The following is a 144,179-nucleotide window of genomic DNA, read 5'->3' as shown; positions in this document are numbered from 1 at the left end:
GTGAAATAATCTGTCTGTAAATAATTGTTGGAAAAATTACTTGTGTCATGCACAAAGTAGATGTCCTAACTGACTTGCCAAAACTAGTTTGTTAACAAGAAATTTGTGGAGTGGTTGAAAAACGAGTTTTAATGACTCCAACCTAAAGTGTATGTAAACTTCCGACTTCAACTGTACATACATTCTTTACGCATCTGATAAATGGATGGTATATTTCTACTTTTATTAAGAGTTATTGATATGCCCTTCCTTTTCTGGAATAATACCAATCAGCATAGACAACATTGTCACGACCACTCGCAAGGACAGCACACCTTCAGAACACCATGTCAAAACATTGGTTACAACATTGTTAATGTTGGCAATTTCCATATATTAGTAACTATTGTTAACTCTGTATCAAGCTTACTGCTATTTGTTTGTGCCCCCCATCTCTCCAGCAACATCACCATCTCTCAGCAGACTCGTGGGGTAAACACTGCAGTTTCTATCATAAGACAAATTCATTATTGGACTGTACTAGAACCATACTAAACTTACAGAAAAAATGGAGTCTTGAGCCATCTGCCACCACCTGGCTGGTTTGGGAACACATCTTCCAGAAAGAAGTACACATGACCCACAGCGATACCTTAGGAAAGGGAACACAGCATTGACCCAACTAGTCACCACTCCTCAATGGTCAATAAGGCAACAACATTGTTGATCTTCAAGTCCTTAATAACATTGATGCATTACAGAAATTTGCTATTGTGGTTAGAGCGACTGGTACCTAGTAAATCCACAATGATGGAGTTGCCCAGCAGCAGAGAGAATCCCATGAGCACCCAAGGGAGAAAGGGTGCCTGAAAGTTCAGCAGGCCAAAGAAGTTCATCCGAACGTTGGGGTTACGCCTGCTCCACACGTACACCAGCATGATGGTGAAGGCTTGGCCCAAGAATACCAAACTCACAAAGGTGCCAAATATCTTTCTGCTTACTGAGAAAAAAAGTGATTGGTGGATTGAATTGTGGCATACAGCATTATTCGAGTTGATTTACCCTAACTTAGGAAAGGGGATACCTAGTCAGTTGCACAACTGAATGCATTCAACCAAGATGTGTATTCTTCATTTAACCCAACCCCTCTGAATCAGAGCGGTGCGGGGGGCTGACTTAACTGAAGTCGGCGGCATAAGGGTTGATTTCCCCCCCTTGTCGGCTCGAGGATTCGAACCAGCGACCATTCGGTTACTGGCGCAAAGCTCTTAACCTCTAGGCTACCTGTCGCCAACTGCAGACAATCAACCAATTGATTCTCAGGTTTGACAACTAGCCTAACCATAAATAAATAAATAAATTATATATATATATATATATATATTCAGGTGGCAAGGAATGTGACTGTTGCGTAAGAGCTTCTCATTAAGGCACCTGTGGATAACATAGGCCTACATATTTCCTGTACACACATACAGCATTATACAACAGCAGGCCTTATTAGTAAGAGCTCAATCAGAAGCTTGCTAAGAATGTCAAATACAGGCACATTAAGTCTATGTGGTGCTGAACATGTCTCGACTCCTGCGGTATCAACTAAGACCATGAAAGTAACAGTGTTACAAGGATACAGTCATCAGAAGGCCACCGAAGAGGAACATAAAGACAAAGTCAGCGGTGCGGCCCCTGAAAGAGCCCTCCTCCAGCATACGACAGTATCGGTACCTGGAAGCCAATGGTTAAGGTAATCTGGCAAGGGCAAAGCAAATACTAAACCTATAATTCCCTATGATTAGACAGTTGTCATGATTAAAAATAAATTAAACATGGCTTGCCTTGTTCAAGACAAGTATTTTATGAGTCGCATAGTGCTTCCAATCAAAGGGACACAAAATATACATTTCACAAGTACACTCAGGGCAAGAAATGTGCAACAGAAAAAGGATACAAAAAAATCATATTGAAAAGGAAGTTGAAGCCAACTGGACCAAAAAATAGAAAGTTGGTTATGAGTCTCCATACCTACAAGACAGAACAGAGAAATCAGTCAACCTTGCATCTAATTTTTTTTGTAACTGCTACACTTATACACAGCAGGCCTAAGATTAAAAACTCTAAAATATATTTTTGGATTTAATTACATTTTTATTTTTTAAATATTTTTATATCATACAGTAGCTAAATAACAAATTGCATGTACTCACCTGATAATTCCTTAGTATCAAATCAGGATTGAAGTATAGTTGGAAAGGTGTGATGAGTTCTAATTGCTGAGGGTGAGAGCAAAGAAAGTGTCTTCATTGGAATCAATAGTTCACCTGATGATTCATCTTTTGTCAGAAAACGCTAAGTCAATTCTTGACAGTCTTAAACAGCAGCCAACAAACTGCAACTCTTTAACTAAGGTAGCTTTCGAAAACCCTTCTCTCCGTAGGTTTTTCAGCGGTTATCGTCGCCCAAGGCAGGCCGTGTGACCTACAATTCCGACGCTGTGTTTTAACGTCCATAATCATCGCTTGCGAAACAGGTTTTTCGAAACACATGGTCCTCATCTTTGACTGGGGCAGCAGGGTAGCCTAGTGGTTAGAGCGTTGGGGTAATAATGTATTTTGTAACCTTTATTTAACTAGGCAAGTAAGTTAAGAACAAATTCTTATTTTCAATGACTGCCTAGGAACAGTGCCTGCTCAGAGGCAGAACAACAGATTTTTACCTTGTCATCTCGGGGATTTGATCTTGCAACTTTTCAGTTACTAGTCCACCACTCTAACCATCAGGCTACCCTGCCGCCTCAAGTAGTAACCGAAAGGTTGCAAGTTCCCGAGCTGACAAGGTCAGCACCTGAACAAGTCAGTTAACCCATTGTTCCTAGGCCGTCATTGAAAATAAGAATTTGTTCTTAACTGACTTGCCTAGTTAAATAAAGGTAAAATAAAAAAAAATCTAAATTTTTTAAAATTTTATTTCATATTAGCGAGAAAGAATCTTTCAAATAAAAAAGATACAGCAATGTTCTCTCTCCGTGGGGAAGCACGAGATGGGGAAGACTAGAAAGTTGAAGTTCTGTTAGTTAACACTATCAACATTTCCATTTACTGTGGTAATTGTGATCGAATCAACACAATAGCCACTTTCAATGCAACATACTATGCAAGAGACTTTGTTGTAGGCACATCGCAAATGCATCCAACAAGTTTGTAGAGTCACAAGCTTGATGTGCTAGAAATATGGGACCAAATACTAAACTTTTGACTACTTTAACATACGTAAGTGAATTTGTCCCTATACTTTTTGGTCTATGAACAGAAAGTGCTGTAATTTTGAAACAGTTCAACGGATGAAATTACCCTCAAATGAAAGCTGACAGTGTGCACTTTAATCCAAAGAGTTTGAATACAGAGCCAAAATAACAAACAAAAAAAGTCATTGTCCCAATACTTTTGAAGCTCATTATATATGATTTGGCATGGCACACTGTCTTAAGAGCTATTGAAGATTGAAAGCAAACATTGTATAAATACATTTATTTTTAACAACCTGAATATATACATTTTCATACAGTGGTGTAGAGTACTTACAAAAAAAAGTATCTTTACATATCTGTACTTTACTCTTTATATTTGACAACTTTTACTTCACTAAATTCCTAAAGAAAGTAACGTACTTTTTATTCCATACATTTTCCCTGAAACACAAAAGTACTCATCACACATTGCATGCTTAGCAGGACATGAAAATAGTCAAATTTACACACTTATCAAGAGAACATCCCTGGTCATCCCTACTGCCTCTGATCTGGCAGAATCACTAAATACAAATGCTTAATTTGTAAATGATGTCTAAGTGTTGGAGTGTGCACCTGGCTATACGTTAAAAAAAAAAAAAAAAAAAAAATGGTGCCTTCTGGTTTGCTCAATATAAGGAATTCGAAATGATTTGATACTTAAGTATATTTAGAAATTGTATTTACTTAGGTTAAGTATATTTAAAACCAAATACTTTCTCAAGTAGTATTTTACTGGGTGACTTTCACTTGAGTCATTTTCTATTAAGGCATCTTTACTTTCACTCAAGTATGGCAATTGGGTACTTTTCCACCTAAGAACTAGTTAAAATAATCGAAAATAGCAGCCTAGAGTGTATTAGAGCCTGATTAAACAGTCCACTAGGAGGAGAGATCTGACTTGCTCATTAGCATGGATGTCTTGCTAGCTAGATGTATGCTACGTTCAAAACAACTGGGAACTCAGAAAAATAGAGGTCCATTTTTATTTTAAATGTAAGATTTATTGAACTCGGAAAGTCTTATTTACAATGACCCCGGCCAAACCTGGACGACGATTGGCCAATTGTGCACCGCCCTAAAGGACTCCCAACCACGGCCGGATGTGATACAGCCTGGATTCGAACCCCTCTTGCACTGAGATGCTGAGATGCAGTGCCTTAGACCGCTGAATATTCAGGTCGGTAATTATAGAAAGAGGCCCGAGTTTGTGGCGGAATTCCGAGTTGAATATCATTAAAAAAAGATCTCTGTCGGAGCTCTTTTTTCGCGAGTTCCCAGTTGTTTTGAACGCACAGAAGTCGGAGATCTTCGATTCCCAGTTGTTTTGATTGCGGCAGTAAATCGCACAAAAAAACAGCAATGTAAACGTTACGAGATGCACTTGTGCTCACAGATAATCATACATTGAGAAGTTTCGTTACCAGCTGCATAGTCAATTTAGCTAGCTACTGACCATTGCACACATTTGGTCAATTCGATCAAGGTCAGTGACAGCCCAACTACAGTCAATAACAATTATTTGGCGACACAAACACAGCTGTCTAGCACTCTAGCTAATTGATGTGCACTACCGTACTGTCTTTAGCACTTCTGTTTTGTCAGAGACGCGCTAGCTAAAAGCAGCAAGCTAGTGAGTTAGCAGACTGACATCCACAGCTAAACGCCTGACCCTGTCTACATTGCCGACAAGAACATGTTTCAGATTAAATTCTACTATCTTACCACGGCAGCGGTGGTGAGGACGCAGGCAGTTGTGTATGCCCGAGTTACAACAGGAATCTGTAAATATTCCTGCTGAAAAGTCTGGTAAGCCATTTTGGACTAACTGAAGGCTTCCGGCACATTCTTGACACGTCATCACAATGGTGAGAAAATGCCGCGTTCAAAACAATTGGGAACTCGTCAAATCATGACGTCACTGACCTTCAGGTCGGAAATTCGGAGCTCTAGAAAGAGGCCTGAGTTCCCGAGTTAGAATTCCGAGTTGGGTGACCGTTCAAATAGATTTCTCCGAGTCGGAGCTCGTTTTTTTTTCCGAGAGCGAAGTTGTTTTGAACTCTCGGAAGTCGGAGATGTCCAAGTTGTTTTGAACGCGGCATAAAGGGGAGTTGCTGTGAGTTTTTATGATCTGTCATTGGTTTGTCAGTCCACGTTCTTTTTGTGTGAGCCAATGGTGTGAGCGAACCACAAACCTGTCAATCACATAGTCGATGAAACGATGGCATTTTTTGATTGGTCCGCGTATGCCTCTAAAGCAAATAGGATGAAGGGGAGTGAGGTTTTGACAAGATGGGAACGGATTTTCATCCGTCACGAGGTTAGATACAGTATTTCAAATATATTCAGTATGTCAACAAAGTTAACATACATTGCGTTGTCCCGTAATCACCTTTAATCTACATCTTATACTTATATTTTGTGTGTGTGTTTTCTTCAATATGGCAATGAATAAGGGCAGATAACTGCGAATATTACTTTATTTATGAAGTATTCCACTAAATGAAAGAACTTGACCAATGACAGCTGACAGTATTTACTCTTCCATCTCCGTTACATCTTCCTCACTTTGAAGTCTGGGATGTACACCATGTGATTTTATTTGCCATATGCCTTTTTCAACACCCTTTTTCACCCTTTCTCTCCGTTTCCTTTCATTATATTTCCTCGCAACATCCACCAGGTGGGCCTTTTCCTCACTTGTTCCTTACTCTATTCTGTTCTAGCTCTGAGTAGCTCTTTTACTTTGTTATTCTCCAACATCTCTCTTTCCTCTCCTGCTTCACCCTGACTCTCTTAGCACTTCTAATTTCCATACCTTTACAATGATGCATCTGAAAGAGAAATCCCATGTAAGACAGTGATCTGCGATATTATTATTACTCATTCTCTAGCATGAAGTCAATTTAATCTATTGAATCCTAAGTATGACACTTAATTGACATTCCTGAACCTCAGGACATTCTGCAGCTGGTACAGCTTTATTTCTGGCTCCTTCATCCCCTTCTCAATTTCGCTCTTCTCTTTTGCCCACTTCTCTTCTTTCTTCCTTTGCATTCTCTCCATTTCACTATTCTTTCTCTCCCACTCCCTGTAAACTCCCATCACTTCCTCTTGTCCATGCAGGAACAGAATCTTAATCTTCTCTCTTTCCAGAGCCTCTATCGCTCTCTCCTCTCTCAGCTCAATTATCCACTCCTCTGTTGCATGCATGCTACTCTTAGGATGGATTGCACCAACAAGGATTAACTCTTAAAAATGTTTATCTATTCATCTTGTTGCAGCTAACTTTAAACCTAGTTTAAAATTAATCCTAGTCAAATATAATCCTTCTAAACAAAGTTTAATTTGGACTTTAAACCAAGATAAAATGTAATCTTGTTGCTCCATTATTGTAAAGTCAAATTTAAATTTTGTTTAGGGATTAAATCTAAACTACCACTGGAGGAGGTTACAATTAATCACATTTTCAGTGTGTTTACAATTTTAGCTCCTGTGCCTTATCATGTTTGTAAAATTCAACCAGCCAGCAAACTAATTTGACAACAAAGTGCAATTAATTACATAATTTAGCCCGAAGTGAAAACTCACTGACCAGTGCATGTTTATTTCCATAGAATTCGAACATATTGCTATGGGGAATCCATTATGATGTGTCACAAATCATAGTTTAGTGATTTAACTTTAGATTAACTAATACAGGTTTAAAATTAAGTGGTGCAACACATCTGATTAATTATAAACCTATATTTACAAAATCTAGATTAGGTCTAATCAAAAATTAATTACAATTTGGTGCAACCCACCCACAATCTCCTCCTCCTTCATCCATCTTTTACCCTGTTAATCCCAGAGGTTTCAGAGGCCAACCTTGGACCATCTCCCCCTGTCCTCCTTTCAGGCTACTTGGGTCTGATTCCTCTCCTTGGCCTGCTTTGGACAAAGCTGACTCCAAACCATGCCGTATGAGGTTCCTTCCATTCTTCTCTCACACCTTCTCCACCCTTTTCATTTTCAGCAAACAGCCTTTTGTCCACTGTCACCTTCCCTTACTTAGCCAAGTACATTGTGTTCTCCATCTTCACATTTGCTATCTTGACCTCCATATTTTGTCTGTCTGCCACTGCCCTTTCTCTCTGTTTCTCAAACACCTCTCTCTCTCCAGCTTCCATTGGTTTCAGTGTACCTCGTTAGAAGTCTCATTCTCAGTAGCTCTTCTATTTGCTTTTGGCATTCTTGCTCTTGTTCCTTCCTCATCTTGTTGACTTTCTCCAACAACTCTCTCTACTTTCATTTAGAAAGTTTGCATAGAACATAAACTCAGCAAAAAAATAAAAGTCATCTCACTGTCAACTGCGTTTATTTTCAGCTAACTTAACATGTGTAAATATTTGTTTGACAATGACAAGATTCAACAACTGAGGCATAAACTGAACAAATCCACAGACATGTGACTAACAGAAATTGAATAATGTGTCCCTGAACAAAGGGGGGTCAAAATCAAAAGTAACAGTCAGTATCTGGTGTGGCCACCAGCTGCATTAAGTACTGCAGTGCATCTCCTCCTCATGGACTGCACCAGATTTGCCAGTTCTTCCTGTGAGATGGTACCCAACTCTTCCACAATGGCACCTGCAAGTTCCCGGACATTTCTGGGGGGAATGGCCCTAGCACTCACCCTCCGATCCAACAGGTCCCAGATGTGCTCAATGGGATTGAGATCAGGGCTCTTCGCTGGCCATGGCAGAACACTGACATTTCTGTCTTGCAGGAAATCATGCACAGAAAGAGCAGTATGGCTAGTGGCATTGCCATGCTGGAGGGTCATGTCAGGATGAGCCTGCAGGAAGGGTACCACATGAGGGAGGAGGATGTCTCCCCTGTAACTCGCAGCTTTGAGATTGCCTGCAAGGACAACAAGCTCAGTCCGATGATGCTGTGACACACCACCCCTGACCATGACGGACCCTCCACCTCCAAATCGATCCCGTTCCAGAGTACAGGCCTCGGTGTAATGCTCATTCCTTCGACGATAAACGCGAATCCGACCATCATCCCTGGTGAGACAAAAGCGTGACTTGTCAGTGAAGAGCACTTTTTGCCTGTCCTGTCTGGTCTGCAACGGTGAGTTTGTTGCTGGTGATGTCTGGTGAGGACCTTCCTTACAACAGGCCTACAAGCCCTCAGTCCAGCCTCTCTCAGCCTATTGCGGACATTTTGAGCACTGATGGAGGGATTGTGCATTCCTGGTGTAACTCGGGCAGTTGTTGTTGCCATCCTGTACCTGTCCCGCAGGTGTGATGTTCAGATGTACCGATACTGTGCAGGTGTTGTTACACTTGATCTGCCACTGCGAGGACGATCAGCTGTCCGTCCTGTCTCCCTGTAGCACTGTCTTAGGCATCTCACAGTACGGACATTGCAATGTATTGCCCTGGCCACATCTGCAGTCCTCATGCCTCCTTGCAGCATGCTTAAGGCACGTTCACGCAGTTGAGCAGGGACCCTGGACATCTTTCTTTTTGTGTTTTTCAGGGTCATTAGAAAGGCTTCTTTAGTGTCCTAAGTTTACATAACTGTGACCTTAATTGCCAATCGTCTGAAAGCTGTTAGTGTCTTAACGACCGTTCCACAGGTGCATGTTCATTAATTGTTTATGGGGTCATTGAACACGCATGGGAAAGAGTGTTTAAACCCTTTACAATGAAGATCTGTGAAGTTATTTGGATTTTTACGAATTATCTTTGAAAGACATATGCCACAGGGTGCGTTTCCATTTCACTATCTTAAATTGATGAAAACAGCTGGACATAACGACTTGAAAACTTTGCAAAACCTATTGTTAAATAAAAATGTGCTGTTACGTGTTTTCATTACCTATTTAGCCAAGTTGCGCATTACTAAATTGGCGACAGTCTGTGTGCCCTCCCACCTATCAGTTTCATCTCTCAGGCAGCCAGCATCGATAGAATGTAATCTTTGACTAATATATAGCCATATTTTAATAATTATCATGTGCCATTTTATTGCCACTGTCTGTACCATTGTGGAACTTGCACTCCTGTATATCTGAAATAATTGGATGGTGAAACTTGCAAGCCAACCAGGAAAGCAAGGAAAAGCAATTCAGGCCTTCTTGAAAGTCAGGACAATCCTTGTCCTGCAAAGAAATACTATTTGTATCATTGAAAAAAAATATTTTGCAATAAAGAAAGTTCTAAAGAAGAAAAATACACCCCTGTTGAACAGATCTTTAGAAAGTGTATCCTATATCTGCCGTTTCCATTAGACATGTCACAATTATTTTTTGTGATGTTGTCTACTTTGATGCTACAGTGCATTCGGAAAGTATTCAGACCCCTTCTATTTTCCCACATTTTGTTATGTTACAGCCTTATTCTAAAATTGTTTAAATAAATGTTTTCCTCATCAAGCCCATAATGATAGAGTGAAAACCGTTTTTTTTTGTTTAATTGTTTTGCAAATGTATATAAATAATATTTTTTAAGTTTTCAGACCCTTTGCTATGTGACTCGAAATTGAACTCAGCTGCATCCTGTTTCCATTGATCATCCTTGAGATATTTCTACAACTTGATTGGAGTCCACCTGTGGTAAATCCAATTGATTGCATATGATTTGGAAAGTCACAAACCTGTCTATATGAGATCCAATCCATAGATTATATAAAATAACATGTAGAGGGAGGGCATAGTGGTAGAAGCCAAAAGGCTGTTCAGTAAGGATGTTGTGATTGTGGAAGGGGGGACACAGTGCAGCACTTGGTGGATTTCAGGTGCAGAAAGAGACTAGAGACCCAAATATATAAAATCCTGCATAATGTCTCTTATGAACACCGGTGTGCCACAGGGCTGTGTGCTGAGCCCCCTCCTGTACTCCCTCTTCACCTACGACACGGTTCCAACACCATCGTCAAGTTCGCAGACGACGCCACGGTGGTAGGTCTGATCAGTGACAATGACTGTCAGCCTACAGGGAGGAGGTCAAGCACCTGGCTGCATGGTGCGCTGACAACAACATGGCCCTCAATGCAAAGAAAACCAAGGAGATCATTGTGGATTACAGGAAGTCTAAAAGCTGCAGCCACGCAGTGTGTGCCCAGCTTCAAATTCCTGGGTGTTTACATCTCCGATGATCTCTCCTGGACCCTCAACACCTCAACCCTGGTCAAGAATGGTGCAGCAGCACCTGTACTTTTTGAGGAGGCTGAAGAAGGCCCTCCTGTCTCCCAAGATCCTGGTGAACTTTTACCGCTGCACAGTCGAAAGCATTCTGACTAACTGCGCCACAGTGTGGTTTGGCGGATGCACCGTGGCCGACCGGAAGGCCCTGTAATGGGTGGTGAAAACCTCCCAGCACATCACTGGTGCCCAGCTCCCTGCCATCATAGACCTCCAGCGCAAGCTGTGTCTGCGTAGGGTGCGCGGCATCATCAGGGACCCTTCACATCCATGCCACAAACTGTTTGCCCTCCTACCATCAGGCAGGCGGTACAGCTTCCCGCACTAGAAGGCTCAAGAACATTTTTTTCCCAGCTACTGTAACCCTGCTGAACTCTGTGACACGGTACTAGCTATATCCACCCGCCCACCGCTTAGTAATACCTCTCAGGGACCTTGTTGAACTACTGTCTTTGCACTCTTCACGGTACTACTGGACTTAAGGACATTATTCAGTTGTACATGTACATGTCTACCTCGGCAACCTCATTGCTGCTTTCCCTCCATTTCAGTTGCATGCCTTCTTGCACTTTCAATTTGCCTTCATTGTACATTTAGACTTGCCATTTGTACTTACCATTTGCCTTCATTGCATATTTATACATCCCACTTAATAACATACATTGTTCTTAATTATTTTACTTGTACATTTTTTTGTACTCTTTTATTTGCACTGGTTAGATGCTAACGGCATTTCGTTGTCCTGTACTTGAATCTAATCTAAATCTAATCTTATGCAGAGGCTGCAAGGCAGATTGGTGGAACTATTAGGCAGAATGATGGAGATAATAGGGTTACTCTAAGTAAGCATTTCACGATAAGGTCTACACCAGTTGTATTCGGCACATGTGACAAATACAATTTGATTTGATTTACTGCTGGAATAAGTGGACCTACTGTAGGACATGTTGCTTATGTTGGTCCAGACACGGATACGAGACCTTCCCAGAAGTCTTGCGCACACAAATCTGTTGTTTCAAAGCACACCTTAATAGTTCATCAGATTGACTTTATAACCTTCATTGGAAAGGTTATCAACCTGGCTGTGTTTGTGGAAAGAAGAACTGCCAAGTTCAGATGTTACTTTCGCCATGATTGTTGATATGTTGACCCCTAATCATACTAATCATGGAATGTCGCAGTATGATGATAATTAGAGTTATGGTTTTTGTTATCCTTCAGTGGAATGCCAGAATCCTTATTGCTGACGGTCAGGAGTTTAAGAAGTATGTAATAGATTTAGATGTGATATGTGTTCAAGAAACATGGCTTAGACCACACCTTGATTTTATTATTCCTGGTTATTGTTCAATCAGATCTGATAGATCAATTGGACAGAGTGGTGGTTGTGCTACGTTCATAAGAGAAGGTCTTGTATATCTTAATATAACTGTCCCATCTGAATATTAATGTAATATTAAGTTACACAGATTATACCATCCTTGTCGTCAACCATCTGTAGTGATGTTTGATGAAATATAAGGAGAATTGCACTCTAGAAAGATATGGTGTGGCAACTTTAATACACATAATAGTTTATGGGGATGCTAATGGTACTATCTTGGAAGATATGATGGAAACAAGAGCATTAGCATGTCTTAACAATGAATGTGGTTCAAGAGTTGATGTTGTTCGAGGGATTACATCCTGCCTGGACCTCACAATGGCTTCTGTGTGAATGGAATGGAATTAATGATTTTACTGTTGGAAGTGATCATTTCCCTATTTCGTGTACCATTAACTTTAATGTTACTATTCCAGGTGGACCAGTCAGAAGACGGGGCTTTCATGAAGCAGACTGGGAAATGTTTGGTGATCATTGCTTAAAAATGTGTTGGACAGTTGTCTTTAGAAAGGCCGGTTGATGTATGTGCTGCCTCTGTGACCTCTCTGATTTTGAGTGCTGCAAATGTATATGTACCAGTGAGTAAAGTAGGTGAGAAAAGGAAGGTGGTTCCATGGTGGACTGAAGAGTGCACTATGGCTATTCGAGAAAGAAATCGGGCTTACAGTGTGTTGCGTAAAAATATGACTACTGAGAATCTACTTGATTTCAAAAGGAAGAGAGCTTTAGTATGTAGGGTCATTAAGTCTGTAATAGAGAAATGCATGGAGACAGTTCTGCTCTACAATAGGCAGGGGTACTGAGCTGGGGGATGTATGGTCTATATTGAAGAAGATGACTGGAAGAAGGAAGTTCACTCGAATTCCAGTTTTGGTTGTGGGTCAAAAAATGGCCTTAGCTGATAAAGAAAAAGCTGACTTGTTGGGGAAGACATTTGCTAGGGTACATAGTGGGGTTACTTTGGATAAAGTCGGAAGTTTACAAACACCTTAGCCAAATACATTTAAACTCAGTTTTTCACAATTCCTGACATTTAATCCTAGTAAACATTCCCTGTCTTAGGTCAGTTAGGATCACCACTTTCTTTTAAGAATGTGAAATGTCAGAATAATAGTAGAGAGAATGATTTATTTCAGCTTTTATTTCTTTCATCACATTCCCAGTGGGTCAGAAGTTTATGGACACTCAATTCGTATTTGGTAACACTGCCTTTAAATGGTTTAACTTGGGTAAAACTGTTCGGGTAGCCTTCCACAAGCTTCCGACAATAAGTTGGGTTAATTTTGGCCCATTTCTCCTGACAGAGCTGATGTAACTAAATCGGGTTTGTAGGCTTCCTTGCTCGCACATGCTTTTTCAGTTCTGCCCACAAATTTTCTATAGCATTGAGGTCAGGACTTTGTGATGGCCACTCCAATACCTTGAGTTTGGTGTCCTTAAGCCATTTTGCCACAACTTTGGATGTATGCTTGGGGTCATTGTCCATTTGGAAGACCCATTTGCAACCAAGTTTTAACTTCCTGACTGATGTCTTGAGATGTTGCTTCAACATATCCACATCACTTTCCTACCTCATGATGCCATCTGTTTTGTGAAATGCCTCCTGCAGCAAAGCACCCCCACAACATGATGCTGCCACCCCTACAACATGATGCTGCCACCCATGTGCTTCACGGTTGGGATGGTGTTCTTCGGCTTGCAAGCCTCCCCCTTTTTCCTCCAAACATAACGATGGTCATTATGCTCAAACAGTTCTATTTTTGTTTCATCAGATCAAAGGACATGTCTCCAAAAAATATGATCTTTCTTTTGATTTTCCTGTGATGTCAAGCAAACAGGCACTGAGTTTGAAGGTAGGCCTTGAAATACCTCCACAGGTACATCTCCAATTGAATCAAATTATGTCAGTTAGCCTATCAGAAGCTTTGAAAGCCATGACATAATTTTCTGGAATTTTCCAAGCTGTTTAAAGGCACAGTCAACTTAGTGTATTTAAACTTCTGACCCACTGGAATTGTGATACAGTGAATTATAAGTGAAATAATATGTCTGTAAACAATTGTTGGAAAAATTACTTGTGTTGTGCATAAAGTACATGTCTTAACATACTATAGTTTTGGCAAGTCGGTTAACAAGAAATTTGTGGTGTGGTTGAAAAACAAGTTTTAATGACTCCAACCTAAGTGTATGTAAACTTCCAACTTCAACTGTATATAAGCAACACAGGTGTGAGATTTTAAATGCTCATGTTAATGTGTGTAAGAAAAGGCATAGTGTTGACTCTTCTTTTGATGCTGATTTTACCATACATGAGATGTGTTCAGTCTTAATAGGCTGTGGATATACAGCCCCAGGTCATGATCAGTTGATCAGTTGTGCTATGTAATGTTTAAGCATCTACATGATGAGGTCATACATGTTCTCCTGGGATTATTTAATATGATTTGGAGTTCGGGGGTTATACCTTCTTGTTGGAAATGTGCAGTAATATTACCTTTTGTAAAGCCTGGTAAGGACCCTTCATGTGCTGATAGTTATAGACCAATAGCACTGACCTCTAACTTGTGTAAACTAGTGGAAAAGATGATAGTAAATAGATCGTAATTGCTACTGTCTATTTTAACATTGAAAAAGGCTTATAACACTATGTGCAGAGAAGGCCTACTGATTAAGATGGAAAGACTTGGCATTGGCGGGACATTAAATAACTTGGTTTTGGCCTTGTGATTAACATTTTTATGTTTGTGTTTTTCTAATAACCAATTTCTGTGTTCTGTTTGTTCTTGTCTGTCAAACCATTTCTGTGTTCATGCAAGCGACTGATTGAATAAGTCCTCACTATCAGTGTCTGCAATTTGGCAGTACGCTCAGAACCTTGTTTAGAGAAAGGGATATCTCAGTTTCAAGGTCTCAGTTTAGAGAGAAGAAGACTCGTGAGGCATTGGTCTGTCACGTGCATGACAGAGTATTGGTGGTCACATGAATGAAGAAAACATTAATTGGAGTGGCAGCGTAGCCTAGTGGTTAGATCGAATCCCCGAGCTGACAAGGTACAAATCTGTCGTTCTGCCCCTGAACAGGGAAGTTAACCCACTGTTCCTAGGCCGTCATTGAAAATAAGAATTTGTTCTTAACTGACTTGCCTAGTAAAAAAATAAATAATGATGAATAAGCTAAATCATGCAAATATAACTTGTCATATAACTGCCCCGTTAGAGCTAACTTTATGCATCTACGTTTGACTGTGACCTCTCCAGCTTGCTGACAATAAAGAGTGATTCATTTAAGATTGACTTTGAGAATTTCCACAACATTTTGGCGTTAACGAACAGGATGATTGATTCTGCCTGTGGAGCTTTCCAGTGGGGGTCTGCGAGGAAAACCGGTGGCGCATTTTAAGGAAAATTCCCGGCTGACCAAAAGATGACGAGACCCACCCAGACCAGACCCTTACTGTCAAACTTGCCCAAGTTGGACTGTGACCTCTCCAGCTTGCTGACAAAGAGTGATTAATTTAAGATTTACTTCGAGTGACACAGATAATATACAGTTGGCTGGATTTTCCGTGCATCGGCAGGACAGAACAGCTACGTCTGGTAAATCAAATCAAATCAAATTTTATTTGTCACATACACATGGTTAGCAGATGTTAATGCGAGTGTAGCGAAATGCTTGTGCTTCTAGTTCCGACAATGCAGTAATAACCAACAAGTAATCTAACTAACAATTCCAAAACGACTGTCTTATACACAGTGTAAGGGGATAAAGAATATGTACATAAGGATATATGAATGAGTGATGGTACAGAGCAGCATAGGGAAGATACAGTAGATGATATCGAGTACAGTATATACATATGAGATGAGTATGTAAACAAAGTGGCATAGTTAAAGTGGCTAGTGATACATGTATTACATAAGGATGCAGTCGATGATATAGAGTACAGTATATACGTATGCATATGAGATGAATAATGTAGGGTAAGTCGAGGGGTGTGTGTCTATTTGTCAAAAATAGCTGGTGCGTGATGTCTAATATTAAAGAAGTCTCAAGGTATTGCTTGCCTGAGGTAGAGTACCTCATAATAAGCTGTAGACCACACTATCTACCAAGAGTTCTCATCTATATTTTTCGTAGCTGTCTATTTACCATCACAAACCGACGCTGACACTAAGAGCTGTATAAGGCCATAAACAAACAAGGAAATGTTCATCCGGAAACTTCTATCAGCATGTCACATGTGCAACCAGAGGAAAAAAAACTCTAGACGACCTTTACTACACACAGAGACTCATACAAAGCTCTTCCTCGCCCTCCATTTGGCAAATCTGATCATAATTATATCCTCCTGATTCCTGCTTACAAGCAAAATCTAAAGCAGGAAGTACCAGTGACTCGCTCAATATGGAAGTGGTCAGATGACGCGGCTTCCGGGATTCCGGGATTCATCCAATGGCATTGAGGAGTATACCATCTCAGTCACCGGCTTCATCAATAAGTGCATCGACGACGTCGTCCCCACAGTGACCGTACATACATATCCCAACCAGTAGCCATGGATTGCAGGCAACATCCGCACCGAGCTAAAGGCTACAGCTGCTGCTTTCAAGAGCAGAACACTAATCCGGACACTTATAAGAAATTCCGCTATGCCCTCAGATGAACCATCAAACAGGCAAAGCGTCAATACAGGACTAAGATTGAATCCTACTACACCGGCTCTGATGCTCGTCGGATGTGGCAGGGCTTGCAAACTATTACAGACTACAAAGGGAAACCCAGTCGCGAGCTGCCCAGCGACACGAGCCTACCAAACAAGCTATATACCTTTTATGCTCTCTTCGAGGCAAGCAACACAGAAGCATGCATGAGAGCACCAGCTGTTCCCGACAACTGCTCTCCGTTGCCGATGTGAGCAAGACCTTAAAACAGGTCAACATTCACAAGGCTGCGAGACCGGAAGGATTACCAGGGTGTGTACTCAGAGCATTCGCAGACCAACTGGCAAATGTCTTCACTGACATTTTCAACCTCTCTTTGACCGAGTCTGTAATACCTACATGTTTCAAGCAGGCCACCATAGTCCCTGTGCCCAAGAAAGTCAATCAATCAAATGTATTTATGAAGCCCTTTTTACATCAGCCGATGTCATAAAGTGCTATACAGAAACCCAGCCTAAAACCCAAAACAGCAAACAATGCCGATATAGAAGCACGGTGGCTAGGAAAAACTCCCTAGAAAGCCAGGAACCCAGAAAGAGTGGTGGCCAGTCCTCTTCTGGCTGTGCAGGGTGGAAATTATAACAGTACATGACCAAGATGTTCAAACATTCATAGATGACCAGCAGGGTCAAATAATAATAATCACAGTGGTTGTAGAGTGTGCAACAGGTCAGCACCTCAGGCGTAAATGTCAGTTGGCTTTTCATAGCCGATCATTCAGAGTTAGAGACAGCAGGTGCGAGAGAGTCGAAAACAGCAGGTCCGGGATAAGGTAGCACGTCCAGTGAACAAGTCAGGGTTCCATAACCGTAGGCAAAACAGTTGAAACTGGAGCAGCAGCACGACCAGGTGGACTGGGGACAGCAAGGAGTCATCAGGCCAGGCAGTCCTGAGGCGTGGTCCCAGGGCTCAGGTCCTCCAAGAGAAAGAGAGAAAGAGAGAGAATTAGAGGGAGCAGACTTAAATTCACACAGGACACTGGATAAGACAGGAGAAATACTCCAGATATAACAGACTGACCCTAGCCCCCCGACACATAAACTATTGCAGCATAATTACTGGAGGCTGAGACAGGAGGGGTCGGGAGACACTGTCGCCTCGTCCGACTATAACCCCAGACAGGGCCAACCATGCAGGTGTCATGACGTTGCCCTCTTTGAGTACAGCGAGCACCATCCCCCGCTCTCTGCTTCTACAACCAGACTGCTGTGGGCAGGGTGAGGTCGTAAATTCTTAAGGAAGACCCTGCCTCATGGACACACAGTTATGGAGAGTAGTTTTCATGGAGACAAAGGAAATCCTTTCACCTCACAGAACTTGAGGTACGAACAAGTTTCATGTTCCGGAGAAAGTGTAAAAGATCGGTGAAGAATCCAGCTACGAACTGGTGCGTTTGTCACAACTTGGGAAGCTCAAGAGAGACAGTGTGGCCACATTACCATAACGCTGTTTATATATATAATATCCTCAGATATGAGGTTTACATCTAATTGTATAAGATGAATGAGTGAGGATGATACTGTTTGTATAATGGTGTAATATGATTGTTTAATGAAGAAAAATACAATTCCCTTTTGATTTGAACTAAATCAGAGGACCGCCCCTGAACCCAGTTAGGGTCAGACATCCTGGGACAGCCCTTTTCTGCCATTCGGAATAAAGCCCAACTTTGAGAAATTATCAGGAGACCATGTTTTTCTCCATTAGGAGGGGGACTAAAGGTTGCAGACCATTGCTGAATCTTTCAACCATACCACGTGGTTAAACTCTTAGACTATCGATACCGACAGAATAAGAACAAGTATTTGATACTAATTACTAGTCTGCAGCTAGGAATTCGGCATCATTGAACGCGAAGAATGACAACCGCCGAAACATCCATCCTATAACGAATGTCACTTTGAACTATCCCCTCTAACCAAGACAGAGAGAGAGAGGGAAAGAGAGACGGGCAATCCTACAAAAGAAAGACTTTTCACCAGCGATCAAGACGACACACTGAGCGTAAATATATATATTGATTGCAATTGTTCCCGAATGAGTGAGCGTTCATGTGTAAGGGATTAGCATTTTAATTGTTATAATTAACACTGTAGTGACTTCTTAGTCGACCCCCACTCCTTTTGTCAAACAAGCCGCCATTCCGGTTCAGCCCACTAGGGCACATTCTATCATTTCATGTAACCATATTTACTGTTTGTTTATGCATTCCTGTGAATTACAAAGTTAGTAAAAAATAAATGATTTAAGACAATTGATGTATGGATGACTCATAGTGAAGACTGGATTCGTGCAGATAACCAACAATTTACGACGTTTGGAATGAGACAAACGTGAGGTAAAATAAATAAATCATTAATCAGAAGACTATTGATCAGATGTGAAAATATCTGAAAGGTTATATTGGGAAATTATAACTTTGTAATCTGAATACTTTCCTTGGTGCCCCTATTTCCTAGTTAATTACAGTTACACGATTAATTACTTTGATCGCGTTATACTAATTACAGGGAATCTTTGATAAAACTATGTCTTCAATTTAATGATAGTAAAGACACAACACAGGATATAATCCCACCCACTTTGCCAAAGCACAACCCCCACACCACTAGAGGGATATCTTCAACCACCAACTTACTACCCTGAGACATGACCGAGTATAGCACACGAAGATCTTCCCCACGGCACAAACCCGATGGGGGCCAACCCGGACAGGAAGATCACGTCAGTGCCTCAACCCACTCAAGTGACGCACCCCTCCTAGGGACGGCATGGAAGAGCAACAGTAAACCAGTGACTCAGCTCCCGTAAAAAAGGTTAGAGAAAGAGAATACCAGTGGAGAGAGGGGAACCGGCCAGGCAGAGACAGCAAGGGCGGTTCCTCGCTCCAGTGCCTTTCCGTTCACCTTCACACCCCTGGGCCAGACTACACTCATTCATGGGACCTATTGAAGAGATGAGCCTTCAATAAAGACTTAAAGGTCAAGATCGTGTCTGCATCTCTCACATGGAGAGGCAGACCATTCCATAAAAAGTTTGATATATAGGAGAAAGCCCTGCCTCCAGCTGTTTGCTTAGAAATTCTAGGGACAATAAGGAGGCCTGTGTCTTGTGACCGTAGCATACGTCTAGGTATGTAGGGCAAGACCAAATCGGAAAGATAGGTACTGTAGGAGCAAGCCCATGTAATGCTTTGTAGATTAGCAGTAAAACCTTGAAATCAGCCCTTGCCTTAACAGGAAGCCAGTGGCTAGCACTGGAGTAATATGATCAAATTTTTGGGTTCTAGTCAATATTCTAGCAGCTGTGTTTAGCACTAATTTAAGTGTGTTTATTTAGTGCTTTATCTGGGTAGCCAGAAAGTAGACCATTGCTGTAGTCTAATCTAGAAGTGAATTAATTTTGGATTAATATTTCTGCATCATTTTTGGACAGAAAGTTTCAGATTGTAGATTGAAAAAAGCTGTCCTTGAAACAGTCTTGATATGTTCGTCAAAAGAGAGATCTGGGTCCAGAGTAACGCCAAGGTTTCACAGTTTTATTTGAGATGACTGTACAACCATCAAGATGAATTGTCAGATCCAACAGAAGATCTCTTTGTTTCTTGGGACCTTGAACTAGCATCCACTTCCTTATGTCTGAAACACAGGCTTCCAGGGAGGGCAATTTTGGCACTTCACCATGTTTCATCGAAATGTACAGCTGTGAATCGTCCACATACCAGTGAAAGTTAACATTATGTTTCTGAATGACATCACCAAGAGGTAAAATATATAGTGAAAACAGTAGTGGTCCTTAAACGGAACCTCGAGGAAGACCGAAATTTACAGTTGATTTGTCAGAGAACAAACCATCCAGAGAGACAAACTGATATATTTCTGACAGATAAGATCTAAACCAGGCCAGAACTTGTCCGTGTAGACCAATTTGTGTTTCCAATCTCTCCAAAAGAATGTGGTGATCCGATGCTATCAAAAGCAGGACTAAGGTCTAGGAGCATGAGGACAGATGCAGAGCCTTGGTCTGGCGCCATTAAAAGGTAATTTATCACCTTCACGAGTGCAGTCTCAGTGGTATGATGGGGTCTAAAACCAGACTGAAGCGTTTCGTATACATTGTTTGTCTTCAGGAAGGCAGTGAGTTGCTGCACAACAGCCTTTTCATTTTTTCTTAGAGGAATGGGAGATTTGATATAGGCCGATTTAGTTTTTAAAATTTTTATTCTGGGTCAAGGTTTGGCTTTTTCAAGAGAGGCTTTATTACTGCCACTTTTAGTGAGTTTGGTACACATCCGGTGGATAGGGAGCCATTTTATTATGTTCAACATAGGAGGGCCAAGCACAGGAAGTATCTCTTTCAGTAGTTAAGTTGGAATAGGGTCCAGTATGCAGCTTGAAGGTTTAGAGCCCATGATGTAATGTAAGATCAGAGCCTTTTTGCTAGATGTGTGGCAGAAGAGATGGGACTCTGAGCCCAAGGCATTTATATGCCCTCCAAAAAAAGGTCGGTGGACCAAGAATCAAAGGTCAGATTAGGAGTGAAGAGGTGGTGTTTGCTCGATTGAGCTTAGGACATTGTACATTGAACTCGTCATTACATCTGGTTGGCAAGCATGTGAATGGTTTGTGTCTGGAGTGTATGGTCGATGAAATGGTGGAGCATGTGTTATATTGTTGTAAGTATGGTGAAGAGAGGGAAAGATTGAAGTGGAGGGTCATTGTGGTTTGACAGGGTTTGGAAGCGATTTAGGGAATGGGGATGGTCTATTAGAAGTTAGTAGGGCTCTTTTTTTATTTTCTCAGAAGTACTGAGTTAGGTAGGAGGATTTAGAAATGGCCGGGGTAGGCCATCATTGTAAAATAAGAATTTGTTCTTAAACTTAAACTCCCCAGTTAAATAAAGGTAAAAGAATGTAAATAAATGTTGTAAACCGTGATTGACCATACACTCCAGCACAGTAGGTGGCGGCATGTACCTTTAACATTGGTTTGTGGACCGCCATTACATCATAGAAGAAGAAGTGCATGTCAGAGCAAAAACCAAGCCATGAGGTCGAAGGAATTGTCTGTAGAACTCCGAGACAGGATTCTTAAATGGAATAAGTTTGGAACCTCCAAGACTCCTCCCGGCAACACTGAGCAATCGGGGGAGAAGGGCCTTGGTCAGGGAGGTGACTAAGAACCCAATGGTCACTCTGCCAGAGCTCCAGAGTTCCTTTGTGGAGATGGGAGAACCTTCCAGAAGGACAACCATCTCTAAAGCACAACAAATCAGGCCTTTGTGGTAGAGTGGCCAGACGGAAGCCACTCCTCACCAAAAGGCACCCAAAGGACTCTTACCATGGGAAACAAGATTCTCTGGTCTGATGAAACCAAGATTGAACTCTTTGGCCTGAATGACAAGCTTCATGTCTGGACGAAACCTGGCAGCATCCCTACGGTGAAGCATGGCGGTGGCAGAATCATGCTGTGGGAATGTTTTTCAGAGGAAGGTAAGACTAGTCAGTATCGAGGGAAAGATGGACGGAGCAAACCATCAAACCTGACAGGGCTTGAGAGGATCTGCAGAGAAGAATGGAAGAAACTCCCCAAATACAGGTTTGCCAAGCTTGTCGCGTCATACCCAAGAAGACTCGAGGATGTAATCGCTGTCAAAGGTGCTTCAACAAAGTAGTGAGTAAAGGGTCTGAATACTTATGTAAATGTGATATTTCTGCTTTTTTATAAATTTGCAATTTTACTATAGGGTATTCTGTGTAGATTGATGAGGGGGAAAAAAACATTTAATCAATTTTAGAATAAGGCTGTAACATAACAAAATGTGGAAAACGTCAAGGAGTATAAATGCTTTCTGAATGCACTGTAATTAGCATTTTTGAATCTGAGAGTAAATATAGGCAAACATATACAGTGGGGGGAAAAAGTATTTAGTCAGCCACCAATTGTGCAAGTTCTCCTACTTAAAAAGATGAGAGAGGCCTGTAATTTTCATCATAGGTACACTTCAACTATGACAGACAAAATGAGGAATAAAATCCAGAAAATCACATTGTAGGATTTTTAATGAATTTATTTGCAAATTATGGTGGAAAATAAGTATTTGGTCACCTACAAACATGCAAGATTTCTGGCTCTCACAGACCTGTAACTTCTTCTTTAAGAGGCTCCTCTGTCCTCCACTCGATACCTGTATTAATGGCACCTGTTTGAACTTGTTATCAGTATAAAAGACACCTGTCCACAACCTCAAACAGTCACACTCCAAACTCAACTATGGCCAAGACCAAAGAGTTGTCAAAGTACACCAGAAACAAAATTGTAGACCTGCACCAGGCTGGGAAGACTGAATCTGCAATAGGTAAGCAGCTTGGTTTGAAGAAATCAACTGTGGGAGCAATTATTAGGAAATGGAAGACATACAAGACCACTGATAATCTCCCTTGATCTGGGGCTCCACGCAAGATCTCACCCCGTGGGGTCAAAATGATCACAAGAACGGTGAGCAAAAATCCCAGAACCGCACGGGGGGACCTAGTGAATGACCTGCAGAGAGCTGGAATCAAAGTAACAAAGCCTACCATCAGTAACACACTACGCCGCCAGGGACTCAAATCCTGCAGTGCCAGACGTTTCCCCCTGCTTAAGCCAGTACATGTTCAGGCCCGTCTGAAGTTTGCTAGAGAGCATTTGGATGATCCAGAAGAAGATTGGGAGAATATCATATGGTCAGATGAAACCAAAATATAGCTTTTTCGTAAAAACTCAACTCATCGTGTTTGGAGGACAAAGAATGCTGAGTTGCATCCAAAGAACACCATACCTACTGTGAAGCATGGGGGTGGAGACATCATGCTTTGGAGCTGTTTTTCTGCAAAGGGACCAGGACGACTGATCCGTGTAAAGGAAAGAATGAATGGGGCCATGTATTGTAAGATTTTGAGTGAAAACCTCCTTCCATCAGCAAGGGCATTGAAGATGAAACGTGGCTGGGTCTTTCAGCATGACAATGATCCCAAACACACCGCCCGGGCAACGAAGTTGTGGCTTCGTAAGAAGCATTTCAAGGTCCTGGAGTGGCCTAGCCAGTCTCCAGATCTCAACCCCATAGAAAATCTTTGGAGGGAGTTGAAAGTCCGTGTTGCCCAGCAACAGCCCCAAAACATCACTGCTCTAGAGGAGATCTGCATGGAGGAATGGGCCAAAATACCAGCAACAGTGTGTGAAAACCTTGTGAAGACGTACAGAAAACGTTTGACCTCTGTCATTGCCAACAAAAGGTATATAACAAAGTATTGAGATAAAGTTTTGTTATTGACCAAATACTTATTTTCCACCATCATTTGCAAATAAATTCATTAGAAATCCTACAATGTGATTTTCGGGATTTTTTTTCTCTAATTTTGTCTGTCATAGTTGAAGTGTACCTATGATGAAAATTACAGGCCTCTCTCATCTTTTTAAGTGGGAGAACTTGCACAATTGGTGGCTGACTAAATACTTTTTTGCCCCACTGTAGATAAAAGTCACCTTGTTCGAGAGATTTACAGTTATCAAAACGTCACGCCAGGGTAAGCCTACACGAAACACAGCCCTTATTTTAAATGTTTCTTATTATAAAATCCCAGAAATGTTCCATACGCACAAAAAGTGTATTTTTCTCAAATTTTGTGCACAAATGTGATTACATCCCTGTTAGTGAACATTTCTCCTTTGCCAAGATAACCCATCCACAAGTCAGGTGTGGCATATCAAGAAGCTGATTAAAGAGCATGATCATTACACAGGTGCACCTTGTACTGGGGACAACTAAAGGCAACTTTAAAATGTACAGTTTTGTCACACAACACAATGCCATAGATGTCTCAAGTTTTGCAATTGGCATGCTGACTGCAGGAATGTCCTGAGCTGTTGGCAGAGAATTGAATGTTCCTTTCTCTACCATAAGCAGCCTCCAACATCGTTTTAGAGAATTTGGCAGTATGTCCAACTGGCCTTACAACCGCAGACCATGTGTATGGCATCGTGTGGGCAAGTGGGTTGCTAATGTCAACATTGTGAACAGAGTGCCCCATGGTGGGGGTGGGGTTGTTATGGGCAGGCATAAGCTACGGACAACGAACGCAATTGCATTTTATAGATTGGCAGTTTGAATGCACAAAAATACCACGAAGCCAATTGTGAAGCCCATTTTTTTAAAGGTATCTGTAGCCAATAGATGCATATCTGTATTCCCAGTCATGTGAAATCCATAGATTAGGGCCCAAGAATTATTAGAATGGAATTTTTTCCTCATATGAACTATAACTCAGTAAAATTGTTGAAATTGTTGCATGTTGCATTTATATTTTTGTTCAGTATATATTGTCACCTCTCTGCATTGATGTGTGGAGAAATGTATTCATCATTTTTCATTCTGTGTGAAACTTTTTTCTTACTTTTTTTTTTACAAGTCTGAATATGCCTGATTTCAAACTACAGTTACCCTCAGGCTACCTGGTATAATCTAGTTAATACTAGTGAGTAGGCCTACTTTTCTACTGATACATAAACACTTTTAGCTACATATTATTTTCTTACTCAACTGTTGGTCGGATTCAGTCTTACCTCTCCTCCATGATTTTCGTCCAATTTTGAAGAGTTAAAAAAGTACAGGATAATGGTTATTTATTTATTTGGTTCTATAGTTCTAGCCTTATTGTTGCGTCATAATGACATGGAGATTTTAGAACGTACAATATTATTAACGTTAGTGATGTTATGTCTAGACAAGAGCCATACCTAGCCTTCTATTTAGAAATTCGAAGCTATAAGTATTTTTAAAAAATCAGTTTTTGTCATTCTAGCTGCCTAATATGCGGTCTCAATTATCAGTTATAAATGTTCCAACGGCAGCCAAAGAAATGTGGTCTATTTCAAATAGTTACAAAATACAAATAAAATGGTACTTTAATGCCTTTTAATTGATGGTGTGAAAATGTTGATATGGTTCGTCGTTGGGCTTCTTGGGTCTCCACAATGATACTTGTGCCTTGTGGTCCACAAAGCCCGTCTCTTCCTGGTTCATCCACGGAGTTCTAGGTTCAACCAAAGATGTGTTATGTGCTCCGCCAGAAAAGTAGACGGCGATACTGTGCATGCAACATCTTGTAGTACCAGCTGACGACTACAGACAAAAAGGGCGCGGGAAATTTGGAAATGGCGGAGTACATAACCAGTGAGGGTAAGGGGCAAAATAATAAGAAAATGATGAATTCTTTACGAATAGACATTCCAGTATATGTAAATAGTTTGTTTGACATGTTCGTCTAAATGGTTGCCTATCCATTAACGCCAATAGTATGTGTTTCGCACTAAAATGCATTCCTCGACGCGTCCGTAGTCATCGTAATAGACTATGTAGCCAGCTAACGTTAACTAATTAGCTACTCCAAAGATATTGATCATTCATCTGACTCTACTAGCTAGCCTAGTTGTTTCTTAGGTCGGCAAGGTGTTTCAGAAGTGTCTTGCGTGATTAACTAGTAGATTGTAACGGCCCAATGTGATGTTTCATTAGCCGATACATGTTAGGTAGCTAATGTTTAGCGTAGCATAGGGACTTTTCAATATTTCCTCAATTCCCCACTTGGAAGACAACCAGTGTATTCTAAACGTGTCTAGTGTCATGTCTAGTTGCAGGCTATTCGTTTGAATTTAGAAAATGCTCCGTAATTATATCAGTGCCCCCCCCCCCCCCCCCCCCATGAAGTAACTTTAATACAAATGCTAGGCAGGTTTCCATTAACCCAGGTTTATTCGACAAAATAAATGTAATTGCGACGTGTAATGGAAACGGCAGTTGGGAGACATTTTCTAAACTAAAGATCGACATAAATTTTTCTGTTCGACAGAGGGCGAACTTTTTTTCTTTGCAAAATATATTTTTTAAGCTATAAAAGATTGTTCTGATTTTCAAGAATTCCTGAATTGTTTCACCTTGCTTTTCTGGTTGGCTGGCAAGTTTGACCATCAAATTATTGCAGATCTACAGTAATGCAAGTTTCACCATGGTGATATGTTAGCCATGATAATTATTTAAGCAATAATGCCCAAGGGGGTATATGGCCTATATATAATGACTAAGGGCTGCCCTTACATGCTGACCAGACCACGCGTGTGCCTCTGCTGTTGTGAGGCTAGTTGGACATACTTCCAAATTCTCTAAAACAAACTTAACATTAAATTCTCTGGCAACAGCTCTAGTGGACATTCCTGCAGTCAGCGTGCCAATTGCATGCTCCCTTAACTTGAGATATCTGTGGTATTGTTGTTACAACTACACATTTTATTGTCCCCAGCACAAGCTGTACTTGTGTACTGATCATGCTGTTTAATCAGCTTTTTGATATACCACCCCTGTCAGGTGGATGTATTATTTTAGCAAAGGAGAAATGCTCAATAACAGGGATGTAAACAAATGTGTGCACAATTTGAGCGAAATGAGCTTTTTGAGCACATGGAAAATGTCTATTTCAAATCAAAATTTTCAAATCAAATTTTATTGGTCACATACACATGGTTAGCAGATGTTAATGCGAGTGTAGCGAAATGCTTGTGCTTCTAGTTCCGACCATGCAGTAATATCTAACAAGTAATCTAACAATTTCACAACAACTACCTTATACACACAAGTGTAAAGGAATGAATAAGAATATGTACATATAAATATATGGATGAGCGATGGCCGAACGGCATAGGCAAGGTGCAGTAGATGGTATAGAGTACAATATATACATACATATGAGATGAGTAATGTAGGGTATGTAAACATTATATAAAGTGGCATTGTTTAAAGTGGCTAGTGATACATTTATTACATCCAATTTTTTATTATTAAGTGGCTAGAGATTTGAGTCAGTATGTTGACAGCAGCCACTCAATGTTAGTGATGGCTGTTTAACAGTCTGATGGCCTTGAGATAGAAGCTGTTTTTCAGTCTCTCGTTCCCAGCTTTGATGCACCGGTACTGACCTCGCCTTCTGGATGATTGCGGGGTGAACAGGCAGTGGCTCGGGTGGTTGTTGTCCTTGATGATCTTTTTGGCCTTCCTGTGACATCGGGTGGTGTAGGTGTCCTGGAGGACAGATAGTTTGCCCCCGGTGATGCGTTGTGCAGACCTCACTACCCTCTGGAGAGCCTTACGGTTGTGGGCGGAGCAGTTGCCGTACCAGGTGGTGATATAGCCCGACCGGATGCTCTCGATTGTGCATCTGTAAAAGTTTTTGGTGACAAGCCAAATTTCTTCAGCCTCCTGAGGTTGAAGAGGCGCTGTTGCGCCTTCTTCACCACGCTGTCTGTGTGGGTGGACCGTTTCAGTTTGTCTGTGATGTGAACGCCGAGGAACTTAACTTTCCACCTTCTCCACTACTGTCCCGTCGATGTGGTTTGGGGGGTGCTCCCTGTGCTGTTTCCTGAAGTCCACGATAATCTCCTTTGTTTTTTTGATGTTGAGTGTGAGGTTATTTTCCTGACACCACACTCCGAGAGCCCTCACCTCCGCCCTGTAGGCCGTCTCATCGTTGTTGGTAATCAAGCCTACCACTGTAGTGTCGTCTGCAAACTTGATGATTGAGTTGGAGGCGTGCATGGCCATGGCAGTCATGTGTTAACAGGGAGTACAGGAGAGGGCTGAGAACAAACCCTTTTGGGGCCCCAGTGTTGAGGCTCAGCGGGGTGGAGATGTGGTTTCCTACCCTCACCACCTGGGTCATTTCAGCTTATGAAACATGGCACCAACTCTTTTCATGTTGCAGTTGTATATTTTTGTTCAGTGTATTAACGCCCATCAGCCAGCTGGAACAGAGTAGTAGTCTGACTAGGTGATACTGTATTTTTAATAGCTATTGCATGACATATTTTGTGAAACAACATAGCTAGGTAGTTTTAACTACAGTACAGGAATGTTTGGTCAGTTGATTGTAGTTTTATTGCTATAAACCTGAGGTTAACTATAAAAAGTGATTATTGTTGTTATCCAACTAGATCATAATGTCTGAACACTTTTCTATTTATCAGCAACACATTTTACAACCAGGGGAAAGGAGAGAATGAGACAGTTGTAAATGTTTTGACTGGTTAAATTTGTACAAAGCACATTAGAGCCAAGAGGAACTCACACTGTACAGAACTTGGGCCCTATTTCCAATGTGGTCGTTGAAGGAATAGACAGAGTGCAGGATTAACCAATATAAATACACTTCTCCATCCAGCGTTTGTACTGTCATGAAAAGTTGTTGTTTTCCAGGCCAAGAAATTTTTTGGGGAAAATGATCAAATCTGAAAAGTCATTAACAGAAATTATAAAATTCATTTTCATGTAGTTTTATTTAGGCACATTTTTTTTTTTTTATATTTGATCAATCAAATTAAAAATATACATATCAGCCAGGATCAGCATGACACTTTAGTGTCTGTATGTGATGCTCCCGAGTTGCGCAGCGGTCTAAGGCACTGCATCTCAGTGCTAGAGGCGTCACTACAGACACCCTGGTTCGACTCCAGGCTGTATCACAACCGGCCGTGATTGGGAGTCCCATAGGGCGGCGCACAATTGGCCCAGCGTCGTCCGGGTTTGGCCGGTGTAGGCCGTCATTGTAAATAAGAATTTGTTCTTAACTGGCTTGCCTAGTTACATAAAAAAATATATAATAGTAATTTATGCATGTGTGCGAGAAGAGTGGGCAATTGCCCAAGGAGAGAGAGACAGTCGCACATTGACGTAGCCTATAAAATATTATAGAGAACAGACTAACTAGGTAGCCAATTCAAAAACATATTGTACCCTATAGTTCGCTGTTTAGCTATTATTTGTATGCGTTGTTTTCGTCATGTCCCCCAAAATATTCTACCGACACTTGCAAATAAGGCCATACAAAGTTGATTTGCTATTTTCCATTAATAATTTAAACGATTATCTTTGACGAAACGTACGATTCACTTCGCCATTGCATTAGCAGGGATTTGGTTCAATCGCAGTGAATCGAATCATGTGAATGAAAATAATAATTTGTGAATCACGAACAGTTATTTTGGGAAAAAATATTTGATGTGGCCTTTTGGGTTATGTGGCTTCAACTTGTTTTGTAGATACTAGCAGTTGATTTGGGGATCAAATGTATGGGAAATTGCAACTCAATAGATGCTAGTCAGCCTGCAATGTAAACACTTCTAAGGTATATTTCACTAAAGTTGAAGAGGTACATTTCCTGAAGAAAATGTGGGCTTGCTTTACCTGAATATAGTGATTTGTAGCTTACCATAGATCTTTGATATATTGAATGAGCTAATTCTTTAAAAAGGCACAAAACCTATTTTGTTGCAATCAAGGGTGGTCAACCATCCCCCAGGAGAGCTAATGGGTGTGCAGACTTTTATTCCGGTCCCCCTCTAACAAACCATATTTTAGAAATTAGCTGCTCAACCGGACCTAGATAAACTATCTCAGATGTGTTTTAAGCAGGACTTAATCAAGAGCCTGCACACCCAGTAGCTCTCCACACTGAGGATTGACCACATGTTTTATACAGTTGCGTAACAGGTATTCTACTTTAAAAAAAATATATATATAATTTTATTTAACCAGGTAGACCAGTTGAGAACAAGTTCTCATTTACAACTGTTTATTTTAATTTTACCTTTATTTAACTAGGCAAGTCAGTTAAGAACAAATTCTTATTTTCAATGACGGCCTAGGGACAGTGGGTTAACTGCCTGTTCAGGGGCAGAACGACAGATTTGTACCTTCCGGTTACTACGCTCCAACGCTCTAACCACTAGGCTACCTGGCAAAGATAAAGCAAAGCAGTGTGACAAAAACAACACAGAGTTACACATGGGATAAACAAACATACAGTCAATAACACAATAGAAAAAAAATCTATATACAGTGTGTGCAAATGTAGTACTCGGGGGGGGTGTAAGTGCCTTGCACAGTGACAGGAAATGGTGCATGGGATCAGAGAGCAGCCTTCCAGTGTCGATACCACATTACGCTAACTTTTTTATGTACGTATAAAAAGGAAGCGCCAATTGTTGGTAATGCCACCAACTGTTTGTCATGGAAATTTGGTTAAAAGTCGAGGAAATTCTATCTGTCAAAATATGTATGAACCCTGTGCATCCCAATGTAAACACAATATTCTGCCTTCTTTTTTTCTAGAGGAGGCAATGTCTCCCTCCTCCCTCAAGCTGTACGAGGCACAGTTCTTTGGTTTCACCCCTCAGACCTGCATGGTGAGAGTATACAGTGCCTTTCAGGACTGTCTGAATGAATTGCTACTTGTCGTAGAAGCAGTGTTCGTGAGAAAACTAAGCGGGACTGAACCAAATGGAGAGCAACTACATTTAAGGGCAAGAGAATGCACCCAAAAGTTGCAGATATTCCTTCAGGAACGCTTCAAGCGTCTGTCTGGTCGCATGGAAACCGTTTTGGTCAACAACGTCCTCTCAGTCCCACCTAATGTGTTGCTGCCTGACGACCAGCCACACAAAAAGTACCCTCAACGTTTAGAGGAGGTTCTTAAGCTGGAGTCTTCCCTGGCGGAGCTGCAGCAAGCGTACCAAGTGGAGGTGTGTGCCAGGCAGGCCTTGCTGGCTGAACTGGAGGAGCAAAGAGAGGTCCAAGAGCAGCTGGATGGGATCCTGAGATGGATTGGAGAACTACAGGCAGCATGGATGCAGGAGGGAATGGGCAGCTTTCACAACAGCTTCTGTGTGATGATGCAGTCGGTCAAGAAACTGCAGGCTGTCTTTGGAGAGATCAATAAGAAAAGCAAAAGATTGGATGAGGACTCGTCAGTGGGATGGACCCACATGGTGTAAAATACTTGTTAGTGGTGTTGTGAGATGGGTAGGTTGCAGGTGTGGCAAAATTCTGACTTGGAATAGCACCCTCTGTCAGACAAAAGACAAATATAATTATATGCCTTTGGATGTATTAACAATTATACAATTTGTCAGACACAAGTCTTACAAACAAGAATGTGAGCAGTTTTTAAACCATAATTCATCTTTGGTTTGATATATTTACTTTTTGATGGTTTACTATACATTCAAAATATATTATCCACAATTTGAGTAGTAAGAGGCTCAAGCAGTTAGTCTTTTTTTTTTTTTTATCTCCCAGTCTTAACTCTGGTTCTTTGAAAAGCATTTTTTTATTTTTTATAAATGTATGTTAATTAATGAATGAACTTTGGAGCCATAGTCACCACAAGGGGGAAGCATTGGTTTGTTATTGCCATCTCAAATGTAAATTGACCAAGCAGTGCCATTGTACAGTGTGAATTATTTTTGATTCGTTGCCGTATTATCTTTTTGGCAAAATCATTAAATGTACAACACTTTAATCATTTTGAATAAATAAACGTGTAATTGTGCAATTTCATCTGATTCAAATCAGGTATCATTTAAATAATTCCAATCCTTTCTCATCATGGTCTCTGTCAGATGCAGTCTAGGCTTGTCTGTGATGTCTAATTCTGTATGATGTTGACTGACTGATAAGTAGCTGGTTTGACAGTGGGCTGCTCTGACAGTATGGTCTTGGTGGGAGTCCCAGCAGTGATCATACAGTTGTGTGATGTCCATGGCTGGAACCCCAGGCTCCATATTCACAAAGGGTCCTTCCTGTTAATGGATACCGGGAATGTAATTACAGCCTATGTTTAAAAAATACAATAAAAACACATTTAATTGAATGTTGGCCTACATTTTACCAGCAGAGAGTACATTCAAATAGGTGTACAGATTTCCCCCAAACAAGGCCAGATGCACATTTACATGCATGCTCACAACCCAATTCTAAATTCATTGTATAATTATTTGAATCATTTGTTAGCCTGTTGTGGTGGATCCAGTCAGGTAACATCAAAGTAGCATAACATGTCTGTGAAGTCAGGTTCAAACCTTTTCATGCTCATAATTAAACATGAGACGTATGTCTGGTTTCTTTTTATTTCTGAAGCCTGGGGATACTTTTATCTCAATCTCTTCATTCAAAAAGACTCAATCATGGACACTCTTACTGACAGTTGTGACTGCTTTGCATGATGTATTGTTGTGTCTCTACCTTCTTTGTGCTGTTGTCTGTGCCCAATAATTTTTCTACCATGTTTGGTGCTGCTACCATGTTTTGTTGCTACCACGCTGTTTTGTCATGTGTTGCTGCCTTGCTATGTTGTTGTCTTAGGTCTCTCTTTATGTAGTGTTGTTGTCTCTTGTGATGTGTTTTGTCATCTTTTTAAATAGATTTTTTATCTCAGCCCTCATCCCCACAAAGGCCTTTTGACTTGCCTGGTTAAATAAAGTTAAAATAAAATAATACTTTCACATCTTAGTCTACTCGGCATATTAATGTTGTGGTTTAATATGTATAAATGTTCCACAGCCACCTCACAATTCCAAGACGTGTAAAGGCACTAAATATTTATCCGATGCAGTAGATGTGAGTATGCACAATGGAAACTTAGATCACAAAGAATTGGTACCATTTGAAAAATGTACAACATTTTTGCCAAATTTCCATACAACTATTGTGAATGTTATGGTACATAGAGTGTATTGTACAGTAGTTCTGCTCTCCCAAAAAGTGACATGTCTTAGATGTAGTGCTGCTGGAGGGCTAGCACTGAGCCTGAGCAGAATAAAAAGGATGAGGAAAGCAGTGAGGGGTCTGAATATGGGGGAGGGGAGGACTGGGTTAGCAGTCCCACCCTCTCGCTCGCTTTCATCTCTCTCTCCCGTTAACGCCAAAGCAGCGGGGGGCACCCAAACGAGCCCAAGGACGCAGGGATGGAGCCTCTCATCAGTAGGGTGGAATGGGAAGACTGGACAGGCTGCCTACTGTAAGCCCACCTTTCTCTCTCGTTCCTTCTTCCTCTGTCTTCAATCCCCTTCTTTCCCATTCCCTCTTTGCATCTCCCCAATCCCCTTCTCTCCCTACCCTGCCACTGTTGGATTACACCGGGGCTCAAGTCCGCTGATAAATAACTTATCTTTCTTTTTCCACCTTCTCACTCAGCCAGGACACGTTGCTGACAGGGCTGCAGAGTAGCAGCTATCCCTGAGTGGGCCCGAAATAGTGTTTCTGTCAGATAGGGAGCCAGTGAGTGAGGCAGAAGGGCAATGTTAATGAAGTTCAATCTGGGATGGGGTGATTAAGAAGGGTGGAGTGGGGGAAGAGGGACCCCATTAGTTTAGAGAGAGAGTGAGAGCTCTTTCTCAGTGCAATGGGGGATACAGGGAGAATGCTGATTTGGTGCCCTTACTACTCTTGACCTGCACACAATGAAAAGAGTAACTCTTCAGGGGGGACATTTTAACATCCCAAGCTATAGTGCCACTATGATTGGTCTTGAATGTCATGATATGCAAGGAGGGTAGTATGATCAATATGGTGGGAGTAGTCAGAGGTTTCTCTACGGTTGGCTAGGTCTTATGCTGATGTAGCTACAGAAATTAAAGCTTTATTTGCAGTTAAATTGCATAATGTGAATACTGACATAGTGAAGTAACTCATGTGATTCAGAAATCAAAATAAGGGAAAGAATTTGACTTCATTTGAGCAGTGGTGTAAACTTAAGTGAAAATACTTTAAAGTACTACTTAAGATGTTTTTTTGTGGGGTGTCTGTACTTTACTATTTATATTTTTGACAATTGTTACTCCACTACATTCCTAAAGAAATTAATGTACTTTTGACTCCATACATTATTCATTACATTTTCAGTGCTTAGCAGGAAAATTGTCCAATTCACACACTTACCAAGAGAACATCCCTTAAACTTGGCACCACACGTCCCGCTATGGCACCTCCCCCCACTGCTCAACTGACACAGTAGCACACAGAACGCAAAAAATATTCTTAGAAATATTTAACCTCCACACATTAACAAGTCCAATAGCTCAAATGAAAGATAAACACCTTGTTCATCTAGCCACCAAGTCAGATTTCTAAAATGTTTTACGGCGAAAACATAGCACATATTTATGTCAAACCACCACCAAAGATAGGCTAATTTACATAGCCATTTTGTAGAACAATAGATGCAATCACAAAAGCAGGATTAAAAGTAAAATAATTCACTAACCTTTTGAAAGTCTTCATCAGATGACAGGAATAGGACATGTTATACAGTACATTTATGTTTTTTTCAATAATATGCTAATTATATCCATAAATCACGGTTTACATAGAAGGTCATGGCTAAAAAATGCTACAACAATGCCTGGAGAAATTATGGTAACTCTGCCAGATAACAGAAATACACATCATAAACGTTGACTAAATATACATGTTCTACATATACTTAGAAAGATACACTTCTTCTTAATAAAACAGCTGTGTTACATTTATTTTTAACTTTACAGATTTCGTTCACTAGGCTATAATGTGAGTCGGCGCTCAGGAATTAGCATTTTGGCTCCTCCACAGAAACCCAAATTTAACACATAAATTTTCCCTTACCTTTGCTGTTCTTCCATCAGAAGACCTGGAAGGGTTTATACTTACCAAAAACAGCTTTAGTTTTGAAGTCTGTGTCTTTCGGTTATCAAACACGACATATTTCGGTTGAAATGCAGCCAAAAAGTAAAGTTAGTTCGCACCAAAACGTCGAAATTACATATTATATGTCGACTAAACTTGTCAAACTTGGTTCAGAACACAGCGTTAGCATGCTATATAGCTTCACCGCAATTCTCAGGACAAAGAGAAACACACGCATCGTTTAATCAATCTTGAAAGAAAGACAGCACAGGCGCAGATTGCGCGTGAGAGTAACCTGTATTCTCCCGCGACCGAAAGGATTCGGCCCGTCATTAATCTCGTGAACGCGCGATTCACACAATGAGAAGCCCCATTGAAAGCGGACACCGCGCTGAAGGCATAGGAAGTGTTCCCAGGACCGTAGGTGCTTGGGAAGGGTGGGGGCGATGACGTCAAAGTTGGGCCAACTTTTTGGATGACAAGAGAGAGTTTGGGAGAATGAGTGCCCTGAGAGTTCTGCTTTACTTACAGACATAATTTAAACGGTTTTAGAAGCTTTAGAGTGTTTTCTATTCAATAATATTTATTATATGCATATATTAGCAATTTTTTACAGATTTCTTTTCTGTTTACTATGGGCACGCATTTCACCAACGGGGGCAGTATTCTGCCCTAGCCTTAACAGGTTTTAACATCCCTACTGCCTTTGATCTGGTGGCTCACTAAACACAAATGCTTCGTTTGTAAATGATGTTGGAGTGTGCCCCCAGCTATCTGTAAATAAAATAAAAACATTGTGCCATCTGGTTTGCTTAATATAAGGAATTAGAAATTATTTATACTTTTGATACTTAAGTATATTTTAAACCAAATACTTTTAGACTTTCAATTTTACTTGAGTCATTTTCTATTAAGGTATCTTTACTTTTACTCAAGGATGAGAATTGGGTACTTTTCCCAGCACTGTTCAAGAGCATGTTGAACAATTTACAATTGCGATTACAGAAGGCCTTATATATATATATATTTATATATATATATTTTTTAAATCAGGTAGTTCATATTCTTTATGATCTCTTGTCTGTTTCCATTGTGCTTCCATCTATTGGTAAGTCCTTTTAGAAAATGGGATGTTGAGATAAGATCATAAAGTGTATGAGTAATGGATGATCAATAGGGCTTGTGGAAAGTTCTCCTTGGGCTAAATTTACATGGACAGATTATGCAGCCAATCAATGGAAAAAAGCTGCTCAATTATGCATACATAAATTGCTGGTGAAACAAAACTGGCTAAACAGTGACCCTATGGTCATATGTCCTTACATGAAGTTGTCAATAAGATTTAGGTTTTCATTGAGCATGGCTACTTTTAGCTAGTTATTTCCTCATTGAAATTTCCTCATTGAAATGTACACAATTTGGTCCCACTCAGGTTTACGTAGTGGCCTAGTTGAATTATAGACACATAAGACTCAAATATGCACATTTATATAAAAAAATATATTCTATCCAATTCTTACATGGACATAAAAGGCACATCATAAAAACTCAGAGTACAGTATGTTTCAGTACGCTTGTGGCTGGCAGAACATGGATTAAAAAGAGAATTCATCTTTATTCAGCATGGCACATGGGGAATAACCCTGGCATGAGTTCCCCACACTCAAGCAATGATTACACATATTCAGGGTTTCTGTGGTTTCAACTACACACGTTCCTATAGCAACCAGAAAATGCAGGCAGCAGAAACTATGCTTGTTATTCACCTTAGGTGCTTTTAGTTTCTTCCAGACAGTCAAACAGCATTCTGAAGTAGCCAAGCGTAGCCTTCTTTCACCAGCTATGTGCCATTTTTGGTGGAGTTGAAACAAACATTTCTTAAATGAAATGAATAAAAGTCTAGCCATGTACACTATAGATACAAAAGTATGTGGACACCCTTCAAATTAGTGGATTTGTCTTTTTCAGCCATACCCTTTACTGATAGGTGTATAAAATCGAGCACATAGCCATGCGATCTCCATAGATTGACAGTAGAAGGGCCTTACTGAAGAGCTCAGTGACTTTCAACTTGGCACTGTCGTAGGATGCCACCTTTCCAACAAGTCAGTTTGTCAAATTTCTGCCCAGTTAGAGGTGCCCCGGTCAACTGTAAGTGCTGTCATTGTAAAGTGGAAACGTCTTGGAGCAACAACGGCTCAGCCGCAAAGTGGTAGGCCACACAAGCTCACAGAACGGGGCCGCTAAAGTGCGTAGCACGTAAAAATGTCTGTCCTCGGTTGCAGCACTCACTACCAAGTTCCAAACTGCGTCTGAAAGCAACGTCAGCACAATAACTTTTCATCAGGAGCTTCATTGAATGGGTTTTCATGTCCGAGCAAGCCTAAGATCACCATGCGCAATGCCAAGCGTCGGCTGGAGTGGTATAAAGCTTGCTGCCATTGGACTCTGGAGTAGTGGAAACACGTTCTCTGGAGTGATGAATCACGCTTCACCATCTGGCAGTCCGATGGACGAATCTGGGTTTGGTAGATGCCAGGAGAACGCTACCTGCTCGATTGTATAGTGCCAACTGTAAAGTTTGGTGGAGGAGGAATAATGGTCTGGTCCTGTTAGTTCGGGCTAGGCCCCTTAGATCCAGTGAAGGGAAATCTTAACGCTACAGCATACAATAACATTCTAGACCATTCTGTGCTTCCAATTTTGCAGCAACAGTTCGGGGAAGGCCCTTTCCTGTTTCAGCATGACAATGCTCCCATGCACAAAGCGAGGTGCGTACAGAAATGGTTTGTCCAGATCGGTGTGGAAGAACTTGACTGGCCTGCACAGAGCCCTAACCTCAACCCCATCGAACCCCTAATCACCCAACATCAGTGCCCGACCTCCGTAATGCTCTTGTGGCTGAATGGAAGCCAGTCCCCGCAGCAATGTCCCAACATCTAGTGGAAAGCCTACCCAGAAGAGTGGAGGCTTTTATAGCAGCAAAGATGGGACCAACTCCATGTTAATGCCTATGATTTCGGAAGGAGTTGTTCGACAAGCAGATGTCCACATACTTTTGGTCATGTAGTGTATTTTGATATAGAATTAATTGATTCCACCCTAGTTTTCCTTTTTTCTAAAGAAATTGCACATATGCCTACAATTACAGAACTGTATTGGGAATTTCTGTTGGCCACAAAACACATTTCTTCAATCCAGCGCTCCGTATGATCAATTACATTTATTTTCCTGTGCATCCCCTCCCAACGGCCTCCAAGCCTTTGTTCCTCCGTGGCTGCCCTTTGAGGACAGACTGTCATTGGATTGGGGTGGACCTGGCCTGCTCTCCAGGGTGCTGAAAGGCCATTGCTCTCCTGCTGCTCCTCCGTTCTCTAGCCTCCTAATGGAACAAGGCTACTGGTTAACCTTCGCCTTCATATACCCTAGACACCACTGTTCCCATAGCTTTTCTATTTGTTTTTACTGGCCAGTTATTGAGCCTGAGCTTGTAATTACACTGATGTTCTACTCTGATCTATGTTTACTGCTAGGACAATAGAAACAAGGTGGTTTCTGCCTACCATTTAGATGTCCAGCTCACAGCTTGGGGATATTTCTCAACGGTCTCGGTTGAAAGAAAAGACTGGCACAAATATAAGCAGACTCCAGCAATTTCTTAGCAGCAGCTCAGGTATTCTGGAAAGCTAACAACACCATTACTTTTTAGGCTTTTGCCTCAAAGGGATTTTCTGTCTTCTGGGGGCGGTGGTGACAAATTCCACATTTTCCTGAGTATAAATCAATTAAAACATACTTCAAATAACTGTGAAACCCCAATTTCAAGCTTGTAATTTTGGGGCAAAACATAAGGAAACATTTCAGACTTTTGTGAAGAAAAAAAAAACTTAACACAAAGTATCAGGCGTGATCTGAACCTTGATAAATAAACATTCTCATTATATTTATTTTTTGGAGCAATTAAAAATGGCAACATACTGCCTAAATTACAACATACAGTAGTTTCAATAAATAGTTAGCACCAATACTCCATGATGCATCGTGCTTGTAAACAGATACTATAGTTAGGGACGGTTTTCTACTTTGTAAGTAGGCTTATTTCCCATCATTTAATGGTGAATAACCTGGAACAGGGATTCCCAGCAGACAGAGGCTCATCCCTTGGCCTTTGGGGTGTGACCTGACCCAGTCAGAGAGTGGTGGGCAGTGAGGGGGAGGGACTGGCCCTGGTACAGCCTAGCAGACAGCTGGTGACAGATTGAATTATCCTGGCTGGCAGCCCACTAGAGTCAGGGAGAGGAGAAGACAAAAGCCCTCCTACGCACCCACCCGCTCTGCCTGGCCCGCAGTCTGGGAGTGGAGGAGGACCCCCCCCAAGCTTCTCTCTGTCTATATGGAGCTCCATGGTTACCAACACTCGCAACACTTGACATTACGGACAGGCAATGGACAGCTAGAGATGGACATAGAATACAGTCTCTGAAGAGTGTACAAAACATAAAGGACACCATCCTAATATGAAGTTGCAAAAGGATGCTGGCCCATGTTGACTCCAAAGCTTCCCTCAGTTTTGTCAAGTTGGCTGGATGTTTGGGTGGCGGACCATTCTTGATACACATGGGAAACTGTGAAAAACCCAGCAGTGTTGCAGTTCTTGACACAAACCTGTGCACCTGGCACTTACTACCATACCCTGTTCAAAGGCACTTAAATCTTTTCTCTTGCCCATTTACCCCCTGAATGGCACACACACACAATCCATGTCTCAAGGCTTAAAAATCCTTCTTTAACCTGTCTCCTCTTCATCTACACTGATTGAAGTGGATTTAACAGGTGACATCAATAAGAGATCATGGCTTTCACCTGGTCAGTCTATGTCATGGAAAGAAAAGGTGTCCTTAATGTTTTGTACACTGTGTACATTGAGGCGATAGAAAATTATGGTGAAGCAAATAGTCTGTTGGCAATTTTGAGGTCAGCATGAACTGATGGGACTTTAATTTTCAAAAGCACCAAAACCTTTCAATGAGAATGTGCAATTTGCACCTCACGACAAAACCCTCCAAAAAATTGCCTCATTATGAAAAGACGTGCATGTTTTTTCTTTATTCTACATAGGCAGCTATTAGGACACCTCAGACAATGGGCGAGGCATGAGTGGCTGGGTGAGACAGCTGTCACAGCGGACGCGGGGAGTCGCGGCTCTCTTTCTCCTAGTTGTCACTCAGCCTGGAGGGTCCAGAGAGGGCTCCTGCTGGCCAATTATCCCCCCAGAACCAACTAAGGCCCCGTAATGGCAGCCTTGCTGGCCCAGTGCCAGGTCAGGAGGGGAACAACGGCTGGTCCAGAGAGAGGTAGGGCAGAACAGGGCCACTCCCCGGCCTCAAGAGCAAGACGTCCCACTAAGGAAGGGGCCTTTACCCCCCTGCTGTTCCCTCATGTTCTTTCTCTTGTGCTGAAAGAGAAAAACATAAGGCCTGAATTAAATTTCCCAATGGTGTTTAAATGATAATACGGGGTAGTAATGACTGAGTGTGGGTGGCATTCAATCAATTATGTACGTTTTACTGTTTCATACTAGTTGATGTATAAAGTGTAAAGTCAATACAAACTTTTCTCAGATAGAATGCACTGCAGTGTAACCTGGATTCAAGCACTTTCAACCGAGGAACTCCTGTGTATTAAACTACTGTTCTTTACATTGAATAATAGACAGGGGAGCAGGTGACAGATCATTGTAGCCCACACCAGTCTCACAGTACTATTAAAATGACACAATGACAAATCAGAGCTCATACAGTGAATATGATTACCAAAACAGCAAAACACTTAAAACTGCATTGTTTGCAGTATATTTATTTATGCAGTTTATTTTTTTCCTTGGCCAAAAATATCTGAGGGTCACTGTGTGTGAGACATCCATCATACAGATTTATGTCAATGAATAAAATGCATGTGAATAGTCTACCACCATGCCCTATGGTGTACACACACCATCTGCAGTGGTGTTTTCAGTTTTGCTTAGTCCCCAATATGTGACAAATAAAGGTATGGTGAAGTGTTACTAATGTAGTCTCAATCCTAGACAAATTGTATCGATGTGTAAAATATAGATCTCTACAGATGTCCAGAGAGGACATATGAATAAAAATAATATTCCCTCGTTATGTTGAGTTCACAACTTATTTATCTCATGATCACAAACATAACAATAGTTTTGTCGATATTAAAATAATTTTCTCATGATCACGACATAAAATTTGTTTTGTTGAGATCCCGAGAAACTCTAGAAATAAGAGTGGAGGGATTGATGATAGATTGACAGTATGGCTGAGGTGGCAGAGCCCATGGTGGATCAATGCATACATTTTTATTGTTTGCTACACTAAGGGATGGTACATTTCATTCTAACCATGCTTTCATTTGTGTTTGGAGCTCATTATTAGTTTACAAGTTAGAATGTTAGCAAGTTAATTGTCCCTTACCTTTGAGCTAAGAGAACATTTAAGACCTGATTGATAGCTGACAGGCAGCACGGTCTCCCAGGCTGTGTGCCACAGCAACAACACAGCTAACTTGGCTAGTCTTGTGGGCGAACTAGCTCGCTAGTTAGCTAGGTGGTCTTGTTAGCTAGCTAGACAGTTATCTATGCTGATTGTTAGCTTGCATAACTGATATGTGTATAATTGTAAGGGACACTTCATGTTTTATGGATAATATTTACATTTACAGAGTGGGTGAGCTACATTCCCGACAGGCTGATCAGATTCAATAGCAGCCTCAGAGCTTGATCAGATTCAACAGAGAATGGTAAATCAAGATGCTCCCTTCTAGGCTGTTTCATAGGTAAAGCTTCTTGCAGGCAGATTAGCAATCAGTCCATTATGTATATGATCAAGAGTGGGCGTGCTCTATTCCTGGCATGCTGATCAGATTCAATAGCAGCCTCAGAGGCTGATAAGTCAGGATGCTGCCTTGTAGGCTGTCTGCAAGAAGCCTAACATAACACAAGTTGTTTTCATACGTAGTGATCATGAGATAAATCGTGATCTCCACATAAGGGAATTATATTTTTTATGAATATGTCCTCTTTGGACTTCTGTAGATTTCAGCTTGTTAGTTTGATGAATAAATACACACTGGCAAGTACACATGAATAATATGGAACTATAGCCTACAAGGCATAGCCTGTTGCATGTTTATTTGATATGATACAAAAACATTGACAAGGGTAATGAATAGACAACATGTGTATCTGAATAACTTTAAAAAAACATTCATAAGTACAAAACATAGAAAAATGCATGACCTTGTGCATCAAATCATAACAAACTTAAGGTAGTGTAACATTTTTCCAGTATACATATACAGTATGGATGATAAACAGATCCTTGAAATATATTAGAGCAACGTTAGTCTAGTTCACTCTGAATTTATTAGTTCTCAAACAAATGGGATTATTCCTCATCTTCACAATTTATACATTGTTATAGGCCTATAAATCATTTCTAAGTTATCTATACAAAATATATGACAGTACAGGTGCAGCGCTCCTACATTATGTGCCTGAAAGATGGAACTGAAAGTATTCAAAGTCTATTCAATTACAAATGTAATATTTTGTTCACTGTACAAGCCAGCACAGCAGCTTCGTAGCCAGTGCAATATAGTTAGTGCAACTGTGGAAAACCATCAAGGATATGTCCACATTATATAAACTAAAGGACCAAACGCCTAAAATGCAAGCTGCAATATGAATTAATTGAACTGGTGGAAGCAAAGTGTGAGCATCAGAAACCCTATGGGCTTATTTGGGTCAGAGCATGGATAGCAATGTACTGCACAGAGCCAACAAAACTCTACAGTCAGTGCTATTCTATAAAATTCATGTCTATCTGAATGTTCCACCCCACTAAATAGTCACCATACATACAGTACCATTTTTTACATGACAGTGGACAAGAGTTGTGTTTTATCAGCACAGCTATACATTGTGGAGGTCTATCATCACTCATTATCCTGAGTTTAAAGTCTTCCCCTTCAGTGTTCGTAGATCTAAAATGTACAAAAGAAATAAGTAATATGGCAGAAGCTCTTTTAAAGCCCATTGGAAGTCAAGCTGAAGCCATCCCCATTATGCTAACTGGGTTGTTTTCAGACTGGCTGCATTTCTTTCTATGTATTTATCAGTGTCCCGCTCTTTAACTATGGGGGAGTGTCTGAAATGGTACCCCAAAGTGCACTACCAGTTCCCTCAGAGAAAGACATCCATGGTTTGTGTGATGGCCTGTCGGCAGAGGGGACAGCTGTGCTGCTGGGGGGGCTGCTGTAGCAAGATGGCCGAGCAGTGGCGACACAGGCACAGGTGGCGGCAGGGCAGCAGCAACACGTTCTTGACCCTGTCCTGACAGATTACGCACTTCTTCCTCTCCTCATGCTCCTTCAATAGACTGAGGAGGCCAGTGTCAACTGGAGGGGCCTGGCTGCCTTGGCCAGAGGCAGGCTGCTGCTTCACTGTAGTCCTTGTTGTAGACTGGTGGTGGTATTGGTCTGGGTCAAGGTTGATGTCATCCCACCTACTGTCGAGGTGTTGAAGTGTTGAGTATAACTCCACTTGTTCTCTTCCAGTCTGTTCTGGGGGAAGAAGGGTACCTGTATGGTCATTAGGAATACCTGGGGCCCTTGGATCCAGAACTAGGTGCCCCACTCCACCTTGGTCTACAGAAGTCTGTACTGTTCTGCCCCTTGGCTGTCTTGCTTGGGCCACCTGCCCCATAGCCTGTGGTCCAGCTCCATTGTCCTGAAGAGCTTGAGCTTGCTCCATGGCCAGCAGGTAAAGTCTATAGATGGTTCTCTGTAGACTTAGCATTCCTGGGATTGTGTTGACAAAGTGAAGACATTGCTGGGCCACATGACGAGGCAACTCTGGGTTGAGATATAGCAAGGTCAAAGCAACAATGACTGCTGTTAAGAGCAAGCCATAGATGTTGAGCATGAATACTGTGATAAAGACATGACCGAGGGAGCCCAGAAACTCAAGAGCTAGTTGGCAGGGTGTCCAAAGCAGTACAGAGGTGCCCACCAGGCAGCTGTATAGGAAGGTGAGAAGTGTGAGGGCCAGCTCCAAGGCTTTATGCAGGGGGCCTGACACTGCCTCCCAGGCCCCTACCATTGCAGAGAAGCAGTTCTGGGTACCAATGAGAAGAATGTTGACGATAGTGTTGACAAAGTAGAGAACGAGGCTGAACGCAATGCTAAAACCGTCACAAGTCTGTTTAAGCACAGTATGTCCAGACAGGAATCCGCGGTGTAGCAGCTCCTTGGTGCGCCATGCAACATGAGAAGAGAGGTGGCCCACCATTTTGAAACTCTCGAACACCCCTCCTAAGGTCTGAAGCCATCCCTCCAGTAGATTGAAAGCTCCGTGTGCTGTGCTTGTGACCACCTCTGTTACAGTGAGGAAAGAGAACAGTGCACAGTTCCAGTATTCTAGTAAGATGGAGCCACTCGGGACCACTTGCAGGTCGTGCATTGATGAACCCATGTTGGAGAAAAGTCGGCCTAGCCAATTCACAAACCAGATGACCAAGTCTAGTAGAAGGCAAAAAGTGTCCAGGCATTTCCCAATAGCACAGGAAGCAAAGTTCACTACATCCATATTAGTGTTCCCTACAGGAGACAAGAACGTGTTAAAGTTTGCCATTGAACTACATTTACGTTTAACACACTAGTTAGCTAGCATGCTATCAGTTAGGCTAAACAGCATAGTTAGCTAACTTTCAAGCTGTGCAACATTATTAAGTGGCTAGTTAAAGCTATTATTCCCGATTACCAATGACATAACACGAACTGAGATTAACAGAAATTTTAAAACTGACACATTGAAGAAAAAAACACCTCTAGTATGCTATTTCTAATGCTAATGGTAACCCCACCCACTATCAGCTAGCTAGTTAGCAAGTTATGCTAGCTAGCTATAGCAGATAAAATAGAAAACGGATCTCACCTTACATAGCGTATATAACACGCTAACCAATTGCTACCAATGGGATAATTGGATTGACATACACCCTGGTTGACACAATCAATAAAAATGTTTGCAGGCGCCAATCTAAAGACGCTGTCATTTTAGCCATCCATGTAAACACGACCAACCAGACAGGAAGATTAAATTTTGAGAAGCCTATCTAGACAAAATAATCGAACTCAGATCTTGTGATGGTGACTGCTTCAACTATGATGCCTGCGAAATAAATAAGAACGACAAAGAATAAAATAATAATAAATACAAATATTATATTCTAACTAATAATTAAATTGTAACAATAGTTCGTTTATCATCAATCATAGTGACCTTATACTCTTAATCATATATATATTTTTTTATCATACTGTCATGTCCATATTATCCTGTTTTTGCATGGACAGTGGAAACGTATTTATACATATTTAGTGCCATTACAGTTTCTTTTCACATGTATTTTTCAATAGTTTCCCATGCTCTGGTGTTTCCTGGCTAGACAGTGGTCAACCGCAAAACTGTGAGATATTGCACACTCATGTCACCCCCTGTCATTCTGTGCTTTAAGAGACAATACAGGCCAAGTAATTTGATATATTTAATGTATTTACTTACCCACCTACTCACCTGAGGCAACACCATTCATGTAGTAACACCATTAACACCACTGTACTGTAGGATATCCCAAATATAAAGCCATAATCTCACTCAACAATTCACTAACGACTCTAGAATGAGAAAATGTATCTTGGGCAGATCCTAGTCCATGTTGTGAGACACTAACATGCTATTTCTAATAGACGTCTTGTATCTCATTATGAGTCAATAAATCCCTCAGCACCAATGTATGTTATCTGTGATTGATCTCGTCAGCAAGCTTGCCCTGAGGACAGTCATAATGGAACTGGCAAAAAATCACAAATTTGACTGCTTAACACCCATGTCCACCCCCATCCTGTCTGCTCAGGAACCGCAGCCAACCGTGGCCCTTATCAAATCATCGCACAACCTGAATATATGGCTTCTTTTGGAGGGTTGAAAAGCATAATCAGTCATGTTCCTTCATCCCAGCTGTGCGTGTGTGATGTTGTCTTAGAAGAGAGAGCTGTTTTGCACCCACCTCTGTGCTTTCCCCACTATTTATGTCATGCTACTCGACTTTCTAAAAATATGTGGTAGTGTACAGACTAACACAAGTCAGTCAACAAAAATGCCTCCATTTGGAGTCCAGAATAGGGTGTTACCCTCTTCAAATGACTTAAAACATACATCAAGCCCTCTTGCTCTTTAAGTGACATCATGGTATTCCATGGATGAGCCTCCAGGTTAACAGATAGGTAACCCAATGTCCACAGTTAGTCCTTTGTTATTTCCCAGACATTTTTCAGACAGCTGCAATCTCTCTAACTCTCTTTCACTCTCTCACTCCTCTCCCGTTTGTTGTTCTTGCCCATCTTATCACAGCTGCTACTCTCCTTCAAGCCCAATGTGGAAAAATTGCATCAGACACCCTTCTCCTGCCAATTAGGACCCCCACTAAACACTCCTCATATAGGCCTTTGGAGCATTCAACACTTGTCCTTACTAATAGCACAATTGGATGCCTCCACTGTCTCACCCTGAAAGAGTTGTCCATGTTTAATGTTTAAGATGTTCTGAGAACAGGAAGGCTTTTCAAGACTCTGTTGGTGGAAGTGCACTGTCGGTATCCTAGGTTGATGTTTGATATATACCCTTTCAATATATCAAATAGGAAAGATAGTGGACATTCATAGATTGGTCAATGGAATAATGCCAATGATTCTAATGTAACAATTGGTTCCATAGACATAATAGAATGGGGGAATAGCACACTCAACTTATTGTTGCGATGATAAGTACATTTTCCCATACAGCCAAGGACACACAGAACAACATTGCCTATAGTCTATTCAGGCTAAATTATATCTTGATAGCCGAAATAGAGCAAGCCTTCAGTTGGTAACTGAACAAATGAAAGAATAGCATTCATATTTTCTGGCACTCTGACAATTTTGAGGGTTGGGGGTTCTCTGCCTGTGAAAGTCCCCTTTACAAGAACAGCTGAGCTATAATTGCTTTCTTCGGTCGATGCTCATAGGCCATGCTCGGAGGTGAAATCTACTGAATTGGCTGCCCTTGTCCTGGGCTGGGTGTGGGGATAGGGACCTTATCAATGGTCTGTCAACGAAGTCTCGAGGCTAACCTGAAGCATACAATCACACCCTTGTTCTCAACTGAAAATGTTACAGAAACAATTTAACACAACACATGTACATAACCTACAACAAACGGTTCATCTTTAATTAAGTAACAGCTTTATTATGAGGGATGGATATATTATTAATACCAACATTTTAAAATGCAAGGGTTGCCCATAGTTTATATAAGAAGTGACCATTCAAAGAAGCTTTTGATAGGGAACCTACAGTATGTGGTTGAATTTTTCACAGCATAAAAAAAGCATATTCCGACTCTTCGCCAAACCATCATGAGCTGAATTTCAATAAGCTACAACTGCTACCCTCACTATAATGTAAATAGAAAAATGACAAGAGCCAGAACTAGGAAATGGTATAATATGATAACATAGAAGTTATTGTAAAGTGTCTAGCCTTCTAATGATGATTAAGAGGTGCCCTGATCCCATTTTAACACACTATATTTCGCTCCAAGTGGCCACCTGGGTCCCACTTTGGCTCCACCCCTGTCCTCTACCCTACCCAGCATTGTGTCTGGGATTCAGCCTACGGTCCACCCCCTCTCTCCACCTGACCAACCAGACCTTGATGTGTCTGAGCTGAGGAACACCAAGGTGTTTAATTTGTTAATTATGTTGGGTCACCATGGCAACGGCTGTTATAAGGGGTCAGCGTAGATGTTAGAGTCCTCTTCAGCACAAGCCATGTCATTGTAACTGAGCAATGTGAAGACTGGCACCAGTCCCCAGTCACTCCTCCCCTAAACACCCCAGAAACCCCCTTTCCACCCACCCGCACACACAAGAAGAATAAGAAGAAGAGACATGATAAGAAGAAACACTGTGCTGCCCTTTTTATTGACCTGTCTAAAGCATTCGACACTGTGTATCACTCATTACTTATTCAGAGGCTTTCATCAATTGGCACATTATACTTTATTATGGGTGATAGGTTCAGTACACATCATTGCATTTTCTATCAGAAAGTAGGCTGGCCCTCCTGGAAGTCTCGTAGATTGATGCATTACACTCTTTTTGTCTATAAAGCCTCTTGCATGAACTTCAGCCATAACTTACCTAATTGTTAACCTTCAGACGTATAAATAACCAGACTCAGGGACGGCTAACCCTGGAGTTCCCTTTAATCTTCACAGAGTTAAGAAAATCTGCTTTTAGTTTTTTTGTGTGTCTCATGTAGAATGATCTCCAAAAGTCCATCAAGTGTATGTATTTGGTGCCTTTAGGGCAATTCAGGTGGATGTTAGAGGGCCTTTTTACTGAAGAATGTTTGTTTCAAATGAATGTGTTTTGATTTTGTGTTTGCTTGCATGTATTGTGTAATTGGTAGATATGTAGTGTAATTGTTGTTTATTGATGTGCTTGAAAGGTCGTCATTGTAAATAAAGGTGAAAGTGCAGATCAGACAATGGCTCAACGATTCAAAAGGCCCCCTCAGCTAGACCAGGCAATGGTCATTACAAATGTGTCATGGACTCTGATTTAAACTCAATTGCAACGAGTCAACCTCTAGATTAGACCTGTTTAGCCTATTGCTCTTGGCACAATCCTGCACCTGTGTCTGAACTCACCTCCATTAATGACAAGCAGTATTGTCAGAGCTTCCGTATAGAGAGAATGCTCCACTAGCTGAAAATCACCTTCTGACAATGTGGATTCACTTTGATCTTTGAATGTATCCTATGCCTCATGTTCTGGAATAATGGTGCCTATTAACGGAGTACTTCTGATGACTAGTCATGTGAATAAAACATAACCTAACTAATGATTATGGGCATTAAAAAACTACTGATTGTAATTTACTTTAATTAATCCCCAATCACAATCCTTGAAATGTCCTACTGTGGCATGAATATTTAGTTGCTTAACGCACTCAGACATTTAACATGAGTTTGAAATTGTCTTGACCTGGATGAATTCAGATTTTGGTTGAATAAGCTACAGGAAAACTAGCCACTCTAACCAGAAAGAACATAGTATCCTCAAGAGGGCATAATGTTGGTTACCATTCAGATTAAACACAACCTACCCACTGCGTCTCACACATTAGTGAAATGTTTGCTACAACTGAGATGAGAGTAATGTGTGATACCCTGAGGTGAATTTCAGTCCCGATACACACACTTTCATGGGAACAAGGATCATACAGCTTCAGCTAATGACATACATGATTAACTTTGATAATAAAGTCAGAACAACAAGAGGTCAAGGTCACTTTTTGTACACTATGACCTATAATTAAGATCTTTGGAGCCCAAAACCTTCAGCACAACCTTCAGAAATAACCTTACAGTATCTGAAAAAGGACCTTGACATTGTCCTCAGCTCTTGCATGTCATCTTCGCTTTTGGCTCTGGCGAGTCTGACACCCCTGTGGAGGTACACTCTGTTCCCAATCTGTGTAATCAGACCTGCCAGTGCTAGCTCCCGCTCCCGGCAACAAGGAGGAGAATGCTCAGGATCATCATGTTAGCTCTGTATCACTAGCCTACATCAGCTGCCCCACACTGAATGTCATTGAACAATATGTGCCATTTTGGGTTAGGTTCTTTGCCGTACCTGGTGCTGTGGCGAATTTGATCCAGAGGCCTACAGCTGTGTTGTCTTTACAAGCTGTTGTGTTGTCTTGTAGAGTGCTGTTGTTTTATATTTGTTACAGTGGTGCTGAATGTAACAGCAAGGTGAAGAGGGGACCAAAGAGTAAAAATAAAAAAGTTTGGTGGTGTAAAAGAGATACACTATTTTAATTTAAATGTACACCAACGTGCTTGAGTATGACCAAGTGCAGCTACACCCTATCACTAATGAATGAATTCACCATCAAATCAATCAACCCAGTGAAAAGTTAAAATATAATCAAAATATATACTTTTTTTTAAGAACAGGCACATTAGTGTTCTCACTCACACAGTCATAGATATCATCTCATCAGCATTATCTAGCGACAGAACACCTCCCGCTGTGGTATAAGATGACTATTCAGGTGGGTCCTGCATGGCCATGGAGGTCGTCTTTGTCTGAAGAATACACATTCCCAATGCTGCATCATTACCGTGAGTAAGTCCATACAGTGGGGGTCTTATTCAAGACAAACACCAACTATCAGAATCAAACATTGAGAAGATTCCTGTATTGATTGCAAGTTTTGGCAGGAGAGTAGCACCTTTAGCATGACTTCCCAGCAGCTCTTCCCTCTTAATTCTCCATTCACTATTTCTCATGGTTGTTTTGAGTATGTGAAACATATAGTTTTGTTAGGGATTTCCATCGTGACTTCCATCGTGACTGTACACACTTACAAATTAGGGTTCTTCAAGTGTTTTTTTGTAAGGGTGATGGTTCTTTGCAGTTTAGTGATAATTGAAATTTAGGGGTGGTGGCTCATTCAAATATTTAGTAAGTTGTTTCCTCACATCTTTTTTTTTGTGCAAGCAAACCATGAATGAGAGCGTCATTCCAATTGTTCTAATATGTTGTGTTGCAAAGTTATATATTAAATATGACTAAGGGCCAGTAGCCATGTCTTGTGAAATACTCATGTATGGTATAAATTAATGCTTTTCAATTCTCTCCACAAGGAACCCCGGCTGTTCTACATGTTGCACACCTGATTTAAATTGTCAATCAACCCAATAATGCCCAAGGAATTTTTATAATATAATATGGCTAATGAGAATATAAAAAAAACCTGTATGGTTCTTAAAAATTATCTACAAAGAACTTTTGAGATTGAGGTTTATTTATAGAACCCTTCTCCATAAAAGTTCTATAAAGAACCATAAAAATAGGTTCTATACAGCTCCAAAAGGGATTGTAACCATAGAGGAACCATTTTTTATGCTATATAGAACCTTTATTATTAATGGTTCTTTATAGAACCTTAGGAAAGGGTTCTTTATAGCACCATAAAGGTTCCAAACTCTTTGGGGCCGGCTAGGGACCCCTTTTGTGATAGAAAATTCACTAGGGACCCCCTCAGAATCAGAACACAACTCGAGTTTTACTATGACTTCGGCAGTGCATTGCCGGACGAACCAAGTCTTGGGCCCTGCCCTGGGAAGAAACATTTTAAAGGTTTGGGCGACTGAATTCAAACGTGAGTTGGTTTCAGAGTGTGGTTTGATGTGGGTGACTCTTGTGTGTGTTTGGAGGTGGGTTGAGTTATACACATTTTTTTGCCAATTAGCTACAGCCGGCTGCTGTGCGACCATGGCAAAATCGGTTTGACTTTGGATAGCCTAACTCTGGGGCCAGTTAGGCAACTTTTAGCTATTTCATGAAATGTTTTCAGTAATTGTAAATTAATTTCTGCAATTTACGTTTGGTTTGAGTTTTTTAAATCATTGAAATTTGGAGATATTGGAATTTTTACATCTTGTCCCGTGTACATTGTGTAATTTAATGATTGTCCCTAACTAGTCCCATAGGGGTATCCATCATAAACCCACATTTTTCCATGGGCATTATGATTGGGTCCATGCAGCTACACTCCGAATTGATGATTACTTGTGTGCTGCCAGCTGTGGGCAGGTTTGAAACAACCCAAACTTAATTTGTGTTGCGATGCAGTCACGACCAAAAGTCTCACAAAACTCTGTTTTGGGCGAGACTGACTTTATTTACACTTTGTAGTAAATTTTGACAGAAGAATAAATGTTTCTGATTCATATCGATGTCAAATAGGCTGTTTTCTAAATGATTAGTTATTAGTTCTATGCCTCTTGGCATAGGGGCAGCAGGTAGCCTAGTGGTTAGAGGGTTGGGCCAGTAACTGAAAGCTTGCTAGATCAAATCCCTGAGCTGACAAAGTAAGAATCTGTCATTATGAACAAGGCAGTTAACCAGCTATTCCTATGCTGTTATTGTAAATAAGAATTTGTTCTTAAGTGACTTGCATAGTTAAATAAAAATTAGGAGAGAACATTTAGCTGGTGCGAGAAGCTATATGAGGACAGGCTCATTGTAAAGGCTGGAATGGAATAAAGGAAATTATGTCAAACATAGAAACCACATGTTTGTGATTTCATGAATTCCATTTCTGCCATTCCATTTTGCCTGTCCTCCTATAGCTCCTCCTACCAGCCCAAACTGACTTCCTGCAATTCTAAACATTTTGCCAAGAGGCAGATAGAAAAATTGCTTAAATTACAGTGCATTTATGTTGTTGTTTTTTATATATAATTTGGGGGGAATACAAGAAGTATTGAGTTGAAAAATTGTTTGAGTATGTTTGTCATTTAGCAGATGCTCTTATCCAGAGCAACTAGGGTTAAGTGCATAGCTCAAGGGCACATTGACAGATTTTTCACCTAGTCAGCTCAGGGATTCAAACCAGCAACCTTAAGGTTACTGGCGAAACACGCTTAACCGCTAGGCTACCTGCCACAGTAATGTGGATACCAATATCCCTGTGAGCCTCCCAGGTCCATAAATTGGTTAAGAACATAAATTGTAGATTAATAGTATTGCATTGTATTGTATTGTATTACTCCCTTTAAACTTATTCCACAGAACCCTTGTCCAAAATGAATTAGTTTAATCTGTTGTTGTTGACAATGTTCTTTTTTTTATCATGTAAAAATAGCACCTCCCTGGACCCCAATTTGAGAACCCCTGCTTAATAGAATCTTTAAAAAAGTATCTATATAGTATCAAAATAGGATCCGCTATGGTTACAAGCCAAATAACCCTTATTCGGCACTATATAGAATATTTTCTTTGTGTGTGTAATCAAAGTGAGTGACATGGGAAAAAAACATGGTATTCTGCGATCTTGATGATAGGGAATTGTGCAGGCAGCCACGGAAACCGGTCACACCTCAGAGCTCATCCTGATCCTCTGTTGGCTCATCTCTCTCCCTCTCATGTACTCCACATCATCAGCACCTGACCTCACCACAGTAAGCCCAATGGAAATGGATTCATCATATGACACTAGAGTGAGGAATAGAGATATCATGTGCTTTGTAAATGTGATGATTAGTCATAAAGGTGATAATTATTTGCAGGAAATGCATTACATTCATCTAGCAAGATAGTGAATTTTAAATAATGACTTTGTCACCCCTGATCTGTTTTACCTGTCTTTGTGATTGTCTCCTCTCCCCTCCAGGTTTCGCCCATCTTCCCAATTATCCCCGGTGTACTTATTCCTGCGTTCTCTGTTTGTCTGTTGCCAGTTCATCTTGTTTGTCAAGCTTACCAGCATTTGTCCTGTCAGATCCAGTTTTTTCCCCAGCCTCTCCTTTTCTCACCCTCCTGGTTTTGACCCTCGCCTCATCTGTCCTGTCTCTGTACCCGCCTGCCTGACCACTCTGCCTGACCCTGCCTGCCAACCGGTACCTTGCCCCATGTATTATTGACCCCTGCCTGCCTTGACCTGTCTCTTGCCTGCCCCTTAGACTATTAAACCATTATCTGGGTCTTACCTTGATTCCTGATAGACTTTTTGATCTTATTCACCATTAACCATTTCCTTCTTCAAAAATATGTCCAAGAGACAGGATAGCACAAATACTGTAGTGAGATAGAAACTTCAGTTTATCTTTCATGTATTGTTGGCTGAGTTTCAATTTGGAGCTATTAGAATTTGACATGTACATTGTGTAATTTACTGATGGTCCCTAACTAGCCCATAGAGGTATCCAAAGTGAACCCACATTAGGATTGGGTCCCATGCAGCTGTACTCTGAATTGATGATTACTTGTGTGCTGCCAGCTGTGGGCAGGATTGAAACATACCCAACCTTAATTTATGTTGTGATGCAGTCACGACCAAAAGTCTCACAAAACTCAATTTTGTACGAAAATGACTTTATGACCAAAATTCTCCTATTTACACTTTGCTGTCAATTTTGACAGTAGAATAAATTATTCTGACTCATATCGATGCCAACGGTAAATCCAACGGGAGTGGATTCATCATATGAAACTAGGGTGAGGAATACAGAACATCTGTTTTGTGAATGTGATGATTAGTCATAATGGTGATCATTCTGGTATTTGCAGAAAATGCATTATATTAATCTAACAAGATAGTGAATTTTCAAAAATGACTTTTCAATCTTATTCACCATGAACCATTTCTTTCTACAAAAATATGTCCAAGAAACAGAAAATTTCAGTTTCAACCTCTTGTCAACCCGTCAGTTCTTGAATATTTAATTTATTGATTTGAGGTATCGGTCCAGTTGTACTTTTGAACCTCATTTTACTGGAGTGACAATCTTCTTCCTCACAGTGATCTTGACTTGTTTATGAGACACTTGTACTTGAGTCTACAAAAACCACACTTGTCTTTCCAGCACACAATCATTCTGGAAAAGTCAACTTGGAGACTTAACGAGAGTGTGCAGATCATCTGAACTGGCACCTGTCACTTGGTAAAATAATCAGTGTGTGTGTTAATGGTGTTTGACCATTAAATCCTCACTGTCACTCCCTCCCATCTCCCCCTCCCTCTCTGTTTGCTCTCTGAAGACACAACAGTGTGAGAGACAGATGGGAAACTCTGATACAACATGGGGAGAGAGAGAGAGAGAGAGATCAAAAAAGAGAGGGATAGATGGACAGAGGGTGCAAGGGATACAATTGATTTGAAATGGAGAAAATGACATTTCAACATGGAATCGTCTTTTTCTGCCTCTATCACAGGGAAAATAAGGGATTTCAGAGGGGGCCTGGGCTCTATGTCCACTTCAAAGGCCCTTTCTCGTTTGCTTCAGATTTGCCTTCACTGCTCTGTAGACTGTACCTTGGCCTCAAGGGACTGTGTTACACTCTGCCTTTTTGCCCTCTTTCTAAATCCACTGGCCAAGATTTGGTGCACTTGGCAGGGGTGGTTGCAGGGTGAATTGCTGCTGTGTACAGTGATGAGTGCTTTTGCATCTGCAGGTGCTGTGTACAGGGATGAGTGCTTTTGCATCTGTAGGTGAACAAACACACTCACACAGTGTGATGCATGCGGAGTGTGTGATGGATGTAGAAGGTGACCTTAAGTACACTGAGAGTACCTTTGTCAGTGTAGACGGTACCTCTAGAGCCCATTTTGTAAATGGAACATCTTGAGTAAAAACTAAACGTTCTCTAATTGTTTACCATTATTTCTGATGTAGTCCTTCTGAGAAGTATAAATAAAGTATAAATATGATTTAGAAGTCTAAATATACAATAATTGAGGAGATTGAATGCTTTAATAAATCAAAAAGAAAATGTCTTGCTGAACAAGATATCCTGCACAGCATCAAATAAAGTAAAAACAGAACATATTGTTTACCATTATTTCTGATGTAGTCCTTCTGAGAAGTATAAATAAAGTATAAATATGATTTAGAAGTCTAAATATACAATAATTGAGGAGATTGAACGCTTTAATAAATCAAAAAGAAAATGTTTTGCTGAACAAGATATCCTGCACAGCATCAAATAAAGTAAAAACAGAACATACTGTGTCCTGTTACATCTATTGTTCAACATAGCTCTATTACCGCCACTGAAGACTGTTCTTAATTTCTGCCCAATGGGTTGATTTTCCCTCCATTTGTAACCCTATATTCCCCTGCAATGTGTCCCAGGCCAGGCTAGTAGTGATCTATAGACGGGGACCCAACCCCGCAGGACAGCTGGAGTGGGAGCCTTACTCTGGAGCCCCTCTCTGCTGCAGCTGTTAGCTGAGGTGACAGTCCAGTGATGAAAAAAACAGAGGTTGTTAACGACCTGCAAGCTGATCCGCCCCAGAGAAGCCCCTTTACTAGGGTGGAGAGTTGGGGTCACTACTATGTTTACAAGGACCCATTGGTGGACAATGTATTTCTTCCAATATTTTCCAAATGTACAGTATTTCTACCTATAGAGAGAACAAAGGATTATTTTAATGGAATAGAATGTGAATTGATTGTTCCAATCCTTTTACGTCCTTGCATTTCATGATTGGATTATTATTCATGAGGTATATCATCATAGAAATGGTTTAGGGTTAATGTGCACAATAAATCACATTTTCTCATTTATCAAAGCACCTAGTTACTTATACACCCCAATGTAAATATAGCCAAATGAGAGAATACCATTTTGGCCAAGAGGTGTTATTCCAGGCAATGATGATAGGCTTAGCGTCCCTACTGTTATAGATACATTTTCTCGCAAGAAAAGCAATCGTGTTACCGTTACCCACTAAATACAAGAGGAGGGGGGATGGAATTTGGAAATCAAAGTACAAAGTACTACAGTACTACAGTACAATAGACGACAAACCTTCTGCAACACGACTCCCTCCCTCCCTTTCCTTCACAGCCGTCCAGACTTGACTCGCTCTTTCTTTGTGCGCGCGGACCAAGTTGACTAACTACGTTTCATTTTGAAAGGACTGGATAAGACGGGAGGAACAGCATGGCTTTCCCAAAGAACTCGTTCATATTGGTGTTTCTTCTTGTTTGTTCCCTCAGATGGAATGGTAAGTAAGCCAAATAACGTATATTTTCTTTGTTTTAGATTTTGGGAAACTTTTCTCGCGGATTTAACGAATGTTTACAAGGGGTACCGTTTGAATGGGATGCACTTCGACTGAGTGAGGGATGCTGTAGCAGCCTAACCTTGGCTTTCGATATTTGGCTGTTTTTAATGTAAATTGAATTCATTTCGTTGCAGTCACATTAAAACCTAGTAGCATATATTTGACTCTTATGCGAAGCTGTGGACAGTTATTTAGTAATAATAGGCTACACACTTTTAGTTAAGATGTTGTTGCTTATTTTAGGAGCAAGTGCAACTGTACAAAATGCAAATGTTGTAATGTGAACCGTTGGAGTCGCATGTTTTTGGGAAATGAAAAAGCGTCCCTTTCCCAAACTAGAAAAAACTTGACGTAGCCAGAGTTAACTGAACCTTTACTTTAGTTATACGGTTTTAATTGCAGTTGCTAAATTGGCACCATGGCCAGTGTGACTATGAAATCACGTTGTCAATCATCATGCACGTGTTAAATGTGGAATATTGGGTATTAAAACTTGTTGTGTTTTTGCATTATGAACATATTTTGCTCACCAATATTATCATATGATATTTGCTGGTTTTAAATGTAAGACAGCCCTCTCCAACGATCAAGAGGTTTAAATGGTTTAATTAGGAGTTGTTTTTCCAGAGCTATCAATGGCATATCTGTGTTTTTCATCTCTCGGGCAACCACGCGCCTTAAAAAAAAAATAAAAAAATATATATATATATATATGTGTGTTTAGAGCTGTGTTGTGTGTACTTTGCCAGCTTTGATAAAAAATCATAAGAAATTACAGGACAGTGAGTTTGTATTTGTGCATGCAAGTGTATGTATGTGTGCATGCACGCTCTAAGCGAAGATGGGTTGGGTTTGAGTGTTGCTTTTACTAAGTGCAGCTCACCTTAACAGTGTGTGTGAGTGCTCTTTTCATGGTCTGACCCTGCTGGTCACCAGACCCCCACAACCTTTCCTCCCCATCCACTAAATCCTCATGGTGTGCAGCTGCAAAATGCATATCCTGGTGTGCTGCTGCTAAATGTATATAGGGGAAACACTTCCACTGACCTGTCACCTGTTCATTAATCTACCTGAGTATGGTGTGGCCCTCCCTCTCATTCTTCTACATCTGCATTGCTTGCTGTTTGGGGTTTTAGGCTGGGTTTCTGTATAGCACTTTGTGACATCGGCTGATGTAAAAAGGGCTTTATAAATACATTTGATTGATTCTCCCCCTCTCCCTGCACCACTTCACAACAGGACAACACTCACTCTGCTCTGGCCTTATCCTTAATTTAGCCTCCGAACACAGTTTTTTCCTCTTTTAACCTTGTCTTAATTGGGTCATCTCCACTTAATCCTCCTCACCCCCCTGAGAGATGAGGTAAAGCTGTTTGTTTTTGGATTATTGACTAAAGATAGAAACCCTTGGCCCCTCTGGAGAACCTAAACAGGGACGGTTGTGAGTAGGATTCCCATCCTCATTTAGCATTTTTAATCTAACTACACTGTCCAATTTACAGTAGCTATTGCAGTGAAAGAATACTATGCTATTGTATGAGGAGAGTGCACAGTTATGAACTTGAAAATGTATCAATAAACCAATTAGGCCCATTTGGGTAGACTTGATACAACACTTTGAACAGAAATACAATGGCTCATTGGATCAGTCTAAAACTTTGCACATACACTGGTGCCATCTAGTGGCCGAAATCGAAATTGTGCCTAAGCTGGAATAATACATTTGGACCTTTCTCTTGCATTTCAAAGATGATGGAACAAAATAAAATAAATACTTTTTTCTTTGTATTATCTTTTACCAGATCTAATGTGTCATATTCTCCTACATTAACTTCACATTTCCATAAACTTCAAAGTGTTTCCTTTCAAGTGGTATCAAGAATATGCATATCCTTGCTTCAGGTCCTGAGCTACAGGCAGTTAGATTTGGGTATGTCATTTTGGCGAAAATGGAAAAAAAGGGTTCGCTCCTTAATCAAGGTACTTGTATTACAAATTCTTAATAGAAGATAACTGCATTTCAATACAAGGAATTCAACAAAATTGGCCTACTGTGTGAATATTGAAAAATACAGGGTAAACAGAATTGATATCGAACATGCATGCCTAGTTTGTGCCTGCCTTTTAATGTAACTCAAAACATGAGGTAATTTCAGGACTAACAGTAACTGACACAAAATCTATAATCAGGCTCCTAAGGTAGGAGATTCTTTAATTAAGTTTTAGAGAACCAAATCATCAAAACAAAAAACAAGAAGGTAGTGCTCACTGAGCAGAGAAAACAGGCCTGGCTTTCTTTGAATGACACATAACCTGCCGTTATTTGTATGGTTGCATTTTGGGTTGCATTTCTCTCCATATTTCTTGATGCATTGTCCCAGTTCCGAATAGATTCTAATAATAATTTAGATGAAGGAAATAATGAACTTCAAATTAAGCCATCATTGGAATATGGAAGTACATTACTGGCCCCCATCATAGGAGCTTCAGTAGGCCTATGCCCACTCATTAAGCAGCCTGCATCCTGTTTGATGGAGCAGCCCCTGACCTCTGCTGATGGAAGCACAATGGGATGCTGTTCACCCTCAGAGACCATTCTTTGCACACTGCTAGGTTCGTCAACAATGGAGCACTGCTTCTCCTTACAGTTTAAAACCTTATTATTATATTATTATAGTCCTTTAAGTATGTATTTGGGACTGAACTCAGATGACCCAAAAAATGAAATTAAAGAATGCATCTTAAAGAACGCTTTTAAAACAACAGAAGGAAATTCAATGGACCTTTTCAAAGGCTCTTTGGTGGAGGAAGATGTTCACTTCACATCTTCAATGATCTCCTTCTTCTAGAAAGAGGGGGGAGGGAGCGAGGGAGTTTTTTGAGACGGAATAAAACTTTTCTTCATTTTGGCAGTCATTCTTTTAGTGAGGAAAGGAGCCCTCAGCCCTCCCTAAAATCCATTTGAACAGCTCCCCAGATTACACACTATTCATCATGAATGTAAACATTCATGGCATAGTAATACACAGCTGCTAGTGGTTCTCTGGCGTACATCTAGATAAGATATAATGTTATTAACCAGAGCCCCTGGCTGAGATATCGACATGTCACTTGCTGATGGGGGAACTCAGCATGCTCATTGGAGCATAATGCAATTGAATGTTAATCGTCACTTCAGTCACCATATGATGTAATGTCATAGACATCCAACAGGGGGCAGCAACAGGATAATTCATTCTGGATGGTCTAAATCAGTGGTCACCAGCTGGTCATGCCAACTGGCATTCCTAGTCGATCACCAAACATTTTTGTAGAAAAGCCAACGATGAAGGGTTGCATACCTTTTTTGTGTGTTGCACTGTTGGCGGTGGGTACACTTCATTCAGAAGCCCTGTGCACCAGGTAGGCAAAGTGTTCCCATTTTAAACTATTTAATTTGTCTGAAAAGACAAACTCCGCCTTCCCGGTGGACCGGGAGATCTGTGGCTAAACGGAGTGTGCCTGCTGCACTGGCCAATTGATAGTTCAAATTACCATGCCCACCTGCAGCTTCCACAGTTTTCATGACCCCGGCCACAACAAAGTTTGATACTAGCCTACGTGAGGTTTAATAACTTTTAAATCCATGACCAGGGAGAGTCTGTCAAAGAATACAGCAAAGAGGTGCAGTTTTTAGGAGTGAGTTCATGTCGTAAGTTTTATTCAGCACTGGTAACACTGTTTTTATTCAACACTATTACAAACATACAACTTGCTTCTCTCTACTTCCACTTGTGCTGCAGCTGCAATGAATGAGTAGCCAAGTGTATCGATAGCCCTGCGTTTTTATTATAATTAGCAGCTCGCATTGTCATGTCTATTTTAATATCGATATTTCATTTTCTCTGGTGATAGGAACAACATGAATATGTGCCTGAGACAGATGTGGTGCGACTAGAGTTTCGCCATCAGGTCAGTCTCTTTGGAGGAAAGGAAGAAGAGAGTAGGCAGGGACCGTGAGAGGCGGACCGTCTGCTGCTCTCTCCCTCCCTTTGCTGAGACTAATGCCGTGTTCAAGACAACCGGAAACTCGGAAATCTCCGACTTCAGTGCGTTCAAGACAACTGTGAACTCATATGCAGCAGTTTGGGCCGCCTGGCTTGTTGCGAACTGTGTGAAGACCATTTCTTTCAAACAAAACCGTAATTAATTTGCCAGAATTGCACATAATTATTACATTACATTGAAGGTTGTGCAATATAACAGCAATATTTAGACTTAGGGATGCCACCCGTTAGATAAAATACAGAACGGTTCCGTATTTTACTGAAATAATTAACATTTTGTTTTCGAAATGATAGTTTCCGGATTTGACCATATTAATGACCTAAGGCTTGTATTTCTGTGTGTTTATTATATTATAATTAAGTCTATGATTTGATATTTGATAGAGCAGTCTGACTGAGCGGTGGTAGGCAGCAGCAGGCTTGTAAGCATTCATTCAAACAGCACTTTCCTGCGTTTGCCAGCAGCTCTTCGCAATGCTTCAAGCATTGCACTGTTTATGACTACAAGCCTATCAACTCCTGAGATTAGGCTGGCAATACTATAGTGCCTATAAGAACATCCAATAGTCAAAGTTATATGAAATCCAAATGGTATAGATAGAAATAGTCCTATAATAACTACTACCTAAAACTTCTTAACTGGGAATAGTGTATCCCTGATGGCCTTACACAGCTCTCTGGTCTTGGCCATTGTGGAGAGGTTGGAGTCTGTTTGATTGAGTGTGTGGACAGGTGTCTTTTATACAGGTAACGAGTTCAAACAGGTGCAGTTAATACTGGTAATGAGTGGAGAACCGATTGAAACGCTATTAGCGTGCACCACCGCTAACTAGCTAGCCATTTCACATCGGTTACACTCACCCCCCTTTTGACCTCCTCCTTTTCTGCAGCAACCAGTGATCCGGGTCAACAGCATCAATGTAACAGTTTAGCTTTCGTCTGTCTCCTTGCCCCGGGATCAAACCAGGGACCCTCTGCATACACAGACAACTGACACCCACGAAGCATCGTTACCCATCGCGCCATAAACGCCACGGCCCTTGCAGAGCAAGGGGAACAACTACTTCAGGTCTCAGAGCGAGTGACATCACCGATTGAAATGTTATTAGCGCGCACCACCGCTAACTAGATAGCCATTTCACATTTCACATCGGTTACACTTTCCTACAGAGGAGGAGCATAATCTATAAAATGAAGTCTTCTTTTTTGAGGCCAAGAGTGAAAGAACAGAAGTTTAGCTGAACAATGGTCTTCTAGCTCCAGCAGTCAGACACTTCTCAATGCCATGAGAACATACAATGCCAATAGGCACCTTTCTTGACTCTACCTATCTTTTTTTCATGTCTCTTCCGTTACAGAAATGGGCAGCTGTGGAAATTTACCACAGCATTAATTGAAACTTCCGGATCTTTTATTCTGATTGACCTCGGACGTCTACAGCCCTGACAGCTGCATTCAGGAGCTGAGACGACCATGACACCTCTCATTCTGGAGGCTCATTCATCAAGGCCAAGGAGCCATGGAGTTAGGCCCTGAGCCTTGCTGTGATAAGCCCCCTGAGCAATGATGAGGTGAGACAGGAGTACGGAGACTGAGGGAAGCCCCAAATCGGTCCACCCCCCTGCACCATTTGAAGTTCCCCGCTGAAGTGTGGACCAAAACAATGAGTAGGAGCTTCGCTTCTAAGGGCCCCATGTTGCTCCACCTGGGCTTTGATTATAGAAGGGGGGTCATCCTAATCCCAAATCCATCTAGACCTGTAGACAGGGGTCTAGAGGCTGTGTGCTGATCTGAAGACAAGATAGTCTTGGTTTGTTTGGTTTTACCTTCTCTATTGGACCTCTTGCACTTTAGAAGCATGATACTTTCGTTGTAAGCCCACCCACAAATGATTGTGGTTACATACCCATAGCTTTAGATTTTGGTTGAACGTCTTTGCCACACTATAAAAAAATAAACCAGGCACAGACAGTATATCAAAGAGGCATCCAGCAGTCAGGGCACCCCGGCCTGAGCTGAGGGCTTAGCCATGCATACAGTATCTCCAGAATGTGGCTTATTGATTTTAGTGTGGGATTTCAGCTGCTCTTTATGAAGTAGTTAGATTTATCCCTGCCCTCTTGGAGGAAATTTCCTCAGCATTGACATATCGCATTCGTGCCATAAAACCGACAAGAAACTGCTTGAGATTTAACTGTTTTATTCAGGGCACCTCTTTCATGAGAATAGAATTTTAAATTTTTTATTTAACCTTTATTTAACTAGGCAAGTCAGTTAAGAACAAACTCTTATTTACATTGACGCCCAAACCCGGACAACCCTGGGCCAATTGTGCACCGCCCTATGGGACACCCAATCATGGCCAGATGTTACACCGGAAGTTTTAGCCTTGGAGTATCTAGCGCCTTGAAAAATACTGGTTGTTTATCAAAGTCAGACGGGGAGATCAACTATGATAATTGGGCGTGAGAGTGAATAACAATCCTCCAAATGCATCCAGGGGGTGAAGAATTTATCATTGACAGATACCAGGGCAGTCACTCTTTCAGGGCAAATCTAGCACTCTGTAGAAAAACCACATAATGCATACTGCTCTTGCGAAAACATTTATTTTCCTGTTCATTTCAGGAAAAAAGCAGTAGGGTGCAAGTGCTTAGGACTTTCACACCTTGTTGGTGGTAGGAAAGGAAGTTTGTATACCAAAAGCTTTGCATCCAGCTGTTTGCAAACATGTCTTTGTATAGTTGACAAATGTCTTAGTAGGTTACACTGTGACTGTTCTTTGTTAATTACATTGGTATTAACGGTCTATTAGCATTGTAAATGTGTATAACAGTACATCGATGGTAGGCATTAGTCTGGGTCGCCTCATTTTTATGCCATTATTGCCATTAAAGCTAGTGCCTGAGCTCTCTTTGGGCAAAATTAGCCATCTCGTCTGTACAGTATGTCCCCTCATATTGGAGTGCCCATCTGTGGGACACATGGCACTCTCTTGGGCAACTCTCTTGGGCCAGGATCTCGGCCCTGGCAGAGATCCCATTGATTCCAAAGGGACTCAGAGATCTTGCTGAAAAGCCCCCCATTGTTCTTCTTTTGCCCCAAGTCTCTCAAACACAGTTCAACAACCAGCAGCTGCACACACCTGGCACCCAATTCACAGACAATGCAGATTTTGGAGGGGGAATTGGCAGGGGAGGGGGGTACTACGCTGCTCAGGTTACACAGAAAACATACACCACAGTGGACCTCCCCCTCCAATCCTCCACCCCCTATCCTCTGCAGTCAAAAACATGTCCTCCCACACATCTCTCATGCCTAACCCCCCTCCCCTTGTTCCCACTTTCTACCCCCCTTGTCTTTGTTTGGCTGGTATCCCTGGTGGATTGAGCCTGAGGCTGCCAGGCCTCTGTGTTTCTGTTGCTGTAGTAAACCGTATTGATTAACATAGAAATACCCAAAGCAGAATAATAGCACAAGTGGTTTTTAGATAAAGGGACAGACAGGGTGGAGGTGTGGGGCAATGTGCATGTCAAGATAGATAGATTCATTGTTGATATGAATTGTAATTTAAATTCCTTTCATTTATTGAGTGTATTCAAGGACATTTGTTTTCTACGTGGCACTTTGTGGTCGTCTTGGCCTGGGATTATTACTCCCTTCGTTTGTACTGTGAATAGGCAGCAGAGAGAAGGCTGATATCATGTCCAGATCGATTGATCAGAAGTTAAGAGCGTAGTCTGCGTGACAGACATAGGCAGTCTAGAGTAACTTGGTATCGTGCACCTTTCCAAACAGTTTGAATAGATACATTTTTTTCTAATAATTGTCTTAGTCAGTTTAGAACTCCCCTATTTATACATTTTTTTTGTTGCTAAAACATCACTGGTGACTGAAGATAGAAGATATATAGGTAGGGGTTGTTTTCAGAACAGTCCCAGTAGTTATTTTGTTTTGTCCACAACTGACTTCCTTCAGCTTCTGTTACTGTATGTTAAACCATTTAAAAAATATATATTATTATAATTTTTTGTTGTTGAAATATAACCTTTATTTAACTAAGCAAGTCAGTTAAGAACAAATTCTCATTTACAATGACGGCCTACACCGGCCAGACCCGGATGACGCTGGGCCAATTGTGTGCCGCCCTTTGGGACTCCGGTTGTGATACAGCCTGGATATTGACAAATATTGCAAAATAATAATCAAATATTCATAAAACCTCAAATGTGTGACTCCAATGTTCTATGTAAGCATTGTCTCCCCAGAGTACATTTAATGTAAGTGCTGGGGGCATGCAGTAATACTGCCCAGTTTGATAGGTAAAAAAATACTCTCAGTCACATGGGCTTAAAGCTTTAAGTATGCTGTGAGGGTGCTGGAATGTGAGCTTGACTTAGCTTCACCTATTGTCCTTAATGCTCAAGGGACACACTCTTGAGGGTTTGTGAAATTTGACCAAGGCAATGTGTCATAAGATAGAGGTTCTACTTTCCTCTTTGGTCTGGACTCTATTGTAATAGATATGATAATGTTTCGTCATAGAACAATGCAACTCCCAACCTTCTTCTCTGAATGCTCTCTCTGAACATACCCTTAAACCATATCCTTGTCTTGAGGAATGAGTCTTTGCTAACTTATTTTGTTCTTGGGGTTATGTCAAGATACCAGTTTAACCAATGACTTACTTTCAATTTGGAATATGCTATCAGATTCGCACAAATTTGTGAGGAGTATGTTTTTTGTGTCTTTTTACCAAATTGCTTGGCTCAAATTGCAACAATAAAAAAATCCCCCTGAAAGAAAGAGCTTTTGTGTGCAAATTAACTGCTTTTTTGCACAATGGGCTCATTGCAGGTTTGAACTTCATGAATATTCTTTATCTGAATATAGCCCCGGCAGTGGTTTTCCTCAGTCCTGCTCTCCGGAGGCAGTTTTTCAAATAAACATTAGGAAACCAGCGGAACTCAAAGAGCTGGCCCAGTTTTTGCATGGTTTTCGATATTGCCAGCCAAACCAAACTAAGAATTCTATTCAGCAAGGGTACTTTGAGTTGTCAAGAACCCCAGTGGAAAGAAGCTATGACACTAACCATGCTACCTTGCTTCTTAGACGCTAGCTGGCTCCATTTTAAACCCTTGGCAGATTGACTCTTGGTGCAGGGCCTAAGCAGAGACCGGTGAATACGAGAAGCCAATTGGTGAAACACATGATGCTTTTTCTGGCACCATGCCAAATTCCTGCCACCAGCAGCTCTCATCCCAAACTTTCACATGTGCCTCACCTAATTAAAATGATTCCCGGATGAGTATGTAATGGCAGCTTTGGCAAAATGACAGATAGGCATAAAGGCTGTGCATATGTACATAAATATTCATGTTTACACTGGCTCTTTGAGGAAAAGCGGCTGTTTCTGTATTTGTCCTCTTTCACTTTCGTACTGTCCTTACCATTGACAAAATTATTTGTGTTATGGTGTTTAGTGGGTGGCCCCTTAGGATTAATGGTGTGAAGGTACCTTCATTGGAATGTGACTGAGGGAAACTTAGCATCTGATATAGCTTAGTGACAGTATGTTTGGGGATAGGGTGTCAATTTATGAGATGTTCCATCAGTTTCTTTGGTGTCAGAGATGGAATTGGTCTGTTACAGGAAATGCTGCTTATAGTACATTCATTTCTGTCATCTGTAGAATGGGTTGTCTCAAAGTGACCACTTTGTCAGCATATTGAATCGATTTTCCAAAGGAAAGAAAAACATTTGACATGGTCAGATGCAAATGGGCCAAAGTGTTCCATAGTTCAATGTCTGCAATAGCTTTGCTTGGTCAAAATAACTTTTATCCTTCTAGGCCATGATATTTGCTGTTAAGAAAGCACCTTATCAGAATAACTCTGGAATAGTGGAATAGTGCAATAAAAATCCTTAAACACTGGAAAGAGCTTTTGTAGAGGATCCACCCACCCTGATTCAGTTGGTGTGAGATCAAAGTTCACGCTGTGGTCACTTTTCTGAGTTTTGTCAAGAGGCGAAGTGGTTCCCAGGGCTTTCTCTGGATTTGGCAGTGTCTCCATGCAGTTCTATGGATTGCACTTGCATGCCATGCAACAATGAGCAGAAAGTAAAAACAGCCACACCGTGGTGGTTAAGTGTTAAGGTTGCCCTATGGCTACTTGACTAGCACACGTGCTGAGGCAGAGGGCAATGAGCATTGCGATGACAAAGGGCAAAATTAGGCTAAACAACTTTGTTTTCTGTGTTCCTATACCCTCAGGAGGCTCATAGGGTAATTATTGAAGGACTGGCTGGACGGACGTTCTATGAGTTTCAGGGCATTTATTCATCCACCGTGTCATTGGCCCAGACACCCATGGGGCAGACCTCTTTGTTTAAGTGTGTCTCAAGGGGATCATGAGAGAGAGGACAGAGATGGGGGGGGGGGGGACGACTACGTGTTGATGATCAAATAACGGAAGTAATCCAGAATATTACTGCACTCAGCAATTTGTTTGCATTATCTATAGAAGTCTGTCCCTAAAATCTGTGTGAGCATGTGTTTTCCATTTAGCATTTAGTGATATTTAGCAAGACGCGTTGATGAATGTGGGACAATGAACCCTCTTATCCTTCCAGTACAGCTGATTTTCCAAGGAGAACCGGAATCGTATATCTTTGCATTAATTCATCCCACTCATCCTTGTGAAGTCATTTTAAAAAGACGAGCAGAAATACCATGATGTTGGAGTGAAACAGACGCATAATGACAAAAAGGAAGCAAAGGAAAGAACGTAATAGGATGAGGAAAATAATTTCCTCTTTTCAGAATTTTGCCTCGCACACACACAGTCTCTCAGATGCAAATGATTAATTGAAAATCACAACACAGTTTCAGTAGCCAACTGCTTTCGGCAGCCAACCCTGGTTTCTCTGGGTTAGTCAGTTCAGAGCTCGTCCACAACCCTTCACTGATAATGTTTCCCAGTGTATTTCCAATTCCATTATGGAGTCCATGTCACTAAATGTTAGCTTTTAGAGAAGACTTTATGTAACCACATTAGTAACCACTTTAGTTTATGACAGGCTCTGTAATGTGTCATTTAGTGTGGCGGAATTTATGTAGAGACAACTGTTCTGGGGTGCTTCAGAGTGTCAGTGCACAAAACTACTACAAAACTCAGCCAGTTTGGAGTAAACTTGAGGGGACATTTGCTCTCCAAGTGTGTCTGTTTTTCTCGAGTTCCATTTAAGTATAACGTCGTTTGAAGGGTCCAGGAAATGTGATAATAAACTGAGGCAGTCTGTGTTACCAGATTAGACCTAGACACAGAGGAGTAGCCTGGCAGTGACACATGGGTTTTGTTTAGCAGATGCAATTTAAAATATACTTGAGCACAAAGTTGCTTATGGATCTGAGGCACTTCTCTGTGGTACTTTTTGAAAACCAGTAATGTGGAAGTGGTAATATGACCCAAGGCTCAACTCAGGTTTAAACCCTGAAACGTATCTTGCAGGAGATATGTACACCTGAAATGTGTCATAAAAACTCTGCTTATGTCCTAAATACATCATGGTACATTCAATGGCAAATTTTAGAATGCAGAGACCAATAATATATTGTCATCAAACACCTTGTACCCATTTGTCTTTAGCAATGCAAGCACTCCCTGCTTGGAAATACAATGCTTACAATCAGAACTCACAAAACAGCTGTTTGGTGTATTTGACCTCTGTGTATTTTTTAATTTGGAATGAAAATAGAACACATGCTGCTTTAACAGCATAAGTAAAAAATCTGTTTGCTCTTTTTTGGATTTAGAGGAGAGAGCAGCTCCTTGTAACTTATCTTGAGTTTCCTCCCAGCTGTCTCCCAGATTTCATATCTGGCTCGTCCTTCCTGACAACAGGACTTGAAGGAAGGTCTTGTTTTTCTGTGGCGGGTCACTGTGGGACTGTAGCACTTAATTACACACTAAAGCCTGCCTTGTCAAACTCATAAACAGCGAGTAAAATGGTCGCAATATAGAGACCCCTGATACAGTTGAAGTCGCAAGTTTACATACACCTTAGCCAAATACATTTAAACTCAGTTTTTCACAATTCCTGACATTTAATCCTAGTAAAAATTCCCTTTCTTAGGTCAGTTAGGATCACCAAGTTATTTTAAGAATGTGAAATGTCAGAATAATAATAATATTTCAGCTTTTATTTCTTTCATCACATTCCCAGTGGGTCAGAAGTTTACACTCAATTAGTATTTGGTAGCATTGCCTTTAAATTGTTTAACTTGGGTCAAATGTATTGGGTAGCCTTCCACAAGCATCCTACAATAAGTTGAGTGAATTTTGGCCCATTCCTCCTGACAGAGCTAGTGTAACTGAGTCAGGTTAGTTAGCCTCCTTGCTCGCACACACTTTTTCAGTTCTGCCCACATATTTTCTATGGGATTGTGGTCAGGGCTTTGTGATGGCCACTCCTGTACTTTGACTTTGTTGTCCTTAAGCCATTTTTCCACAACTTCAATATATCCACATAATTTTCCGTCTTCATGATGCCATCTATTTTGTGAAGTGCACCACTCCCTCCTGCAGTAAAGCACCCCCACAACATGATGCTGCCACCCCTGTGTTTCACGGTTGGGATGGTGTTCTTCGGCTTGCAAGCCTCCCCCTGTTTCCTCCAAACATAACGATGGTCATTATGGCCAAAGAGTTCTATTTTAGTTTCATCAGACCAGAGGACATTTTTCTTTTTTATGGCTGTTTTGGAGCAGTGGCTTCTTCCTTGCTGAGCGGCCTTTCAGGTTATGTCAATATAGGACTAGTTTTACTGTGGATATAGATATTTTGTACCTGTTTCCTCCAGCATATTCACATGGTCCTTTGCTGTTGTTCTGGGATTGATTTGCACTTTTAGCATCAACGTACGTTAATGTCTCTCTAGGAGACAGAACGCGTCTCCTTCCTGAGCGGTATGATGGCTACATGGTCCCATGGTGTTTATACTTGCGTACTATTGTTTGTACAGATGAACGTGGTACCTTCAGGCATTTGGAAATTGCTCCCAAGGATGAACCAGACTTGTGGAGGTCAACACATTTTTTTCTGAGGTCTTGGCTGATTTCTTTTGATTTTCCCGGGATGTCAAGCAAAGAGGCACTGAGTTTGAAGGTAGGCCTTGAAATACATCCACAGATACACCTCCAATTGACTCAAATTATGTTCAGAAGCTTCTAAAGCGATGACATAATTTTCTGGAATTATCCAAGCTTTTTAAAGGCACAGTCAACTTAGTGTATGTAAACTTCTGACCCAGTGGAATTGTGATACAGTGAATTATAAGGGAAATAATCTGTCTGTAAACAATTGTTGGAAAAATGACTTGCGTCATGCACAAAGTAGATGTCCTCACCAACTTGCCAAAACTATAGTTTGTTCACAAGAAATTTGTGGAGTGGTTGAAAAATGAGTTCTAATGACTCCAACCTAAGTGTATGTAAACTACCGACTTCAGCTGTACATGTAGCCTACATTCAATAAGAGGTTGGCATGTCTACTTATCACTCTGTGATTACCCATTGGGCAAAAACTGGTTGAATCGACCTAGTTTCCACGTCATTTAAACAAAGAAATTACATTTGATAACGTTGAATCAACATGGAAAACTGTTTGGATTTGCAAATAGTCGTCAACGTAATACTTCTTGACGCTACCCATCCCTGTCGCGGGATCATTTTCGTCAGCAACCGCTGAATAGCATTGCGCAACAGTCAAATAATATTTAAAAAAAAAATCATATTCATGAAATCACAAGTGCAATATTGCAAAACACAGCTTATCCTTTTGTTAACCCACCTGTCGTCTCAGATTTTGAAATGATGCTGTACAGCAAAAGCAATCCAAGCGTTTGTGTAAGTCTATCGATAGCCTAGCATAGCATTATGTACACTTAGCATCAGGAAGCTTTGTCACGAAAATCAGAAAACCAATCAAATTAACCATTTACCTTTGATGATCTTCGGATGTTTTCACTCACGAGACTCCCAGTTACACAACAAATGTTAATTTTGTTCCATAAAGATAAATTTATACCCAAAATACCTCTGTTTGTCGCGTTATGTTCAGAAATCCACAGGAAAGAGCGGTCACGACAACGCACACGGAAGTTCAAAATAGTCTTCATAATGTCCACAGAAACATGTCAAACGTTTTTTATAATCATTCCTCAGGTAGTTAAAAAAAATATATATATTGGATAATATATCAACCGAGTGTGTAGGTTTTTCAATAACAGCGGGAGGAACAATGGCGGCTTTACTCCGTAGCGCAAAAACTCACTCTGAGAGCCCCCACCTATTCACTTACGCAATGTGATCTTTCACGCTCATTTTTCAAAATAAAAGCCTGAAACTATGTCTAAAGACTGTTGACACCTGAGGGAAGCCAGAGAAAAGGAATCTAGTTGATATCCCTTTAAATGGAGGATAGGCATGCATAGGAACAGAAGGGTTTCAAAATAAGAGGCACTTCATGATTGGATTTTCCTCAGGGTTTCACCGGCAATATCAGTTATGTTATACTCACAGACAATATTTTGACCGTTTTGGAAACCTTAGAGTGTTTTCTATACTAATCTGTCAATTATACGCATATTCTAGCATCTGGTCCTGAGAAATAGGCCGTTTACTTTGGGACGTTATTTTTCCAAACATAAAAATAGTGCCCCCTAGCTTCATTAAGGGAATTTTGTATTTTTCCACCCAACTTTTAAAATGTTTTGTTGATTTCATTTTGAATTCACATTAGGTAGTGAACGTTATTTAATAAGACCTCACTGAAATGAAAATGGATGGGCCTCCCTTCACCAAAATATATTTGACTTAAACCCTCCCTGGACACTTAAAAGAAAAGTAACCCTTCCCTATACACAAAATATACTGAACAAAAATATAAACGTAACATTTAAAGTGTTGGTCCCATGTTTCATGAGCTTAAATAAAAAAATACCCGAATTTTTTCATACGCACAAAAAGCTTATTTCTCTCAAATTCTGTGCACAAATTTGTTTACATCCCTGTTAGTGAACATTTCTCCTTTGCCAAGATAATCCATCCACCTGACAGGTGTGGCATATCACGAAGATGATTAAACAGTATCATTACCCAAGTGCACTTTGTGCTGGGGACAATAAAAGGCCACTCTAAAATGTGTGGTTTTGTCACACAACACAATTCCATAGATGTCTCAAGTTTTGAGGGAGCATGCAATTGAGATACTGACTGCAGGAATGCCCACCAGAGCTGTTGCCAGAGAATTTAATGTTAATTTCTCTACCATGAGCCGCCTCCGTCGTTTTAGAGAATTTGGCAGTACGTCCAACCGGCCTCACAACTGCAGACCACGTGTAACCACGCCAGCCCAGGACATCCACATCCGTCTTCTTCAACTGTGGGATTGTCTTTGACCAGCCACCCAGACAGCTGATGAAACTGATGAGTATGTTCTGTGCTTTTGTGGGGGGAAACAAATTCTGATTGGCTGGGCCTGACTCCCCAGTGGGTGGACCTATGCCCTCCCAGGCTCACCCATGGCTGTGCCCCTGTTCAGTCAAGTGAAATTCATAGATTAGGGCCTAATGATTTCCTTGAACTGTAACTCAGTCAAATTGTTGAAATTGTTGCATGTTGCATTTGTATTTTTGCTCAGTATAAAACATAATTTGCAAATAAATTAATAAAAATCCTACAATGTGATTTTCAGGATTTTTTTTCAAATTTTGTCTGTCATAGTTGAAGTGTACCTCTGATGAAAATGACAGGCCTCTCTCATCTTTTTAAGTGGGAGAACTTGCACAAGTGGTGGCTGACTAAATACTTTTTTGCCCCACTGTATATGTGTTCATCTTATCATATTTCTCCAACAGCAAATCAGTGTGTCTTGTTTGCAATGAAACTGTCCCTGTTTGCAAATAATAAAATCTGAGACATCATTAGGAATCTGAGCATGGTACTTTCAAAAGTTAGATCTACCTTTCCACCCTAGAGTAGGCCTACCAACGCAGAACAGTTAAGCTTTAACTGCTTGCTACTCTTCTTCCCTGGTTTAACTCAACGAGAGAAGACGGCCATGGAGGAGATGGCTGACATTTTACGTGCTCCTAACCGATTGTGTTTTTATGTTTGTTTTTTTGCGTTGTTTGTAACTTTTCTTAAACTTATTTTGTACACAATGGTGCTGCTACCGTCTCTTATGACCGAAAATAACTTCTGGACATCAGAACAGCGATTACTCACCACAAACTGGCAGAAGCTTTTTTTTTTCTTTAACGAGTCTGACGAGCTCGATGTGAACGACATACTGCTTTCCCGGGAACAGGCCAAAATCCCCGTAATTTGTGTGAAGAGACGACAGAGAAACGGAGGACAGAGGTCGAACTGCCTTCTGAGAATTCATAGGCAATCGAATAAACCCCCTGTGCCTTCCGTTCTACTAGCTAACGTGCAATCATTGGAAAATAAAATCGACGACCTATGAGGAAGATTAAACTACCAACGGAACATTTAAAAACTGTAATATGTTATGGTTCACGGAGTCGTGGCTGAATGACAAAATTATCAACATACAGCTGGCTGGTTGTACGCTGTATCGGCATAATAGAACAGCTGCGTCTGGTAAGACAAGGGGTGGCGGACTATTCATATATGTAAAAAAAAACAGCTGGTGCACGATATCTAATGAAGTATCGAGGATTTGCTCGCCTGAGGTAAAAGTATCTCATGATAAGCTGTAGACCACACTATCTACCGAGAGTTTTCATCTGTATTTTTCGTAGCTGTCTACATACGACAGACCGATGCTGGCACTAAGACCAAACTCAAGGAGCCATAGGCAAATAGGAAAACGCTCATCCAGAGGCGGCGCTCCTAGTGGCCGTGGACTTTAATGCAAGGAAACTTAAATCTGTTATACCACATTTCTATCAGCATGTTAAATGTGCATCCAGAGGGAAATAAACTCTAGACCACCTTTATGCCACACACAGAGACTCATACAAAGCTCTCCCTCACCCTCCATTTGGCAAATTTGACCATAATTCTATCCTCCTTATTCCTGCTTACAAGCAAAAATTAGTGCAGGAAGCACCATTGACTCGGTCAATGAATAAGTGGTCAGATGAAGCAGATGCTACAGGACTGTTTTGCTAGCACAGACTGGAATATGTTCTGGGATTCTTCCTATGGCATTGAGGAGTACACCACATCAGTCACTGGCTTCATCAATAAGGGCATCAATGACGTCGTCCCCACAATGACCAAACGTACATACCCCAACCAAAAGCCATGGATTACAGGCAACATCCGCACTGAGCTAAAGGCTAGAGCTGCCGCTTTCAAGGAGCAATACTCTAACCTGGAAGTTTATAAGAAGTCCTGCAATGCCCTCTGACGAACTATCAAACAGGCAAAGTGTCAATACAGGACTAAGATCGAATCGTACTACACCGGCTCCGACGCTATTCGGATGTGGCAGGGCTTGCAAACCATTACCTACTACAAAGGGAAGCACAGCCGAGAGCTGCCCAGTGACACAAGCCTACCAGACGAGCTCAACTACTTCTATGCTCGCAGGGAGGCAAATAACACTGAAACATGCATGAGAGCACCAGCTGTTCCGAACGACTGTGTGATCACGCTCTCTGCAGCCGATGTAAGTAAGACCTTTAAACAGGTCAACATTCACAAGGATGCAGGGCCAGACGGATTACCAGCATGCGCTGACCAACTGGGAAGTGTCTCTATCTGTCTGAGTCTGTAATACCAACATGTTTTAAGCAGACCACCATAGTCCCTGTGTCCAAGAACAGTAAGGTAACCTGCCTAAATGACTACTGACCCGTAGCACTCACGTCTGTAGCCATGAAGTGCTTTGAAATGATGGTCATGTCTCACATCAACACCATTATCCCAGAAACCCTAGACCCACTCCAATGTGCATACCGCCCTAACAGATCCACAGATGATGCAATCTCTACTGCACTCCACACTGCCCTTTCCCACCTGGTCAAAAGGAACATCATTGTGAGAATGCTATTCATTGACTACAACTCAGCGTTCAACACCATAGCGCCCTCAAAGCTCATCACTAAGCTAAGGACCCTGGGACTAAACACCTCCCTTTGCAATTGGATCCTGGACTTCCTGACGGGCCACCCCTGGGTGGTAAGGGTAGGTAACAACAAATCCGCCACACTGATCCTCAACACAGGGGCCCCTCAGGGGTGCGTTCTCTGTCCCCTCCTGTACCCCTGGAATTCACTCATGACTGCACGGCCAGGCACTACTCCAACACCATCATTAAGTATGCCGATGACACAACAGTGGTAAGCCTGATCATAGACAACGACGAAACAGCCTATAGGGAGGAGGTCAGAGACCTGGCCGTGTGGTGCCAGGACAACAACCTCTCCCTCAATGTGATCAAGACAAAGGAGATGATTGTATACTACAGGAAAAAGAGGACTGAGAACACCCCCATTCTCATTGACGGGGCTGGAGCAGGTTGAGAGCTTCAAGTTCCTTGGTGTCCACATCACCAACAAACTAACATGGTCCAAACACACCAAGACAGTCGTGAAGAGGGCACGACAAAACCTTTTCCCGATCAGGAGACTGAAAAGATTTGGCATGGGTCCCTAGATCCTGAAAAGGTTCTACAGCTGCACCATCAAGAGCCTCCTGACTGGTTGCATCACTGCCTGGTATGGCAACTTCTCGGCCTCCTTCCACAAGGCACTACAGAGTGTAGTGCATACGGCCCAGTACATCATTGGGGCCAAGCTTCCTGCCATCCAGGACCTCTATACCGGGCGTTGTCAGAGGAAGGCCCTAAAATTGTCAAAGACTCCAGCCACCCTAGTCATAAGCTGTACCGGAGCGCCAAGTCTAGGTCCAAGAGGCTTCTAAACAGCTTTTTCCACCAAGCCATAAGACTCCTGAACATCTGATCAAGTGGCTACCCAGACTAATTGCATTACCCCCCACCCTCTTTTATGCCGCTGTTATGCTCTGTTGTTATCTATGTATAGTCACTTAAATAACTCTACCAGCATGTACACATATTACCTCACTTACCTCGACTAACCGGTGGCCCCGCACATTGACTCTGTACCAGTAGCCCCTTTATATAGTCTCACTATTCTTATTTTACTGCTGTTCTTTAACTACTTGTTACTTTTATTTCTTATTCCTATTTTTTTTAACTACAAGGCCTACCTTCAAACTCAGTGCCTCTTTGCTTGACATCATGGGAAAATCAAAAGAAATCAGCCAAGACCCCAGACATTTTTTTGTAGACCTCCACAAGTTTGGTTCATTCTTGGGAGTAATTTCCAAACGCCTGAAGGTGCCACTTTCATCTGTCCAAACAATAGAACGCAAGTATAAACACCATGGGACCACGTAGCCGTCACACCGATCAGGAAGGAGACACGTTCTGTCTCCTAGAGATGAATGTACTTTGGTGCTAAAAGTGCAAATCAATCCCAGAACAACAGCAAAGGACCTTGTGAAGATGCTGGGGGAAACAGGTACAAAGTATCTATATCCACAGTAAAATGAGTCCTATATACCGCCATCCTATAGAACATTTGTGGGCAGAACTGAAAAAGTGTGTGCGAGCAAGGAGGCCTACAAACCTGACTCAGTTTCACCAGCTTTGTCAGGAGGAATGGGCCAAAATTCACCCAACTTATTTTGGGAAGCTTGTGGAAGGCTACCCAAAACGTTTGACCCAAGTTAAACCAATTAAAGGCTATGCTACCAAATACTAATTGAGTGTGTGTAAACTTCTGACCCACTGGGAATGTGATGAAAGAAATGAAAGCTGAAATAAATAATTCTCTCTACTATTATTCTGACATTTCACGTTCTTAAAATAAATTCTTAAAATACATTCTAAGTGACCTAAAACAGGGAATTTTTACTAGGATTAAATGTCAGAAATTGTGAAAAACTGAGTTGAAATGTATTTGGCTAAGGTGTATGTAAACTTCCGACCTGAACTGTATATAGAAGGCTATAGCCTAATTTCATCTGTCAAACATGTAGGCCTACCTATTATTTCTTAAATAGGAAGAAATAGGCTCCAACACAAAGCCCTCTTGTTGTTAGCAAAGTCAAATTAAATTGAAAAAGGTTTAAATGAATTATGCATACTGGAATTTGCCTACTTTCAGCACCATGAGCTGTCAATTTAAGATTGATTGTGCATCGGCTGCTGCTTCAAGTTCCAGCACCACAGTGTAAGAAACTGGCTTATTGTGAGGTCAATAACTGATAAATACAACACGTGCAAGAAACATTATAGTAGTAGCAAGTTGACCTCTGGTCCTCCTTCTCATCTTCGCGCTCTCCTTCTCGAACTGAACAGAACATAGGCTATAGGCTAGTCCGCACGCAAGGTGGTGAATTTTTTTGACTGGGCCTTATCAAACCGTAGGCTTATACAGCACAGCCATTGGTTAGGCAGCACACAAAAATGCTTTTGATGAGCAAGAGCAGAGCAGGCCGTGGCTCATGGTTGGAACATCCGTTGCAGTGTGTAATGCAGCCTAGTTGTGTTTACACCATCCCCGCAGCTAACTTAGAAATATAACTTTGCTCAGTGCTTCTCCGAGCATGCACTTAGTACCTTATACCCTATAGGTGCACTTGATATTGGGTACCCAGTGGAGATTCAGAGACGAGGGGCAGCATCGAGCACACATCTATATACACTGAGTATACCGAATATAAGGAACACCGGATTCACCTGGTCAGTCTATGTGATGGAAAGAGCAGGTGTTCTTAATGTTTTGTAAACTCAGTGTATACCCTAATCAGCAACTAATTCTAAAACACTGAGAAATATTGAAATTTCATCAATTACAAATGACATGACCCTCCCCTGGACTAGATTTAAAAAATACTGAGTCCTCCCCTTGACTGAAATTGAAAAAACATGACCCTCCCCCATTTTCCTCCAGGTAACCATTCTGTCAATTTTGATCCATCCCTTAGTTGACAAGTCAACCAAAATTAAATAAAAATGAAGACTTTGAAATGATGTCTATGCCCAATGGGTAGTGCCTGTTGCTGTTGCAGTTTGTCTAAATATGGATGACGTATTAGTACTGTATGTCCTACGTGTATATTTTGAGCTTGGTCACACAAGTCATGCCCTCTTTGTTAGTATAGAGAATGTTATCAGTTAAAGCATCTTGTAATAATGTTAAAAAAAGAAAAATGATCATGTGGACTCTTAATGATGAATACATGGAACGAAGGCTACGCCTACTCCCTGGTATCTTGTGGTTTGTCTGTTGATATATCGCCCACTCAGCAGCGCCGCAGCAGTGGTTTGTTTAAGTGAAGCTACTCTTGCTGGTTATCATATTTATGGTTGATATATGTAACCCCTCACCCTTTCAGCTTTTACTCCCATCTTAGTGAAAACATAGCCCACAAAGCTCTCTCTGTTCCTTGTGAGGAATACTAAAGAAACTGTCTTTAGTTAAAAAATATTCCTTGGCTCCTGTCTCTGGTGTCTTTTCTGATTGAGTGGTCAGTAGCTTTGGCCGACTGCACACTGTCTTGTCATGCCTCATGTAGATAAATCATTTTGTTGGGTTTCGTTTGGTCAGTGGGCCACTGCCAAGGTTTCTCTCTGCACCTATAAATTCGCTGACAATGTCCTATTTGAACAGTGATGTGTATTCATGGATGCGAAGGCAAACAAGGCTTCCCAACAAAATGTACCAATAAAACAAATTGTCTCTCTGTGTTTCATAATTTTAAATTCGCAAGAGGCTGAATGTATCTCACAAGAGGAAGCATCTGAGCGAGCGAAACAGTGCCCCTCTGTTTCTCTACGTGTAGGTCGTATCTGATGCTGTCTGGTCCAAACGACTATGACATTGTTGCCCCCTGTAGCATTGAAGGTATGGGAAGCCAGCGAATATCTGGCCTCCCTTGACAAAAAAAGTATTTAAAATGTACCTATCAGCAATGAGCTTAACTGAGCGAGCTCAACTGTGAATGGTCCTGGTGCACCAAAAGAAAGTGTCAAGGGATGTCAGTTTGGATTTGGCATCGCTCCTATCAAATCCCATTGAGAGCATACATCATTGACAGAAAAAGTTGAATTGTTCAATCTCGTTGTGTTTTTGTCTTCCGGTGGCTAGCTAATTGGCCCTTTTCTACATTAGTCATGGATGGAGATAGGGATTTGGACTTGTAGTTTTAGTTGATTCTCCGTACTGGCCAATGATTATAACAGCGATTCTGAACCAACCATTAATTAATACATTATTGTGCCTCTGGCCTGAGAGTATGAAAGTTCAATATGTAGCTAGATGTAGAAGGCAAATGTTAACTAGCTTAACGTTGCCCATGATTGGAAGTTAGGCTAGCGAGCACGCATTTTAGCCAGGTAGCCTAGGACAACAAAAAATACAAGCGTGTACTGTATGACAGAGTGATAGACCGTTTCATCAACAGGAAAGAGAGTAGGATGGCATTAGTGTTTCTCTACAAATAAGGCTAGTCTACATGTTTTTCTACTTGCACGAACGCACACACACACACGCACAGAAATCAGAACCATGGACAGCCACATCATATTTAGCTTACTTTGATTGTGCTAAATAGTTTTTGGTATCTTTTAGTTGTCACTGTATTAGACTAAGCAGAGGTGATTTAATGATATTGAAATGTTGAAGTTGAAATTGTGCTGGAATAGGTTAGGCAAATCCTGTTTTCTTTGCGACTTGTGGTAACTCTTTATAGTTCTAAATCAATGGTTGTTTAGTGGTCCGAAAATGTGGGAAACATTAACTTGCTTGTCCATGCTGTAGGTCATGTAACTGTCTGTTACTATACATGCAATATGCTTTGTGGACATCACCGGACAGAGGTTGCTATCCAGTTTTGTGATATAACAAAGGTGTGGTTGAATTTATTTAGCCACTGTATTTTCTTATTGTCTCTGCCTTTAGGCCTATATGTCATGGTCACAAGGCAAATGAATTAACAGGTTATAGAGCAAACAATGCAATTATCACAACACATAGGTTGTAATATATAATATAGGTTGCTTGGCTTCCCCAGTGATTTCACCCACGCACCGCTACTGTATTTGAATTCAGCTGCGTTTAACCACTTATTCTATAGGCATGGTTGGAATGCTGCCTGATGCAAACCCTATCACAGAATATTGTTGTTGTTGTGGATCCCACGAAATTACTGTTAAAGCAGCAAACTCCCCTTAACTGCACACCATCTCTGCTGCGTGTTAAGCGGTCCGTAGCCCTTCATCTGAAATGAATTTCCTCCCATTAAATGTTCTCATAAACGTTGTTTATATGCACATATTCATTAGGACAAAGACAGACCTGTCAGACAGAATGTGTCCTTTTTGTTGTGATTGCTGGTGGGAAGAAATTATAGCTCAAAGTGTCATCCAACATTGCCTTTTATTACTTTTTTGTAATTCTTGGATAAAAATACCCAGTGTCCTCGTAAACCTTGAAATATATGAATCTGCCACTGACATTCAAGATTTATCATTGGGAAATTATTATGCTGTGTTTCTGGTTCCTGTGAGGTTCCTTCTTGCAATTTTCAGATCAAGTTTCACTTCTAATAAGGTTATTGATTACACAGCAGGGTCAAGCCACATCTTGGCATTGGTTTGTTCAGAAGTCATGAACTGGAATGGAGGTCATTATTGTCACATTACTCACCAGTAAGTCACCAATCAAGTACAGTATTTGTCTGCCCTCAAGCCAATACTTCATTATGATTCACTTTGCAATCCAAGAACTATAAGATAATCACTCCTTGAGTTGTATGAATAATAGGGTAGGTAGCTGTTCCTTCATCTGATTGTTGATTTATAGTCCTAGTGTATTAGTTCAGAGTGCTTATCTTTGAAAGGGGTTACAGGGTGTTACAAGTCTATGGATGGCAATTCTCTAGATTAGTATTGAGGAGAGGGATTAGAGGTGAGTTGCCCCATATGGTCATTCTTATCTAATATGTAGCAATATTGATATAAACAGACCCCTCCCAAGTTCCATGATTATTAGCCACTTAATTATTGATGTTTCCTGAAGTGCTGCTCAGTCAGCCTCCGCTAATCCCAGTCACGTAAGGACCCTTAAGTGTAACCTACGTAGTCCACTGGGCTCAACTTTGTCCATTAGCAGAGGTAGCTAGCTATGTATGTTTGCTTACAAAATGAAGTAAGGCTAAGACTCTTTCACCCCAACCAGGGGCAACTGGTTTACAACTGTTGTATATCCAATGGAGAGTGCCAGCAGGTCTGTTAGAAAGCAGCTGACTCAGCACTTCCCCCTGCAGTGCTGGAGGAGTCATGGCACAGCGGGCTCTCCACTCCTACCGACTGGCATCTGCTCTCCCAGCGGACACCAGGAACTGTGATATTGACAAGCACATACAAACACACAAACACCGGGCACAAGGAGAACACCTAAGTAGCCAATTATAGTGAGGAGGGAAACAGACCGGTCAATGTCTTACTGAGATAGATACCACACCACTGAGGGGAGCTCTGTTGTTACTCAGGAAGGAAGGGTTATTTTTGGCATCTTTGGGTAGCTAAATCACCCCCTCAAACAGATTAATTGAATTCATTGGACTGTCTCTCTTCAATGGCAATTCATCTTTGTAGTGTCATTTTGTTGGCTGCTAAGCTCCGTCAAAGTTTCATTAAATAGCTTTATTTGGTCATTGTCTGCTTGGAACTTGCTATAAACCACCTTTTCCCCATCAGTTTTAGGGGCATTATTGGATTAAATATCTGTTGTCCTCGAAGGTTGAGGCCATTTGATGCCTTGAAGCGTTCTCTGCTGAGTTATCATTCTCATTATTCCTTTATGTCTTTATTTCACCACCCAACTGTAGTATCATTTAGGAAACATAAGTGACATAATAGCAATTGAGCTTGGAGAGAGGATGTTAGGTACAAATACTATAACTCAATCTTCTGCTTTTAGGGTACAATACTATCAAATCACATCACAAAATTCCATACCAATGACCCAAGCCTTTACCCATGACCAGGGTTCTAAAGTGCGATGAAATATTTTGTTGTGTGACCTGCAGTTTTAATTTGGGAGCACCAGTGAGACTCCCAAAATATCCAATGTACACTGAGTGGACAAAACATAATTTTTCGATGACATAAACTGACCATGTGAATCCAGGTAAAAGCTATGATCCCTTATTGATGTCACCTGTTAAATCCACTTCAATCAGCGTTGATGAAGGGGAGGAGACGGGTTAAAGAATGATTTTCAAGCCTTGAGACAATTGAGAAATGGATTGTGTATGTGTGCCATTCAGAGGGTGAATGGGCAAGACAAAATATTGAAGTGCCTTTGAACGGGGTATGGTAGTAGGTTCCAGGCACAACGGTTTGACTGTGTCAAGAACTGCAATGCTGCTGGGTTTTTCACGCTCAATCGTTTCCTGTGTGTATCAAGAATGGTCCACCACCCAAAGGACATCCAGCCAACTTGACAGAACTGTGGGAAGCATTGGAGTCAACATGGGCCAACCTCCCTTTGGAATGCTTTCGACACCCTGTAGTCCATGCCCCGACTAATTGACGCTGTTCTGAGGGCAAAAGGGGGTGCATCTCAATATTAGGAAGGTGTTCCTAATGTTTTGTACACTCAGTGTATATACACTGTTGAGCGTGAAACCCAGCAGTGTTGCAGTTCTTGACACAGTCAAACTGGTGCGCCTGGAACCTACTACCATACCCTGTTCAAAGGCACTTAAATATTTTGTCTTGCCCATTCACCCTCTGAATGGCACGCATACACAATCCATGTCTCAATTGTCTGAAGGCTTAAAATCCTTCTTTAACCCGTCTCCTCCCTTTCATCTAAACTGATTGAAGTGGATTTAACAGGTGACATAAATAATTGATCATAGCTTTCACCTGGATTCACTTGGTCAGTCTGTCATGGAAAGAGCAGGTTTTCTTACTGTTTTGTATACTCAGTGTATATTTTTGTAATGACAATTGTTGTAATGATAAGGCTTTGCTCTACTGTTGTTTACCGAGCTCAGATTTGTTAGCGTCATGCTTGCACCATTACTACAGCAAAAACTGCTTGTTTCTAGTCCAAACAGTTCAAAAGATCAAGGCCTGATTGTTTTAATGATGCATCGTTCCTACAACGGCTGATAATATTAGGTTGTTAAGCAATATGAAATATAGAGGAAAAAATGACAGAAAGCATAGAATTGATTGAACATGAAATGGATTGAAATATTATTGAATTATAGGGCTATAGGCTTATGTAGCCTACTGTATTTATATTTTAATGCAGTCATCGGTTTTTATTTGAAGCATCTTTTAATCCTTCTCTTGTTTGGAAAAGTAGCTGCTGCTTTTGCAACAGCTAATGGGGATCCTAATATATTACCAAATACTAAAATAATTGCACAGACATTGGCAACTTTGTATTTGTAGTCATCTTCATTCTAATGTTACCTGCGGTCACAGATAGACAGACACACATCTTGATTCTATGTTTAGCTGAGATATTCTGGGCAAATAAGCATCTAATGACGCACTTAGCTGTTCTACGAGTGGTCTGAGGGTTTTCATGGGCAACTTTAGTAACACCACTGCTGAAATTGTTTTATTTAGAGCCCATGACTCTTAAATACATTTTTATAAGGGTGTATTTTGTGATAGATCCATCTCTTGTCTTGCTCAACAGTGACTAACTTCCTGATGAAAACATTGGGCATACAAAAAAAGCATACCATAGGACCCCACATTACAACGCTTTGAGCCATTCAGTAGTAGTATAAAGGAATTTACCCAAATGCTCAGCTGTGGAGAAAAATGAATGCTAGTGGGGAAGTATATTGGCTACTCTTCGATTTTCCCATATCAATGACTTTCCAGCTTGTTCTCTGGCTCGCCTCCAGTTCAGCAGGGCATCGACTGGGGCTGACAGTGGAATTGATGGGACAAAAATGAATTGGCAAGGCATCACAGAAACACTTCCTTGAATCAGTGCCCACTTTGCCTTGCCTCCAAAAGCTCCAATTTACAGTATATGAATTTGAACACTTCTACTTGAATATATTTTTTCCTGAAATGAGCATTCCACTTTTATCGTGCTGACTCAGTTGTATACTCTAGACTATGTGTACTACGTTTGCATATAATGTTCAGTTTTGTTCATACTGCACATTTTTTGGATGAAAGGGCTCGACTGGTCTAGACTTCAGGCTAAGAGAGTTAGCATATCACAGGGACTGCCTTGGATTGCTTCCTAATTGAATAACTTAATTTGGTGATAAAAGCCTCAAACATCTAAGAATATTTCATTATGCAGAAATTGCTCTGATTTGATAAAACTGAAAGGAGCATGGGAAAAAAAACATAAAAGAATGTAGATCCATTGCGCTGCAGAGCTATTTTTTGCGATATTATCATTGATAATAATAATAATAATACTTAGTTTCCAGGAATCCCCCATTGTCTCATGTCGTTATTAATCCGTATGATAACTCACAAACGCTCAAGGGATTTCTAAATAGAAGTTTGTCTATAATATCCTATCCTAACATTCAAAATTTTTACCAAGGTGACATTGTCCACTGAAGCCCCTTTCATCCTAAAAAGAGTCAGATAATGTTAACAAAAACCATAAACCTGTAGCTAACTTTGAACAAAAGTATTCACTACCTAATTATACATCTAGTTAAGGCATTTTGTGGTTGTAGAATCTGTATTTATGAACATTTAAATGTACAAACATTAGCTAGCTGGCTAGTGTCTGCTTGCTGAACCAGTCTCAAATCAATCCATATGAAATGAAAGGGATGCTAACAACTCCAGTTCACACACTCAATGCTGAATTACTCCCTCTGGCTAGTTTTAGATACATTCTGATTCTTAGAATAGTCCCAATATTTGGTGATGTGCATCAACAAGCTGGCAAACTATCTACCATAATGGCTATTCAAACAAGCTAGCACTAGGCTGCTAGCTGGAGCAAGTTTGCTCAGCTGATCGAGCATGGTTTGCCGTAGTGAGTGATTTTTTGAGTTTGGAACTAATGCAGGGGTCTCCATCAGGTCGATCGCAAACCACCTGTAGCTCACAGCCCACCTATGAGTAGGTCACCAAACAATTACCGAAAGTAGGCCTGTATGCAATGTTCCATCGCAAAATGTCATAAACAAATATCACAAGTATTCGACACCACAACTCCCAGCTACTATCCTAGCTACTAAAATATAAAACACCATTTGGGAAAAAATCTCACATTTTATAGGGCCCCCTTAGAATTGTTTATGAACCATTATTTTACCAAGTATATTGACAGAATACACACTGCACAAATGACGCCATCTGAAGTCGGACAATGGGAACCCCAAATAAAGACATTGCTGTTGCTCCATGATGAAGAATAGTCGCTTAGTTATTCTTAAGGTCGACTAGGCCCACAGATGAAGGGGATAGTTGTGTATCTTTGAACTTGACGTTTCAAAGAGACGATAAAGCTCCTTAAATATCAAATCCTCCCCCTCCTCTCCCCTGATATTAGACACTGTTAAAAGATCACGAGTGAATCAAAGTGGTGTGTTGGTGTGCATACTGATTATCTGGTGCAATTGCTTGTGCTGAAGTGATTCATATACCAGCTTCAGTGCACACCTAAAAAGGAGCCCTTTCCCTCTTGAGAATTTTGGGATAGTGGCCCAAAGCTATTACGTCCAATAATTCAATCTGGCTGCTATCTCTCTGATTCAGAATGCAGAAGACACATTTCAGTTGAATGTATTCAGTTGTACAACTGACTAGGTATCCCCCTTTCCCTTTAGAGCAGGACTTGCAGAACGGGAATCGGATCCTGACTTTTTCTCAGTTACCCATTCTTCCCATCATCACAATGATTGACAAAATCACACACTGTTAATTACACAGATAGCATTTGGGTGCTTGTTGAGGATATGTTGAGTTAGATAAAAGCACTTCCCTCCAAATACATTGTGCTTTGCCTCCCCAAAGGCAATGTAGTGTAATCCTTCAAAAGTCTAACTCTTCAAACCAAAGACAGGCCACTTTAAAAGGCACTAGCTGTAAGTGTAAATCTGAAGAATAATAGCACCCGTACACTCAAACCAGGCTTCCTTTTCTTGCCACAGGGAACATAGACATTATGGATTACACCTTTAAACTGAGAGACTGATTAGTTAATGAGTTCAGTAGTATTGAATAGTGTTAATAAAGACTATCCCTTATCCTATGACAGCATAATGACATATTCAAACAGACCAGCAGCTATGCATTGTCTACAAAACAGTAGGCTACATAAAGTTGCTCTTAAATCCAAGTTATAATAATAATAATAATAATAATAATAATACATTTAATTTGTAAAGCTTTTCTCACATCCAAGATGCAATTTAAAAAATAAATTATAATAAAAACAATCCAAAACACAGAACATAGAACACAGACAACAATCCCAGGTGTCGTCAGATCCGGAGGACATGAGACCAGAATTAGGACAGAGAATCTGCAGCGCTAATAGTGTCTGGAAGTGCGTTCCATGGCGCGGCTATTATGGATTAAGCAAAAGGCATATCCAGTTAAAAGCACCATAGCACCTGCTGTTGACATCCCAGTGGGGGACATTAACCAAGCCGGTTTCCGTGACCCAAACTTCTGCAGAGAAACCTCTGAACAGATCCCTCTGAATGAGGGGGAAAGGAAGTGCAGGATTTATTATGGGCACAGGTGTGGCTGGTGTGGGAGAGCGAAATAAAAACTTGAGAGAGAGAGAACAGTGTCAGTCAGTGTGTGGTCCATTGCCTCTCCTCTACTTTCTCACCGTTGTTCCCCCTCTGCCCACCTCCACCCCCTCCTCCACCACTTTCCATTAAATCACTTGACAAATGGCCAGGCGACAGGTGTCAATAGGAGAGTTCTCTGTCCCCAGCTGCGCCTGTCTTTAGCTTGGGAGTCTGAGAGATGTTCCCATTGTTGCAGCTGCCCATGTCAGTGTGAACCCCACCTCTCTATCTATCCCAGGACTACCTCGTCCTCTCTCCCTTCGCAGCGTGACATGGGCCACCCAGCGGACTGGAGCGGCAGCCATAATAGTAGCATCGTTCTAGGTATTGGCATGGCGCTTAGTCAATACAACATAGTCTGGAGCTGTTGATATTATTTCCGCCACAGTGGATTTAGTTCCAGTCACAGGTTTAGATGTACAAAAGATATGAAAAGGAAAGCGCTTAACATTTTGATATGAAAGTCTGTGACTTGGAGTTATGAAAACAGTCTATGTCATTGAGCTTGACATTGTCTGACTGGAAGTGGATTCATTTGAGGTAAAGGAGGCTGTATTTTTGCTCCTGGAGTTGAGACTCTGTTTCAAGGGGGAACATGGGCAATTTCTTGTGAAAACAGAAGTGGTTGTAGGACTTCCAAGTCCTGTCGTTTAGTACTAGGTTGTTTGAGGCTGCTGTAAACAGTGCTTAGGGCGGAATGGGAGCAAAGAGTGCAATACACTGAGGGGTACGAGGAGAAAACCAACAGTTGTTTTTTAACTTTCACCTTTGGCACTTGCTGGTGGGGAGAGAGGCTTGGGATTGGTAGGCTGCTGAAACAGCTCCAGGCAGCAGGATTCACACAAACCTTTCCAGTGCCAAACCAAAATTTTAAATACTGAATTCTCCTGTCGAGCTTGACCTACTATTTCAGTCCAAATCAAGCCATTCAAAGCCCACACAGGCCCTGTCTCCCAAAACATTGTTTGGTGGTTTGGGGCTGTATACCTCTAAAACTGCCAATCTTAATTTAAACACGGAAAGAACTCACCTACTCACTGCGTGTTCATAATCCTCAAGACCAGGCTTATCCAAAGCCCCATTAAAGAATTCCTGTAAAAGACAAGATTAGAATTCAGACTAGCCCAGGCTCTCATTAGCTGACAGCTGGGAGTTTGAGAATGGGGGGGTTTGGGGGTACTAGTCCCCCCCACCCCCTCATTAACGCTATGGTGCACCTGTGATCAATCTGCTATTCTCTTTGAGGTCATTAAACCCTTGTGGCGGGGGTTCATAGAACTGGAGATATGCTGCTGGTTGATCCTCGTTTCGGGTGTGTCTCTGACCAGGTGACAGCGTCCTGACGTCTGATCGATAGGATAAAAGGATGGGTGTATGCAGATTGGTCTTTGTTGTGTGACTGGTAGAAGCAGGCTGAGAGTTCTACCAGCACAAGAGGGATTGGTTGGTTGATGTAGCAGCACACACACAGGCCGACAGCAGCCCACATCCAGAGGATGGGAATGTTGGAGACATGCCAGAGAGGCTGGAGTCAGATTATTGGCGAGGTCGTACTGGAAACCATAGCGCTCTTTATATCTGGTTCATTTGATGGTTTTCAGTGTATTTCATGCTGAAAATACATAGAATACTTTGTCCAAAGTAAAGATAAAAGCCACCGAAGGCCAGTGGGTTTGATTCCTCAGCTCCTCCACCCTTTCCTCTCTCCTCTAGGACCTTTCTGAGAGTATCTATTACATTGGTAACCACAGGCCTGTGCACAGAGACAATGAGATCTTTTGTCAGGTTCCTGTGAGGCTGCTGTCATGAGAGCTGACGTGAAGCAGGGATTCTATTTATAGGGTTGTAATAACGTCACATGCAAATGTCTGATATGCGTTGTATATTTGCCACGGGCCACCTGACCTTTCTGCTTTAATGTCAGTCAAGCTTGTCTGTCACTCCAAGTGATTTTAATTCTAGATAGAATATGAATAGCCTTAATCAGTTTATGGTAGTCTACCTGGAAACGCATGTTAATGTCACTCTTGACTTCCGTACATTTTCCAGCCCCTTTTTGGATCATTATGACCTAAGGCTAGATTTATGATCTCTGGAGAGACCGTGAAAATACATAAAATTGAGAGAAGCCAAAAGGACCAAGAAAACCAAGCTGGAAAATAAAGTTAATTAATAGATCAATGAGAAAGAGAGTTCCAAATAGGCCTGGGCGGTATCCAGATTGTCATACCTTCATGCCTACCTTGTACAATCCTGGGATATTTGGTAATACTGGCACAGGGGGTGCTATTTGCAATCAAGTACATGTAAAATGTCATAGTGAATGCTAGCTAAATGCTAAGAAACACATGCAAACATTTTATACAGTCTCTGAAATAAACTATGTGCAGGACAGACAGACATCCCAGCCAATAAAGTTTTACATTTTATTTTTTTATTTCACCTTTATTTAACCAGGTAGGCCAGTTGAGAACAAGTTCTCATTTACAACTGCGACCTGGCCAAGATAAAGCAAAGCAGTGCGACACAAACAACAGCACAGAGTTACACATTACACAAGTTAAAGAAGTAACAACAAAATGTTACTTACAGTGTGCTGCACAGACAAAACAAATATTAGACAGCAAGGGCCGTCTGAGTGTGATGTCAGGAAAACAACCTCTCACTCAATGTCATCAAAACAAAGGAGATGATCGTGGAAACAGCGTCGGCAGGACAGGACACTAGAGGAGAAGGTGAAAAGTTTTAAGTTCCTCGGCGTACACATCACAAACAGTGTTGTGAATAAGGCGCAACAGCACCTCTTCAACCTCAGGAGGCTGAAGAAATTTGTCTTGTCAAATAAAACACTCACAAACTTTTATAGATGCACAATCGGGAGCATCTTGTCGGGCTGTATCACCACCTGGCCCACAACTGTAAGGCTCTCCAGAGGGTAGTGCGGTCTGCCCAAAGAATTACTCCGGGGGCAAACTACCTGTCCTCCAGGACACCTACACTACCCAATGTCACAGGAAGGCCAAATAGATCATCAAGGACAAAAACCACCCAAGCCACTGCCTGTTCACCCCGCTATCATCCAGAAGGCGAGGTCAGTACAGGTGCATCAAAGCTGGGACCAAGAGACTGAAAACAGCTTCGATCTGAAGGCCATCAGACTGTTAAACAGCCATCACTAACATTGAGTGGCTGCTGCCAACATACTGACTCAAATCTCTGGCCAGTTTAATAAATGTAATAAATGGATTTAATAAAGGTATAACTAGTCACTTTAAATAACGCCATTTTAATAATGTCTACATATCCTACTTTATGTAGACATTCTGTACCATCTACTGCATCTTGTCTATGCTGCATGGCCATCGCTCATCCAGATATTTATATGCATGTGACCAATAACGTTTGATTTGATTTGACATGTTTGATGTGGACCATTACTTCTGTCACGCCTGCTCCCGCTTTTCCCCCCTGGAGCTTGAGGGAGCACCTGCCTTCCCCCTGTCACGTGCATCAACGATTATTGGACTCACCTCTACTCAATCACCTCTGTCATTACCTTCCCAATATCTGTCTGGTTTCCCACTCTGTTCCCTGCTTCTGCTTGATTGTCTTATGTCCTTGTATACCTGTATGCTGACGCTGTTCCTGTCTTGTTTTATGTCTGTTCCTGATTAAATGTTTGACTCCCCATACCTGCTTCTCATCCCCGGCGTTGGTCCTTACACCTTCATTCCTCCAGTCCTTTCTCTGGGAAGTAGTTGACGTTAACCCTCCCTTTGCTGGCATCTGAATGAATGCCATAGCCCTGGCCCTGGCCCTGGCTCAGACCCACCCTCCTGGGGAGATTTGTGCCAGAGTGTAGTTCACAAAGCCAGGGAAGACCAGTAGGTCAAGGGGGTTTGATTTCTCCAGTCTAGGTGTGTGTGTGTGTGTGTGTGTGTGTGTGTGTGTGTGTGTGTGTGTGTGTGTGTGTGTGTGTGTGTGTGTGTGTGTGTGTGTGTGTGTGTGTGTGTGTGTGTGTGTGTGTGTGTGTAACAGCACACTGAGAGAACAGAGCTGAGGCTCAGGGTCACTTTGATCTCAGGTGGGTGCTGTGTGGACTCCCCCGGGTGTTTCAGTGGGACCAGGGGGTGCTGTTTAAAGTTCTGAGGGGGCCATCACTGCCTAACTGTCACCCCGGGTTACATGCCAGCCCCACAAACTGACCCCTTTGACTTCCTGAGGTGGCTTAGAACCCTCAGGTATGCCATTTTCAAACCACACTACCTAGAACACATGGTGTTTGAAGAACAACAGAAGGAATCACCATTTCCTGGATAGGCTTTGGTGACTCTAAAGATGTGAAGGTTAGATCAGTGTGTTGTAATTAAGAGGATCACACGTCAATAGGAATCAATAGAAAGCTACAGACGTCATAGTAACCGTCTGGGAATGGGAAAGCCTCAGCATAACAGCTCCTCTTTGGAAAGTGTGTCGCTGAGCTATATGGGGAGTTGGTGCAGGCAATGCCCCTAAGCAGAAGAAGGCTGAGAGTCAGAGGCAGGGAAAACCACCATGGGGCCCCAGGCACATAAACGTTATACCTCCACTTACGTTAGTCGCCCCGCCCCATATTACCACAATTTCACATGATATCAAATCAAATCCAAATGTATTTGTCACATACACATGGTTAGCAGATGTTAATGCGAGTGTAGCGAAATGCTTGTGCTTCTAGTTCCGACAGTGCAGTAATATCTAAACAAGTAATCTAACAATTCCCCAACAACTACCTAAAACTCACAAATCTAATGGGGTGAATTAGAATATGTACATATAAGTATATGGATGAGCGATGGCCGAGCGGCATAGGCAAGGTGCAGTAGATGGTATAAAATACAGTATATACAGTGGGGCAAAAAAGTATTTAGTCAGCCACCAATTGTGCAAGTTCTCCCACTTAAAAAGATGAGAGAGGCCTGTAATTTTCATCATAGGTACACTTCAACTATGACAGACAAAATGAGGAAAAAAAATCCAGAAAATCACATTGTAGGATTTTTCATGAATTTATTTGCAAATTATGGTGGAAAATAAGTATTTGGTCACCTACAAACAAGCAAGATTTCTGGCTCTCACAGACCTGTTACTTCTTATTTAAGAGGCTCCTCTGTCCTCCACTCGTTACCTGTATTAATGGCACCTGTTTGAACTTGTTATCAGTATAAAAGGCACCTGTCCACAACCTCAAACAGTCAAACTCCAAACTCCACTATGGCCAAGACCAGAGAGCTGTCAAAGGACACCAGAAACAAAATTGTAGACCTGCACCAGGCTGGGAAGACTGAATCTGCAATAGGTAAGCAGCTTGGTTTGAAGAAATCAACTGTGGGAGCAATTATTAGGAAATGGAAGACATACAAGACCACTGATAATCTCCCTCGATCTCCCTCAAACCAAAATATAACTTTTTGGTAAAAACTCAACTCGTCGTGTTTGGAGGACAAAGAATGCTGAGTTGCATCCAAAGAACACCATACCTACTGTGAAGCATGGGGGTGGAAACCTCATGCTTTGGGGCTGTTTTTCTGCAAAGGGACCAGGACGACTGATCCGTGTAAAGGAAAGAATGAATGGGGCCATGTATCGTGAGATTTTGAGTGAAAACCTCCTTCCATCAGCAAGGGCATTGAAGATGAAACGTGGTTGGGTCTTTCAGCATGACAATGATCCCAAACACACCGCCCGGGCAACGAAGGAGTGGCTTTGTAAGAAGCATTTCAAGGTCCTGGAGTGGCCTAGCCAGTCTCCAGATCTCAACCCCATAGAAAATCTTTGGAGGGAGTTGAAAGTCTGTGTTGCCCAGCAACAGCCCCAAAACATCACTGCTCTAGAGGAGATCTGCATGGAGGAATGGGCCAAAATACCAGCAACAGTGTGTGAAAACCTTGTGAAGACTTACAGAAAACGTTTGACCTCTGTCATTGCCAACAAAGGGTATATAACAAAGTATTTAGATACACTTTTGTTACTGACCAAATACTTATTTTCCACCATAATTTGCAAATGTGATACAATGTGATTTTCTGGAATTTTTTTTCTCATTTTGTTTCATTTATTTATAAAAGTGGCCAGTGATTGGGTCTCAATGTAGGCAGCAGCCTCTCTGAGTTAGTGAGTTAGCTGTTTTGCAGTGTGATGGACTTGAGATAGAAGCTGTTTTTCAGTCTCTTGATCCCAGCTTTGATGCACCTGTACTGACCTCGCCTTCTGGATGGTAGCAGTGTGAACAGGCACTGGTTATCTGCCACAACATACATATTGCACTATTTCATGCCTGGCTAGACATGGAGGGATTAGGCTATATCTCCTATTTAAATAGCTTTAATTACTATTGCCACAGGTGATTTGTGTGTGTTGTCGTCAACGGTTGGCAGAGGCAGGGTGGGTCTGTTACCGTGGATAAGGAGGATGACGAGGAACAGCTGGAGCTTTAATGGAGCTCAAATGGTCCTGCAACCCAAGCTGATCCGCTTTGTCAGTGAGGGTGGTAAGGGGAGGTGCACAGAAGCTAATGTTGAGACTACCGTGATTAGCTTCTAATGCTATTGTCTGTGTATTAGGTGTATAATGACCGACTGTATGCAAGACCCCCCTCAAACAATCCATGCGGCACTTCCCATTGTCTCAGTGCTATTGTCTGCAATGCCTCTGACTGTTAACAATGCAGCTTGGATTCAATGGGCAATGTTCCCTAAGAAAGGGACAAATTGTAAATCTCCTTGGTACACCCCCCTCCATTGCCTCTGTGACAGCCCAGCAGTTTCGGGCCTCATTGCGGGCCCTGTCAACACGTCCAAATATCCAGTGGCGGTTTCCAGCCAGCAGACTGTGGTAACCATGGACAACACTCTGACTGAGTAGTCCACAGGTGAGGTATGCTGCTGTTGTATCTGTAAGTCTACACAGATAAGGCAGCCCATGTTGGCTTTGGAGTTAAATCCCCCGATTAGTAGATTTTCTGTCCGCATGCTAATCGGATTAGCCCAAAAATGATGAGGCCCAAAGAGATGGAAACTTTGCCCCCTTCTCTCTACTCCTGTTCCCTCATGAGCTAAACCACCACAGCTCAGGAGATAAACAGCAAACAACCTTAGTGGTACGTGACAAATTCCCTGTAACCTCTGAGTTTGAGGTAGACAAACATTCTGGAGAGAGGCAGAGAGGCTAAGGTCTTACCAGGTGTGGGAACAATGGCGTGTGCGTCTTAGAGCTGACTGAATACAGCCTGGGGCCTCATGGCTCGGAGCGAGGGAAAGAGAGAGAGAGAGAAACCAGATGAGAGACTGGGAGACTGGGAGAATTGACACAAATGAGCCCCAACAATCAGGGCCACAATGAGCAGGCTGGTTGCTTGGCGCTGTGGACATGATAAAGGAGGGGAAAAGCAGGCGGGCAAGCAGGCTGACAGTGGGGGTGGGAAAGCTCAATAGGACCAGCGGGATGTGACTGTGAGTTTAATAAGGGCTCTGTATGTGTGTGCGTGCATGCTTACGTGCGTGTGTGTGTGTCTGCGTGTCTGCATGCATGCATTTGTGTCTGATTTATAATGACAGATCTGAATATAGTAGTTTGAAAATACTTCCAGAAAGTGCAAATGGTAATGGCTTGTTGGCTTGGACGGACACACACAGACTCAGACACATACCCCCCCCCCCCCCCCCCCCGCACTTCCTAACCTCCTGCTAAATGTATGCCAATATTAGAAACACATATTTCCCTCAGATTACACAGACCCACAAAGAATTCGAAAAACAAATCCAATTTCGATAAACTCATATCTTTTGGGTGAAATATCACAGTGTGCCATCACAGCAGCAAGATGTGTGACCACAAGAAAATGGCAACCAATGAAGAACAACCATTGTACAACCCATATTTATGTTGATTTATTTATTTATTTCTGTATTTATTTATTTGCACATTGTTACAACACTGTATATAGCCATAATATGACATTTTAAATGTCTCTATTCCTTTAGAATATTTGTGAGTGTAATGTTTACTGTTAATTTTGTTTCTCATTTTCTTCTGTTCATTGTTTTTAAAACTTTTGTTTATAATCTATTTCACTTGTTTTGACAATGTAAACATATATTTTCCATGCCAATAAATCCCTGAATTGAATTAAAAAGCTGACTCTGTGTACCAATTGCACCCCCTTACCACTACCAATGTCTGCTCTCCCCTTCCCCTCCACCCAGCTCCTTCTGCCAACATGGAGGAAACCCATTAATACTCCCCGGCTCCCTACCAGCACCAGTCCCCGCCCTCCCACATGCTTCCGATTAAGAAGGAAGACTCTCTCAATTCTCTCTACTTCTCTCCATGCTGAAGTGAAGATGGAGGCTAGAGAAGAGGGTTTGGGGTGAGATAGAGAAGGGGGGGGTGCGGTTGAGATAGGGGTAGACAGCGAAAGGGGGGTTGAAATGGAGTGAGAGAAAAAGAAGAAGACGGAGGGGTGTAGATAGGAGGGGGGGCATGGTGGCCCCAGTGGACTAGGATCAGGCTAGATAGATGGATGGGGTGGGACGAGGGGAGAAAAACAGACTGTCTTTGAGCCAGAAAGAGGGGGATGTGCGGGGTAGAGAGGGAGAGGAGAACAGAGTGGGGGTCATAGCTTACAAGTCAGTGTGGAGGATTGCTGTGGCACAAAGGGTGGTTCAAGTTTCAAGTTTATGTTTATTTTTAGTATGTACAGGATACACATGGTATGCACAGTCCAACGAAATGCTTACTTGCAGGTTCCCTCTCGATATTGTGACAAAAATAAGAAATATTAAAAGATAAGAATTCAAATAAAAAAAGTAAATTAGCTCAATAGAATAGAAAAAAAAGTAGCTTTAGTATAAATACAGGAAGGCACTCAACAATTTACCATACAATATTTACATGTGTGTCGGTGAAGGGGGATTGAAGAGCAAGTATCTCTCCACTATGAATGAGAGGCTTAATTTGAGGCATGTCTCCTTTTCTCTGGCTCAGACAGGGTATTACTATAGATAGAGATCTGTGTGGGGGCTACCTACTGGAGATCACAAGAAGAATGTGGTAACAAAACAACACGTACTGTAAGACTGTCTCAGAGAGTGTCTGTGTGGCTCAGCTCCAATGCAGTGGGAAGAGGCTTGAGAACAACGTTGCCAGATCATTTTGGAAAAGTGACCTTCAGACCAGACATGAGTGTAAAACATGATTATAACCCAATTCAATTAATATTGCATATTTGATTGTTACCTAAAATTATAAAACCCTGCAGTAGCAAACTATATAACTTTCAATTATTTGGTTATGGGTATCTGTGTGACCCTAAAGTCTAGACAGATCTGCCAAGAATAGTGCTAGATTTTACATCCTATGAAAAAAAAACATTTTTATAATGCTGTTATACATCAAACAGGCTATATCTTGTGTCTGGTGGTTCTCATGACAATGCTGAGTGGGCCAGTTTTAGGATAGTTTGTTGGCTCGGTCACGGGTTAACAGGGAACACTGCAGTAATTCTTCAGTCTGTGTGTAAAACAAGCCTTTTCTCTGTGCTGGCGGCTGGCGGGTGACACGCTGAAGAGCTGGACACTGCCCAGTGCTCCTGGAGGGACCAGGGTGGGCCCTGCTTCACACATTCCACACATTGTAACATCTCCCCTCTGCCAGCCAGCCACAGTGTCTAGTTCTCACACCGGTTAGAGCGGCCAAAACACAGGTCCCACTGATCCATAGATGATCCATCAGTTTGCAATAGAGTGAACATGCTGGCTTTCACACTGTGCCTGTGTGTCATTATAGTACTGGCACAATAGGGGTAATGAATTAAAGATTGTCTTTTGAAAACATAAAAATGTGAAGCCTATTTTTGGCCTGCCTTGCATGTTGTTGTGGTCCTTGGTGTGACAAGACACTGATGGTGGTGTTGTGTTTGTTCTTTGCAGCCTGGGCCAAGGTGGACATGACCATGGAGGAGAGTGTGGAGGTGTACCTGGGTGACATAGCAGACATCCCCTGCCAGTATGTCTTCAGTGAACAGGCCAGAGCAGTCATGATCCAGTGGTTTGTGGTGAGTACTTCTGGACCATTTTCTGCACCCCCTCCTGACTCACCCAGCCACACTCACTCACTCACTCACTCACTCACTCACTCACTCACTCACTCAGATGTGTGTATATAAGTAAGTGAGTGGAGCTGGAGCGGAGCGTGCCCAATTTGACTGGAGCGCAGAGCGAGATTCCCAAAGGTTGGAGTGTCGGACTCCTCGCTGCTTGAATTTCGCTCCAGTAGTGCTCACTTCAAGAGCTCAGGGAATGCCTCTATGACTCTACTGTCATAGTGAACTCTAAATATTTTCATAAAGAAACTGATCGAACTCACAGGTGCTAAATCAAGGTGACTTACAAAGATGAGAACCAAAAGCAAGAGATGGATTGTGGTGATGTAGTGTCCACCACTAAAGAATCATTGTGGAATCTGAAAAGACACATATCCCGAAAGCATGATGGTGTACTTACTACATGCACATGCTAAAAGAAAGGAACAATGTGGGTAGATAACTAAGTGTTTCATTGTAGCAAAGTATTCATAAATAAAAAAGCAGATCTTTTAAACTTTTCATAAATTTTTGTTCTATTATCTATACAATAGGCCATAATTGATTTTGGCCCAATAGGCCTGGTATATTCCAATGTTCAAGGAGCTTTCCATTTTGATCGGGTTATTTTGCCTAAAAATCTTTATGCTTTCCTATGTATACACTACCGTTCAAAAGTTTGAGGTCACTTAGAAATGTCATTGTTTTTTGAAAAAAAGCAAAAAATGTTGTCTGTCGAAATAACATAAAATATATCAGAAATACGGTGTTGTTAATGTTGTAAATGACTATTGTAGCTGAAAACGTCAGATTTTTTATGGAATATCTACATAGGCGTACAGAGACCCACTATCAGCAACCATCACTCCTGTGTTCCAATGGCACGTTGTCCAAGTTCATCATTTTGAAAGGCGAATTGAACATTGGAAAACCCTTTTGCAGTTATGTCAGCACAGCTGAAAACGGTTGCTGATTAACGAATCAATAAAACTGGCCTTAGACCAGTTGAGTATCTGGAGCATCAGCATTTGTGGGTTCGATTACAGGCTCAAAATGGCCAGAAACAAAGATCTTTCTTCTGAAACTCGTCAGTCTATTCTTGTTCTGAGAAATGAAGGCTATTTCATGCGAGAAATTGCCAAGAAACTGAAGATCTCATACAACGCTGTGTACTACTCCCTTCACAGAACAGCGCAAACTGGCTTTAACCAAAATTGAAAGAGGATATATATACTGGGAGGCCCCGGTGCACAACTGAGCAAGAGGACAAGTACATTAGAGTGTCTAGTTTGAAAAACAGACGCCTCACAAGTCCTCAACTGGCAGCTTCATTAAATAGTACCCACATAACACCAGTCTCAACGTCAACAGTCAAGAGGTGACTCCGGAATGCTGGCCTTCTAGGCAGAGTTCCTCTGTCCAGTGTCTGTGTTCTTTTGCCCATGTTAATCTTTTATTTTTATTGGCCAGTCTGAGATATGGCTTAGGCTCCCTGTCTCGCTCCTGACCTATTTAGAGTGTTTATATGCTGTTTAATATGACATGTAGCCTATTTAAAATGATGTGCGCTTCTTACATTCACCTTTTCATGTTTATTCAAATACCTTTCATTCAAATCCATATGGTTTGGTTTCAATACTTCAAAACCAAATTGTAGGTTCAGGTAGTATGTTGGTTAAATTGTGCTTTTAATGAATGGAGCGAATTTGGAGCGAATTTGGAGCGCCGCGAGCACCTCTCCATGAGCGATGAAAGGGATTTCCAACTGGTCCACTCCGCTCACATGCTCTGACACGCATACACACACCAATTTATTTCTATGTACAGTACACTGTATTTTTCACATTCAACCTAGTTCATCTTCTGGCACTTTCCTTCCCTACAGAGGAATCCCGGTAGCAGTAGCCGGGAGCGGATCTACTACGGTGACAACACACAGCAGATAGTGGATGATGGTACAGAATTCACGGGCCGTATCACAGTGTCCGACATTGGGGACCAGGAGGGCGTGCTGCTTACCATCCAGGACGTCCAGCTGACTGATGAGAGGGAGTTCTTCTGCCAAGTCAACGGCATGGCTGCAGGCAACGGAGAAGGCAAGACCCACCTCAGGGTGTTTGGTAAGACATTGCACTCTGCATCAGTCTCTTCCCAGCCTGATGGTCCAGATCTGTTTGTGCTTGATCCAACTTCTCTCTCCTTGTTATTCAAATGATTGAGGATTTGGGTACAGCACAGTATGGGCACATACCCTGCCCATTACCAGGTGTTTCAGTGGTTATTGATAAAATGCGACTATACATTGATAATGTTCTTTTTTCCAGATCCTCCAGAGGCCTCAGTAATTGAAGGTGTCCATGCTGGAATCTCTGTGACTAATGAGCTGCCATCAAGGGTAGGCACTAGGCAGTCCACTTGAGTACATCTCACTTTATCTCTCAGTCCATGAAAGCAACATTGAACATTATAAAACTCTTTAAGGTATCTTATTCCCTCTATACAGATTGCATCGTGTGAGGCAAGGAACAGCTTCCCCAAACCCAACATCACCTGGTACCGTGACAGCAGCCCACTTACCCCCACACATGGCCGTGAGTAGCAAGAATACCAATGGACTATCTCACCTACGGACTATTTGAGAAAAACTAGTCAAGCAATTTTCTTGTTTTGACTTCATGTGGTGATACTCACAACAGTCACTGAAATACATGTTGTCGTTACATGAAGAAGTGTTTCCGGATGTCATCTATCTACCAGCCTGTGATAGCAGCTAAATCAGTGTTTTTCTCACCCCTCCCAGAGATCAATGTGGTAACACTGGTGACCCGTGAGTCCAGTGGCTTCTACACGGTCCAGAGTGAGCTGCAGTACAAAGTGGCCAAGGAGGACAAGGACGCCCTGTTCTCTTGTGAGGTCAGCTACTACGTTCCAGAAGGTGTGAGGACAGCCAAGTCCAAGGTCATCAACATCACTGTGCACTGTAAGAAACCTACCAACTGTCATATACCCCAGACATGCTATCGCTAACCACACAACTTATGCTAACTCAGCATGCTAATACTTTTAGCATTATTGAGTTAAATTGAATGTATTGCTAACTAGAGCTAATGCTTCCTTGTTGTGATAAAGGCGCTCTCCAGTTGTTTTTATGAATTTCCCTACCATAAAACTAGTAGGGTGTTTGCTGGTGTTTCTCTCTACAACACCCAAATTAAAGCCTATGCAATGATATCAGCCTATCTAAAACAAGTCAACAGCTTCTGGGATGTCAACGTAGTAAACCAACTAATCTAATCCAAACCCACCATCTTTGGTACTCTTTCAATTTTAGCCCACAATGTTTTCTCAATGTGTCTAGTGTTGTTTGAACCAATTTAGCATACCATGACAGTGATGACAAAACACAAACTTTGCTTTTGTCAGTGCTGAGTAAATGACTGGCTTGTAAAGCGGCGTAGCCTAGTGACTTCACCAGGCGTTGAATAGCCCCGTTGATTTATGGTTTTTGTCCCGCAGTCCCCACGACCATCATCGAGTTGTGGAAGGAATCTCCCCAGGGCCTGGTCAAAGAGGGGGACACTGTGGAGCTTCGTTGCCAAGGCGATGGCAACCCCCCGCCGCCCTTCACTTTCAACCGAGAACAAGTAAGAATGGCCCGCTTTTCTGCGTCTGCCTATTGAGTCCAGAGAACCATAAAACGAGGGGGGAAAAATGACACGCAGGAGACATCTGGAGAATGTTTTTGATATTCAGACTCAGGCCTCGGAGTAGAAGTGTAGGCCTTGTGAATGGGACCGCATAATGTTTGACCCTGTGGCTCTGGGGGAGATCTTTGTACCCCGTCGGGCAAGGTCTGTGACTGACTGGAGATCAAAATCCTCAGGATGGAATAGTTCTCATTCCCATGTCTCACACACAATACCTACAGTATGTTCAACTGACCACAATAACACATTTAAGGTTTCTCCTGTTGGGTCTTAAGACTGGGATGTGGATAGAAGCATGATTTGGTCATTCAGAGCAGGGGTTCCCTAACCTAACGTAGCAGGCGTAAAATAAATGCCTGAGCGTGACACCCCACATTCTGGTCCTGACGAGAGGAAAAATCTGTCGGGTGAGGTTCAACCAATCCAGTAAATGTGGAGGAGGAGTTAAGTTGGAGTGTTGCCTTGTCAATGTCCAAAAGCATAAGTCGCGTCACAGAAAAGTCTATTAACAGGATCCTTGGGACACCCCAACTCTGACGTCACCCCATAGAGCCCCACAGTGGATGTGTCATAATACCCATAAAACCTAGTGGTCAAATAGGGAAATGGTTCTAATTGTTTTTCCACCCTTCATTTTTCCCATAGGATTTTAGAGACACTTAAAATAAGGGCTGTGTTTTGTTTTAGGTTTACCCTGGAGTGACGTTTTGATAACCATGTAAATCTCTCTCGGACAAGGTGACTTTTATCAATGGATTCGGCTCTATTTACTCTCAGCTGACACCTTTACTGACAAGTATTGTGTCAATTTAAAACTTGCACAAGACAGTTCAAAGAATTGTCAGTTTAAAGAAATGTTGCCCATTAATAAATTACTAAATATAGCTAACATTAGATAGTTAATACAGAGATTCTTACCTCGATTCGGCAGTCTCGTCCAGATCATCAAGGCATTTGTAGTTTTTGTAGGATGGCCACTCGGTTGTAACACTTACTACCGAGTTCCAAACTGCCTCTGCAAGCAACGTCAGCACAATAACTTTTTGTCGGGAGCTTCATGATATGAGTTTCCGTGGCCAAGCAGCCGCAAACAAGCCTAAATTCACCTTGCGCAATGCCAAGCGTCGGCTGGAGGGGTGTAAAGCTACGGACATATTCAATCAATCCCTATCCCAGTCTGCTGTGCCCACATACTTCAAGATGGCCACCATTGTTCCTGTTCCCAAGAAAGCTAAGGTAACTGAACTAAATGTCTTTCGCTCTGTAGCGCTCACTTCCGTCATCATGAAGTGCTTTGAGAGACTAGTCAAGGGTCATATCACCTCTACCTTACCTGCCACCCTAGACCCACTTCAATTTGCATACCGCCCCAATAGATTGCCAGACGATGCAATCGCCATCACTCTGCACACTGCCCTATCCCATCTGGACAAGAGGAATACCTATGTAAGAATGCTGTTCATTGACTATAGCTCAGCATTCAACACCATAGTACCATCCAAGCTCATCATTAAGCTCGAGGTCCTGGGTCTGAACCCCGCCCTGTACAACTGGGTCCTGGACTTCCTGACGGGCCACCCCCAGGTGGTGAAGGTAGGAAACATCACCTCCACTCCGCTGATCCTCGACACTGGGGCCCCACAACGGTGCGTGCTCAGCCCCCTCCTGTACTCCTTGTTCACCCATGACTGTGTGGCCAAGCACGCCTCCAACTCAATCATCAAGTTTGAAGATGACACAACAGTAGTAGGCTTGATTACCAACAATGACGAGACAGCCTACAGGGAGGAGGTGAGGGCTCTGGCAGTGTGGTGCCTGAAAAACAACCTCTCCCTCAATGTCAACAAAACAAAGGAGATGATCATGGACTTCAGAAAACAGCAGAGGAAGCACCCCCCTATCCATATCGACTGGACAGCAGTGGAGAAGGTGGAAAGTTTTAAGTTTCTCTGCATACACATCACAGACAAACTGAAATGGTCCACCCACACAGGAGTCTGAAGAAAAGTGCAAATCAATCCCAGAACAACAGCAAAATACCTTGTGAAGATGCTGGAGGAAACAGGTACAAAAATATCTATATCCACAGTAAAACAAATCTTATATTTACATAACCTGAAACCATAACGCTCAGCAAGGAAGAAGCCACTGCTCCAAACCGCCATAAAAAGCCAGACTACGGTTTGCAACTCCACATGGGGACAAAGATCGTAATTTTTGGAGAAATGTCCTCTGGTCTGATGAAACAAAAATATAACTGTTTGGCCATAATTACCATCATTATGTTTGGAGGAAAAATGGGGAAGCTTACAACCCGAAGAACACCATCTCAACCGTGAAGCACGAGGTTGGCAGCATCGTGTTATGGGGGTGCTTTGCTGCAGGAGGGTCTGGTGCACTTCACAAAATAGATGGCATCATGAAGACGGAAAATTATGTGTATATATTGAAGCAACATCTCAAGACATCAGACATCAGGAAGTTACATTTTGGTCACAAATGAGTCTTCCAAATGGACAACCCCAAGCATACTTCCAAAGTTGTGGCAAAATAGCTTAAGGACAACAAAGTCAAGGTATTAGAGTGGCAATCACAAAGCCCTGACCTCATTCCTATCGAAAATATGTGGGTATAACTGAAAAAGTGTGTGCGAGCAAGGAGGCCTACAAACCTGACTCAGTTACACCCGCTCTGTCAGGAGGAATGGGCCAAAATTCACCCAACTTATTGTGGGAAGCTTGTGGAAGGCTACCCAAAACGTTTAACCCAAGTTAAACAAATTAAAGGCAATGCTACCAAATACTCATTGAGTGTATGTAAACTTCTGACCCACTGGGAATGTGATGAAAGAAATGAAAGCTGAAATAAATCATTCTCTCTACTATTCTTCTGACATTTCACATTCTTAAAATGAAGTGGTGATCCTAACTGACCTAAGACAGGGAATTTTTACTAGGATTAAATGACAGGAATTGGGAAAAACTGAGTGTAAATGTTTTTGGCTAAGGTGTTTGTAAACTTCCGACTTCAACTGTACATGTATTTTAATTAAATGCATTTCAAAATAAAGATATTTTGTAGTATTTGATACATTGATCTTTATGGTATTTTGTCATTGTATTTTGTCATTTTTGCCCATCCCTTGGTGTGACAATGGGCTTGGTCGGTCGTCTGCACTGCTGAATACTGCCCTGGCCCTGGGCAAGAACATTTTAGGCCCTCATCTTGGCAGCAGGGAGAATATATATATTTTTCAATGCACAAAAAATATTACCCCACGACCCACCTGGACCCCTACTGTGACCCACCGGGTCTGCAGGGGCAGTATTGAGTAGCTTGAATGAAAAGTTGCCCATTGTAAATGGCCAGCTCCTCAGTCTCAGTTGCTAATATATGCATATTATTATTAGTATTGGATAGAAAACACTCTTAAAGTTTCCAAAACTGTCAAAATATTGTCTGTGAGTATAACAGAACTGATATTGCAGGCGAAACCCTGAGGAAAATCAAAACAGGAAGTGGCTCTATTTTGAAAACTCCATGTTCCATAGCCTCCCTTTGCTGGATTTAAAGGGATATGAACCAGATTCCTTTTCCTATCTCTTCCTCAAGGTGTCAAGTCTTCAGACATAGTTTCAGGCTTTTATTTTGAAAAATGAGCCAGAACGATAACATCGCGTCAAGTGGTCATGTGAGTTTTGCTCGCGCAACAGAGTTTGGACAGCCATTGTTTTCCCCTCTCCTGCTGTGAAAGACATTTGCGGTTGATATATTATCGATTATATATTTTAAAAACAACCTGAGGATTGATTATAAAAACGTTTCTGTGGACATTATGTAAACTATTTGGAACTTTTGTCTGCGTTGTGGTGACCGCTCTTTCCTGTGGATTTCTGAACATAACGCGACAAACAAACAGAGGTATTTTGGATATAAAATCATCTTCATGGAACAGAAGGAACATTTGTTGTGTAACTGGGAGTCTCGTGAGTGAAAACATCCGAAGATCATCAAAGATAAACGATTAATTTGATTGCTTTTCTGATTTTCGTGACCAAGCTTCCTGATGCTAAGTGTACTTAATGTTTTGTCGTGCGTTCGATAGACTTACACAAACGCTTGGATTGCTTTTGCTGAAAAGCATAATTTCAAAATCTGACACGATAGGTGGATTAACAAAAGTCTAAGCTGTGTTTTCCTATATTGCACTTGTGATTTCATGAATATAAATATTTATAGTAATATTTATTGAATGTAGCGCTATGCTATTCAGCGGTTGTTGATGACACTTATCCCGATCTCGGGATTGCAGCCATAGGGTCACAGGAACATTTTAAAGGGTTTATATACTGTAGCTCCTGGTAACCAGACTAGTTAAGCTGTTGTTTGGGTGTGACTTAAATAAAAGGTATAGTTCACCCCAAAATCTATGTTTGCCAAAGATTTCCATTCCATAAAAGTATCCAAAATGTAAATGTAGATCCATTAATATGACAGTGTAAACATGGTGTTGCCCCTCTCAGGAGCAGGAGACGGCGCTGGAGGCCAGCGATGACACTTTGGTGCTGAGGGAGGTGATCCGTGGGGACAGCGGGGTCTACCAGTGTCGTTCTCTGGACCTGGACACCTACGAGCAGGTCACCGGAGACATGCAGCTCACTATCCACTGTAAGTTAGCTAACACACACTGAAACATGCGTACGCACACGTACACTTGGATTTTCTTATGCTCTGTTTAGACTGGAAGTGGTTGAATTAGTTACTTGACTGAGTTTACGCCATCAATTATTTTTTACCCATGGCCCTTTGATTACCAAGATAGCTCTGCTGTTGTGTTCCAATTGCTCACTGTCACTGCATCACTTCATTACTCGTTAAGATAATTTACATTTTCACCGTCATTTAACATGATTTGCAGTGATGTAATTCAAATTGAGAAGGCATTTGAATGGAAAAAGCTTGCATGGACCACACACCAGCATGGTACTTAGCAATGTCTTGTCCTCACATCATGTCTACTCTCTCCAGATCTGGATCCAGCTGTTGTGGTGCCCAAAGACTCCGAGATCTTGTTAAAAGGAGAGAGTCTGACTGCTACCTGCAACGCTCTGTCTTCCCTGGAAACTGCCACTGTCTGGTTCAAGGTACAGTATACCCCGTAATAAGCACTAACTTATTGCTTTAAATGCAACACAGTTATTAGACTGACATAAAAAATGACCATGTCACTTGCCGAATGTAGCTAATCAGGCATTGTCATTCAGTTATGTGGACTTAATAATGTTTTCTCTTATATGTCTTATGTTTGTGTGTATAATTTTGTCTTTGTGTAGAATCGGCAGCAGGTTGGAAAAGGCCACATGCTGTTCCTGCAGGATGCCACCTATGACACGGCAGGAGAGTATGTGTGTGAGGTGACTGTTTCTTCTCTGCCTGGACTGCACACCTCTGGCTCGGTCCACATCATCGTCCAGGGTGAGTCACCACGCCACCACATGTACTCTCTGTAACATACAGTCCAGTTCTGGGGAACTCCCAGGGGGGTACACATTTTAGCTTTAGCCCAGCACTTTCACTACTTGGTGATTAGTTGAATCAGGTGTGATATGATAGGATAGAACAAAAACACATCCACCCTGGTTGTTCTACCAGAAACAATGGATTGAGAAACAATGGATTGAGTTTTTCAGATAAGATGTTTTCAAAAACGGTCTTTTACTAGAGTCTATAATGTATATGTGTTTGTAACCCGTCTCCCAGGTGCTCCCCAGATGAAGGATGCTGACAGGGAGGTTGAAATGGATGAGGGAACTGGGAAGTGGGTGAACCTAAGCTGTGAGGCACATGCACACCCCCTGCCCACCATCTCCTGGACCGTGACTGGCAGCCAGGTAAAACAGGGCTTGGTAGTACAATGGGCAGTTTACATATGTGGGCATATTTACATTGCATGAATTTAGATTTTTTTTTAATGCTATCTAATTTTCTTGGTTATGTCTGTTTCCGATGCACATTGGTGTGTGTGTGTGTGCTGTGTGTTAACAGAGCTGGCGCGAGGTGCTGACCAGAGCCACGGAGCACAGCACTATCAGCGTGGTGTCCGTCAAAGTGACCTCTGACATCACAGCCTTCTGCAACGCCACCAACGATATTGGCACAGAGACAAAGTCCTTCAGCATCAGAGCCAGTAAGCCACCCTGCCACATGCACTACATAAGAATATATGGGCATTAGTGATGCGCGGGTTGACTCATTACCCGCAGTCCCCACAGTTATAAATGTGGGGCGGGCGGGTTTAGGGTCATGAAACATCGTGTGGATGAAGGGCAGGTTGAATAATGAGAAAACAATACATAAAAAATCCATAAATGTATCATTCTTGTGCAATTCATATCTATAGGCTACACTGAGGTTTTTCTTTCTTTCTTTTTATCTAGTGCATAGCCTAAGACTAATCTTTAGGGCCTAACTGTAGAACAACAAATACATGCCAATTGCCAAGGGCCAGAACAATACTCTAATGTTTGGGAAAGATTTGGTGACGTGGTGAAAGAGGCTGATAGCAGTGTTACGTGTGATAATTGTGAGGCGCTATACAAATTTGACAGTCATAAGATGGGGACTTCAAAATGGCCCGTCAAAGGAACTGCATTAAATGGAATACTGGACACTACTGTAGGTCTATAGCCTCTCACATAGTCTAATATAATATGAACTCCTGCAGAATTAATCATTTCTTGCAGTAAAATTATACACCAAATGTATATTTTTACTCACAGTCAACTTAGTGTATTTAAACTTCTGACTCACTGGACTTGTGATACAGTGAATTATAAGTGAAAAAATCTGTCTGTAAACAATTATAGTAAAAATTACTTGTGTCATGCACAAAGTAGATGTCCTAACCGATTTGCCAAAACTCTAGTTTTGTTTATGTGTTTATATTCATAGCTACATCAATCAGACTTAACAAGAAATAGATGACAATGGTGGTAATGTCAACTTGTTGTATTTTTTCCCAACTGCTATGACTGATTGGTGGCACAGTCTGCTAAGACTGTTGCATCATAGTTCAGAAATTGTGAGTTCTAATCCTTTATTTGCAATATTTGTCCCATGCCCACACACTTCTAATTCTGAAAAGTGAAAGCATGCCTGTGAAAGGGGTCACACCGGTCGTAGTTGTAGGTTTTTATACAGTACCCAAGACCAATCTGTGAGTTAATTTGACCATTGAAAAAAGAGCTACGGTGTAAAAATGCAGATTGAATTGAGCCCCTAATCTTAATTTTCAAGGTGATGATTGCACTTTTCTTCCCGACGCCACAATAAATACGAGTCCACTTTTAAAATATTTGTTTTGCCCCACATGGCAGATTTAAACTTACCGCAAATAGCAGTAAATGGCAGGAACTCAGCACCTTATCACTGTGAGCTAACTGTCCAGATGTGTATTTCCTCGCAGTGAACATCATTTTATTATCAGAGCGTGACAGTGGACCTCTGGTAAGTATGCTATAGTGAGAAAGTTTTGGGATCAAGGACAACTACGTTTACCCACCCCCAAAATTGATATTTATGAGCAATTTCCCACACCCACAATAAAAATACATTTTTATTTTAAACGGCTCACTAATGTATATTGTTGATGGGAAGGTCTTACATTGTAGTTGTTGTTTTGCTTGTCCACAGTTCCCATGGTCACTTCAACTGCGCCCTACTCACCCGGTAAGACCGCAATCTCACTATTATTTTGTTCTTGCTGATCTCTGTTTCTCCTCATGTTTTTTTAAAGGAGAACAGGAGCATATTTTATCACTTTTATTTTGACAGTTGGAAGTAGTACAGAGAAGAAACAGCACAAATGTGTGGGATGGAATTCCTACCCATGTCACTATGGGTAACATGTGCTTTGGAGGCTTCAGCGCTACCACTGAACCACGCTCCCACACTGTCTGTTCTTCTTCACCTTTAGATCACTCTTATCTAGTTGAGAAGAACTTTTAGATTTTTTTCATTTGCTTTCTCTCAACTTTTGTTTGATTCTCTCGGAATGCACACCAACCCAGACAATGAAGGATAAGCCAACGAGGCAACTAAATAATTAATGATTTTCATACGGGCAAAGTGTTCGCTGGAACGAGTGGGAGGATTGGCTCTGCTCATTGCCTGCGGGTACATTTAAAATTCTGTCTGAAAGAGACAAATCTAACAGGAAAAAAAGAGCAAGACAACACTTATAGTGGTCGAGTTCCAAAATATAGTGGTCGAGTGCCAAAATCACTTATATTTACTTATTATTGGGGAAGTTAATGCGCTGTCTCACTGTTTTATTGAGCTGTTGCAATAGAAATTCTCATAAACCCACACCCAGACTATTGTTTCCCTTTTAACGAGGGCTTACTGCATGGTTAAATATAGGAGTTAATTGCTCTGGTAGGTAGTAGCACTCTCTAATTTCCTCCTGGGGGGATTGCACTGAAATGTTGATGGCTCTGTCACAGGGGCAGGCCAGGGCTATTTCCCATCTCTCTCTGCCCAGTGTCTGGAGCACTCACTCACAAAGCAAGAGAGCTGAAGCTGGGAAGTTAATGTGTATATTCAAACCCATTTTTACATTAAAAACCACACCAGCCTGTAGGGAACATACAGTAATTTGTACAATGTTCCGAACACAACAAATTAACTACATCTATTTTGCCATTCTGTCAGAGAACCAGGAAATTGACATTTGATTTGTTTCCCAATCTGCTTCTTATGACTTGGCCATAATTCATTACCAATAGCTCCATACTCTACAACTGTTGTACAATCTGGATCCCAGGACTCCCTGGAAAACAGTTACTGAGTGGACTATCCTGGCTAGTGGCTACTATCCTCCACATCTTTTATATGTTTTGTCCTACTATTACATCTATTTTTGTTGGTATTGCAAGAAGAGGATGGGCCACCCATCCCTGGCCACTATGCTTCTGAATTTGCTTTTCAAATCAAATCAAATCAAATCAAAATTATTTATATAGCCCTTCGTACATCAGCTGATATCTCAAAGTGTTGTACAGAAACCCAGCCTAAAACCCCAAACAGCAAGCAATGCAGGTGTAGAAGCACGGTGGCTAGGAAAAACTCCCTAGAAAAGGCCAATACCTAGGAAGAAACCTAGAGAGGAACCAGGCTATGTGGGGTGGCCAGTCCTCTTCTGGCTGTGCCGGGTGGAGATTATAACAGAACATGGCCAAGATGTTCAATGTTCATAAATGACCAGCATGGTCGAATAATAATAAGGCAGAACAGTTGAAACTAGAGCAGCAGCACAGTCAGATGGAAGTTGAAACTGGAGCAGCAGCTTTTGCCTTCTCTTTGGGGTCATGGCTGGGTTATTTACAGTAACCACTTTCTGACAACTGCTGATGTAAAAAGTTGTCACAACTGCTTTGACAACTGCTGATGTAGCAAATCTGAAAACGTTATTGTACGAGTCATTTTGTCCTTTTTATGTCTTGGGTATATGTTGTCTGTCTAGGGATGCTTTCACTTGTTTTTTTTACACTAAGGGCACTCTCACATCATGAGTCATGGGTCATTGGTCACGTGTATAGGCAGCACAGGTGACCAGGAAGTGTTTAGCCTTATCATGTCTGGATGATTCTCCATGGTCATTCTCCATTCTCCCAGTTTATCGGATCGGTGAACAGGTGTAAGCATTAACCTGAGCTTGCCCTCCCCTCTCTCTGTCTGTCTGTCTATATAGCTGAGGGCAATGGTGTGATCATTGTGGTTATCATCCTCTGTATCCTTCTGCTGGCCATCCTGGGCAGTGTACTCTACTTCCTCCACAAGAAGGGAAAGATCCCCTGTGGCCGCTCGGGCAAGCAGGAGATGTGAGTATTGCACTTTAACAACTGGTCTAGGGACAGGTTTTGTGTCTAGTTCTATAAGGTAGGTGCTACACATTTGTGGTGTGTTAGGGTAAATTACAACGTAAACCACCCTGAGTACTTGAAAAAGTGTTATGTAAATGTATTCTATATGATCCTCCATAGTTTTTTTTGCCTCTAAGAATGTCATACTGTCCCCACGAGAGAGGACTTTTGAGAGTTTGTGCTCTCCATCCACAGCACCAAGGAGAACCCCAACAAAGATGACATTGTGGTGGAGATGAAGACTAACACCAAGACCGAGGATGCCAGACTTCTGAAGGGCGTCAACGGTGACAAGAATGGCCCCAGCGACCAGGTAACTATGGATACGAAAGCTATACGCTAAACAGAAGTAGCCTACTGACTAATGTATTTCTTGAATCTGGCATGGCTCACCGAATTGACATTTTCTGGTGTTTTCTTCTCCGTGTGTGTTTTTCCCTGGAGTAAAGTACATGGATCTGAGGAAGTGACATATGCAGAGGGCCGAGCTCTGACGTGGCCAGCCAAAGTTCTTCGCCACCCCACCACATCCACCCACAATCCAAGGCTAGACTACTGGAAGCCTTGGAAAAATCAGCTTTCACAATCACTTTATAATTAGGACTCAATCAATCACTTTCCCCTCATTTCTTCTGTGTTCAGCAATATTCCCCATATCTGGCCAAAACCACACAGGAATACACACCGCAGATTTTAAGGTGTATGATAGAGGTTTGTAGGATGTTTTGATTGCTCCGTTTTACTGTTTCTTCTTTTGTACCGTTTCCCCAAAGCCTTTTTGATTTGATTTGATTTAGCTGTTTTCAAGTGTACGATGACTTTCATTAATTGTGCGTTATAAACTTTATAAAGTGTATATATTATATATATTTCGTTATTTAAGATATTTTGACACATACCTTTCAGACTTCATGGTAGTATCTGTTTGTGGTGTCATTTTGCTTTAGCTATTCAACCATGATCCATGTTTAGGCGTTCCAACATTATCTTATGGAGGTGATTTGACCATAAATGTCACTCAAGTCAGGCCAAGGGTTCTCTCTTCATATCTTCACCCTCTTAGGGCTCTATTCAATCTGTAGCTCTGAAGTGTTACAGATTCCACAATATAAATGTTAAGATAATTTCCGATTGAACGGACATAAGCAGCGTTTACCGTGAATGCAGTCTCCGCTAAAGCAAGAACATTGCCTTTAAATTACAATCATGCTGTAAAGCTGAATTTCCTCGATGTGGATTAAATAGAGCCCTCAGTTTCTTTTCTGATTGCTATGTCTTCTTAAGCACTATCAGTAGAAACTTAAAGGTACTACATGTAACAATTCAACAACGAACCGTCTCTTGTTGTCACACTGACTGGGGTCAGCAAATCTGTTGTTGTCAAATGGACTGGTCCATGTTGAATTGACAATACAAGATTTGCTGGCTTCAGTCAATTTGACAACAAGAGATGGTCTGTCTTTTGATAGCCAATACAGCTGCACCATTTGAATGCAATTTTGTGGAGGCAGAATGTAAAACAAATTGAAATAAATATTGTGAAACTATCATTTCACTATAACTATACATATATTAAGGACATTTTCTGAAATTACAATGGAAAAATATTACATATAGCCCTTTAAGTCCCCACACGGAAACTCCCTGCCACGGGGGCAAGATGGATCTAAATCCTGTCTGTGTTGACATGTTCCAGCAGTCACACCACTGAATTACAGGACTCTCCTCTTCTACTCTAATCACCATTTACTTATCTTACATGTATACCCAGATGTAAGAAGTATGTGATCTGTGGCAGTATACATGACCTGTTGTCTCCCAAAGCTAATGCAAAGATGGTTAGTTTTGTGAATGGTCTACTATTAGTGGACCAGTTGCTGTTATGTTTTTTGTTTTTACTTTTCTTTTGGAAACCTACAGTAAATATACTGGTGTTCAAGACCTGATCCGATGAATAATCAGATTGTGTCTACAACTCTACATTCTTCAAAGCTCTGTTGTACACAATTATAACGCAATTATTTTTTATCCATTAATCATTCATGATATCAATATGATATTCATAATATGCTAATCTGTTGACATTGGACCAATTACCCATTGTAATGTTTAGAGAGACATACAAAATGTGACATTTTGTGGGTGTGTATATATGCACTATATTGGCTCACTAAAAGCTTTGACAGCTATACTCCATCATAAGACATAAGTTCTGGAGCTGCCTATCTGAAGAGAGAAAGCCTCAAGTAAATCAGGGAACGAGTGAGCTTGTCATGTCAGATAAGCAGTAGTGGCCCAATGCTTTGCCATCGTTAAGTAAATGGCGAAACGCCATGCCAACAGCCATTTAAATTTAGTCAGCAAAACTCGCCCATCCGGATGGGTCGTTCTCTTGTGAACTACTGTCAAGCTCTTTTACTGTTTGTAATCGTAGCATAAGAACCTTTGTAGCCATGGCCTTCAACTGTCTTTTTTTAAATGGCCTACTGTTTTATAATCGGCCGTGCCTGTGGAAATTTGTCTCATTTTGAAAATGCAAGATACACTGAATATTTTCTTTTTTCTTATTTGCTCTGTGTATTTCTTTGTGTTTGGGTGAGCACCAAGCAGACCTGAAGGTCATTTTGTGTGTGATCCATTTTGGATGCTTATTGTAAGTTGTGTGCAGGGAAGAAGTTGTTGCTCTGATTTGTATCATTTACGGAATGGTGATATGTTAGAGTTCAATTTGTACAAATAGTGTATGTTGTGATCCTAACATTGCCTTCAAAGGTAATATTTTAGTGGTCATTGTAAGTGTTTAGTTGAAATGTAATACATTTTGTTCAGCCTGCTTTCATCCTGCCATTGGACTGCAGATAGTGGACCGTTGGTAGTAGTATGACAACTGTGTGCCTTTTTTGTTCAGTCTGGTTTAGTTGTGTTATAGTGTAGTGTTTTGATGCTTATGGAAGGAAGAGGTCTGGACATGAGTGTTTTAGTTTCATTCATTTATGTCACCCAAAGACAGATCCCAACACAGGAGAAGGAAAAACTTGTGGCCTAGATGTAAAAGAGGGTCACTGTTAGTCATAACATATCACTGGTGGTGTTTGCTATCTGGAACAGCTACTGGTGGACAAGAATGTTTGGACCAGCAGTTTATCATTGTTTTGATTTTGCAATGTGTGTAAATTAAGTATAGTTCTTGTGATTTGATGCTTGCATTTTTTACAATTCTTTTTTGCAAGAAAATGCCAAATAAAAAAGTAAAATTTGATGTCGCTTTTTCATTGTCATCTTTATACAAAATATTTAAAAGAAAAGTTTACAGCAGAGAATTGAAAACATACGAGTGCATTTCAGTGGCTAAGGCATGACTGAAAATACATTTAATTCACAACAGCTAAAATATGACTGACTATGCACCTCGACGGGGGAAAGGAGATAATTCTCCCCGCTAACCACTGTTATGCTGGAGTGAGTAGAACAGTAGCTCCAGATTTCCATAGAGAGCATGCTTGGTGGGAGGAGGTTCAACAAAATAGTCTAGACATGTAGAAACAGCAGATTTCATTTGTATTTGAATGCCTTTACTGTTACCAGATTGGAAAATGTTATTTTCTAGAGCTACATTATAAAACACTATTTTTCCAGTACTACAATATTATTTAAATATTTTTCAATAAAATATACCAATCATCAAATTTTAAAGAAAATATGGTTTATTTTAAAATATTTAATGGCTGAGGCATGAACACATATGGCAACATAATGAATGCGGAGTATATTAAAATCAATAAATACAATATTTTATCTACACATGCAATAACAAGGCAAAGAAAAAAGCTATTTCTCTCCGTATGTAACGGTTAGGCGAACAATGAGTTATACCATACATACATTTTCACATTGGATCTTAGATCGAATGACAAAGTACCAACTGTATTACACTATACCAGTAAATTCTGCAACTATTGAGCACTGCATGTGGAGTCAGAGACCACAGCAATATCTTATGACAGAGTGCCCTCTTGTGGTGAGTCTACATATGAGTGACAGTGGAAAGCAGAGGGCTTACAAAGCACTACTTTGAACAATTTCAAGTCAATTTTCACAAATCATTTTACAAGGAGTGGCACTTAAGTTCATGATCAAGGAATTGCAGTCAACGTACATCACAATTTGAAAGAAGTTAAAACGGTATTGAGATCAAGAGAAACAAACCGATGCAGAAATATCATGGCCATTCTTTACAATGACCGTACAAGTATCTACTACTAATATGCGATTTAAACCTGTATTTTCAATGCTTTTGGCTTTAAATCCAACACATTTACAACCAACATTTCTGGAGTGTGAGTCCCCATACAACCTTGGCATATCACTACACATTGTTCAGTTTCTGTTGTGTACCTGAGTCAAGAGGACAATGACAAAAACTCCCTCTGTCCAACCGGGTTTCAAATTCAAAGGAAAGAAATGTCATTATTAATATATGAACAGATTCTCAATAATCTGTCGAAGCCACATCCCTGGGGAAAAAAAGACTGCTAATCAAGGTAGGTACAAAGAAAACGCATTAACAACGTTACATTTTTTTTTTTACACCTTACGATGGGGTCATGGTCTGTTTGTAACATAACAAGAACGTTGTACAAGAGGAGGCAGCAAATCAAGTCTATGAGGTAGTGCCAATTAAGTACTTCATTGCACTAAATATCAAGGAGTGTAATTATATATATATATGAGACTTGGATCACTTTGTCTTCTCTGCCCAATCAATATGCTATTGTCTGGAAATGTTAATAGCATGGATATGAAAAAAATACAGATTAGGCTAGGAAAATTCTGATAGGGCACATATACTCCCTTAATTTTAAGTATGACATTAAAAAAAGGATACTGTCACTTTAAAATATACAAGCTATTCACAGAATTAACAATAAGGCTTAACCATGAAACCACTACCACTGGTGGTATTAAAACAATTATAAAAAATAATTACAAATATGATAAATGTTAAATGTTAATCCGTCAATGTTAGCACTACATTGTACATTACTGTACATTTACTGTACATTCCAAGATTACGTACACATCAGACTGTTATATATTATAAGACCATCAATAAACCAGGAACTAAAGCAATTTGGAGATATTCTTACTTTTAAAAAATCATTACTTCATTTACTACAATACAGTGAAATGTATGACATGGAGCCCTGTAATACTGCAATGCAACTTCAAGATTCACATTCGTTAGCTTTAGCACAAACCACAGAATTAAACGCTTTAGTCTCCACCTGGCGTATTTAGCTACAAAATGTATGTACGAGGGGAATCGTGAGTCAAGTACGCCCCGACGACAGTTACTGCTGCTGCACAATAAGTCTCAAACTACTCCTTGCGAGACATTGCAGCCTAAGAACACAGTGTAAAGTTAGGCTTACTCTACGCTGTACCCAGAAACAAGGAAATGCTTAGATCCACACAATAAGACTGGAGGCAAGCGCAAACGACCATGCGAGGTTCAAAGGCTTGGCTGTACACAGGCCACATGACGCATTCTCCCTCTCTCTTTAGATTCACTAGATGCCTGTGCATGGGACCAAGGTGAGCCCTCCCCTTACAATATACAGAGCTTCCAGACCTGTCACAACTAGCGCAGCAAAAATGCTATCCATTATGGCACAGAGGGTAAAGGATATAGGGTGTGGTGTTGCAGCTGCTACGTGAGGATGTGGGCCGTGGAGGGGATGGAAACAAACTCGCGCAGGATGTTCTTGGCCGTCTCCAGGTTGTTCTGGGCGATCATCAGGGCCTTCTGGATGTCCTGGAACGAATAGCCCTGGCTCATCAGACGCTCTATCTCCCCGTTGATGGGTAGCTCCGCACCAGGAACTGGAGAGGGCCCTCCGGATGCTCCTCTGGAGCCCACTGATGGATTGACAGCAGCGGGCAGGGCCTCTGGGGTGAGAGGGCGGGGCTGCCGGTCTGAGTTGACCCGGCGGGGGAGGGGCTTAGGAGGGCGCTCGGGGTCCTGACCTGGTGCAAACATAGCTGAGAGAGGAGAGAGATGGTGTTTGATAACTATAACTCTGTTATAGCAAGAGAGTGAAAGGATTGAAAACACTAATGCTAAGCTACATACAGGGATCCATGGTAGACAGGCTGTCCATGGAGAGGCACCTGAAGGCAGCCGAGGTGCCGGTGACATCAGAGAGGGTGCGCCTGGCGGGGGTCGGGGGAGCCTGGGGTCGGGGGTAGTCATAATCATACACATCCTTTGCCTCAATCTCCTCTACTGCGAGGTGCAGGGGAACCGCAGGGGGCGGAATGAGGTAGTCTGGATGGAAACCAGAGAATTCAGGGGTTAAAAAAATGATTAAGTGATTTTAATACCCCAAATACAGAATATACATTTTCTATGTGCTGAGATGCATGATAACTGGCTTAACAGATAACCTGATCAATGGTGGGGATCAAAATGAACTGTTATCCAATCGTGGCCACATTCATTGTGATAGTAGGTTTCTGGGCAGGTATAGAGTAGCAAAAGTTTTTTTTGTGATTCAAGCCCAAGTTAGATGATGGATTTCTGATTGTACAAAGGCATGACTTATGTAACTTGATGTGCAATCAGAAAGGTGAGAAAAGAGATCCTTAATTCATCTCTATGTACCGGACTCTGGGGGCTGCTGTGGCAGGGACAGGGCGGGCAGAGGCTCAGCAGCACTAGCCTGGGCCTTGATGTTACACATGGACTCATACACCTGAGGGTCCTCACAGTCCACATCACACACCACAGTTCTAGGAGAGAAGGAAGGTGAGAGAGAGAAAAAGAGGCAGGGATGAAGAAACAGAGAGGGAGAGATGGCGGGCAGAGGGAGGGGCATCAGAAAAACAGTAGTCATTACCCTGTACTGATTTTAGAGATTTAAACCATTCAGGAAATACATACATATTTCTAGGATGGTACAATCATAATCCACTGGGCCACCTCGTAGTGACAGTCTTGAGTGCTCACCGTGAGTCGTGGTCAGTGGTTTGGGGCGGTGGTGGTACGACAGCCCCCGCCATGGCCCAGGAGGGTCCTCCTGAAGGGAGAGAGGTGGGGCTCATGTATTCGTTCTCCTCGTCACTCCCAGAAGACTTCTCACCAGTAGACACCCGTTGAGGTGTCCTAACAGACAGACACACAGTCAGACACTGAGGCAGGAAATACATATGACGCACTTGAATTCCTGATCAATCATACCATGAGACACAAACAAGGAATATAGCCAATCAGTTTTAGTTTAATCAGTTTATTAAGTGCACAACCCGGTTCACGAAAATGGTTCGCTCCTACAGACAGTGGTCACGTGGCCGTGGCTTGCTATATAAAGTAGGTGGACAGGCATCAAGGCATACAGTTACTGTTCGACGTTAGAATGTGCAAAACGAGTGACTTAAGCGACTACTTAGTGCCAGGCGCGCAGGTTCCAGTATCTCAGATACAACGACACAGATACAACGAGTTACACATGGAGTAAAACAAACATACAGTCAATAATTCAGTAGAAACAAGTCTATATACGATGTTATGTGTTTCCAGTTTCAGAGATTTTTGTAGTTCGTTCCAGTCATTGGCAGCAGAGAACTGGAAGGAGAGGCGGCCAAAGAAAGAATTGGTTTTGGGGGTGACTAGAGAGATATACCTGCTGGAGCGTGTGCAACAGGTGGGAGATGCTATGGTGACCAGCGAGCTGAGATAAGGGGGGACTTTACCTAGCAGGGTCTTGTAGATGACATGGAGCCAGTGGGTTTGGCGACGAGTATGAAGCGAGGGCCAGCCAACGAGAGCGTACAGGTCGCAAAGGTGGGTAATATATGGGGCTTTGGTGACAAAACGGATTGCACTGTGATAGACTGCATCCAATTTGTTGAGTAGGGTATTGGAGGCTATTTTGTAAATGACATCGCCAAAGTCGAGGATTGGTAGGATGGTCAGTTTTACAAGGGTATGTTTGGCAGCATGAGTGAAGGATGCTTTGTTTTTGCGAAATAGGAAGCCAAGGTGCAGGCAGCAATCGGTTGAAGAGCATGCATTTAGTTTTACTTGTATTTAAGAGCAATTGGAGGCCACGGAAGGAGAGTTGTATGGCATTGAAGCTTGCCTGGAGGGTTGTTAACAGAGTGTCCAAAGAAGGGCCAGAAGTATACAAAATGGTGTCGTCTGCGTGGAGGTGGATCAGAGACTCACCAGCAGCAAGAGCGACATCATTGATGTATACAGAGAAGAGAGTCGGTCCAAGAATTGAACCCTGTGGCACCCCCATAGAGACTGCCAGAGGTCCGGACAGCAGACCCTCCGATTTGACACACTGAACTCTATCAGAGAAGTAGTTGGTGAACCAGGCGAGTCAATCATTTGAGAAACCAAGGCTGTCGAGTCTGCCGATGAGGATGTGGTGATTGACAGAGTTGAAAGCCTTGGCCAGATCAATGAATACGGCTGCACAGTAATGATGGCGGTTAAGATATCGTTTAGGACCTTGAGCGTGGCTGAGGTGCACCCATGACCAGCTCTGAAACCAGATAGCATAGCAGAGAAGGTATGGTGATATTCAAAATGGTCGGTAATCTGTTTGTTGACTTGGCTTTCGAAGACCTTTGAAAGACAGGATAGGATAGATATAGGTCTGTAGCAGTTTGGGTCAAGAGTGTGTCCCCCTTTGAAGAGGGGGATGACCGCAGCTGCTTTCCAATCTTTGGGAATCTCAGACGACACGAAAGAGAGGTTGAACAGGCTAGTAATAGGGGTGGCAACAATTTCGGTAGATAATTTTAGAAAGAAAGGGTCCAGATTGTCTAACCCGGCTGATTTGTAGGGGTCCAGATTTTGCAGCTCTTTCAGAACATCAGCTGACTGGATTTGGGAGAAGGAGAAATGGGGAAGGCTTGGGTGAGTTGGGGGGGTGCAGTGCTGTTGACCGGGGTAGGAGTAGCCAGGTGGGAAGCATGGCCAGCCGTAGAAAAATGGAGGTGTTCTTATTCTCCATGGACTTTACAGTGTCCCAGAACTTTTTTGAGTTAGTGTTGCAGGAAGCAAATTTCTGCTTGAAAAAGCTAGCCTTGGCTTTTCTAACTGCCTGTGTATAATGGTTTCGAGCTTCCCCGAACAGCTGCATATCACGGGGGCTGTTCGATGCTAATGCAGAACACCATAGGATGTTTTTGTGTTGGTTAAGGGCAGTCAGGTCTGGGGAGAACCAAGGGCTATATCTGTTCCTGGTTCTAAATTGCTTGAATGGGGCATGCTTATTTAAGATGGTTAGGAAGGCATTATAAAAAAAAAAAAAAAACAGGCATCCTCTACTGACGGGATGAGATCAATATCCTTCCAGGATACCCCGGCCAGGTCGATTAGAAAGTCCTGCTCGCTGAAGTGTTTCAGGGAGCGTTTGACAGTGATGAGTGGAGGTTGTTTGACCGCTGACCCATTACGGATGCAGGCAATGAGGCAGTGATCGCTGAGATCTTGGTTGAAGACAGCAGAGGTGTATTTAGAGGGCAAGTTGGTTAGGATGATATCTATGAGGGTGCCCCTGTTTAAGGCTTTGGGGAGGTACCTGGTAGGTTCATTGATAATTTGTGTGAGATTGAGGGCATCAAGCTTAGATTGTAGAATGGCTGGGGTGTTAAGCATGTTCCAGTTTAGGTCACCTAGCAGCACGAGCTCTGAAGATAGATGGGGGGCAATCAGTTCACATATGGTGTCCAGAGCACAGCTGGGGGCAGAGGGTGGTCTATAGCAGGCGGCAACGGTGAGAGACTTGTTTTTAGAGAGGTGGATTTTTAAAAGTAGAAGTTCAAATTGTTTGGGTACAGACCTGGATAGTACGGCAGAACTCTGCAGGCTATCTTTGCAGTAGATTGCAACACCGCCCCATTGATGAGAGGTCGAAAGAGAATGGCAAGAACCATGCAAGCTAACATGCATGTCACAAACCGACCAATAATGGCGCAGTATAACAGTGGTGTGCAGAACGGCATCTCAGAACGCACAACTCGTCGATCTTTGTCTTGGATGGGCTATTGCAGCAGACGACCACACCGAGTTCCACTCCTGTCAGCTAAAAACAAGAAGACCCGGCATCTGTGAGGCCTCCCCTCCCGAGTGGCGCAGTGCCACTAGAGATTCTGGGTTTGATTACAGGCTCTGTCGAAGCCGGCTGCGACCGGGAGACCCATGGGGCGGCACACAATTGGCCCATCGTCGTCGATGTTAGGGGAGGGTTTGGCCAGGAGGGATTTCCTTGTCCCATCCCGCACTAGCGACCCCTGTGGCGGTCCGGCCGCAGTGCACGCTGACACGATCACCAGATGTACGGTGTTTCCGCCGACACATTGGCGCGGCTGGCTTCCATGTTAAGTGGGCATCGTGTCAAGAAGCAGTGCGGCTTGGTTGGGTCGAGTTTTGGAGGACACATGGCTCTCAACCTCTCCCGAGTCCGTACGGGAGCTGCAGCGATGAGACAAGACTAACTACCAATTGGATAGCACGAAATTGGGGAGAAAAAAGGGCCGAAAAAAATCCTGGTCCGACAAATCCTGGTTCATGTTCCATCATGCTGATGGCAGAGTCAGGATTTGGCGTAAGCAGCATGAGTCCGTAGCCCCATCCTGCCTGGTGGTGTACTGGTGTGGGGAATGTTTTCCTGGCACCTGAGCGACTAATCAAAATTTAACATCTACATTACATCCACACATATTTTATCCATATCTATACAAATGCCATACCTGATTGCCAAGGAGTAGATAGCATTGGTCGCTGCCAGTGGCTTTGCTCTGGGGATGCAGTCACTGTCACTGGGCCCGTTAGTCTGTGGCAGGGCCTTGGCAACAGGCCGGGGAACCATGTAGTTGGAGGCCCAGTTGGGCTCCGGAGGGGTGCATGGCAGTGGTCTCCTTTGGAGCCGGCCCTCTGTGGGTCCAAGGGGAGAGGGACGCTCGGGTGGGGGAGGTGGGGGTAACTCTCGCAGGGCAGGAGGGAGAGGCAAAGGTTTGTCTCTGTGGAGGGCTGCAATCTGGGGAGAGCACACATTTCAATGAAACATGGTGAAGCCCCAAAATTGCCCTTGCTAGAAGCATGTGTTTCAGACATAAGGAAGTGGATGGCTGCAAACTTTCTACTTTTAAACTCGGACAAAACAGAGATGCTTGTTCTAGGTCCCAAGAAACAAAGAGATCTTCTGTTGAATCTGACAATTAATCTTAATGGTTGTACAGTCGTCTCAAATAAAACTGTGAAGGACCTCTGCATTACTCTGGACCCTGATCTCTCTTTTGAAGAACATATCAAGACCATTTCAAGGACAGCTTTTTTCCATCTACGTAACATTGCAAAAATCAGAAACTTTCTGTCCAAAAATGATGCAGAAAAATTAATCCATGCTTTTGTCACTTCTAGGTTAGACTACTGCAATGCTCTACTTTCCGGCTACCCGGATAAAGCACTAAATAAACTTCAGTTGGTGCTAAATACGGCTGCTAGAATCCTGACTAGAACCAAAAAATTTGATCATATTACTCCAGTGCTAGCCTCTCTACACTGGCTTCCTGTCAAAGCAAGGGCTGATGTCAAGGTTTTACTGCTAACCTACAAAGCATTACATGGGCTTGCTCCTACCTATCTCTCTGATTTGGTCCTGCCGTACATACCTACACGTACGCTACGGTCACAAGACGCAGGCCTCCTAATTGTCCCTAGAATTTCTAAGCAAACAGCTGGAGGCAGGGCTTTCTCCTATAGAGCTCCATTTTCATGGAACGGTCTGCCTACCCATGTCAGAGACGCAAACTCGGTCTCAACCTTTAAGTCTTTACTGAAGACTCATCTCTTCAGTGGGTCATATGATTGAGTGTAGTCTGGCCCAGGAGTGGGAAGATGAATGGAAAGGCTCTGGAGCAACGAACCACCCTTGCTGTCTCTGCCTGGCAGGTTCCCCTCTTTCCACTGGGATTCTCTGCCTCTAACCCTATTACAGGGGCTGAGTCACTGGCTTACTGGGGCTCTCTCATGCCGTCCCTGGAAGGGGTGCGTCACCTGAGTGGGTTGATTATTGGGTGGGGTTATATCCTTCCTGTTTGGCCCTGTCCGGGGGTGTCCTCGGATGGGTCCACAGTGTCTCCTGACCCCTCCTGTCTCAGCCTCCAGTATTTATGCTGCAGTAGTTTGTGTCGGGGGGCTAGGGTCAGTTTGTTATATCTGGAGTACCTCTCCTGTCCTATTCGGTGTCCTGTGTGAATCTAAGTGTGCGTTCTCTAATTCTCTCCTTCTCTCTTTCTTTCTCTCTCTCGGAGGACCTGAGCCCTAGGACCATGCCCCAGGATTACCTGACATGATGACTCCTTGCTGTCCCCAGTCCACCTGCTGCTGCTCCAGTTTCAACTGTTCTACCTTCTTATTATTCGAACATGCTGGTCATTTATGAACATTTGAACATCTTGGCCATGTTCTGTTATAATCTCCACCCGGCACAGCCAGAAGAGGACTGGCCACCCCACATAGCCTGGTTCCTCTCTAGGTTTCTTCCTAGGTTTTGGCCTTTCTAGGGAGTTTTTCCTAGCCACCGTGCTTCTACACCTGCATTGCTTGCTGTTTGGGGTTTTAGGCTGGGTTTCTGTACAGCACTTTGAGATATCAGCTGATGTACGAAGGGCTATATAAATACATTTGATTTGATTTGATTAATATGACTGGATGCAATTTATAATTGGAAATTAATTTGAAGTCGTTGTGTATTAGAGTGTCTGCTAAATTAGTTCAATATAAATGTCACATGACATGCATGGTCACACACCATTATCTACATAAGAAAACTTGAATTTGAATAAGTGATTGATGGATTAGGTCCTCCACTTGCCTTGGGTGTGGCTCCTTGGCCCAGGGCCCCTGGGGAGCTGGGAGGCCTCTGCGGCACCAGGTCCAGCCGGGGGGGCACGGGGGGCAGTGGCGTCACAGGGGAGGGTGGACGCTCTACCTGAAAACACACAGGGGAGACATTAAAACAAACTAGAGAGGTCAGACTGTTTCTACAACTTATAGATAGAGGAGCTGTTTTTGTTGTTGTTGATTTACTGGGTGGTGTATCTGATTGGCGAATTCTGAAAACGACCAAGTCTTTTATAGATTGCCTTTTCACATTGAGCACATAAGGAAACAATTATGTTGTGAGATGGTGTGTGTAGGAGAAAGAGAGAGAACATGACAAAGTCTGCCTGATTCCAGATGGTGGCTGGGGGTGAGGAAGTCTTGCCTTGGTGCAGGCCAACCTGCTCATGTTGAGGTGGGGGTCCTCCAAGCGCTCGTCATCGTCCTCATCGTTGCTCGGGGAGACTGACAAGGAGCCCCCTCCCTCCGCCCCGTAGGGTCCCTGGAAGCTGGCGAAGGAGGCCCCGCTGCCGTTGTTCTTGGGGCGGAAGGGGTCCACCACGATGGGCTCTGTGCCTTTAATCTCACAGCGGCAGAACGGACAGCCCTGCCCCTCCGACTCCTAAAGAGAGAAAAAATAATCATAATAAAGGAGAGGAAGAGGGGAGAGTAACAGTACAGGACCAAAATAGAGTAAATCCAGATCAAATGTATAAAATACATGAGTGAAACAGACACTCCTTCAGGGTGAAGCAACTCTGGGACCGACCTGCCAGGCAGTGAGACAGGAGGTGCACATGAGGTGGCTACAGGGCTCGATCTTCACGTCCTTGTCATTCTCGGCACAGATCTTACACAGCTGGAATGTGGAGCCCATCTCACAGTAGAGCTCGTACTGCTCCTGTAACACAGAGAAGAGAAAGGAGACAACAGAAATGTCAGAATATCTCAGCACATGCATACTACAATTGAACAAATATTTCCTTTTCTGATTTTAGGAAACAGCCATCTATACAGACAGCATTCTGACTTGAGAAAGACGGACATAAATCAGAATAAGTACACAAACGTACGTTTAGGGCGTTGTTAGCTATGGAAAATTACAGTAAGCAAACTTTTGAGTCACACAAGTGAATCTGAAGTCTGAATTACAAACTGTACTTTGTGGACGTGAGTGTCTGACCTGGGTGACTTTGATGTGGTCCTGTGGGGAGGGCTCACACAGGCCTGTGAGGTCTGGGTTCTGGGTCCGGCCGTCTGGGAACAGGTAGCTGGACAGAGAGAGCAACAAACCAAAACATTTCAATGGCCAGTTGAAGCCACAGGCTGTATGATTTCCTGTTATTTCAACTAATGTGCAATTCTGTGGTGACTTTAGTTTATAGTCTTAGAAACTGATTTCAACCACTTTCAGAGGAAACTTCATAACAGATTCAGCAAACGCCTTCACTGAACCAGAGAAGGTAGTAGTTGGTCATTCTTTCATCTTGGCTATGTCATGGTACTCACAATCCCTCCCTGTATCCGTCAATGAGGGCCTGGAAGAGGGGCTTGTTGTGGGGGATAGTCTGCAGAATGTTCCCATCTGCAGTGACGTAGCCAATGGCCCACTGGCCCAGCCGAGTGCAGCTCAGTCTAAAGATATAGCTGGGACAGAGGGAGATGTGTGGTGTGTGAGGGCCTGTCGTAATTTGCAAACCGGTTGTACATGTAGAATGATCCCTGAAATACAGCATGCCGAATGAACGGCAGACGAACGGTAGATCCAGAAGGCAAGGTCAGTACAGCTGCCTCAAAGCTGGGACCGAGAGACTGAAAAACAGCTTCTATCTCAAGGCCATCAGACTGTTAAATAGCCATCACTAGCACATTAGAGGCTGCTGCCCTATATACATAGACTTGAAATCACTGGCCACTTTAATAATGGAACACTAGTCACTTTAATAATGTTCACATATTCTGCATTACTCACCTCATATGTATATACTGTATTCTATTCTACTGAATCTTAGTCTACACCGCTCTGACATTGCTCATCCAAATATTTACACTACCGTTCAAAAGTTTGGGGCCACTTAATGGCCTAACATCAAATTGATCAGAAATACAGTGTAGACATCGTTAATGTTGTAAATGACTATTGCAGCTGGAAACGTCTACATAGGCCCATTATCAGCAACCATCATTCCTGTGTTCCAATGGCACTTTGTGTTAGGTAATCCAAGTTTATCATTTTAAAAGGTGAATTGATCATTATAAAACCTTTTGCAATTATGTTAAAACAGCTGAAAACTGTTGTTCTGATTAAAGAAGCAATAAAACAGGCCTTTAGACTAGTTGAGTATCTGGAGCATCAGCATTTGTGGGTTCGATTACAGGCTCAAAATAGCCAGAAACAAAGAACTTTCTCCTGAAACTCGTCAGTCTATTCTAGGTCTGAGAAATGAAGGCTATTCCATGCAAGAAATTGCCAAGAAACTGAAGATCTCATACAATGCTGTGTACTACTCCCTTCACAGAACACAGAATTGTCTCTAACCAGAATAGAAAAAGGAGTGTGAGGCCCAGGTGCACAACTGATACTATTTAATGAAGCTGCCAATTGAGGACTTGTGAGGAGTCTGTTTCTCAAACTAGATACTAATGTACTTGTCCTCTTGCTCAGTTGTGCACCGGGGCCTCCCACTCCTCTTTCTATTCTGGTTAGGGCCAGTTTGCACTGTTCTGTGAAGGGAGTAGTACACAGCTATGTATGAGATCTTCAGTTTCTTGGCAATTTCTAGCATATATATATATATATATATATATATATATTTTTTTTTTCTTCTTTAAATCGGCCGTTTCCAGCTACACTAGTAATTTACAACATTAACAATGTCTACACTGTAATTCTGATCAATTTGATGTTATTTTAATGGACAAAAAACAAGTGACCCCAAACTTTTGAACGGTAGTGTATATATTCTTAATTCCATTCCTTTAGATTTGTGTGTAGTTTGTGTATTGCTGTGAAATTATTAGATTTTACTTGTTAGATATAACTGCACTGCTGGAGCTATAAACACAAGCATTTCGCTACACCCACAATAACATCTGCTAAACATGTGTAAGTGACCAATAAAATTGGATTTGAGATCAACCTTCAGTGCGGTGTGTGTGTGGTCAATAAGGGGAGTTGTGAGTGTGCATGATATATTTGGATGGTCTGTGTGCCTCACTGTTTGTGTGTTAGAGTGTATGGAAGTGCATGCAAGTGTGTGTATGTCATGTGTATTTGTCTCACCTGCCAGGCTTGTGGATGAACCTCTGAAGCCGGGCCTTGACCTCGTCGTAGGTGAGGAAGGCCATGTACCCGGAGTGTGTGACAGCCAGACTGTTCCAGTTTCTCAGGAGAGATGACCACGGCTGCACAATACAACACACAAACCACGGTCAAAACATTGACAACAAATCATAATCCTAGTTGATAATAAAAAAACACTTGTGTTCCCACTGGGATTCAATGCCTCTGACCCGATTACGGGGAATAAGTCACTGGCTTACTAGTGCTCTTCCATAATGTCCCTAGGAGAGCAGCATAACGTCATGGCAGGCTGTTCTTGCAATACTCTACTTGAGTGGGTTGAGTCACTGAAGTGATCTTCCTGTGCGGCTTTGCGCCCCCTCAGGCTCGTGTGGTGGAGGAGATCTTTGTGGGTAGTAAGTTGGTGGTAGGGCTGTTACAGTGACCGTATTACCACCACACCAACTGTCACGAGTCCTGACATTCAAATTCCACGTGACCGTTTAGTCACGGTATTTAGGCTTCTCCAAGCTCTGATGGTCATTAGTAGCCTACCAAACTTGTTAACTGCCTGGTACTCAGCATTCTATTGTCCCTCTAATCACTCTGACATCAATGCAAATGTAATCAAAAATCTAAATCAAACACTTGATGAGAGCCCATGAGCTCATGTTGCGCAACATTTCTATATGCTTTGCAATTGCTTGAGAACAGAGTGATGGGTGATCTATTAAAAAGAGGAGGATCCCATCAGCTTTCTATAGGCTAGGCCTACTATATATATATATATATATTCTCAGCTTTCCTAATATTAAGCACATTGCTTCTCTTTACAACAGGAGTTTAGCCTACCTGACTGGCATTAAAATTAACAACGTGAAAAGCATCCTCCATTCGGTATTTAAGTGGATAGGTGACAGATATTTTTCCAGCTGCCCCTGTTTTGAGACAGCGCATGATAATGGTCCATTCTAAATCAAAACAAATTCAACACATTATTTAGAATATGGAAAGACCAGATTAATACAAAAAAAAGTCTGATGGGTGACAATAGCCTATCACTTGTGAATTACAGTTGAAGTCAGAAGTTTACATACACCTTAGCCAAATACATTTAAACTCAGTTTCACAAGTCCTGACATTTAATCCTAGTAAAAAATTCCCTGTCTTAGGTGAGCTAGGATCACCACCATATTTTAAGAATGTGAAATGTCAGAATAATAGTAGAGAGAATGATTTATTTCAGCTTTCATTTCTTTCATCACATTCCCAGTGGGTCAGAAGTTTACATAGGCTCAATTAGTATTTGATAGCATTGCCTTTAAATCGTTTAACGTCGGTCAAGCGTTTCAGGTAGCCTTCCACAAGCTTCCCACAATAAGTTGGGTGAATTTTGGCCCATTCCTCCTGACAGAGCTGGTGTAACAGAGTCAGGATTGTAGGCCTCCTTGCTCGAACACGTTTTATCAGTTCTGCCCACAAATTTTCTATGAGATTGAGGTCAGGGATTTGTGTTTCCCACTGCAATACCTTGACTTTGTTGTCCTTAAGCCATTTTGCCACAACTTTGGAAGTATGCTTGGGGTCATTGTTCATTTGGAAGACCCATTTGCGACCAAGCTTTAACTTCCTGACTGATGTCTTGAGATGTTGCTTCAAAATATCCACATAATATCCACAAAGCACCCCCACAACATGATGCTGCCACCCCTGTGCTTCACAGGTGAGATGGTGTTCATCAGCTTGCAAGCTTCCCCCTTTTTCCTCCAAACATAACAATGGTCATTATGGCCAAACAGTTCTATTTTTGATTCATCAGACCAGAGGACATTTCTCCAATAAGTAAGATCTTTGTCCCTTACGTGCAGTTGCAAACTGTACTGTGGCTTTTTTTAATGGCGGTTTGGAGCAGTGGCTTCTTTCTTGCTGAGCGGACTTTCAGGTTGTGTCGATAGAGGACTCGTTTTACTGTGGATATAGATATTTTGGACCGGTTTCCTCCAGCATCTTCACATGGTCCTTTGCTGTTGTTCTGGGATTGATTTTAACTTTTCACACCAAAGTACGTTTATCTCTATCAGACAGAACGTGTCTCCTTTCTGGGCGGTTTGACAGCTGCATGGTCCCATGGTGTTTATACTTGCGTACTATTGTTTGTCCAGATGAACGTGGTACCTTCAGGCATTTGGAAATTGCTCCCAAGGATGAACCAGACATGTGGAGGTCTACAATTTCTTTTCTGGGGTCTTGGCTGATTTCCCCACGATGTCAAGCAAAGAGGCACTGAGTTTGAAGGTAGGCCTTGAAATACATCCACAGGTACACCTCCAATTGACTCAAATTATGTCATTTAGCCTATCAAAAGGCTTCTAAAGCCATGACCTAATTTTCTGGAATTTTCCAAGCTGTTTACATCAAGTCACAGTCAACTTAGTGTATGGCACAATCAACTTCTGACCCACTGAAATAATAAGCTAAATAATCTGTCTGTAAACAATTGTTGGTAAAATTACTTAGGACATCTACTTTGTGTATGACACAACTGACTTGCAAAAACTATAGTTTGTTAACAAGAAATTTGTGGAGTGGTTGAAAAACGGGTTTTAATGACTCCAAACTAAGTGTATGTAAACTTCCGACTTCAACTGTACTGTATATATTATGATGCCCAGCTTAAAGCAAACAGCGCATTATTTTTTTGCGACTTTTTAAACTTATAGCTCATGTAGCCTAGCTCATAGGCCTATATGTTTCGATAATGTTTGTATCACAACTAAAGTGGCCAAATAACTTCTTAAAATAAAGCACTTTAATCTGTTTTACAAAGGGTGTAGAACCTAAAAATGGCATACATACGCAGTGCTTGAGTTACAAGTTTGGAAAAGATCATTTTCACCATAAAAATGCACCTTTATAATAAAAGCAATAGATGCTTATTTGCATTTGTGGTCACTTTTGAGAATGGTACTTTCCTGCTAATGGAACGTTAGTGCTTATAGCCTACTGACGTGTGAGCATTGCTGTGCTTATAATGTGAAGAAATAGCCTAATTGTTTATTTTAAAATGTTGATAAACTTTGTCATCTGTTGCGTCAGGCTCACTGCTTAAAACAGTTTTTTTGATGCTAGTGGTTGTATTAATTTGGGATCTATTGCATCCCACAACTGTCCCAGCTAATATCTGGAATATTTATTTCTCGCACAAAATTAGAGTAGATCAACTTTTGTACTATGGGATATAGTAGATTAATATAGGCTAATGCTTTTGCTGTTCGTTAGGCCTAATCATCTTGTTGGCTGACGAAAAGTAAATGTGGACAGTTCTTCCAATATCTTCAATATGCGCCTCGGGAATTAGATAAGGACGCGCCCTGATGTGTCTGTCTTCCAATGTAGCCTGTGAGAAAGACCCGATCACGTGATGGAGAGGTGCTTCGGCAGGCAGCTGTGAGAAGCAAATGATATTTATTATATTCAGCCTAAGGGCTCTGGCTGCAAAAGGCACAGATTTTTTTTAGGGGGCATTAAGGCCACACAAAGGGGATGAAGCCGGAAAATTCGAGGCATTATCAAGTGCTTGTCAAATTGTGAGTGAGGGAGTGATGAAGTATTTACAACCTGGCAACAACAAAAAGTAGAGCTCATGCCTTTCATGCAACTTTTTTTAAATCATGCATCACACATCATGCAGCCTTAGAAATTATTAAAAATCTAAACATATAGCCCAACACTGGTATCACAACTAAAGTTAAATAAATAACAGAATAGGCGCATGGGCACACTCCCTCAAATCATTTGGAGAAAATATCCTTTCTATTTTATTCAGCTATGTTCAATTGTATTCTTTATACTATAAAATAATGCCACGGAATTCTAAGCAAATCTTGTCTGCTAAATTAACTAGTGTAGCCCACAGGCATTTGGCATAACCAGATCAGGACCTAACATAAGGACAACTCGGTATGCTATTCTGTTCTTCTGAAATAGACTGCCCTTTCTTCATATCATGTTTCTTTAGACCGGTTTAAAATAAATCATGGATTTATTGTGATGGTGAAGACTATATTACATGGATTTATTAGACTTTAAAAAGTAGATGGTCCAAAGGCCTGCATCAGTGACTTGTAGGCTATGCTTGGAAGCCAGGAGATGCTAAATGTGTTTATGTAAATCAAAGGTCAATTACCATGAGACCGGCAGTTATTTGCTTGACACCGGCTGACAAAATATCATGACCACCAGCCCTGGTCTGTTGATTTCCTACTAGTGGTGTGGGGGCTGTGCTTTGGCAAATTGGGTGGGGTTATATGCTGCCTGGTTGGCTCTGTCCATGGGTATCGTCAGAGTATCTATTCTGCAATAGTCTATGTGCCGGGGAGCTAGGGTCAGAGTGTCTTATCTGGTGTCCTGTGTGAACTTAAGTATGCTCTCTCTAATTTTCCCATATTTCTCTCCCCTCCTGAAGGACCTGAGCCCTAGGACCATCTGGCCGGATGACTCCCGTCTGCCTCTGTCCCCAGTCCACCTGTTCGTGCTGCTGATCCAGTTTATACTGTTTTGTCTGTGTCTATGGAACCCTGACCTGTTCACCAGACAAGCTATCTTGTCCCGGACCCTCTCCCTCCCGCACCTGCTGTCTTGACCTCTGAATGTTCGGCTATGAAAATCCAACTGACATTTACCCCTGAAGTGCTGACCTGTTGCACTCTACAACCACTGATTATTATTTGACCCTGCTGGTCATCTATGAACTTTTGAACATCTTGAAGAATAATCTGGCCTTAGTGGCCATGTACTCTTATAATCTCCACCCGGCACAGCCAGAAGATGACTGGCCATGTCTCAGAGCCTGGTTACTCTCTTGGTTTCTTCCTAGGTTCCAGCCTTTCTAGGGAGTTTTTCCTAGCTACCGTGCTTCTACATCTGCATTGCTTGCCTTTTTGGGTTTTAGGCTGGGTTCTGTATAAGCGCTTTATGACATCTGATGATGTAAAAACGGCTTGATAAATACATTTGATTTTGTCCTTCACCTGATATTTACTACAACTGTGGTTACCAACCATGGTCTGGAGAGCTACAGGGCGTGCATGATTTTGTTCCAGCCCAGCTCTAAATCCCATCAATGTCTTGATGATTAATTGATTATCATGTTCAACTTTCTGTGAAAGCGATCAAATCAGTCGAATGAAGCACAGCAACTGGACGCAAACCATAGTTTGCAGTGCATCAGTACCACTGTCATGGAGGACGTAAACTCAAGCACCGAAGTAACAACTGAGGTGGAACCAACAACAGGAGTGGAACTCACCGAGCCTCCCAGACCTGCAGTCGAGAGGAGACTACCAGGGCACAGACCATATGTGAAGTGGCCCGGCGCCAGTGACAAGAAGTTGTGGGAAACAGTGAATACTGACCTTACCTTGACCCTCGAGAAACTTCGAGGCACAGTGGGGAAGAAGTTGGAGAGGATGGGGGACATTATCTATGAGTACGGGACAGAAAGATTTGGAGTGGAAGAGGCAAAAGGCGGGAGAAAGGTTCCAACCCCACCAGTTTCCAGGAGGCAACAAGAAATCAAGCGCCTCGTTCAAGAAAGGCGACAGCTTAAGAAACAGTGGAAGAAGGCCTCGGAAGTGGAGAAGGAGGGCATAGAGGCACTTCAGGCTGATATCAAAACCCGGTTGGCATCCCTCCGTAGAGCAGAGAACCTACGGAAACGCAGAAGGAAGAAAGAACAAACTAGAACTCGATTCTATAAAGATCCCTTCAAGTTCCTTAAAAGTCTCTTCACGAAGGAAAAAAGTGGAGCTCTAAAAACAACAAAGAAAGACCTAGAGGAGCACCTGAGAACAACAAACTTTGACTCAAAGCGACATGAACATCTGGCCATCCCATCAGATATCCCACCCATTGAACCCCCGGAACATCATATTGAGACCAGCCCTCCGACATGGAAAGAGGTGGAAAACACAGTTCGAGGGGCAAGAACAGCATCAGCCCCGGGGCCAAATGGAGTCCCGTACAAAGTGTATAAGAACGCACCAGACGTCCTAAGGTTCCTCTGGAGGCTTATGAGAACAGCTTGGAAAAATAAGATAATACCCAAAGTGTGGCGTAGGGCAGGCGGTGTCCTGATCCCTAAGGAGAAGGATGCAGTGAACATCAGCCAATTCTGCCCAATCTCCTTACTGAATGTCGAGGGTAAATCTTCTTTAGGGTCATTGCCCAGAGGATGGCCGAGTACCTGCAAAGGAATGCGTACGTCGATACATCTGTACAGAAGGCAGGAATATCAGGGTTCTCTGGCTGCTTGGAACATTCCAGCATGATCTGGCACCAGATCCAAATGGCCAAGGTGGAGAAAAGGGACCTCCATGTAGTCTTTCTCGACCTCGCCAATGCATTTGGCTCTGTGCCCCATGAACTCCTGTGGTCTGCCTTCAGATTTTTCCACATACCGGACACCATCACAACCCTGGTGAAGTCGTACTTCCAGGATCTGCATCACCACCTCAGAGTTCACCACCTCATGGCAGTGCCTGAATGTAGGTATAATGGCAGGATGTACCATTTCTCCGTTGGCATTCATAATGGCAATGGAGGTTATCATCAGATCCTCAAAATGGGTTGCTGGTGGTCAGCGAGTCGACTCTTTTTTCCGCCTCCCTCCACTCAGAGCCTACATGGACGACATTACAACATTGACCACCACTGTCCCATGCACCAGGAGACTGCTCAGAAAACTCGAGGAGAACATCAGCTGGGCCCGTATGAAGATTAAACCATCCAAGTCACGCAGCATCTCGATTGTGAAGGGAGTACTCTCTGACCTGAAATTCTTAATCGGAGATGACCAAATCCCAACAGTGTCTGAGCAGCCGGTAAAAAGCCTTGGAAGGTGGTATGATGCAAGCCTGAAGGACAAAGACCAGGTGCAACAGCTGCGCAAAGACATCAGTAGTAGCCTACAGTCCATCGACAACACCCAGCTACCTGGAAAGTTAAAGGCCTGGTGTCTGCAGTTTGGTCTCCTACCCCGGGTGTTGTGGCCCTTAGCAGTGTATGAGGTTCCAATCTCAACAGTGGAGAAGATGGAAAGAGGAGTCACAGGCTACTTAAAGAAGTGGCTCGGAGTTCCACGATGCCTTACCACCATCGGCCTCTATGGAGATGGTGTCCTCAAGCTGCCCATCACCAGTCTAACAGAGGAATTCAAGTGTTCAAAAACCAGGCTCCAGATGACACTGAATGAATCTCGAGACCCAGTGGTGAGCAACAACGCGCCGTCCTTGGCAACTGGGCACAAATGGAGGCCAGGAAAAGCAGTCCAGGAGGCAACAGCAGCCCTCAGACATGCTGACATTGTGGGTCATGTTCAGCAAGGGAGAGGAGGCCTTGGGCTAACTAGCCCTGCTGCTTGGAGTAAGGCCACTGCACCAGAGCGGCGGAAGATGGTAGTGCAGGAAGTACGCCATCAGGAGGAGGCTGCAAGGTGGGCCAAGGCAGTCTCTCTTTCCAAACAGGGACAGTGGACTCAATGGGACAGTGTGGAGAAGAGGAAGATCAGCTGGAAGTATCTGTGGGCCATGGAAGTGAGGCGGTTGAGCTTTTCCATCAGAGCAACATATGACGTCCTTCCAACTCCAGTTAATCTTCACCAATGGTATGGTGAAGATCCGGACTGTGCCCTCTGTTCCATGCCAGCCAACCTCAGGCACATTCTCACGGGGTGTAAAACAAGCCTCACCCAAGGACGCTACACTTGGCGTCACAACCAAGTCCTTAAAAACTTTGCGTCCGCCCTGAAGGACAAGCGAGCTGCCACCAACTCCCTACCACCCCCAGCAGCATCACACCCCTTACGGACAAACTTTGTCCGTGAAGGGGCTAAACCACCGAAGCGCGGCTCGACACCATTAGAGCGAGACCAGCTGCGCTTGGCCCGCGACTGGAAAATGCTAGCTTACATTGGCCGGCAACTTGTGTTTCCTCCGGAGATCGCAACCACCACCCTAAGACCTGACATGGTGCTCTGGTCCCGTTCGCTCAAGAAGGTCTTCATCATTGAGCTCACAGTACCCTGGGAGGACTCAGTAGATGAGGCTTATGAGCGAAAGCATCTGCGCTATGCCGATCTAGCTGCCGAAGCACGGCATCATGGCTGGAACACAGAAGTCCGACCAGTGGAGGTGGGCTGCAGAGGTTTTGTGGCAACATCTACAACCAGACTGCTTAGAGACCTTGGAATTAAGGGCCAGAGCCAGCGTTCGGCAATCAAAGCTGTATCGGAGGCGGCAGAAGGCAGCAGTCAGTGGCTCTGGATGAAGAGGAAAGACCCCAGCTGGGCCCCGAAGTGAGAGGGCCAGGAGGTATGCGGTCAACAATGCTTGACTCAGGGAGGAGGACGCCCCTGCCATGCATAGTCCCATGGGATGTTGGCTATCATCAACAAGGCAACTCCTATGACTAATTGGGAATGGGATGCAAGCGTAGGATTGAGTGGTTAGTGGTGGGTTGCAACAAAAGCCAGCATACCCAGTAGCTCTCCAGGGCCACTGGCTGGTAACCACTGCTGCACTACATTGGTTAAACATTTACAAGCATCTCCAGTTCAATTCTCAAGGCTAATTTGAGGAAGTAATTTTGGTTTCAGTCTGCCGGGAGTCAGGTTGTGGAAACACTTGTGGCCTCTGTGCACACAGAGTCTAGGGAACTACTGTAAAGGCCACGCACAGTCAGAATACTGAACACGTACTGACTGAACTTTAACCATCCCACCCTAAATAATGATACAGCAGCTATTTCTACCTTTTGTACTCACATGTCCTTATGGCCTAAAAAAAGTACCCATGGTTGAAATTAACCACCCACACAGTGGTGTCGCAGGCCTTTCCTTAGCCACCTCCAACAGTTTTGTTAACTTCTACAGTGAACTCTACATAGCAGTTGAGCTCTGTATAGATTTGGCGCCCCAGAGAGAAAACAACTTTGTGACTGTAGAAGGTAATAAAGTTGCCGGTGTGCTTAAAGCTAGAATCCTTAGTTGCTACATCTATTTTTGGAAACGTCCAATGGCAGAGACGCAAGTTGCTTAGGGTGGTACCTTAATTATTAAACCAATGACTCGGTGACCATGTCAAAGTAAGTGGTCCTGAATGCACTTACTGTAAGTCACTTTGTATTATTTTAGCAGATGCTCTCACCCAAAGTAATATGATAGTGAGTGATTCAGGAAAGGAATGGGGAGCAGTGAAAGCACATTCCCTATATATTGGTGGTGGAATGGGTGCAAAACTATTTTGGTCGTGGATGAGTTGAGTTTCCCCCATTCAATCTAAATTGTTTTAGGCACCTGGAAAAGCGTTATACAAATGCATCCATCACCATCATTACTTGAGTTTGAGAAACTTAAATGCAAATGCATGCAAATCATTACCTGGAAGAGCCTGGTGAAGATGTCAAACTCGAAGACAGAGATGTAGTCGTTGCAGGTGAGGTCGATGGTAGACTTGAGAGCCATGGCTTCCAGGCCTGAGCTGATTGGGTGGAACTCATGAAGAGACTGGCGGAACGTCCTCCATGGAACAATGGTCCTACAGAGGGGAAAGTGTTTAGTGATACAAAAGTTGTATTTATCCCCAGGCATGTTTTGGTTAAGCGTTTAATTTTAAGGAAATTTTATATAATAGATGAGCCACAAAAAAAAACTCACTTATCACCAAAAGACCTTCTCCAGAACTCAGCGGCGTCAGCTTTGGTGATGCGGAAGTTGTCTCCTTGGAACAGGCCATTGGGAAAGATGGCTTTTAGCTCAGCCAGCATGTGGCTGAATATCAGCGACAACTTGGTCAGGTTTCGCCTATGGAGAAAGGGTATCTTATATCTCATCTTAGCAAATCAGGTCCTCAAACAAACCTCATATATCCCTGAGGTTGACTAATGGTAATGCATTCTCTTGGCTATACTACAATTAGGCTAGGTAGTATAAGCCTAGCCGCTTAGGATTGGATAATAAATTCACATTAGTCTACTAAACTAATACCTTTGAGTGGGGACTGGTATGCAATACCAACTGGAGTATTCACTACAGGCGATCAAAGTGCAATAGAGAAGCAATTGCGTTTGATTCATCTTACTTGCTCACCCATTCAGTTGTAAGAAAGTGTGATGAGGTTCTTAGAAGTGTAATCTGTGTGGTGGTATATGCTGGATACAGCCTGGTGGGTTTATCTTTAGACCACAAAAGTTTACACAGGGTCTAAACATTTTTTTTTTTTTTTTTTACATTCCTCCGAATACTTGTTAAGATGTTCACCCTAAGAAAAAAACTATTTTTCCAACCAAACTATTTCATGTTGTATACAAGTACTAGCACGTCCATTTCCTATAATGGCTCATGCATTTGTGCTACTTGTGAGTAAGAAGAATCACTGATAGCATCATTGCTTTCACAGAACTAGAATGAGATTACAGTTCTATGATTGCTTCACTGAAACCTAAAGTAAACAGGATGGGTTTTAGCTTAGTAGTGTCTTTTTGATTAAAAGAGGAAATATACCCTAAACAGATCTGGTCATCATTTAGCCTAATGGTTCTTGCATCACTCAGCTTTACAGAACATTAGCTGTACCTAAATAATGAAACATTTCCAATTCCCATTTTCTAGTATTTTTTTGTGTGTAAATGGTTATACATCGTTGCAAATAACACAACATGTGCTTTATTCATAGGACATTGGATTGAGGTGTGGGGTAGTTTCTTGGAAGAAATTCAAAACACTGATCACACAGCACCTCCCACTAGGGCGTTCCTATTTTTAAGCTTCACTCAAGAGTAGGTTAACACTGCTGAGACATGCATAAATGCTCTTATACCTCCCCGCAAGTGGTCAAAATCACTTGAGAAACTCTTTGAAAATAAGATATACCAGTCACCTTGATACCGAGAAAAGAAACCTTTGATAGGAACTAGGCCTACTATTCAAGTTTGGTTCTAGCCTTAAAGCTGAACAACAAAAAGCAGAAACAGACTGGCACCCAGCAGGCTCAATATCCTCCTACATTTTACCTGGGCTGAGAGTTCTCCTCATACATGCGCTCCTTTGCCTCCTTGAACAAGCTCATGGTCTGCTTGATCTTATTGGTCAGGTTCTCCATCACCACCCGGAAGTACTCGTTCTCCCCGAGAATCTCCATCTTGCCCTCGTAGCGGGACAGGATGGTGCGCAGGTGCTGGTAGGTGTCTGGCAGCAGGTCCAGGATGTAGGGGGGGCTGTTCTTCAGAGCCACTTTAGGGTTCTGGCAGAGACGTACCACCTGCGTGGGAAAGGGAGGATGAGACGAGGTCAGAGGACCCTGGACGTGTTTCTCCAACGTGCATCTGTGTGAAATTAAACTTTAAAAAAAAAATGTATTTACAGTCTGGTTGATGTTTATATTTCAGCTGGTTCACCCAACCAGGCCTAGCCAGTACCTTGCTAGTGTCTCAACTGTCCTTTTTGAAAGTACACCAAGTAGTCCTTATCATCTTTGTTTATAAGCACTTCGCTATACCTGTAATAACAGCTGCAAAATAAGTCTACTCAACCAATAAAATTTGATTTGAAGAAAATATTAGTTGATATTTTTACCACACCAGCAGTAGGAAAGGGAACAGACTATTTTGAAGGCCTATCATTTCTTCTAGTTGTGTCAAATGTAAAATACATGTGAAAAAAAACTACTTTTAGGCCTACTTGGTATTGTTGTAATATCTGAATAGGCCATTTGACACATGGAACTGGTAAGCTTGTGTTCATTCAAACTGGAGTGAGCGAGCAAAAGAGGAAGGGTGTAATAACCACCTGATGGTTAGTTCATCAGACTTTGTTGTGAAACTGAATAACTGTTTTCCTGCCAAAGACAACTTGTACACTCTGCTTAAGTCAAATTTGCCCAATCAGCATAATTGGTAATTGTGGCCATTTGGGGAACAATGTATTGGAGCCCATTTTATAAATAAAAAAAATGTCTGAATATGTTACCTTCTTTTTGCAGAATAAATAGTTGTGACTTAGCATGATCAGTCTTGTGGTAATTGCTCACCGCATATGAAAAGTACACCGTCCTATTGTTTTGCTATTGCTACACTATGGACATTTGCAAAGCTTGAATTTCATATTCTGAGTATTTAAATGGACAATTGCACTACCTATTAAAAGGACTTAACATAAGACCTGAGGAAATTAGATGGCTTGTTACCTACCTTATCCATAAGTTTCCAGCATTTCTCCACCATTTTCTTGTCTACCACCGCAGGTTGGGGAGGCTGGAGAGGCTGGTGATTGGGCTGAAATGCGTCCTTCATCAAGCCGATGAGACCCGCGCCCCTCCTCGGATTTCCTGCCATGCTTCTGTCGCCGGCCGGGGGAGAGCCCCGGGGCTTGGAGGCCGTCAATGAATGACAATTCTGGACACGTATTTAGTAACCACGGTAGTTGCCGATCTCTATTGTTCTCGAATAAAGACAGTAATACCCACACAAATATCACAAGACGAATTAATGGATGGTACGCTTGCTAGCTAGCTGATTTAAAGTATTCATCTGCCCTCTCCTTTCGTCGGAAAAGACAGGCGTTTGCATAGTTCAACCTCCTGCCTGGTTGTTCAATTTGTGACCCGTTTGTTATATTTGTGGACAGGCTTGGATGAACACAGGGCACACGCAAATACAAAAGCGTATTGATTAAATAATAATAATAATATCGAGCTAAGTATACTGGCTAATTTCTTCAGACGTCTAGCTAAATAGGAGCGTAGCTAGCTTGCTACTATTTGTCTGTTTTCTTCCTATGTTTCAGTTTTTTTTTCCGCCTGTAGAGCAAATCGGGTAACTTCCGGTTTGGAATGTAGCTTCAAACGTAAAAAAGTATATATATATATATATATATATTTTTTTTTTTAAGTCTTCTTCTATTGTTTTATGGAGGTCGCAAACCAACGTTAGATGTGCATGCCGCCACCTACTGTGTGTCCATCTACTGTTCTGGAGCATTAATTTTCTCAATTAAGATAGTATCAACTCCGGTGTCCTCTCTCTGGCCTACTTTTGAAAAAGGTCAAAGGTAATCAAGAAGAGGCGGCGAGGAGAGGGAACGTGGACTAAAATGCTCTCCTATGAAATTAGACTGTCTCCCAGTCGCGCGCCATCAGGCAAATTACGTTTACAGGGTGGAATCCCAAAATAAATGTATAAAGTGATACAAACGAATTTGCAAGACATTTTATACATGAAAGGATACGAAGCATAACGTTTTTAAATGTTTGTATGCTTTTCTCATTCCAGAAAACGATAGATGATTTCAAAACTGTTCAGTGAAGGACTTCGGTAGGATACACTTGTGCTTCCTCGCCTAAAGGAGGCAATCGCCTAAAGGAGGGAATCGATGAGTGAATGGTTGTCTTCCATTTGCCTACCAACGAATTGATACACTCTTCGTTTCGGGTCACAAAGGAGAGAGGAAAGAGTTTCTCAATAGAGAAATCCCCACTGTGACAAAAAGGAGAGGGGGAACAGAATGGGGAAACAGAAGAAAAATTTGCCCTACCAACTAACCCTACACTCTTTAAAACCTTACCACTATTCCACTACTTTGGCCTTATCTGATCCTACACCAAGCCGGCAACCTGTGAAGACGGGACACTATTGTTCAATACACCTTGTAGCTCTTCTGCAGAAAAACCTCGTAAACCAAGTACTTTTCTACAGCTGCCACCAGAACATCTATTTTCTGTGATTTACATTCAATTTCTGTGGTCAGTTAACCATAAGCATGGCTATGAACGCTAAGAAGCCAACCTTACTGAAGCAGATGTTATTCCTATACCTCTATTGGCCTCGGCATACTCACAGGGAGCCTCTAAGGATCCCTTGCCCTCGACCCATCTTCCTCTACTACTCTATTCACTGCCTCAGCATACAACACCTTCTGTACTACTCTGATCCTTGCAACTTCGACCAACATTTCTCTCACCAGACACTTCTGATCTCCAGCAAAATGGGTACCCCTACAGGTAACACACACAGCTTTTTCCACCAATACTACACATCCCAGGAGGTTGGTGGCACATTAATTGGGGAGGAGGGGCACGGGGTAATGGCTGGAGTGGAAGAAGTGGAATGGTATCAAATACTTCAATACATGGTTCCCATGTATTTGATGTCATTCTATTCGCTCCGTTCCGGTCATTACTATGAGCCATCCTCTCCTCAGTAGCCTCCTGTGCTACACATTCCTTTGTTTCATGCCCTCCTGCACACTTCTCGCAACTAGGTATCTCCCTCCTACACACTGCTGCATGACCATAAAACTTGGCACCCAAAACACCATAATGGGTTCGGGACAAAAGCTCTCATGGGATAACTGACACCCTAACTTTACTTTTTTGGGGTAAAGACTCTGCATCAAAACTCAGCAGGACAGACAGTGTTTTCTCTGTTTCACCACACTCTCCACTAGGTCTGTGTCGCACCAAATGGCAGATGTCACAGACACCAGGAATCTTCCATTTCAGTTGATCCTCCACAACACTTAATGCTACCCCATTTATCACTCCTTTCAACTGCGCCCTGCTTCAGAGGGGAAAGCAAGTCTCAGGTCTTGTCCCAAGGCGCATGGTGCGGAGACACCACTCCCTCTGGGTGGAAGACACACTAAAAAAATCATCACAAGTCCACTTCCAGTTACTTTCACCAATTCAACAGTCCCCAACCTATTTTCACCCAACCTGACACCACATATGGGTAAGGCATACAGCAAGGATCCATTCTCTCCAAAAATCTCAGTACCACTGGGTCAGATTCGTCTTTGTCATCATCAGGGCATCATCAAGGCATCATCAAGGCCCAAACTCGCCAGTCTTCACTTCACCTGACACTGCAAGTAATTCATACTCACACTAGTTAGGTTCAATTTCTTAGCTACCAGATGTGGCATATTGTATCAGAGGCCACGTGACCACTTAGGGGACGCACAGCCCGCGCAGAGAGGTGGGAGATCGGGAGATCCCAGCTCAATGCACAATTCTTGTACGGCTCCTGTTAACTTGAATAAAGAAGAACTTATATTTTAAAGAACAGTTGTTTTCTTTAGTATTTCTTAGACACGAAGATACAACATGGTACCAGGAGTGACAGAACTCACCGTTGTCTCATCCATCATCGAGTTTTGGTAGAAAATGCTGAACGAAGCCAAGAGGCTTCACGTCAACTAGCTAACTTTAGCTAATGTTAGCTTACTAACCACTGGGCTAACAAGACTGGTAAAAAAAAACATGCAGGTGCTAACGGAGCGTGCAGTGCATGTAGCTAGTTGTTTTGCAGTGCTAGCTGGCTAACAACATGGAGCAGCTAAAGCCTCTAACAGAACTGAAACTTAAAAGAAACGTTGAAGAGCAATGGAAGCGGTTCAAGCAGCGGTTCATCTTCTATCTGACCGGCGATAGGAGGCTGAAAAAGACGACGCACAGAAGGTTTCTCAGTAGTTTCTCAACAGTTTCTCACAGTAGCTGGCTCGGACACCATTGATGTCTACAACAGCTTTTGAGAAGTATGTTTTCAACAGTAGATGTCAGAATGAAAAATTAAAGGAATTTATTATGGACTTGAAACTGAAATGTCAGTCGTGTAATTTGTGAAATTGCAGACTCGCTGATACGAGATGGAATTGTCATGGGGGTGAGAGACAAGGGGCTGAGAGAAAAGTTACTTGGTGAGAATAAATTGACACTAGAAAGAGCAATACAAATGTGTCAAGCTAGAGAAGTGACTCAGAGTCGCATATGGTCAATGGACAGTGGTGTTCTTAGTGACATAGTATGCAAAGTGGAGTATGTTTGTAGAAAAGGCCCATGGAGTTGGTGGAATAATCCTTTAATTCATTGCCATTTACTCAGCTGGGCCAGGGGCGCTTTAATTAGGTCAGGTGGAAATGTCCGACAGATCTCAACTCCATAAAAGGAGGAAATTGCCATCGCCTGATCTCGCTGCTTTCTCTTCCTTAACTCCATCTGATCCAGAAGTTCTGTGCGTCCATGAATCCACCACAGACTACTCAGTAAATATACCACTTTATGGTTAAAGGAATTCCTGCCTCAGTCTCATCCATTCCTCTGTCACCTGACACGTGACCACCTGTTCACCTTCACTGTCAGTCATCCTACCTTTCCAGCTACCCACACAGATTCCACTAATCTTTCAATGGTCCTTCAAGCCGGATGATGACTGAACCAAAGACAGGTGAAAAGGAAATGGAGGCGGAGAGGGAAGAATTGTCTCCACTGGAAGGAAGAAGAGAGGAGGAGAGAGCAGCTGAGGGAAAGGCCTTGGAACAAAGGAGATACCCAGGAGCTAAGCCTAAAGCAACAAAGGCTTCATCCTCAACCACCAGCAGCACCAGAAGAACCAGGCAAGCACCTGGTTGTCTGAAGGATTATGTGGTTGAGTTTCCGACATCAAAGGGCAAGCCCACCAGAGCTCAAAGAGTTGATGGATCAACTATACGTTTCAGCCATCAACCATCTCCTTTGAGCCAAGGACTGGAAACTGCTTTGGAGCAGGAAAGTGGTCTACATGAAGAACCTATGGAGGAGGTAACTCCCACCGCACAGGTCGACCAGCTTCCTGAGGCAGGCTCCGCTCACTCCTTAACTAATGGGAAATCGTCGAAGCACTCTAGACGGAGTGGGAGTTCGACCAGTGGATACCCCTTTGGAAGTGGCCATGGCAGCCGCCATTCACTAGTCCTCAGCGATTCACAGACCGCTGTCCTACAAGAGAGGATGAAACTACTAGCTTTGGAAGAAATTGAGCGTCAGATTGAGGAGGAACGACAGGCTGATGAACGATGTCACCAATTGGATGTGCAGGCCCGTAGAGCTCTACAGGAAAGGGAATTCATTACCAAGGACCTGGCACAGCAGCGACGGCACCGTCAAGCCAGAAGGGAATTGGAGGAGGCACAGATGGTCTCATCCTTCCTGGAGAGGAACGAACAGGGAGTTGACGTGACCACCCCTCCACATGGACCTGACCTGTCTGCCTTTCTTTCCCAATCTGCCCCTCTGGTACAGCATGGCACACAGTCCCCGGAGGCTCCGGGGTCAACAGCCAACACGGAGCACGGGATACAGGTCGCTCCGCCAACGCCCTCTATGCCAGTGTCACAAGTTAGCATTCCTCCATCTGGACAAAGCATCACTCCTTCGCCTTTCCGCCAATTACCAACCAAGGTAAATTGTTCCTTTCGTCCAGGGCCAGGCCAGTCCTCAAAGAACAGGTAGGCGGGCTCTCGCCCAATTCCATCTGCCACAAATGGTGGGTCTGGGACAGTAGGGGACCGGCCCAATGAGGCCACAGTGGGCTCATCAGAAGTCCTGGGTTTATCCTTCACGCAACCAGAAGAGGGAAGC

The 144,179-nt window shown here is 42.2% G+C and overlaps 5 protein-coding genes across 6 annotated transcripts in view; 2 read left to right on the top strand and 3 right to left on the bottom strand.

The window, feature by feature from the left end:
- The window catches only part of derl2 (derlin 2), a 9,345-nt gene extending 4,134 nt beyond the window's left edge, over nt 1–5,211 (bottom strand). Inside the window, exons 1-6 of the mRNA XM_020485597.2 lie at nt 4,988–5,211; nt 2,184–2,249; nt 1,928–2,001; nt 1,611–1,704; nt 773–968; nt 541–631 (exon numbers count right to left, since the gene is read on the bottom strand). Coding sequence (XP_020341186.1) covers nt 541–631; nt 773–968; nt 1,611–1,704; nt 1,928–2,001; nt 2,184–2,249; nt 4,988–5,080 — 614 coding nt within the window. The 5' untranslated portion in view covers nt 5,081–5,211. The remainder of the gene's footprint in view (nt 1–540; nt 632–772; nt 969–1,610; nt 1,705–1,927; nt 2,002–2,183; nt 2,250–4,987) is intronic.
- Nucleotides 5,212–25,655: 20,444 nt separating this feature from the next.
- mis12 (MIS12 kinetochore complex component) lies at nt 25,656–32,304 on the top strand. The gene is made up of 2 exons (XM_020485596.2): nt 25,656–25,787; nt 30,765–32,304. Exons 1-2 carry the CDS (start codon nt 25,763–25,765, stop codon nt 31,424–31,426), a joined length of 687 nt encoding a protein of 228 aa, XP_020341185.1. The 5' UTR covers nt 25,656–25,762; the 3' UTR covers nt 31,427–32,304.
- A 9,946-nt stretch (nt 32,305–42,250) lies between these two features.
- On the bottom strand, nt 42,251–45,296 carry LOC109892808 (E3 ubiquitin-protein ligase RNF26). Its single transcript, XM_020485595.2, has 2 exons — nt 45,100–45,296; nt 42,251–44,762 (listed from the first exon to the last, which is right to left on the bottom strand). Exon 2 carries the CDS (start codon nt 44,749–44,751, stop codon nt 43,348–43,350), a length of 1,404 nt encoding a protein of 467 aa, XP_020341184.1. The 5' UTR covers nt 44,752–44,762; nt 45,100–45,296; the 3' UTR covers nt 42,251–43,347.
- An 11,182-nt stretch (nt 45,297–56,478) lies between these two features.
- Nucleotides 56,479–113,807, top strand: LOC109892806 (cell surface glycoprotein MUC18). 2 transcript variants are annotated; one of them, XM_020485594.2, is made up of 16 exons: nt 56,479–56,801; nt 96,767–96,891; nt 98,804–99,038; nt 99,243–99,313; nt 99,422–99,509; nt 99,719–99,898; nt 100,435–100,562; nt 105,149–105,293; nt 105,654–105,769; nt 105,959–106,100; nt 106,386–106,516; nt 106,671–106,812; nt 108,318–108,353; nt 110,377–110,506; nt 110,744–110,861; nt 110,993–113,807. In XM_020485594.2, the coding sequence occupies exons 1-16, from the start codon at nt 56,738–56,740 to the stop codon at nt 110,993–110,995; spliced, it is 1,854 nt and encodes a 617-aa protein (XP_020341183.1). In that variant the 5' UTR covers nt 56,479–56,737; the 3' UTR covers nt 110,996–113,807. The 2 variants fall into 2 exon arrangements, with proteins under 2 accessions (XP_020341183.1, XP_020341182.1); XM_020485593.2 differs by having other exon boundaries at nt 56,484–56,801; nt 110,998–113,807.
- Nucleotides 113,808–113,809: 2 nt separating this feature from the next.
- LOC109892805 (E3 ubiquitin-protein ligase CBL) lies at nt 113,810–139,845 on the bottom strand. Its single transcript, XM_020485592.2, has 15 exons — nt 138,976–139,845; nt 137,800–138,047; nt 136,445–136,591; nt 136,169–136,325; nt 126,733–126,854; nt 124,959–125,096; nt 124,633–124,720; nt 124,219–124,350; nt 123,835–124,071; nt 123,442–123,558; nt 121,316–121,602; nt 117,558–117,713; nt 117,213–117,340; nt 116,682–116,876; nt 113,810–116,590 (listed from the first exon to the last, which is right to left on the bottom strand). The coding sequence occupies exons 1-15, from the start codon at nt 139,117–139,119 to the stop codon at nt 116,259–116,261; spliced, it is 2,628 nt and encodes an 875-aa protein (XP_020341181.1). The 5' UTR covers nt 139,120–139,845; the 3' UTR covers nt 113,810–116,258.
- Nucleotides 139,846–144,179: the final 4,334 nt, after the last annotated feature.

This window comes from Oncorhynchus kisutch, linkage group LG6 (assembly GCF_002021735.2).
Source record: "Oncorhynchus kisutch isolate 150728-3 linkage group LG6, Okis_V2, whole genome shotgun sequence".
Lineage (NCBI taxonomy): Eukaryota > Metazoa > Chordata > Actinopteri > Salmoniformes > Salmonidae > Oncorhynchus > Oncorhynchus kisutch.
Note: the sequence above shows the minus strand (reverse complement) of the source record. Positions and strands in the feature narration are given on the sequence as shown.

What these genes read in the sequence shown, in the direction of transcription:
- mis12 (XM_020485596.2), top strand. Translation starts at nt 25,763, where the DNA reads ATGGCGGAGTACATAACCAGTGAGG. An exon ending in GGAGTACATAACCAGTGAGG is followed by an intron (nt 25,788 to 30,764) that starts GTAAGGGGCAAA and finishes CTTTTTTTCTAG; the next exon opens with AGGAGGCAATGTCTCCCTCC.
- LOC109892808 (XM_020485595.2), bottom strand. Translation starts at nt 44,751, where the DNA reads ATGGATGTAGTGAACTTTGCTTCCTGTGCTATTGGGAAATGCCTGGAC.
- LOC109892806 (XM_020485593.2), top strand. Translation starts at nt 56,738, where the DNA reads ATGGCTTTCCCAAAGAACTCGTTCATATTGGTGTTTCTTCTTGTTTGT. An exon ending in CTAATGAGCTGCCATCAAGG is followed by an intron (nt 99,314 to 99,421) that starts GTAGGCACTAGG and finishes CCCTCTATACAG; the next exon opens with ATTGCATCGTGTGAGGCAAG. An exon ending in CATGCAGCTCACTATCCACT is followed by an intron (nt 105,294 to 105,653) that starts GTAAGTTAGCTA and finishes TACTCTCTCCAG; the next exon opens with ATCTGGATCCAGCTGTTGTG.
- LOC109892805 (XM_020485592.2), bottom strand. Translation starts at nt 139,119, where the DNA reads ATGGCAGGAAATCCGAGGAGGGGCGCGGGTCTCATCGGCTTGATGAAG. An exon ending in GACGGATACAGGGAGGGATT is followed by an intron (nt 124,721 to 124,958) that starts GTGAGTACCATG and finishes CTCTCTGTCCAG; the next exon opens with CTACCTGTTCCCAGACGGCC. An exon ending in CCTGTCTACCATGGATCCCT is followed by an intron (nt 116,591 to 116,681) that starts GTATGTAGCTTA and finishes CTCCTCTCTCAG; the next exon opens with CTATGTTTGCACCAGGTCAG.